This window comes from Passer domesticus, chromosome 15 (genome assembly GCF_036417665.1).
Source record: "Passer domesticus isolate bPasDom1 chromosome 15, bPasDom1.hap1, whole genome shotgun sequence".
Classification (NCBI taxonomy): domain Eukaryota; kingdom Metazoa; phylum Chordata; class Aves; order Passeriformes; family Passeridae; genus Passer; species Passer domesticus.
The window spans coordinates 7,256,633-7,400,811 of NC_087488.1; the positions used below are offsets into that span (position 1 = coordinate 7,256,633).

Here is a 144,179-nt window from a genome sequence, read left to right on the forward strand (position 1 = left end):
ATTAAGATTTCTTCTCAAAGTATGTAACAAGTTATTATTTATCTGTTTCACTGTATTTCAGACTAAAGTTGACACATAGAGAAATTTCTGTCATTTTTCTAAATTTGTTATTTGTACAATATACTAGAAATTATTTTCACTTTACTTGAAAACAGGTATCTTCCTACTAACAATTATAGTCTCAAGTATTCAGCTCTACATCATCACCTTACTACCCTCAATATTGTTTCATAAGATCCTTCACAAATGCGAGGAAAAGTAGAAATTCACAGACAAAAGGAACATATATTCTAAATCTTCACTTTATAATTCCAACAGAGCTTCTATATAAAATCCATGTTTAAAAGCATTATAGTTTACACTTGGATGGCTGAAGTAGGTTAATGCTGTCAGTTACTTTAAAAGACAGTAATTGCTGTCCTCGAAAAGCCACTATGATATTCATTCTACTTTTGATAATCAAAATGCGGAGCTGAAGAACGCTGTCCTAGCTGAACTGCCTTAAAAATCACCAAATACATCCTGAAAGGAAAACGCAGAGAAGTTGATGGAAATTCTGGCTAAGTAGAAATGTTTAAATAATTCCTCTTTCTACAGACCATACATTTTATTTACTGACTTATTTATGGCTGTGATGATTTAGGAGGTTTTTCTGGCTTGCACACGACCTGACCAGACGGTTCGTATGGACACCCCTCCGCACGCGCATTTGTGTAGTTATTTGTGCCTGGCCAAAGTCGCCGCAGAAGCCACGCGGAGGCAGCGGGACGGGAGCGGTGGCCGGACCCCGCGGGGAGCGGACACCTGTAGCTCCCGAGGGTGCCGGGCGAACCGCCCCTTCCCCGCGGGGCGCGGCGGGCCCGGCGCCCCGCCCGGCGCGCACCCTCCGCGGCCTGCGGCAGGTGGGCGCGGGGCCGCGCCGGGAGCTGCCCGGCCGCGCGCCCGGCGATGCGCGGCCCCGCGGCGCCGCCGCTCCCGGGGCGCCGTTCCGCCGCCGCGCTGCCTCGGCCGCGCCCGCACGCCCCGCTGTCCGCCGCCGCGGAGCCGCGCCATCCCCGCGCAGGGCGCGGCCCGGCCGCCCGCGGAAGGGGGCGCGGGGCGGCGGCCGCACCTGCGGCCTCGGCGGGGACGTCGCGGGGCCGCGCTGCTCCCCGCGGGCGGGCGGGCGGCGCGGAGCGGGGGCGCGGAGGGAGAGCGCAACTCACCACTTGTCAGTGCCCGCGGCGGTGCCCCGGCGAGCCGGGAGCGGGAATGGATCAGCGCCCGCAGCGAGCGGGGATCCCGCGCACAGGCAGCCGCTCGCCGGGCAGGTCCCCGTTCTTGAAAGGAGACAGCCCTCCGGTCCTCGCTCCAAGCCGGCTCCTTCCGTTGGCAAAATCCTGACTCATTACATAAAAAGATCACTCTGCCAGGCGCCCTGAAACATTTCTTCATCACGGTCACGCCACAAGCTAAACAAGAGGCCACATCAAGGGGAGGGGGAGAGGGGGGAAGCGGAGAGGGAAAAAAAAAATCCCAGAGGGTTTTTTTTTTCTTTCATTAAGATCCTTTTCCTTGAAAAAAAGGGGGAAAAAAGTGCAGGGAGGAAAAAAACCCAAAAAACCAAAAACCAAAGAGCAGCCGCTAGGAAAAAAAAAAAAAAATAGAAAAAAAAAAAAAACTAGAGAGGATTCACTCATTGTTGCCACAAAGACACCTCTCCCCTTCGCACTCCTTCTCCATGCTCATTCCTCCAACAGTGCTACAAAGACGTGCCGTCTGCGCCGGGAGTTGTGAGCCCGAGCCGTGAGCTCCTCAACTCCGCGGGGGCCGTGCCAGGAGACCCGGGGCGCACAGTCCTCTGCGAGGAGGTGTGGTGAGTCCAAGACCGTCCGAAAATTATTTTTTTTCCTAGAAACTACCACCAAATATAGTAACAGGGAAGGGGTATTCCTAGAAATTCGGGAGACGTCAGAAAGGGAAGATTTGTGAAATTCAGCTTCACTTCCTGCAGAGGGCTCCTAGCACAGGGATAAAAAAAAAAAGGCAATAAAGTGCTTTTCATGCTTCTCTGATCAGATAATGGTTAAAAAAAAGAACGGTAAAACACTTAACTCACATTTCTCCGGTACAATCTAATAGTTTTATATGGGAAGAATGCTAATCAGTAACCTCCTTTCCTCATTTTCTAATAATGTTTATTAGATATCTATCGCCTGTATTTATTTTCTCCACATCCTCATATCAGACCTATGCACACAGCAAATAAAAGGAATATGCATATGAGTGAAAAACGGGCCAAATGATAACCCTCCCACATATCACAGAACACTGAGTGTCTGTGTGTTATTTTAAACAGGCTTTTGCCGTTTGCATCTTTCATGCTACACCGATGTGAATAATTCATGTCCCCACTGTAGATGTGTGCAATATTGTTACTCGCATGAATCGGAATTTGTGGGCTGGCTTTTATTTAAGGGCTGTAACACCGAGTACTGCTGAGCACTGTCAGTCCCCGTGGATTTAATGGTATCTTAGGCTCTTAATTAATTCAGTTCAGCAATTCACAGGATCAGGCCCTGACCGACAAACGCAGACCTGCACGCTGTCAGGAGCCACATTATTCCTCATGTGTCTCCTAAATCTCTGTTTGCTTTGTGCTAGCAACAACACCCAATGTGTCTTGACTCATATCTTCTTTAAAAACACTATTTGATATGTTTCATAGGAAGCAGAATTGAATGTTTGCAAAGCAGAAACAAATGAAGATGTTATTAAAATCTTAATTATATAAAGATGTCAGTGCATTTGTAATAAAGCATTATTTATCCACGAATAGCAAAGGTTGCTATAAAAACCACAAAGCCAGCTTTTGGGGGAAGATAATAGATTTCAATGTGTGCAACTCTTGCAGGTTAATTGGATTTCCTTAATGAAATTCCCCTCAGCCACATGAAATCCTTGAGTTTGTTCTTTGAATTTCATTATGACTTGCAGTCTTCTCTGCCCCCAAATCAAATGCAATAAAAACAGTGGAGTTGGCTTCACTTCAGTGTTTTATGAACACTCACATTTAATCAAAACTTGGTTACAGACACCTTGTCTGTCTGCAGCTTTGAAGGAGAATTAGCTGAGTTCACCTGACACTCCTGAGTGTGCTTTTACTCCTAAGTGTGTTTTAACTGTTATTGCAGTGCTCAGTAAACAATTGTGTCAAAATACAGACACAGGTTTCACTGACATGCACCCACAGTGTTTCGTTAGTAATAATGCCTGGTTAGAAGTAGATTTACTTTAAGTAATCTTCTGGAATTCAAACCAGCTCTAGTTAATTGCAAAAAGGCCTTTTTAATCTGGCTGGCTTACTTATGGCACACTGCTCCACTCTGCCTGTCACTCTCATTTCCTGAGTGAAAAAGTGAATGGCAGCTTCAAGCTCAGGATCTTTTAATCATTAAAAGAAATGGATGTGCTGTCCTCTGTTGGTCATACTGGTTGTCACAACTAAAATTGAATTTAAAAGGCAGCAAGACGCTGTTATAGTGAAAAAAAAAAAAAGGAAAGAAAAAGAAATTAAATTTGCTTCACCTTCTGCATTCACCAATAACACTGCACAGTGCAAGGGATTTTTTTTTTTTTTTAATTATGTAATGATAGAAACTGGGTTATGGAGAGGACTTATTTCACATGACTGTAGTACAAATTCTGCCCTGGCATTGCCCGGCCCCCGGCTGCTGGTTCACCCTCTGTGCCCGGGGGCTGCAGTGCCCTTGGGGCTGCAGGCTGCCAAGCGCGTGGCCGCGGAGGAGGTTTGGGGGTTAAATTTCACATGCCCCGTCTGGCGTGGGGACAGGCCCGAGTGTGCCCGTCGGTGCTCAGGGTGCTGTGGTGCCCTGGCAGCCGGCCGGCCCCTCTGGGCACGGTGGCGAGGGCAGGAATGGCTGCGGCAGTTCCGCTCGGCTCCGCGGGGTCCCGGGGAGCCCTGCTGCGGGAAATGCCCTCTCTGAGCGCGGCTGCAACAGCGATGTGCAGCGTCTGGAGAGGACTGGGGGATTGTAGCAAGGGAGATTAAAGTGTAGAAAACCTGGCCTAAAAGGAGAGATTTTTAAATTTGGGCATTGTGTTGTCTAAAAAGAAGAAAGTTGAAGGCAAATAGAGCAACAGTGAAAAAAGGTTTAACATCAAGTAAATGAATCCATTGTGGCAGTAGACCCGTGTTATATGTTAATTATTTCTACCTCAACTGCTGCTGGAGTTACTATTTCTGGGCTGCACAAGTTTCTCCTAGGCTTTGAGTGCACAGATAGTTTTCTAATTACAAAATTAATTTCAAGTAGATAACCACAGGACGTGTCTTAAAATGTTACTTAGCAACATTGTTATCATGCTAAAAGTTCAGCAATGTTACTCAACAAAATCTAAATTCTGTCTGCAAACTGTGGAAAAACAGGCTTTGTGTTATCTGTCACCTAACACAGGCTCACAGGCCTCAAACCATTGTTAAGAGGGTCAGACACAGCCACAGCTCTTATGCATACCTGGCTTTGTCCTACAAATATATTATTTCTAAAAAACAAGCATGAATTTATGAAAGCTTTACTCATCAGTGGCAAGGTGGCTCACCTTCACCCTCCCTGAGACTGTAGTAAACAGAAAGCAGTATTTATCAGATATGTGCTTTGTCCTTGAGTTTGATTTTTTGCATGTAGTTTTTACAACCCTCCTATGAAAGTAGTTTCAGGGACATGGACGTACCTCACTGTCCTTTGTATCCCTAAGCAAAAATATATAAGAATATTTACAAAATCCAGTGTAAATAGTTAAGGACATTTATTTCTGTTCATACAGCAAATAGACAGTTTATAATCCTGACAACAATGGTGCAGAATAGGAGAGGAAGATTTGTCAGGCAGAGAACAAAAGTGATCATGTGGACACAGTGGTCAGTAAAATTTCAAATGGTAAGTAAATGTCAACCATGAATCAATAAAGATTTCCTTCAATTAGTAATTATTTTCCTATTTACACTGTTAGTATGTGTTTCAGTGCTGTCAACCCTTAACTGTGTGGGCAGGTTTGGTGCCTGGTCCTCGCAGTGTCACTGACTTGGACTTCCTGGCCACTTTCGGTGCTGCTGAATCAGCAAAGCACCCAGTGTTTGTTTCAGCTGGAGAAGGGAGCACTGCTGGGGCCCTCTGAGTGTAACCAGCACACCCTTTCCTTACCCATTTTCAGTGTCACAGGGAGTTGTTTTCTATTAGAAAATAGAAAATGTAAAGTACACACTAATCACATTGCAAATAATTCTTCCAAGTGGTTGGTGGTACAATGAAGAAACCTTATGGTTAACTACTCAGAAGAACGAAATTAATAAATACTTAAATGCATGGTGGCAGGGTGGGGGTAAACCAATGAAAGGGACCTGAAGGATTACACGATGGTCTTGATAGCTGCAGCCTCTGGAGAGGGCTCTCTTCAAACAAGAATTTGAAGGAGCTGGAGGATCTCTTCAAACAAGATGCTGCAGAGGCTCCACTTGTTCCTCTCAGGAATGACTGCATGATAAGGTAGGCACCAGCACTTGCCTCAATAGTGCTGTGTAGAAAAGGCGTTTGACATGATTTCCACTAGGCCTCAGCAGTCACCTTGGCCTTTCACATTTCAAACCGTGTTTTGTTTCTTCAGGCTGAGCTGAGCATCTCTTGAAAGCAGGATTAGGCTCCAAGAACAAACGAAGAAACACTGTTCTGTTCCTGCAGATGTCAGAAGGGCGGTCATGCAGCCGCTGAAGCACGGACAAGAATGACCGAGGTGGAGGCAGGGCTGGCCCGACATTCACCAAAACCCTCCGCTGGAGCGGGCGGAGCCGCTGCCCCGAGGCTGGGTACCTGCGCTGGGGGAGCCCGGGACCCGCCCGGGGGCGTGGCTCTGCTGGCTCCGGCTCTGCGGAGCCGCCATGCCCGGTGTCGGGCGGGTCGGGGCGGCCGCTCCGCCGAGGGTCCCGGCTGGTGCCGCCGGGCCGGGGCTCCGCCTTCCCGTAAAAAGGAGGGGGAGAGCTCCCGCCTGCGCGGACCCGCCAAGGCACGGACGGGGTTCGAACCCGTGATCTTCGGTTTACGAGACCGACGCCTTACCACTTGGCCACCGCGCCTGCGTTAAGGGCTCTTCCTGACGCCCTTCTATCGCTGGCGCCACTCCCGCCCGCCCGCCCACGGCCCGCCCTCGCGCGCGCCTGGGCTGCCCCCTGCCGGGGCGCGCGGCCCTGAGGCGCTGAGGGCGCGGCTGAGGGGGCGGAGCGGGAGCAGGGACAGACGAGCGGGACTGCCGCCGCTGCCGCTCTCTTCTGGCTCTCGCTCTCCCTTCGTCTCCCTCTGTGCTGCCAGGAGCGTCCCCTCCGGCTATGGAGGCGTTCTGTGGGCAGAGCCCTCTGCAGCGTCCGCCCCGGGGCTGTGAGGGTGCGGTACCCGGAGACGGCACTCGAGAGGCTGCTTCACAGCGGGCCAGCACGGCTTGGAGAGGGAGAAAAAAACGGGATTAAAATGTTCCTCCTCCAAGAAGAGAAGCAGGAATGCAAAACGTTTGGATAACTAAATGGTAAATACTAAATTAAACACACTTGCTGCCTGGTAGCTGTTCCCTCAAAAAGCTCAGTGTTGTGAATTGCAGAAAAGATACTAGATATTCTCTAGACGGGATCTCCTACATTTTTACAAGTGTGACGTGAAAACAAAGGTTTTAGTTTTCATTGAATGCGTCTGTTTAAATTCTCCATGAAACTGTTGCTTGATATCCAAGTTTTATATTCCTTTTGGTGTGGTTTTGGTTTCCTTGAGGAGGAAACATGTGAACATATCACAGAGGTGCCGTTGTAAAAGTTTAAATCAGAGTACTGATTTGGTAGTGCTGTAATGCAGGTGTATTACAAAGTTGATACAGAACCAAAATAACTTGGCTTGGAAGAGACCTTCAAAGGTCCTCTAGTAGAACCACCCTGCAGTGAGGAGGGAAATACTTGCATATCCTTTTGGGATGTTCTTTGAACTGTCATCTTGGAAAGTCATGCTTCATGCCTTGAATGTATGAAAATATTTTAGTTATTTAAAACTTATAATTTGTTAGTTTGTCTGTGATAACTCTATGCCTGCCTGTATTTGAACAGAGTGATTTGAATTAGCTTGCTCTGCAGTGAAAAGTGTTTAAGTTACCTTACTGGATGGTCAGCCCTTGTTAAGTGTGTTTGCTGCTGCCTTGGATAAGCTGTGCTGAAAGTGCCCTGGTTTTGTAGTCCCTAGGGGCAGAACTGATGGCCTGGCAATCTGAATGCTTGCTGGCATTTATCTGCCAGTCCTGTTCATCACATGCCCTCATCTGGACTATGGAAAGCTGGGAAATGAGAATAGCACTGTTGGATTCTGCTTTTGTCTTGTCAGTGTAAACACTGCAGCATTTCAAAGTGGGATGGTGAGTAGGAGTGGGAGCTGCCTCCCTCATCTCTCACACCTGTGATGTTTATGAACAGGGTGACCTCAGAGAGCCACTTCTCTCCCCTGGCTGAAGGAGTTACTCTTAGTATTGCCAAGCTGGCAGCAGAAAGGAGTTCAGTTTTAATTATTCATGTTTGACTGATGAGATGCCATTTCTGGCCTACTTGTTTATTACAAAATACGCTCTTTTATGTGCCACACTTGCCAGTTGTAACTTGTCATCACAGTTCCTGTGCAGCTCACATCTGTGTTTATTAATGGTTTTGGATCCTTGTGAGCTGAGAGGTAATTTTGTGGTGAGTGGAAGGGCTGTTTGAATTGTTGTTGGAATTCATGTGGGTTTTATCTCTTCAAACACAGTACATTGTAATAAATGTATTTGCTTGGCATTGGGAATAGTATTTAATGGTAAATCAGCTTCTCTTGATCAGGTTCTTCCTTAACTGTATGGGGAGACAGAAACTTCAATTTGAATTCATAATGATCTAACAGGATTAAGAGGAAATGCTTGATAAGGTTTAAAAAATTTGTCTACTCTGACCCTAACTTCCTTAGTGTGTCTGAATAAACTGTTTATGTCTAAACAAAGTGTTGTTTAACGGTGAGCTGATTTATCACAATAGTTTTTATAATAAAAAAGTTAACTTGCTTTTAAAAAACTGTAATTGCCTTTTGGTGTCTGGATACTTCTGTTTGGAAGTGTCTTTTATGCTGGCCCTTACCCTTGTTTGAGCTGGGTGTTGAAGCCCTTCCTCCATGCTGAATCCTTGTGCATGGAGGGCTGTTCTCTTCTGACACAAGCTTCTTTTAAACACAGCGTGCCTTGGCAAAAGGGAAGTCTTAGAGGACTCTATTGCTGAAAAGATACTGTCAGTGATTTTGTTGGATGGAGAAATAATCACCAGGTTTTTTTCTTTCTTCCTTTCCTTAGCCTCACACATATGAGATGGAGGTGTTTCTTTAGGAAAGACTTTGGTGTCTGTTTCCATGTGCAAAACAAGGCCTTTCAACATGTTCCTGACTCTTCTGAGATACATACAGGGGAACAATTTGATTTATGTAGATTTGGTGCAATTGAGTTTTATATAGACTTGCTATGGCATGCTGAGGAGCATTCCAGCTCCTCAGTTGCAGCTACTTGAGCTTTGACTTTGTCTTAGCTGTATGTAAGAATGTTTCTGTTTGCCATTTTAGCTTCTAATCCACAGCACTGGTCTTGGAAGGGGTTCAGGAATGATGGCAGAATGGCCCTGCAGTCCTGTTTCTGCACCGAAGACTGGAGACTCACAGGTGATTTTTTTACATGAAGGGAAGTATTTATCTTAGAGTTTCTCATTTCATTTATGGATAAACACTTGAAGAAACAAAACCCCAAGCCCTGCCTGTGGGCTCTCAGAAGCTCTAATTTGTTACTTTGATTTTGCGTTAGGAATGTCTTGGTAAAGTTGCTATAAACTTTGAGGAGTGGGGAAATCCATGTGTCTTCTTTGCCATCAAAGAAACATCTCCTACTTGAGACACTACAAATACTCTAGGAAATATGTCCCTCTGACAACATCTGTACAATAAATCCCAAGCCAGTAGGCGGGAGCAAATGGCATTGAATATAGTACAGAGTGAAGACAAATGTGCTGATGGCCATCTGTAGAGCATGTTTGAATAAACTGAGTTGTAACTGAAAGTCAAGGTTTAGTCTGTGGAAAAAGTTCACTCAGCATAATCTCAAGCTTTATCAAGCCTTGTTTTGTGTTTACATCAAATAGTAATATGAACACAGCTTGTGAAAGAAGGTTATGTGTTTATATTTTGTCACTGGGAAACAATCAAACCCCAGACTGTCAGCTGGCACCAAAACAGATGCTTTATCTCTGTTATACTCCAGCTGTAATTTCTTTAATGCACAAATATATGGTCAAAAAGTGCTGCACTTGTTTTGCAATATTTGTGTTTGGTGTATGATATCAAGTTTGTGGCACATACAGCCTACAAATTTTTACAATGGTTAAAGTTCACAGAGAAAAGGTATGATATGAAATTTAAAGTGTTTATTAGTAATTTTTAATTTTTTTCAGTTTTACTCACTTAATTACTACTTACTACTTTATGGAGTTTTTAATATTTGGCCAAATATCAAAACTTCTGATGTCATCAGTGTAGAACAGACATCAATGAGGAAAGGGTGGGTGATTAGTACAGGACTGCCTTCACAAGGGGAAGTGTAACACTAAATATTTGAACGAAACAGCTTCATCTTTAAAAGAAGCTTGTGCCAACAGCTCGTAGCTCATACTCCTGAAAAAATTCATTCAGGTGTTCCAGAAGCTGAGCAGAATGCAAATCAAAAATACAGAATCTCACAACCCAACACAACTTGAAAACCTTGGAAGAATTTGGGAAAAGTCATGTATTAGAGTGCATTACAAGAGGTTTGCAGTGAGAAGACAAGGGGAAGGGATCCAAACTGAAAGACAGTAGCCTTGGGTTGGGTATTAGGAGGAAGTTCTTTACTGTGCTGAGATCCTGCACTCAGAGAAGCTGTGGCTGCCCCAGCCCTGGCACTGTCCAAGGCCAGGTTTGATGGGGCTTGGAGCAATCTGGGATGGTGGAAGGTGTCCCAGCCCAGGGCAGGGAACAAGGTGAACTTTAAGGTCCATTGCAACCCAGGCCATTCTGTGAGTAAATGATGCTATATAAAAAGATTACTAAAAATAATGGGAATCCAAACCTAAACTTCAAGGGTACAGAAGTCTCTGTTCTTACAGATTTTGGCTCTGATTTTCAAGGCAAACCATAATTCCTTGGGGGTGCAGATTCATTCTTACTCCTTTCTGTGAGTAAGAACATAGGCCAAATGTATCAGACTCATAAAAGTCAAAATTATATTTTCATTTTAAGTAGTAACCATGGACAAGTGAACACAGTTTTCCTTTTTTATTTGAGACACTTAGCAAAAATGCTGAAATATCAAACATTTCCTCAGTAGCTACAATATTGCCACTATGTACAAAATATTTGATAAATGTAGTACACATATAAAAATACAGTATGCATTACATATATACAGTACAATGTGCAAAACATATGGCATTCAAACATATGGAATTGATTTTAGGGGTGCAAACAGCAAATACAAAGGCATCATGGTTCTAGAAAGGCAATACATAAACTGACGCCCTGATTGCCATAATTTGCATTTAGTAAAGTAGTGCTTAAATGAAGAGGGCCCCAGAGACAGGTGTTTATCTTCTTCTTTTCACAAAATGAGATGCTAAGACATAATTATGAATATGAAAATAAGAAGAGAAACACCTACTAGGGTTAGCGTTATTTCTACTGCAAGCAGTACTGTGAAGAAAATCCTATCTGGAAAAAAGCCTGTGCTATTAGTTACTACAAATTTCTCAAACAACAAAAACAAATCTGTACTGTTAAACATCAAAAACAGCTTTGAAAATATCTACATCCTTAATTTTAAAAAAGTATGGATAACACTTTTGGGGACTTAATTTCCTATGTTTTAAAATACAAAGTGCCTCCTTTGGCAATATAAATGGCAATGCTTTGGTTCCTATTTAAATTTTTATATTATTATAATTTATTTTAGCCTGTCTTTTGAATATCTGAGCTGTATAATTTTATAAAAATAGTGTGATTATATAGTTATTAACCATTCCCTGCTTTTTTTGAGAACTTGCTCTCATAGCTAGAATGGCTTTTTTGGCTAGATTTCTACAAATACATTTATGCACTTTTAACTTAAAAACACTTTATATTCAGTATTGGACACTACAGAATGATGTAGGTGTCTCTTTTTTGCACTTTATTCCTAGCAAACTGGTATAAAAGGAATATTTGAGATTATTTCCGGTTTTATGGATGCTCTTTATTGGCCATGTGTGTACTATATGTAACTCAATTTCACGGATCTCCCATGAAATTCCTTCTGGGGTGTGGTCTAGAAGTCACTGAAAGGTGATTTCATAGGCCACAATACCAAGAGTTTCAACAAAACATTTACTAGAGATAAGTGGAAGATTTTTTTTTCCAGTTTTAATAGAGTTTGCTTTAAGTTTATAATACACTTAAGATGCCATCCAAATAATAATTGTTTACATCTGTGAACTTTCCTGTGCTTTGATTACATAATGCCCTTCCAGTTCAATGTGTCCTGTAACTGCAGTTTCTCTGCCTTGAAATAGTTCAGCAGCTCGTGCTTGTGTTCTGATTGCAGTGCCTATGCTTTTGAGGCACCTGAATGTCTGAGATTATGTAGCAGAAAAGTTTAATGTTGACACTTCTGTTTGGATCACCATCTTCTCTGAACATGACTCTTGGTGGTGAATTTAGAAATACCTGGGAAATAAATGTCAGTATTAAGTTGTGATCATTTCTAAAAGCTGTGGCCTCAGCTTTTTGAAGTTCTGATTCTGCAGGTCTGCAAGCCCACATTGCTGGATTACATTTTAAATTTCTGTAGAGAACAACTGCCATAATTTAATTTTATTGTCAGAGAGAGTATGACAATGCTTTTTAAACTATTTTTAATGTTAAGCAAAATTTTGCCTGGGAACTTCCTTGCTGTGACTGATGCTGAAGGGCACGAAAAGTGCACAGTAAATTCTACTGAACACAGGATGTGACTCCTCTTGAGTAACAGGAGCCTAGTAAAACATTGTCTGAGCTCTCTCTGTCTAGATGTGTAAACAATCAACTTCTGATTTTCATACTGATTAAAAGGTATTCTTAATTACTTTGAAGGACCCACTAACACCACATTTGATAGGATGCATTCTGTTAGTATACTGCAGCCATTAAATGGCAAATTTAGTGCCAGTGCATTCCTTTGCAACTGTTCTCTTAATGAGAAAGATTCAGTTCTGTGCAGTCAAACTGCACAGTCATGATTAAATTTCTAAGATGTATTTGTGCTACAAAAATTTTCATGTAAAACATGCACACACAAAAGTCTAAGCAAAACCTATTTCTGCCATAAACAGGCATACACAACTATGGCAAACATACCACATTTCAGAACAAAGTCTAAAGCAAACCATTTCATATAAGGTTTAATACATAATTCTGAAATGTACAGAAAAGTAATCACACATTCCCTACACTAGAATATTTGTACTTCAGAAACTAAAATGATCCCTTAATTTTTATTTTTTTTTCAAATAGACGTTCAGAGCAGAAAGCTATACCGTACTGATAACAAGACATCTCAACTGTTTGGATTTATTTCTGCACAAAGATTCCTATGGATTAATTAACATTCTACACTGCCAATAAGGGTAAATTTGTAGCAAGATGACTTTGCCAGTTTCAAGCTCTATTTACATGCACATCAAAAATGACAGTACAGTTGCTCTAGGTTAATTTGTCCTCTAAAAATTAATTTACTTGCCTCTCATTTAATCAGGAGGCAGGGTCAAAAAGGGATAACTCTAACCACACATATATTGTATGATGTCTGGTGTATCACACATAATAAACTGACAGTACTGCAGAACACTAAATTTCACTCAGAGTTGTTCCTATCAGACCAAAAGTCCTTGATTCTTATTCTCGTAACAGCGGAGGGCACTTCGTATCTCAAAGTATCAGCTCCCAAGATAGGATGATGAACAGGAATGCAAAAAGTTGAATGTTAAGTGTTCACTGTTATTGAAAAGTCCTATACCATCAAAGCTTAAGGCAGACAGTCCACATGTAATATTGTACTCAAGTATTGTAGGCACAGCAAGAGGGAATAAGGAATTATGTCTTTCAACTGCGTGTAGTGAAAATCTCCAAAGATTGTTTTCTTGTACTTAGTTTCATATTACAGTAATTCTTGGCCAGTAAAACCAGTGAAGATACATAATGATTTAAAGTGCTGTAATTGATATGATGCAAACGTACGGTATCAGTTCAAACTCTGAATCAATGATGTCATCCATTATTTTATCTGAAGCCAATGGAATTCTGTCATATCAGCAAACCAGACTGCGTTATATCTGGAGATGCAAATTTTCAGTTAATTCCATAACATTTTCTGACAAAAGTACTTGTTTGATGTTAGCATGATTGTGTTGTGTTTTTCTTTTTGAAAAATGTGGTGAAGGTTGCTAGGTGGATTAACAGCTACTTACTGTTTTCAGTATTTCTTTGATAGATATCATTATTCTAAGAAGTAGGCAAAAGCTTTGGGGCATTTTTTCATTCAATCCTACAAAACTTTATTTTTGAAACTTGTTGGTGAGGAAAGAACCATGCAATGAAATCAGTTTTCAGACTAGAAAACATACAATATTTCCCCATTTCAGGAAACAGGGAGTGTTTCCTTTTATCTTAACTTAGGAATTCCCTAATAGGAAATTCCAATTTTGTGTTTGATTATTAGCCTCCATCATCTATGGCAACATTTAACAGCTATTACCTGAGAGACAATCACAGAATGTCAAAGTGTATTAGTTCTACTTGAATTTTTTGTTTTTCTAACTGCTTTCAAAATAGACTCTGAAAACAACAACTAAGGGCTTTAAAACAAACAAAAAGAAATCATGTGCTGTGCTGTGAGGTAAGACCTTAATTTTTGCTGTTCTTTGTTTCAGATATGCATATGCCCTCTGATCACAAACAGTACATTCTGATCCTGGTGGTCAGGATTCACACTGAGCAGCTTCTCTGTTGGTTTCCCTGATGTTATGTAGTGGCAGACAAAGCTGTTCAACAGACAAAGTGTTCATTATGAAATTATGGTTGTCCTGTCAGCACTGTCCCCTGCAGCTTGATCTCGTCCTACAAACATCTTTTATTGAGGGCATTGGGACTCTTCTTGCATAGATGCTTGCAGGACTGCAGTATACAACACTATTAATTGAACTTTTCTACTTCCTCAAACTTTTCTAGTATGCTGAGATACTGGATTCAATGGTCTAACAAATATCCTCAAACACAAAGCAAAATAGGATATTTACTTCCATTATAATAATCTCTTATTTGAAGACCACTGTGTTCCCCTCTGTTCACAAAAATAAGCTATATAAAGTTAAAAGAGTATACAAATAACTGTCTGATATACACATTAAAACCTAGCTATTAAATCCAGAGCATTGCTATAGAAAATTCAGTGTTCTCAAAATTACCTGGCATTAGCTACAGTGGATTTCTTGCAGTTACACTTAATATCCCTTTGGATGCAGTTAAATTCCTCCCTCATGATTAAAGAATGGGGGAAGTGTTTTAAAATCCACAAAAGCAAAATATAAAAACAATTTGAACAAATTAAGAGACTAGATATACGAAATTTCACTGAACCAGCCAGTGCTTCTACTTGCCTTTGCCCTCACAATTAGTTCTGAACCTGGCTCAGGCTTTCCACAGGAACAATGAAGTGCAGTGATACCTCCCCTCCCCAGACATTTGCTCACTGGGTCAATACAGAGAACTGACATCCCACTCTAAGTTTAGTCATGTTTTGCTCATTTAAGCATTACAAAGCCAGAGACATAACTTCTTTCTTAAATATTTGTGATACATTTACCTTGGGGTACTTTTAATCACAAAGTACAATCATCCTTTCTTGACTTGTGAAATACAGCTTTCAGAGGGCCCTGATCTGCATTACTGATAGGTGCATAAAGTGATTCACTGTTGTAAACTTGGAAATCAATAAGGAATTAGCTTCAAGCATTTGTTCTTCCAAACATTACTGTCTTAGTTTATGTTAACTGCAATCAGAATGGTATAATAATGGACCTCTGCTGTAAAGAGACTTGCAGGTCGTGTTCTCATTGGCTACAGCTTAATCCCAGTGCAACTGTAGATCTTGTGGATCTAGAAAGTCAGTGGAAAACACGCTCGGGGCAGCAGAACTGAGAGGGGTGAGTCCAGATGAGGAGCTGGGCATTGTAATGTCCAGCCATTCCATATTGTCCAAATTTGTATCGGGAAGGTCAAGAGACAGACAAGAATTGTTAGTAGTAAACTGTGGGTCAGATGTTTCCATGGGTGAATGAGAGTGATCTAAAATGCTGGAGTGATTAAGCAGATCATTCTGGAGATCTTCAATTAAAGAAAATGACTCTCTGTCCTCATTACTGCTTGTCAGTTGAGGAATTTCATTACCTGATGGTAAAGTTCCATCCAAGAGGGCTTCAAGTTGGTTTTCCAAACTTATAGACAAGCTGGTTGTTGGTTCTAAGGACACAGGAGGAGGGGCCATCTGGATCTGCGGAGGTGGGCGGGATATCACTGTGTTCACTGGCATTGTAGTGATGTTGGCTGTCACTGGTCTCATTTTAGATATGGGAGATGGTTCTTCTTTTATTGGAAGTGAAATCTCTGTAATAAAAAAACCCCACTGTTGAATTCAAACAGCTGATGACATAATATCCTCATACTTAGAAACTCCAGCCCACTTTGGGATGCATCCACAGTGAATTAAGTGCACTAACAGTCACTTTGCTGCTCCACTCATATTTTTTTCAAAAATATGATCATTAATTTAGCTTGAGTTGTTGAGTACTCAAGTTACTTATCTCAGTCTACCCACATTTTCTGCAGGTGACCTTGCAATTTGCTTTGAAAAAGAAAAAAATACTCTGATGTTTAGAACACAGCTAATCTTCCAGTTGCCTAGAACCAGTCCCTCTGCCCTGACATTCACTCCTGTCGAGATCATTCCATTAATTGAATCACTTGGCACCACAACATTTCTCACCATTGTAATGCCCTCTTAGGCTACTAAGCCTAATTATGGGAGAAAGCCTCCTTCTTTTATTGCTGAGCTACTCTGTTTATTACTTTAGTTGTATCAGTGCCTTTCTGATAGCTCCCTTATTTTAACTGACATAAAGTTGTTATTCATTAATGTCTCCGTGTAGTTCATGCACACTTTTCCCAGTAACGTATCTTTGCTGTTTATAGTTGAAAACACATGGTTATATTTAATGAAATTTTACTGTCAACATGCTTTAACTCTTACCTTATTCTATTCTTTATATAATTTCAATAAACATGTTAAGGACTTGCTCAACTTTTCCAATTTTGATAAAGTATGTCTGTGCCACCCTAAGGTGTTATTTTAATAATTTGAATGCTGTTCAGAGATTATTGTAAAGGTCTGCCTGAGCTAATTTGCAAGCATGAAGTTCTACAGAAGGTTGACCATATGTGTTTTGGGAAGTGTTTTCTTTAATAAGGAACTAAGCAAACTTCCAGAAATTTAGCTTCATTCAGGCTAGATAGATTCTAACTCCTGTTCCTAAAAGAATTCTCATTTGATTATAGCAGCGCGTTTTTATTACCAGGTTTAAAATCTTTACATCACACAGCTGTCAATGAGCTTACCTCCACTCTTGATGAGAATATCAAAAAGATCATCCATCTGCTGACTGTGTGCACTGGAAATCTGTAGTGCAGGAGAACAGGGTTATTCTCTTCCATGTGGTATTTTTTCCTACACTCATTGTTCCTAGTTTCTATCAACAGTATGTAAGTACTAACCTATAATAAAGACTGAAATCCTTAATATGAAATTGTCTATCTAGAAAACAGATACTTTGGAGAGATATTTGCAGTCTCTGTGGCTGGTTTCAGTACAAAGGAATGGGGAAAAAGCGTGACAAAGACTTCATGAAGGCAACCTAGAGAGTGGTGCAGGAAGCTACATAGTAGGAGAGTTACTAACCCCATTTTGTACCAGCATAATGATAACTGCAGCACTTTGGGGGTTGCAAACCCTGCTCCACTGTCTCTCAAAGATAGCCTGTGAATGTCCATCATGTAAGATGCATTTTATTAGGTGTCTCTGGGGTCTTTTCCCAATTTGTAGATTTATGTTCTTTTATTTTTTAAAGGGGGGAATAAGCTTTCAGGAAATGTTCATCTTTGTTTTAAACAGCCATCCCCTAAATAACTGAACCTTAAGCAAAAGGTAAGAAAACCTCCCACAAACCCACTCATTCAAAAAGTGGAGACTTTCATGAAGGTCTGAAGAAGTGTTTTAAACCATTGCTTATGCTCCAGGGATGGGAGGTGATTTGTCATCAGGAGATCTGGCGGGGAGGCCCTGGCTGACTGGTGGTGACAGAGTGACCTAAGACAACCTGTGTGCCCTCACATGCCAAGGACACAGAAAGGGCATTAGACACCCACAGCTGTGCCTGAGATCTGCCACCACAAAAACCCAACCAACACAAGGGGCTACAGGGTTTTATCTTCTGGGATAGTTCTGAAGCACACAAAATCAGGAAAAACCATTATTACTCATACTGACAAAGCACTACACAGGATTATTCAGCAAGATCACTCAATACAGACTCTTTTCAAGCAAGCACCTATGCTCATGTTTGCCTTTGTGTATAAACACATTCACACAAATTCTCCTCAAATTTACTCACTTTGGAAAATACAAACATATTTCCTCTCTTAAGTGTGAGGTTTGGGTATCACACATTCTCAAAACAAGTCATCTGAAGGCTAGTTACTGTTAGTAGCAGCAGCAGCATTATCCCAATTATCACCAACTGGGAACTTACTTACATATTTACATTTACATATTTACATTTACTTATTTACATATATGCCGCTTCAATAAAAGAATAATGAAACAGGAGTCCTGTAGTTAAACACATGTAGTTATGAAACTAGTGACAGGGTATGTTAGAAAATCTTGACACCAAACCAAAAAAAAATCAAACTCTAAAACAAGCAATGGTTTTGGCAATGGTAGAGAACAGCTTTGTTTATCAAGTACCTCGCGGTGCGATGGCTGGATGCTGCGGGTCTGTTTTATGGCCTCTTCGTAACGAGGAGGATCTTTTGTCTTGGACACTGTGTTGTTGAAGAGGGGTTGCTGAACAATGTAAGGCTGGGCTTGAGATGGAGACCCAGGCTGAGTGAAATAACAAAATAATGACTAAATAATGTGATTTAGTGAATTCAGGATCAAGCTGTACAGATTATGGTATTTTGTCACATTAATCCATGTATTAGCGTAATCAGAGGGATAAAATAATTTTCTTTCTCCCTCTCTAACACATATGCACATATCAGCATTATTAAAATCTACAGAACATTCTTCCTTGAGTGAACTGCAATATGTAAAGTCACATGTTATATAAGAAGAATAATATAAACCTGAACTTTATGGAAGAATGTTGGGATAGCCTTACCTTGTTGGGAGCAGCAGGTCCATTCTGCACAGAAGGGACCTGATTACCACCAGGGTGAATGTTAGAGTTTGATGTTTTATTAATAAAAGGTTGTGAAGGTGTTGAAACTGGTGCAGTCTGATAGGAAAATACTGCATTTGATGTGACAGGTGGAAAAACCTGAAAAGGATTAACAGATCAGTCTCAGATTGTGGGTTTTTTATTAAAAAAAAAAAAAGGTAACATTGGATATATTACATTAATGAAATATAAAACCTTTTTTTCTAAAATAGTTGCTTGCTTAAATTCCCTATTAATTGAATGTTATTTATACTGATTTTTCCTTTAAAATGAATAATTTCTAAATTCAAAACAGTTAGTTTCTGAAAGAAACTTTGTGCTCTGACACACTTTCATTCATCACTCATTAGTAAAAACATTTTCCTGCAATTTTCCAGGAAGCACAAGGAAAGTGTATGGAACAGTTCAATAGCATATCCATGATGTCCCCATCTAGTGGACAGTCTAGACAAATGAGCTTATTTCTGACCTGATACAAACTGTACATATATCCACATTTGCCCTCTCCTGCCAGTTTTAAGACAGAATGGTTTGTCTCTGCCATATAATTCTAATTTTTTTTTGGAAAGTAACTACAGGTATCTGTGAAGATTGCGGGAGAGGCAAAAGATAAAACTGATGAACACAGGTTATCAACTGTGAGTTTGGTATATGAAACTTTTTATTTCTTCAACTGGTAGTCCACATATTCACTGCAAACGATTCCCAGCAGTATCCTGTTTCTCATACTTTTGAGTTAAAGGGAGATGAAGAGAAGCTATGAATGCATGAGCATGTGAGGCTGTTTTCAATTCAGTATCACTCCCAAATACCTTTATAACAAACGTGACAAATCTTAGGTCATGGATGGAGAGAGGTAGATCTAATGCTGAATGCATGAGGCGTGTCCTGATCTGGTGTATCACATCAATATTTTGATTTTGATGTAAAAACTAGGGCAGTAGCAGGCTGCAAACTCTGCTGGGAACTGTGGTCTTCATAGCAACTGATCTGAATAGAGGGGAGGACTGGAGGGTACAGATCTTGGTTATGTCCTACAGACATTTTAAGGAATTTGGAGGCAGCAATGGCAGCAAGCTGCCAGTCTCTGGTACAAGTACATGCCTCAGGATGATTGGAAAATTTCTCTATAGGACCTGTTTCATTAACAAGGTAAGATTAGCCCCTCACCAAATGCCAGAGAACCTGCACTAAATCTTCTTTTTGGATGTATGTCAGTTTTGACTTCTGTAGGATAACCTCAATGTCCATGGAATTAAACAGACTGAACAAGCAGTCTGAAGAGTATGGATGCTCTTTTAGCTGTGACCCCTTTATTATCCAGCTCTCCAGAGAATGGCAAAGCACAATCATACATCTTCTAAGGTAAGTTCTTATCTGCAACAAGAGCCCAAGCAGAGGCAGATAAGGTTACATTGCTCAGGTACAATCCCCAATTCACAGCAGAACATGGGTTAATGATGCACTTTTGTAAACTGAAATAAGAACTTCAAAGGCTGAGATATGACAGTTACATAACACACTGTAAAAAATGACCCTCTTCATCTTGGAATTTGAGTTGTTTCTGAATTTTCTGTCCCTAGGGGCAGGTTGAAAAACCTTGCTGTCCACTGAAAAGGATGCAATAAAGGTCCAAAACTAATCTCCATGTTCCTAATAATAGAGGTCAGTGGAAGAGGCTCAGAGGAGGAGAAAACCTTTTCTTCTGTGATGACTGGTGCTGATGGGTTGGTATCAGCTCCCATATGAACATGACTGGAGTGGCAGTCACAACTGTACATCCACTGCTGAGGAACATGTGCTGGAATGGGACATTACAGAGCTGATTTGTTTTGGTAGACAGGAAGAGAAGGATCTCTGAATCATACCCTGCATTCCTTAGGAAGAGGTATGGTAGGGTTTTGACTCACTGGAATTACCATCCTCAGGATCTGAGGCCATAGCTTTCTTCATAAGGAGGGATGAAATCAACAAGGAAAGTCAGAAAACCAGAATTAACTGGTTAACTGGAATTAACTGGTTATAAAGGAATAAATCTTTGAAGTTGTAAGTAAAAGCTTTCTCTTAAGAGATTCTACGAGAATCTCCCATTCAGAGCCAGTGGCAAATCAGAGAAACTGACTGGAATACACCTGGTACACACCACTTGTGCCAAGCATGAGGAAGGATGTAGTAGTAAGAGTCATGCCTTAAGTGTACCACTGAGATAAAAAGTCTTTAGACAATGTATTTATTTGCAACTGAAAAATAAAGTCCTGCACGGACTAAAATTTTGGAAAAAGAAGGAGTAACAAGCCCATTGTATCACTTAGAAAAATATGGTACAGATGTTAGGTGACTTGATCATTTGTATATAACACAGATGACACACAAAAGATTCTAAAAGTACTGCCTAGAACTAGATTATACAAGTATTTATCTTAATGTTTATTGCTATCCACAAACCTTTCTGATTTGTTGGGTCTGATCAAGTGCGTGCTGCGTGATGGTATTTTGTTTTGATTGTGGAGCATGCATCTGAGGTGCTGTCTGCACCAGGCCAGAGGAAGAAATAGGAGCAGGTATTTGTGATGGGGTCTGTATTCCAGCTTGTGATTGAGCCTAAAGGACGAAGATAAAATATTTGAATTATTTGTATCTCACAGTAAGTTACATAATGTAAAAATCTATTGCACGCCTTATGCAGAATAGCAGTAACATGTATTTTGGGAGGGATGAGTGGGAACTGTTACTATGTTTGGTACTGGGGAGTTCCCAGCTAAAAGGTGATGTTTATTTTGCCAACAGAGTTTAAGACAAAGACAAACTGGAGAGAGCCCAGCAGAAATGCTAAAAAAAAAAGGGGACAGAGAGAGCAGATATCAGTAAGAAAGGACTGTAAGAACTGCCTTGAGTAATCAGAAGACAAAACTGATAATGCAAGAAAAAGGTTGCTTTTAAGACCATGGTAATTTTTAATGGCCAGTGAAAGGCAAGAAGTGTGTCTAACCTCATGAAAAACAATTTTAAGTGATAGTGGAAAACTTTCTGGAGTATAGGTGAAGTAAAATACCTGGACAAGCTGCTTAAGGTTGTTACAGAATTCTAGCAGGATTTTAGAACAATTCAGGTGGAGAGCTGGGTGTAGCTCCTAGAACAGTTCTTGCACTGCAGACTGGGTGCAAATCCTCACCCAGACTTGCCACCCCTCATAAAGGCTGCTGGATGTGCTGCTGCACAGGCTTGCAGCAAGCCTAGGCCCACAGCATGCACAACAGCCAGGGACACACTGCAGCTGGAAGAGCACTTGGCTGCCATGATGGGTGGCAGGGGATGTTCCAACAATGCCACTGGAAGTGCATTACTGCTTCATTCTACCTCAGGCCAACAGGTTACACTGATTCAGCTTGGTCAGATTACTCCTACACCTCTGTATATACAGCCTGTCTTGGTTTATGCTGTATTTATTCACTACCTATAATCAGCCTAGAAATAATATTTGCATAACCATGGTTTCTTTTTCTAAGTCCACAGGAGAGTTTTACAACCTGGCATTCACATTTTTAAATGTATTGAAGCACCACCACACAACGTAGTTCACATATGTTTTGCAAACAGGGCTATGTCAAAATAAAGTACTGAGACTGTAGCTCTCTATTACAATTTGCAGTTAACAAAATGATGGTATATGCTACTTTAAATCAAATTGTGCATGGAGGCAGTACATGGTAAGGCAATTGCTTTTCAGGAAAGAGTATCTAGGAACAGAAGTTGTAAAGAAACAAGTATCAGAAGCAGGTATTACAAGATCAGCTCAAGCTTTTCTACTGTTTCCCTTAAGTAGAAACAGGCTAAGCCTGATTTTTAAGTTAATCTTACAAGCAGTACATTTACCTATTTACACTAAGTTATGAAATACTGCCATGCAGGTTACGTGATAAAAAAATAGAAACACCCTTACCTGCAATTTGATATTTCCAACTGGTAACTGCACTGCAGTAGCAGCATTCGGAGCCTGGATGGACAGTGGGAGGAGCAGCTGGGCAGTTCCTTGGGTAGTTAATAAAGCTTGAGGCTGGGCAACAACTGCAGTTTGTGGCTGCCTCTGTGGACTAACATAAAACTGAGAAATGGCGTTCTGAGGTTCAGCTTTGGCCACAGGTATCTCCTGCTTGATAACAACTGCCTTTTTGGCAACTGGATTCTGGCCAGCGGTGTACACTGACTGTCCTAAGGAATGGCTGCCTGCGGGTACAGATTGACTGGTACTTGAGCAGTCAGCAGGGGCAGTTTCATCTTTGACAGCAGCACTGAACTGCTGCTGTTCCAAAGCAGCCGAGTTACCAAAAGTCTGAGACTGTTGCTGCTGTCCCCTTTTTTCAACCTCAAGTTGCATTTTCAATACTTCCACAAGTTTTTGCTCTTGTTCCAGTTTTCTTTTGAGCTCTTCAATCTGTTTTTCTTTTTCTTGAAGCTTGCGGTCCTTTTCTGCTACATCAAACTCCACGGCTGAGATGCTTCCGCTGCTGCGATTCTGATTGTCCTCGTTTGTGCTTGCTCTCAGTGGTGAAGTGCTGAGGAACTGGGATGGTGACATCATGGTCATTTCTGGGAAAGTGTCTGCCATACTCGTATCGTCTGTGCTTAGACTCGACTGTTCGGAGGGAGAGGGAGATATAGGCAGGGGAGAGCTGATGATTTCAGTATTTACTGCTTTGCTGCCAGCTTCAGTAGATGCTTTTTCTGGAGGGAAGCTGGATGTCGTATTAGCCACTGGTTTATTTACTGTTGTAACAGGAAATGCCACAGTCACTTCCCCAGTGCTACCTGTGGCCCCACTAGAAGTGGTCACTGTCACAGAGGTACTTGTAGCAACCCCATTGTTGTTAAGATCTTGATAGGTTTTCAGACGTTCAATAAGATCTGTTTTTGTTCCAGACACTGGTAATCCCCTCAGTTTCAACTCCATTTTAAGCTCTGCTACCTGAAATAAAATAAAATAAAACACTACAATAAAAAAAGAAAACACAAAAACTTAGATGCATTCTTACTACAGCTTAATAATGAAAATTATTTTCATTTGCCTATTTGCTAGTTATTAAACCTCTGGGTTCTGACAGCATGCATTATCAATGAACACATTTCCATGACCTCCTACTTACTTCAGTGTTTAAGTGGCCAAAATCGTAGCAGTGTTTAGTTGTACAGTGAATAGTAGCAAACTAATTATGTTTTTTCATAAATATTCAACATGGAAAAATGCACCTACAGCTCCATATCTGAGCTAAAAACATCTGAAGCAAACCAGCAGACAATGGCAGCAGTGCAGATAAAAGCAGTGAACAGCAGCACGCTGAGCCCCTGTGTTACACCATCAGGACAGACAGATCTGTTTCTGAGAAACTTTATCAGGTCAGCACCCATCGAACACAAAAGGCTCTCTTGCTAATTAGCAACCAAACAATCACCCTATGTGTCATCTGGTTTCCTTTTCAAAAACAGTATAAGCAGCCAAAATTACTTTCTGACAGAAAAATGTTCTCAGTTTTTTCCAATAAACTTACAGACAAAGTAAAGTGCAAATGTGTTGAGTGTAAATTGATTCTATGCTTCAAAATACCAGTTAAAGAAAAGCAGTCACAAAGAATGACTTCTGTTTATCATAAACATGCACCACAGCTAACTGCAGGGTTGGGGCTCCCTGCATATTAGAGCTACCTCTAACAGAACAAAAGGCCTCAGTAGTATTTCAGTACTCAGCCAGCCTAGAATTTCACTTGGGAGGTATTTTGGATTTGGAAATGATGAAAAGTCACAGCAATACATTTTACATCTCTAAAACCCACAGCAATTTTATGTTAAATAACTCCCTAGCCAATGACTCAGCTATTTCCCCCAGTCTGGTACCCTTTGCACTTGAGAGTGTGTTCTAATTTTTCTCTTTTTCAACAATTCATTTCTGAACTCTTACTCAGAACAACTGATTTAGCTGATTCAGTGGTAAAACCACCACCAGCAGGTCTGCAAGGAAAGCTTATGTTAGTGTTACCACATCAGCAGGAATACCAATAAATTGTGCAGAAATAGGTAATTGAACAGCTTTAATCACTGCAAAGCACAATTCCAGGTATTAACTTAAATATCTTTGTAAGTTTTTAGTCAAAAATTTAAAGACTGGAAAACTGATTTCAAATGCTGTTGTTTAAATTGCATTTTATAGACTTATTTAATATTAAAAGATTGGCTTTAACTTAGGACAATATATTACTGTCTTGAGAATCCAATCTTCTGAAATTTCTTCTATTTATCCCTTCAAATCTAAAAGAATCTTCCCTCCCACCACTCACAAACCTTGGTAAAGGCAGAGAGAAAGGAATTAATTGCCCACTAGATGTCCCTACGCTGCTGCTGAAGTTTGGCACATTCCTACAGCTGCTGAATCCTAAACCCCCACAAGCAGGTTCAGATTTGTCCCTCACATTCTTTATTCCTTGTCATGTATTTCAGAAAGAAGACGATCCTATGCAATGCCCTCATAGTGCAACCTGAACAGTCCACACAGTTAACTTCAGGAAACTTTGGAATGTAGTGTACATTTTCAGATGTGTTGAACTCTTGTAAGAAGATCTTTTCTGTTCTCTCTTTTACAGTCTTATTTCTGTTTGTATTTTTAGCAGTGACCTCTCAGAGTATGCTTTTATTAGGGCATCTTTTAATTTATACTACTTAACTAAACCTCATCACTGATACACTGAAATTGTCATGAGGAAATTACTGCTCCTGTGTTTAAATCTGCCTGAGCTGAAATTTCACATGAAGTGAACCTCACAGCTTACCCAAGGTGTCACAGTGAGGAACCAATACAATGTGTCTGAAATTCCTCCTTTACTAATTCTTTGGGAAGGAAATGTCAGCTCTGGAACATATGCATATGAGCAATCAAATATTTCCAGGAGAGTTTTGTATGAAAACTTTGACAATCTTATTCTACCCAATTAGGAGGAAAGGACAGTTTTCATTGGTACAAATCACCAGGCATAATCTCAACAGTAACAGTTCACAAGTTATGAATTACAGTAATGCACAAGAATGGACAAATCCCTCTTATCTTTTACCTTCAAGTCATCCAAGCTTGAAGGCAGAGGACCTGGTTTCCTGCTAGGAACATTACTGTTCTGTCTTGGTGAGCTGGCAGCTGATGTTGGTGTACTGTTGTTCAAAGTATTCAGTGGTGAATTCCCATTGTTGCTCTGTTTGTCATTCAGTGGCCTTCAAGTAATAGGAAAGAGGGACAAGAATGTCAATGCTAAATATATCATGTTTTCAATCAAGAGGCTGTGATTCTGAATCTTATGTCTGTGAAGCTAATGAACAAATTAACTTCTTTCACAAATCCATGCTTAACCTAACACATTACTGTTAAGTATTTTCAGTAAAACAAACCAGACAAGAAAACAGAGTAGTATGTTGCTATTGTTTGGTTTTGCATTTAAGCATACCAATTTATGCTTCATAGTTTTGATTATTGTCATTGTATCTCTGAAGAACACTACGGACTGCAAACTGTTTACACAAATTAGTCACCAGCCCGGGCAATTAGTTAACTTTTTGTCTGGCATCAGTAACCACCCCCCAATACTGAACTCTGTGGTTCAACCCTTCCATAGATGTGCAATGTTCACACACAGTACGGACTGACATAAAGCAGTTCACTTTGAAGATGATGCATTTTCATCAGCTGTACTCAAGAATCTCATATAAAGATTCTGAAGTAATTGTAAAAAATTAAAAATGCCACCATTTACACTAGGTACCATAAGTCAGCTCTTTTATTTCGTTCAGCTGATTTATGAAGAAATGTTTCTGAAATGTCAGTAAATGGAACATAAGAAGCGTGGGCAAGCAGGCAGAAACATCGCCAGTCCAAATGTTAGGATACATGGTAATTAAAAATACAACCACAGATGGTAGCTTTAACTTTTCTAGCCTCACTTGCTGAAGAAAAAGAAGTCAGTGAAAACTCATTAAAAAAATAGCTGAAAGTCAATTTGAATTTAGGGTTGTGTGACTGTGGCATGATACACTTTAAGGACTTCTAGGAAAGGACTGGTCTTAGATGGTGATAGTGAAACTGCAGATAGTCAACTTCTTGTTTTGTTATAGGATGCTGGCAACTCTTTAAAGATTTATTTTTTTGACTGCTTCTACCTATAAATCAGTGAGTGAACTTCTCACTGTTTTAAGTGCTAAAGATCAGTACTAATGAGGAACTCATATAAGCATTAGAGATGAGGATATAAACAACACACATATCAAATTTAAAATGACTGTTATGTCTTATTTGTAAACTGCAAGAATGTGGTTTGTGAATTTGATGTAAAGAAAAATAAACAAACCCACAGGAATAGTGCATGTCTTTGTTAAAGACATAGTCTGCAAGCTTCTCTCCTGCTCTGCCTATCTCACATTTGAGTGAAAATGGTGTCAAAACTTTCTTGATTTTGCACAAATGCTTTTGATTTTCAAATATGCATTTGATCAGAAAAAACACATCTGACAGCTAAGATGTTCTGTTTCCATGTCACATAAAAATAACTAGGACCACCTCAAGGCTTTTCAGACTTCAGGATAATTTTAACAAGAGAACAACCTCACCACCTTGTTAAATAAGGTGAGTAATACCCACAGTGATGCATAATACCATGTAAAGTTTTCTTGGGTTCCAGCTGCCTCTTTAATGTTTGCAAACCATGTTTACTTCTAAAGCCCTAAGCCTATAACTGATGTATATGTTTTTTTTTTTTTCTTAAAAGGACACAAACAATGCTTCACATACTTCAGCAGTGCAGGTAGAATTGTCTGGTAGTTGTAGTGTTGTTGCTGTTGGCTCAGGATCTGCAGCTGCAAAAACAGTTGCTGCTGTTGTAGCAGACGAGCATAGTTGGAGTCCATCTGTGGCTCATTTTTCTCACCTTTCTGATCAGGTGGAATATACTGATGATACTTCAATTTTTTCACCCTTGGCTTAGGTTCTTTACATTTCTTGCTCCGATGTTTATCATTTGGGTTCTTTGGGTGGCTTTGCTGTTTATGGATGGAAAAGATTGAAACAAAACCATAACAGATGTCACTTAAAGCAGTTATGCATGGCTCAGAGATGCAGCATACCAGAGCACTTTTACTGTAGAGAGCTGCTGAAAACAACTGCCCTTGAAAACATCCCCAAATGAACCATCCTTGGAAGGTTAACACACTCCACCTGGCTTATCTCCTACACAAGTAGGGGTCATCAAATTTTAGTTTGTGAATGTTTTTTTAAAGGTGGCACAGCTAAGGGATTCTACTAGTCATGACCTGTCATTGCAAAGAGGCATTCTTCTTAAGCAGGTAAGTACAAAGACACTTCAGCATTTTGTTGAAGTAAAGGCCAGTATTCTAAATTCCATCTGTAAACATCTGAGGTACTTAGAGGTCTAGATCAAAAGCATGGACAGACCCTTCTATAAATTACAGGCAGCAATATCTTCATTAGCAATGCTCAAGTGGTAAAACTCTCTTCCTTTACAAGCTCTTTGAAATTATTTTGAGGGAAAAATTGAAGGCAGTTACCTAATATACAGAAGGTATCAAAGCAGAAATGCTGTGTTGATCCAGCCTGTTCACTGCATAGATGGCCTCTTTTGGGGCACATCTGAATTAAGGTCCTGCATTAAGTAAGCTGGTACATATCCAGTGATTTCAAAAGATACAGCCAAACTTATATTAGAAAGTGACTGCCAAAGGTCATCCCTGTACATTTAACTGAGTTAATTTCATATAGGTAAGTAGAAGTCTACATACATATATTCATTAACACAGCTGAAGACAGTGAAGTTACTGAAATGAAACATTATGGACATCTAAAAGAAATCCCTCTCTAACTGTATTTGAAAGGGTTTTCAATGCTGCTGGCTAAGTCAGTGCAGAAAAGAGAATTGAGTATGTTCTTCTGATCTTCAGCAAGGACACAGTAACTTCTCCCTCACAATGCATTCTGCTCATACATGAAACCAACTAAGAAAATAGTTGTGGAAAAGGAGCGATGCTGTTCATCACTTTGGTTACAGGCAGACTATGAATGCAGTGACTCCTCTGTTCAGCTATCCTCCATACACAACTACATTAGTCGGCAGACAGAAAGTAGAAACTCTGTATTGCAAAAGCCTATTGTCCTTATTCTTAAAAACTTCATAGCTATGTAATGCACATTTCTGCCTGAAAACTTTTGTCAGCTGTACTGTGAGGACCTCTTGGAATAATGAGCTGGTCTCTGGGCTACTGGCTGACCTTAACACACAAAGGCTTTCAGTTACCAGCCCAGTATGCTCCCCTGAACAGCAGCAGAAGTTGTTCTTAGCTTCAGGCACTGTAAGCTGACTTGTGTAGTTTTCCATTAAACACAGCACTGTGTGTTTGGGACACAGATGAAGAATGTTGTCCTCAGGGGCCACAGTTCCAGGTACCCACCTTCACTAACGTTGGCCCAGGCTTTGCTGCAGATACAGTGGTTGTGGTCAGGGTGGTTGCAGCAGTGGAACGAGTCACGTGCTGTTCAATTGTAGAGGGAGTTTTGAGGAATTCAGGAACTGGAGAGGTTAAAGGTGGATACTAGTATTAAAAAAATATAAGGAAAAAGAGAAACATTAAAAACATCGACCGCCTGAGTAACTGGAAAAAATGTGAAAAAGTTAAGACAATTTACTATCATGTTAAATTCACAAAATACTTTTTTTGAGGAATGGTGAAAACCAAACTCCTGTACATGTGTACAAGTATTCTATAAGGGCACATTTTGGCACACTTCAAACACAGCAAATAAAATAAAATGGTTTCTTACTTGGACTTCTTTGTTAGGTAAGAAAACATTACTTTATTACTATAAAATTGAGGCCTTCAATATTTTTTCTCTGTGGAGTCAGATTTTTGTGAATACAAGGACAGTCTTACCACCCACAGTCAGAAAAGCATTGCTTTCATAAAGGTCAAACTTCAACACAGGCAAACAAACTTCTTGTTTCAGAATGATCACGCAGCAGGACAGCAGGTGTATTTTCACCCTTCCTATGGTATTTTCACAGAACCTCACCTCTGACCTTCCAGGAGGTGCATTTCTTCTGTATCTTATGCCAGCAGAAGTGTAAACCCAAACTTTGCTCAGCTTAATTTTTATTATGCTGAAATTGGTTTTTGATTTTAAGTCTTAAAGAAACCTTATTATTTCCTCCTGTGGTGAATATCCCTCTGATGGAATATAGGCTCTACATAAACCTATCTCAGTCCTTGTGTTCCTAGACACACAAAGAAATTTTTACTCTTTTCTCACAAACAGATTTTTCATTCTCTGATTATTTTTACCTGTTACAGTTAACTCTGCTAACAGTTTTCATTAAGTCTTTCTTGAATATAAGTAACTGAAAATGTACAGGACATTCCACGTAGGGTCTCTCTGCATCCTTACAGTGCATTAGCACTTCTACTGGAATCATCTCTTCTGACAGGTTTCCAATTTTACACAGAATATCCACAGCAGCTCCCTGACTCCACTGCTGAACACTGCATCCCAACTCCTCCTCCTCAATTTTCTCTTGAGTCAAGAGTCCCCAGGTTTCCACATTTCTTTGTCATGGGAAAGAGGGGCATTGTGTATTTTTCTTTCCAAGAACTACTCATTCTATTGGAATTGCATTTGTCTCCTGAAAGCCAAACCAACCAGTTCTTTTTGCATAATAACGATCCAACTGTGTGCTGACTACGCCTTCCTACTTTTGTTAGGTAACCTGTTCTTACGTCAAGGTAACAGTAACATGAAACCAGAATGTCCCAGATCAACTCCCACAGAGCACTGGTACCAGCTTCCTTTCAGCCCAGGACTTCCCTCTTTCTGTCTCATTTCTGGTAATCTCCATCCTCATTTTCCTAGTGGTTAACATCATCCAGTAATAAATCCAGCCAGATGACATCAGTTGCACTTCCATTGTTTAAGAAAGCAATTAGATCACCTAGTACAATTCTCCTTTTATAAAAGCCCTTTCTTTATATTCCTATCAATAAACATTCTTTTTCTTCCAAATGAATTCCAAGACTTGCATTATAATAAAGTCCGACGGGTACTTCTTTCTGTTTCATTTCTTCCTGTACCTTCCTTTCATATTTTTCTATGAGATTGTACCACAAAGGGCTTAACTTGATACTCATTTTGCAACTTATGTCCTGGTTCTTTGGTATTTCTAGGATAGCAGTTCCCAAGGTGCCAGTCTGCATGAACAAAGCTCTCAGATTTTTGCTTACAATTAATTTGTAATAGATTTCCATTTTATCTTTGCGTTTCATTTAGACATCCTGCTGTGTTCCCAATCATCAGCTGCCAAGAGGCAACTACAGCTGCCTTCCCATAACCCAGCAAAACTGAATAGTGGGTTTGATCCCTCTGTCTTGCAGCCACACAGAGGAACAGCTCTAATTGCTTTACTGAACAGCAGATTTACCATGCCCTGCTCGTCACTGTGCACATGCCTGTCCTGGGATCCTGTCAGTTTATGGTGGCAGGCTGAAGATACAAATGTCTCTATTTTTATGTCTAGGTTTCAAAGTGTTTGCTCTGGAAAGGATCTGAAATCTCACACAGTGTCTGTTATTTTCTGGACTTGCACAACAACAAAAAAAAGCACCACCAAAACCCCAAATTACCTCTTTCACATTGTGTGAAAATCATGGTGTTAAACACTTTCCTCTTGCCAGAGAGTAAATTGTTTTTCCTTACACTAGTCATTATCCTAACCTACACAAAAAGCTTTTTACAGACTTTCCAATTTTACCTGCAAGTGTTACATGAGGCAACGAACCATGCACATAATTTATTTTAAAATTCAAAAACTTAGATTTAAGGGGTCTTGACTTCTTCACTTGATTACTTCATAAACTAGTCATTATTTAATTTGAACAGATCCCTCTTCCAAATAATAAGATTTCTGTACCTTTTCTGCTAGATGCCAACAAGAATCTAGCAGGTGTACAAGCTACAGAGAATATATTAAGGAAACAGTCATTCTTGTGCTATCAAGCAAAATTCTTCAGCTGTTTTGAAGATAACTATATAATATCTTCTGAATTGTGAATACCCCAACTTGATCTGTTTAGAGTATGACTAAAATGCCTAATCCTTACCAGATGCAAGTAGACTGGGTTAAAGCAAGTTTCAGGTCATCAGTCAACAAGAGCTGAAGGTTCTCAAAATTATGTTACATCCTCTGATGTCTGGAAATGTGTGGAGGAGGAAGCCTTTAAAAGAACTCTGGCTGCACTCCGCTTCATTCAAAACTTTCTTTGTATTTTTTTGTTGTAATAAAATTTAAACTTTATCAGAGGAAATTAAAAGAATAAAGGAGCCATTCCCAGACACGTCTCCTGTAGAGACCTGCTGTGCTGTTATTCTTCAATTCAAAAGGAACAACAAGGTGAGCATCTGTTTTATTCTGCAGAAGAACAACTTCTCATTTTAGATGTGTGCACAGCAGTGGCTGTAATGTGACATGGAATCCATAAGCAAAGGCTTAAAGTTCTATCTGAAGCACTTTTTCAATCAAGTTCAAGTGCCTTACTTTTTGTTTCTGCAATCACAGATCTCTCTTATGCTTCTTACTTGAAAAGCTTTTGGCATGTATTGCTCTGAGTATTTTTATTTAACTCTTCATTAGGAAACTAATTCCTTACTCAGGAATCTAATTTAATGTGGTTTGTTTTCAATTTATTCAACACAAATTATGTCTTCTCTATGTGAAATCCAACTCGTATTTTAATCTGTATGTTAGAGTACAATGAAATAAAATGGATGTGCTGTACTTTGTGTCCAGCATTGTTCCTGCATATGAACTTTACAATACTTTTTCTATCTACTGTGGTAATAAGAAAACCAAGGAGAGTAATACCAGATCCTGAACCACTCAGCTGTCAAGTGTCCATGATCAAAAAGACAATATAGTCTTTGGAGCATTAACAAGAGCTATCTCTTTTTTACTTTATTTCACAGTTGACTTCTACATTACTTTCTGCAGTAAAGAGCAAATCCACAGCTCTCTAAATCCTCACACATTTAAATGCTCTGCTATAAAGGTAACATTTTAACTGCCGTGACAGTTACTTTCCTTTCTTTGCAAGTACCTTGAGAAAATACTAAAAACCTCAGAAAAATCAACATAACTGTTATTTTGATTTCTTAAATAGTAAATTCCTCAGGCAGTATTTTAAAACTATAGGAAAGAATATTTAAATTATGTGGGAAACCTTTTTTATGGACTTTCTGAAGATAATGGAACTGACGTCAACTGTTGTTTCAGCTAAGTTTAATTCTAAATGAGTTCAAGACCTTGCCCAGAAGGAAGACAGACATTAAGTAATCAATAACAGCTGGAGTAAACCATGGCTATGACCTTTTAAACAACTTCTGGGAAAGCTGCAGATCTTCTGTGGGTCATAATGAATTTCAGGGAATTTATGGCTTCACTGCAGCCTATGGGAATTTCATCACTGCCACCAGCTAAGCCAGATAACCCTTTGTGGCAGCAGATGTATTCATTCCATGTGAAGCCATGCCCACTTCTACAGTGCCAGACCAAAAACCATACTGTGAAGATCTTAACATTTAAAAACTGTACCTGTGTTGATGTAGCAGCATTTGGGGTTATAGGTGAGGGTGAGTCACTTGTTTTTGGCTCACCAGGGGAAGCTGCTGAACCCTGGGATTCCTGGCTGGCTGGTTGATCTGGTGATAAAGCATCACTGCTGTCTTCATCAAATGAAAAATCATCCAAAGCTTGAGGATAATTCTCTTGTCCAACTGCTAAAATGTTTACAGACAAAGAAACAATGTTTTTTTAAGTGTAAAAATTGAATTTAGACATTCATGCAGAATCAGCTAATTGCTGGACAATGATCAGTTTTCAGCAGTCTAAACATGGTACCTAAGTATTTATTGGTTTTTTTTATATGAAAGCCATATTAAATTATATTCAAGGAATCAATAAAACCAAGTGTGGAGCACAAGTGGTTTTGGTAAGAGTTTAAAAGGTACGTTCAACAGATGTGGTGTGCACACCTACGACAGGCTGAGCAATGGCTACAGATGTTTGATTACTTTGTAATGATTTTTATTTTAAAAAATGTATTTTCAAAGTTTCATGTAAAAATAGGATTACTTTATTTAAATTATAACAAAGTTTAGGTCTCAGAAGAGCTGAAAGACTAAGTAGTAATAAACTTAGCATATGTTATCTTCTAGTGAACTTTACCCTCAAGAGTTAAGTTATTTATTTTCCACAAAGCCACATAGATCACAAACAGAAGCTGTGGGACTTCTACTTGCCTATAATGGCTTCTTTAACACTGGAGTCTACAGGAAGAATATTTTTTTCTACCAGTTCCATAGGGCCAGGTCTCTGAGCAATCTTCTCATTCAGATCATCTGCCAACCGAGCTCTCTTCAGTTTCATCTGAGTGGCCTGTAGTGAAGGCTCTGCAAAGGTCTCTAAAAGGATATATTGATTCAAATAATGTTCCAATTGTTCCCTGATTTTATGACAAACAACACTGTCTTGTCTTTGCAATAAGCATTCCACTTATATCAAAAGCAGCCAAGTGTAACAGGTAACAGGATAACAGTCACATTTGTTAAAGGTCCTTTAGGGCCAGGGCAGAGTACAAGGCTATCAGGTCATTTTAGGGCATGAGTAGAAACTGAAGCAATAGAAACACTCCATGTACAGACCCTATGCTATAATTACCACTATAGGTCAAGAAAAATATGTAATAGCAAACAAATACACTGCTGAGAATACCTTCACTGCCACAGATTGTCTAATATACAGATTTAGAATACAGACTGCCACAGACAGTGCAGAAGTAGAGAAATAGAGCAGATAACCCTTTAGGAATAATTCCCATCAGTGTCATTCAGGGAGATAAGTGGCAGCACAGAGGTCCCTGCTGTGAGCACTCTGAGCAGGGCTGGCAGGTACCTTCCAGGATGTGCATTCTGACCAGCTCCGAGCGGTCCGGCCTGCTCCGGATCTTGTGCTTCAGGAAATTTTCAGTCTTAAAAGAAAGGAGGAAACACCATCAGCTGCTGTTCACTTAAAAACTCAAAGCAGTTTGACAAATCACCCACATCCAGTCAATGAATAGTTGCAGTTTCATTCAGATGGGGGTCAGAACACAGACAGTAGAGGGGTTCCTCTTGCTTTATTCTGTTTTCCTAGCAGTTAAGCAGGGCTGATGGATTTCCAACTTCTCCAAACAAGATGGGAAGTGGATCCCACACCACCACATAATCACTATAGTATAGATTTGCCACAGAAAAAACTGCACAAGCATAATTTCCCCAAGTATCCAATCCTTAACTGGAGGTTAACCCCCCATGTTTTAACCCCCCATAAGTTTAATCCCCACTGATCTGTGAAGGCTCAGAGAAGTTCCTCTCAGATTTGATATTTTATTTTAATGAATTCTCCCAAAATAAAAGCACACATTATTACTGTAATGGTAAGAATTTTCCATGTACTCAGAGAATTCAGTATCACAAAAATGACTCTCCATTTCCAGATGTTAATCACAAGTTTACACAAAGTGGTTTACCCTGGCTCGCTCCAGGCTCTTTATCTGCTCATGGAATGCAGCTGGACTTTTCAAAGCTGTGAAGGGAGAGTAAGAGTTAAAGAGACAGGAAGTCATTTTCAAAAGAAATATGCTAACCAGAATGTATGGGTGTTTAACACCACCTCAGAGCTGTGTTTGCAGGATTACAATTGATTTGTGCTCATTGTATACACCATATTTAGCAGAGATGAGCAATACTCCTATAGAGAATACCTGGAATATTTGATTTTAACAGATTATTACTATGTAATGGTTAACTTTTCACTATTTACAAAGGTGTTTGTTTACTTACCAAAACTGTCCCACAGTAGAAATTTTGTGAGTTAAGGTTTAGAATGCCAAAATACCAATTTAATTTGATTTATTCCACTGAATTTTCTGGCTGTCCATACCTCATACTTGCTGTTATTAGAGAGAACTGGACCTTCCCTTAAGAACTATGTGTTGATTTTAAAATGAAATAGAAAAATGCAGAGGCCTTAAATGTTCATCTTAGAATGATGTCTAGCTTCTAAATAACCAAAAAGAGTAAAAAAAACCAACCAGTGTTCACCTAGCAATAACATAAATTGTAGAGTGCTCCATCTCAGTGCTAATCCACTTAGAGATTCTCCATGTTTTCTGTGCACCCCTCATTTGTTTGGCAACCTTTGTCATTCTACTCTTTAAAAACTGCTGCTTTTATTATTAATGTCAACTCATTTAAGTAATTCAGTTTATTTAGTAAACTAGTAATAATTATTTAAATAGAGAAAATAAAAGCAGAATCAGACTACAAATCCTTGCATTTTCATCACAATGGCTATTTGAACTGAAACATGGTGTAAGCACAGTAAATTCACTACATGCTCACTTAGGTTATCAAAAGGATCCCACAAGTCTTTTCAAATGCTGATCATTTTTTTAAGGCTCTCACAGAAATGCTTATCTTCATCATTTTATATAGTCAATTCATAATTAACACTAGAGAAATACAAATTCCTAGACATAAGTCTTACGTGGCATGATGCCCTGGTCCACCAGCTGTTCTCGTGTCCGTCTCTGTTGCAGCCTCAGCTGAAGTACTGACAAAAGAAAACATTGATTGCTGTGTGAGCACGGATCCTCATGAAGTGCAAACCCCCATTCCAATGATACCAATACTGCAAGCTCAGAAATACTTTCTGCTGTGTAACCCCAAGAGCCATCCTAGAACAGCTGCTGTTAACAATTCCCAGGGATCACTTCCATCCCCATTTTCACTGCAGTTTGCTGCTTCTCAGTCTCATCTGATGCCAGGCCTGTATTTCCCATGTGCATCCACTTTTCCTGTCAGCCAGGCCTCATGAGGAGTGTTGAGCTTACATCAAGAAAACAGTGAGGTAGAAGAGTTTAAACCACAAACTGGAGCCCATAATGGGTACAGAGCCTTGCTGCGTGTCCTAAGCCAATCCTGCATGACTTCACTGTGCTGAAACAGAAATGAACTGTGCAGAGCATTTTAGAAGAAAAGCTCTGTGTGTGTCTTGCTGATTGTTTCTTCTTAAAGTTTATTTTTAATATAAAGACTGATTTATTAATTAGTCTTTATATTAAAAGGCTTTACAATATTTTTTTTTTATATAAAGACTGATTTTCAGCAAGGTTTAACTAAACCTTGCTGAAACACAAGAAACTGAACAGAAGAAGAATTTTATCTGCATTATTTAAAAACAACAAAAAAGCGTTACAATTAGGAATACACCTTATTCTCTCTCTGAACATCAGAAAGTGTTGGGTTTTTTTATTGAGATATGTGTTATCATAATTATTTAAAGGATAGAACAAATCCAGTATTCTCAAATGTAGAAAAACAGCTTATAAAACTTCAGAGGTAACTTCTTACATTTCATTACATTTAATAAAATGTTTCCCACACGTTCCTGTGTGTCAACCAATGTGACATATATTAAATACTACACCAGAAACCACAAAACCTGGGGGAAGAGGTAGACATAAAAGTTTTATATTTTCAAAGATTATGGCTTTTTGTTGCCGGGGGGAAAACAAGGGGGGAAAAAAAAGTTGTTTCTTTCTTCTACTCCTCCCTTCCCCTGGTTTCTATATCAATTTATCATAGTGCTTCATTATCTCTTTGACACATATAGCTACTACCCCAAAGTGAAATTTCATCTTCTGAACAAGGGATAATTAAGAGACAAAGTACATTAAAGATGTAATATTTACATGCTGAAATTCCAACTTGAGAGCTGATTATGGTGTATGATTATGGTATGCCGTTCCTATTGTATTTCACAAGGAAGCAAAACAAGCTAATGCATTGTCCAAAACATCAAAATGAATGTAACTTCTAAAAAATTAAGCTAAGGACAAAGTTCATTGTTTCCAGAATTTAAAAGGAACCAGCTTATTTCCTGTTCTGCAGTACAGGAAGGATATTCCTCTGGCTAAAGCATTAAGACCGGGAATAGCAAGTCCTGAAAACAAGGACATTATTTTCTTGTATCACACAAACACTGAGAGTTCAAATACAAACATTTCAGGGCTGTGGCACAGACTTTACAATTTTCTTTTACAATTTTTTTTCACTAAGCTTTCTCATAAAGCCCATTTTGTAGGTGGAGCTGGTTCAGCTGTAACTACCTAAGCATTGCTAGGGATGTGTTTTCAATATCAGTGGTCACAAGTGGAAAAGAACATTATTATTGAAAATATTATACTGAACATTATTTCTAAATAGAAATTGTGGGAAGCCCTGCTGTATAGTTCAGGAATGTACCTATGATTTGTGGCTTCAATTATGGTCAGGTATTTGGCTTAAGCTTTACAGAAAGACTGAACCGTATCCTAAACAATATACAGTGTAAAAAGAGAATGTGCAGTGGGACTAGAGCAAAAGGGAGATAAGAACAGTAAGAATGTACCTGCACATAAACATTACGTGGTCACATGTGAACCTTTAGCATTTTTTAAGAAAAACATGTAACAAACCTTTTTGTCTCTCATAACATTACTTGTCTGCCCATCATCTGTTCATCTACATTGGGAATTACAAAGCAATAAGGGAAGATTTTGAAGTTGTCCCATCTGTATCTGGACAAGTCATAGAAACAGTGAGAAAATTAGAGATATAGAAGATATAGAACATGTAGTTATTCACTTACTAAATAAATATCATGAACTGATATATTACATAATAAGGACAGGACAGCCTGTAGCATGACTAATAGGAAAGCACTGCAGGGGGAATACTAAAGAAGAGATGACTCATAGTTAGAAAGATGGTATAAGATAATAACTGAAGATTTTGACTTGACCAGAGCAAGGAGGTTAAACAGAAACCAAGCTGGATGAAAACCAGATGTTTGCTTTTGCAATCAACTCCAAAACTAACGTTGAAAAAGTGTTTTATATCTACACTTTTTAAAAAGAGAAATATTGAGCAGTCAAATGCATTATTAAATAATAGAAAATTTTCAAACAGAAAGTGATCTTAAAACCCCTAAACATATTATTTTTTGAAGTTGGAAAGTTAAAAAGGTTTTGCTATTCCAAAGCAAATCCATCAGAAAAAAAAAAAGCCAATATTGGTATCTCAGTAAAAGAGATATAAGGATCTAGAGGATCTAAAATACTTTCAGCCCCTACAGTGACACAAAGTAAAAGGCTATAAGGATGAAACAGAAACACCTGTCTGTGAGAGTCAGAGCACACCTGGGTACAGGTGAGGGTGTCAGAGCAGCTGGGCACACCACAGTCAGCAGTGACCCTTCCCTGTCCCTGCAGGTACACACAGACGTGTCTCTGTGCTGGAGGGGAACCTGGTGTGGGTGTGAAGGAAGGAACAGGAGTGAGGGCTGTGAAAAGCTCACAAGCAAATGGGGGCTCACAAGAAGTGGCTCAAAGAACAGCCAGCCTGACAGGAGGATGGGAGTCATGGAAACTGAATCACACGTTTTCAATAAGGAAAATATAATAAAATCTTCAGAGACAAGGATGAGCCATATGAGAACTCCACTTATGGCAAAAACTTGCTCATTTATTTCTGTGAGAAACTATCTAGAACAGAACTCAGGTTGGTTTAAATCTAATGGAATTAAAGCTAATACAGACTTATCATATGTATGGAAATCCATACAGCCAGAGATTTCCAGAACAGTGGTAAATCTAGTAAAGCTGGATGAGATAAGATGACACAGCCTAAAAAAAAAAAAAATATATATATATATATTTTTTTTTTTACTCTTGTTCTAGTGTGGGTCAGAGTTTGGCATTTTTTTCCTTTTTGTTTTTCCCCCTTCCCTTTATTTTAAAGAACCATTTACAGACAAACCATCATGGAATGTGGGGAAGGGAGAATTCAAAAGACAAGAGAAGGAGGTGCTACAAAACAAAGTTGCCCTTGGAATGGTATTTACTCAAACATTGTGTTTTACAGATGTCCTTATCAGAGTAAATCCATTCAGCTTGCTGCCAGATAGTTTACCTTTCACTTTTACACTTTTAAAATCAGGGAGTTATCTACATAGCATCTAAAATCATAAGTGATCTCCAAAGTGAAGGCACAACATTAACAAATATTAAAATGTGTTGATAAACTATTAATGTTGTTGATACTGTTCCTCCTATTTAAAGTACATGTGTAAGAGAAGGGTAATGTTAACACTATCGAGCAAATGTAGTTGCTGAAAGGCAGTTCCAATATTTTGCACTTCACATTATCTGGCAGCAATCCTCCTTCACACCAGTGCAACTCTAAAAATTGTCTGTGAACTGCTTCTGAATAAAAGCCATGCACAGAGAGGTCAGTCCAATTCTTGCTCTGACCGAGGGAGAAGGGAGGATATTCCTTTTTGGTTTCAACTAAGCATACAATTTTAACACTTGAACACCAGGTGGAGAGATTCCAAAATTTCCATGTGTTTTCTTAAGTCAATAAAATGATCATTAAAGCTTGAATAGCTTATTTAATACTAACTGACAAAACAAAACAGCATAATCCCTCCTCACAGTAAGAACATCTGGTTATCTGACTCTCGGAGTCAGCAGAAGTCTTGTGACTGCACTGGAGGTGGAGTGTTTAGCCAGCACAAAAGCTGAGTGCCAGAGGCTGGTGCTCCCTCTCTTCCAGCTCCTTTGAGTGTCAGCACACCAGGCCATCAACACTTCTGAGCCAGGCAATGGAGCACAAAGGGAAGCTCATCTGTTAACCAGTGCACTTGGTTATGTGGAGGTGTATTTCTGTAAAGCAGCAACTTTTATAAAGCCATTGCCTCACACCAGGAGACTGCTCAGGTTCAGGCACAGCGTGCCAAAGGGGCAGAGATTGAGGATAAGCAGAAGCAGCAGCTCCTCGGCCCCTGCTGAAGGCGTGAGGGCAGAAGTGCCACAAACAGGCACTTGAGGAGACACAGCACGTTCTGTGCACCCTGGAAAGGCAGCAAACAGAGCGCCCTGGGCATGTCTTACTTGCTGTGAGTGGCAGAGTGAAATAAAGTGTGTTATTAAATCACCCACAACAAACAGCTTTTATCAGAGCTAAGCAAGTGATTCCTGTTACGAATCTGTAATGTGTATCCTACAGAAGAGCAGTCTCAAAGTAGTACTACATAATCACAAGCACTGGAATGTAAAGAGGCCAAAAATAAATCAATAGTTGTCCTGCAGGAACAATGCTATCTATGCTGATTGACAAGCTTTCACCACTGCTTCTTGCCTTGAAAAAAAACCAGAACACATATTGTGCACAGTTCTAGCAGCTCCAGCACTAATAATTCCACATCTAACATAGTTCATTACATAGCCTATTAATTTAAGATCAAATTTTAATCTTTTTATAGAAGATACTATGAAACAGCAAATAGTTGTTGCCATTTCCCAATTACACAGCTGAAACAAACATTTCACCATGGGCACAGGGTCCAGCAGACACCACACAGTCCTTTCAAATGGCAGCAAGAGGAACAACACATCGAGATTTTTTTAATGTTCTGTATGTAATAATCTCATTATTCTCTTGAAGTTAAAATCCAACAGATAGTACCTATTTAAACACTTAAAACTGCAAGTGGAAATGAGAGAATGTAATGTCCAGCATTCCTCCATAACCCCTTGGAAATTTCCAAGAGCGGCAGAAACTCCAGCGCAGGCTGCTAGGCTGGCTGCCATGGAAACAGACAGTGCTGGAAACACGGCCGTTTCCTCTACACGAAAAGCTGCTACACCGAAAGGCTCCGCTCCTTTCTGCCAGCTGCCACCAGCTCTGCTGCAGCCGGTGCCCCTTGGAGCTGGGCACAGGGCAGAGGCAGCTGCACCCTTCACACCAGCGTGTCACCGGCGTGGGGCACTGCACCGAGCAGAGATCCACCGGGCTCAGGGGAGCTCCAGGAGAGATCCCAGCATCTCTGCCCTGAACTGCGGCCTCACAGGGCAGCAGCTGCACAACTGCAGCACCTGAGCACGAGTGCTCAGTGCATCCTGCACTGCTGCCTGCACCCCACAGCCCCTCTGCTCCCAGCCTGAAGTCTCTGTTTCTAAACACCACAACTGTATGCCAGGGTAATCTTCCAGAGATAGGTTTTGCTTTCTCCTGAGTTGAGATTGTTTCTCCCTCAACTCTATGATGAGGTATTGTACTCTATCTATTAGAAAAATGGTTGATTTTTCCCACTAATATTTGTTCTGCAAATGAAAAAAAATAGTAGAAAGAATATTTTGTGTAGTAAGTAAAAGAAAGAGCAGGTGATATGCAAGGTACATAATTCAGGAAGGTTATGGAATATGGTAGTTTGCACATGGTATTACACATTCCAGAAGTCCAAAGTCAGAAATTTGTTAATATAATGTTCACTTCATTTATATGGCATGTCAAAGAAGGAGAGGTGAGAAAACCATGAAAATAGCTACCTTGAATTTTTGGAAATTATTCTAAGTTGTATGGAATTTTAAGATAAAATACATTTTAAATTGTGGTACTCATTCCCCATCAGCCTGAAGATGGTAACAGAGCATGCTAAATCCTCTTAGTTTTAAAACAAAAATAATCTATCACCAATTCCTCTTGTAAAAAGTATTCATCATCTAATCATGGGTGAATGCCTTCAAAACTTCCATGTATGCCAGGATATAATTTTAAAAAGTAACTATTTTACTTAGTTTAGCTTGCTTTTGTTAAAAAAACCCCTTACTTGCTTGTTATATAATTTTTATGTTCTTTTTTCCATTATTGTATAAGTGATTTTTCTGCTATGACTATATCCAAAATAATTAAGAAAAGCTGAAGCAGCTCTTTTGCATATTCATTTTAAATAATTATTCAGTCATACTTCCATTTCAGCTTAGAAATGTACTGTGTAAGTGTAAAGTACATGTGAGGAGACTGCTGAGGGCCATTTCAGATCATCTCTCCAGAATTCTGGAGGGAAGCCCTGCAGGACCTCCAAATCTCTCAAATGATACCACTGTGATTTAAAGCTTTTGTCTGCGGCCAGAGCTGATGCTTAGATGAGTGTTCCAGCAGTAACAGCATCCACTGAAAGCAGAAAATGAAAACCTAGACGGCAAAGAGAGCTGCATGTAAACTCAACATTTCAAACAAATATATGAACTATGACAATATCATTAGCTGAGAGGCTTAAATGACTAGGATATAGGACAATCTGTATTGTATCCTATTGCTATGGAACATGTTGCTTAGAAACCAGCCAGAACATACACAAACCTTCAAACAAATTACTGGGATGTCTGCTGGGATTAATATATATATATATATATATATATGTGTGTGTGCACAGATATGTAAAAAGCAGAATCGATACTCTTCATGATTCTGTTTACATCTTTAAAATGAGAAAAATCATTACTACTCTCTTGGGTGAGAAGTCTCAACAAACTAAAGCTTATATTTCCATTTTCTGTACAATTGTGTAACCTAAGTATATTAACAATAACATTTTCTAAATCTGCAAGTATTACTCTACTTAGTGCAAACCTCTGATTTTAAAAAAAATAATCTGCATTTCCTCAAATACTACTATTAGCCAAAAAGTGTACTGTCAAGGGACTCATGAAACTTGAGTTTAAATTGTACATCTATTACAACTTCCTTTGTGATAATTTGGAGTGTATTACACAGAATGATGACAGATGATTTCCAGCCAAGCCCCCTCCACTGTCCATGCTATTCTGAGGCACTGCAAACAAAATGCACACCCAAGCAGATGCTCCAGCTCAGGAGACCACACATGAATCAAAGCAGGGGAAGGTGGATTGCCACTGAGCTGCCTGATTGCAAATGGGGATGTGAGCCATGGAACTGAGTCAGCTCTGCTGCAGACAGCTCCAGACTCTGCAGATGCTCAGTGGGTGAGTCCAGCTGATCCCAGGGATGGGAAGTTGCTGCATTAGGGAGGATCCACGCTGGAGGCTGAGGCTCCCACGTGTTGTGCTGGATGTGACAGGACAGAAGAATCCCCCAGCAGAGCAGCAAAGCAGACGGTGTTTCAGAGTGTGGTTTCATAACTCACTGTGATCTAACACAGGATTACCAAGGAAAAGGCAATGGTCTGTGCCTCCCTCCACGTCCAGCTGCTTCTGCTGCCTTCACACTGGCAGAGGTGCCTCCTGTCAGCTCTGTGCTCGGGCCTGGCAGCACCGTGGAGAAGTGCTCCTCAGCAATACCCACCCACCTCGGGCTGTGCGACTCCCAATGCCAACACGAGAAACAGGCTGGCAGCAAGCAGGCTGGGAATTCACCTGGCTCTTGGCAGCAGCACTCCTAATCCTTTTATAAAATCTTCAAGAAATCTTATAGATGCCATAGCAAGTTTTTTTAAAAGCTCTTGGTTAGCCACCATCATCTTCTAACTGCATCCAGATTACATACAAAATCAAATTAGTACATGGTAGTCTTGGTTTATTGAAGTAGTTAGGCATGTGTTTATTATAATGGTCTTACAATGTATTTATTATTAATTTAAGTGCTACACTGAAGAAGAAAATTCTGCAGAGTAAGTGCTGATTTACGACATACAATTATCCCATGACATTAAAGAGCCTGTTTATGGTAGAGTTTAGCACAGCCCTGCAGGATCAGTACACAGAATTTACAGTGCTTCCTTTATTAACAAAGGAGAAACACTTTTTTGGACAGTATTTTTCTCATTGTCTGTGTCTCAAGGAATATACCTGATGGACTACCACTGATAAGGGGTCGTAAAAACACCTCTAAACACCAGATAACACAACTTAGAGCTTTTTCTTTATAAAAACCAACCAACCCAAATAAACCAAGAGCAGAACCTTTATCATGCCAGGGCAGGAGAGGAGAAGAGGTCAAGAGAATCATCAATACTCAACATGCAGCAACAGCAGGAAGTCTGTTGAATAAACAATTCTCATGCAACCTGGATTTCATTGCAAGGGATGAGGGGAAGAAATCCTTCCTGACTACACCTGGTAATCTGTTACTCAGGCAGCATGAAGACAATTCCAGTGCACACCTGAGAAATCCACTCATTCCACCCTGTATCCTGTTTCCAGCACTTGCCAGTCTCCAGTTCCTCACAAACCAGTAAACTTAAAAAGCATAACAAATCCCGGAAAGAAATTGTGTTTCAAGGTGGAAATAAAATTTCCTTCCTGGCTAGTTTTTTTAATTAGAGTAGCCTGCAGGCAACTGGTAACTTTGAAACTGAGATTACGATATGAAAAACATGGTGCAAACAAAGTGGGATTCAGCCTCCTTTCAAACCCCACCTAAGCACCAGACTGATCTGTTTCACCAGTTTAATACCGTGTCTTCAAGAGTGTCAACAGCTCATCCATCTTTATCCTGAAACAATTCAGGCTATAAAACAAGACCTCCTCAGCTCTCTCCAATGCTGTTGGAAACCTTTCCATCTGTAGTCCAGATATATTCCCAGGTCCTAATGCAGGCACTGTTTGATGACACTGAATATTCCTTAGTAACTGTATGCACATTGAAGGCTTTTCACTTGAATTTTCCAAATGTTTTGGTTGCTTACTTGACAGTGCTACAAGATGCTGCAGGAGGTACAGTCAATGGTACAGGAATTTCTGAAAAAGCTGTTTAGTTAGCACTGTGTGGTTGACCTCAGAGACAGAAAATATCTTTGTTCCTTGCTCATACAAAAGGTAATTTTGATCAGACAGGTAAAAATAAGAACTTTTTCACAAAAAAGGCAATATGCAACAATAGTATCTGAGCTGTTTACAAGAAGGGTAATTAAGATGATTTCCTCCCATGCTCCAGGATGCTATAATGTGTATCAATAGCCTAAGGAAAGAAAAAAATTCAACTCTGCAGTCTAAACTGCTAATGTCCTTAATTTGCTAAAGACAGTGTTATTGTTTTTGTTTCCATCAAAAATCCCTTTTCTTATAAAGAAATACTAAGTAAAAAAAATTGCACCCTGCAGTTCTCTTAAGGTACTCATCACTGAAAAAAGCACTGCACTATCTCAGGATTTTTAGATTTATCAAACCTGTGCAATGTAGCTTATGAAACAAAGGCACCTTTTGAATTACTGGATCACCACACAATTACATTTTTAATTTTTGCAAGTTTTATCATTCACAGATTATATTTTTAAGTATATTGTGTCCTAAGGAAAAAAACATTTGAGAATTCACGTGGCAAAACCAGCCACATCATTTTAGGGAAGAAGAAAGGAGGAGAAAAGAGGAGAGCAAAAAAAAGAGAAACAGAATGGCACGAGCTAATTTAGAAGATACTGTTCTGTAAAATAAGTTGTCGTACAATTTATGTTTTTAAAAATTAAAATGTGTTACCTGTAGTACTATTTAAATAGGATTAAACTAATAGCTGCAACTGATTTTAAAAAAATATATAAAATATCTGAACTACTTATTTCATAACATTATAAACTGGAAACCTGGAGCTCTGTTTTAGTCCCTCTAGATGTAAATCAAGATGATTTGGAGTGTTTTCAATAATCCATTCTATATACCACAAGAAAGAAAATTACTGTTTTTCTAAGCTTTAGAAGGAGGAAAGGCTGGAAGAGGAGATCCTGTAGTCAATCAAACTCTCAAGAAGAGGTTCATTATTTTAATCATTACACTGCCAAACTTGGGAGAGATAAAAGAATAAGCAATATTCACTGGGGAAGTGAAAATGGAGAACAGGTACTAAAACACAGAAAAGGAAGCAAAGGTAGTGATTATGGAAAACATATCTTCTTGTATGCACTGAATAATTTAAGCTCTAAAACATTAATGAATTTAGACTGGCAGAGTATCCCATAATTGCAGGTTTTTTGCTACTCTGACAGACCATCATTACTGTAATGTACATTCTTTCATCCACTTTCCCCATAACTGACGTGCTTGAAGAGGCCTGAAGATAATCATTACTGTGGTTACTCATCAGCCCACCTACACTCCCCCCCGTGCTGCGTTTTGCCATGTTTTGCCATGTTTTTCTGGCCTTCATTTCTTGGTGGCTTACCCCAGATGGGTTTTGTTTCCTACAGCACTGCCCCCCCTCTGACCCCCCTGGCTCCTTGTCTCTCGCTGCTGTGCCCAGAGCCTCAGCAGCAGCAGCAGGGCTGGAACTGGTTCTGAGTTGTGAGACAAAACCAGCCGAGGCAGAGGCCACTGCTGGCCCTGTCCTGCAGTCACGGTCTCGCAGTCAGTGCCTTCCTGCAAAGGAAGCAGAACTGCTCTGCTCCCAGCCACGGCCACAGGCAGCAACACTGAACCTCTCCGTACCTTCCCAAGCCCCGTCACACCTTCAGTACCAGAACCCTGCACAGAGATCAGTGCTCTCTCCAGCTCCAACTTAAAGCTAAGTAACGGGGCTTTTAAACTGACCTGTCAGGTAATGAATTTAATACTGAAGATGACCTAGCTTTTTGCCATTTTAAACATTATTAAGGTCCAAATTTAAAAAAGAAATGAACAAAACCCCCAAACAAACCCAGCATTTAAATTCTGAGAAAGGCAGGATCTCATCTAGAACTCTTGCCACCACACCAAGGGAGAAATCTCTGAATCACCAGACAATCCAGAGATATCTGGAAGAAAAAAGCAGAGTGCTGCAAAAGGAAAGCAGGAATTCTGTCAACTGCAAATACAGTTTGTGTGCTATTGATCAAGCAGCTGGAGTTGAGGCCAGAGCTCTCCTCCTTCAGCCAGGCCAGCGGGAAGAATCCTGCCCACCGAGTAAGACAATTCCCAGTCTCAGCAGCATTATTGCCTCAGCCTAACAAAGATTACTTTAAGTGAATCTCGTATAGTTCTATTTGTCAGCTTTAAATGACTCCAAATATTCTCAGACTACTGCTATTTTAGAAACTAATGGATTTTATCAATTTAATGCCCAGCTGAAATCCAATAATTTAAAAAGAAATAATGTGGTATGAAAAGTGCACTTCTCAAAACCAGAATAAAATATAATTTAAAGTATGAGGGGAGAACAGAATTCCAAAGGAAAAAAAGACCTGAGAAAAGCACTGTTGAAAATGAGGTAGCAATATGTCTAATACTGAAGGTGTGTGGGGTTTTATTTTGACATGCCATATTTCATGATGTTTATTTCATTATATTTATTTCAATAAAGACATTTTGAAGCACTGTGTGCAATATTTACAGGACAACTTCAGAGTCCTTCATTAATTCAGCACTAAATGATACCCTGAAAAGACTACTTGATTGCTCATTTCTCTTCATACTACAATTCCTACCAAGCTATCATCATCGTTATTTTAATAGTCTCAGGTAAAATTTCAATTCAGCTTTTAGAGGGTTTTTTTTTCACAGGGAAAACAGTACCTCATTTAATGTACAAAAACTCTTCCTGACCTAGAGCATTACACGAGGCATGCTGTGAACCGCATGTGCCCAGGACTCCTGCATTCTCTGTCCCCCAACCAGCAAGTGACTGACCTTCCTTGAGACTTTTCTGGCTGTTCACCTCAAGGCATTCCTTCTCCTTCAGCGGCTTAAGATCCCCTGCAGGTAAGATCTCGGAAAAGCCCTGCTGCTGTTTCTTGGAGCTATCGATCATGGTGGGAATCCTTTAGAACGGCAACATCCAGCACCGAAAAAAGGCAGGCCGCAGTGGGCAGCGGTGCAGCGCGCTCCGCGCGGGGCCCCGCGCACCCTACGGCAGCAGCCGGGGCACTGCCGCGCCGCCCATGCCGCTGCCCCGACCGCTCCCCTCGGCTCGGCTCGGCTCGGCTCAGCACGGCCCGGCTCGGCTCGGCTCGGGTCAGCACGGCCCGGCTCGGCTCAGCCCACCCCAGCCCGGCTCGGTTGGCTGTGGCGCTCCCGGCCCGCAGCCCACTGCCAGCGCGGGCACCCAGCATGTGAAGCACAAGTCGCAGAGCCCGCCTCCCCTCCCCGACAGACACTCCCCCCGCGCCTGTAGTTACGCTCGCTTCCTCTGCACATTGGTGTTTCAGTGGCAGCTCGGTGGTCAATCATCTGACAAAGAATGAGTCAAGCGGTTAAAAATAAATCCAGCAGTTGCTGGAGAGCATTCGCTGATACCTAAGACAAACTGCTGCCGAGGTCTCGCTCCCTTCGCCCCCTTCCTTCTCCCTGCCCCCAACTCCTCGGAACACTGCTGCAGGCAGCAGAAATATTTCATCTCTGCCTGACCGGCACATTCATTCCTCATTAAGTTTCACCAGTAAACAAAGCTGCCCAGCGGCATTTGAAAAAGTTATAGTTATGTTAAGGAATCTTCCCACCCACCCAACCCCAGGTCTGGTTCCAGAGACATTCATCTAGCAGAGGTAACTGGGAAAACCAGTGATTGTTTCCATGCCTTTCCCTGCAGTATCAGAGCCTCTGTTCCTTGTTGTAAATATCTAAGCCCCGAGTACTTTATTATTTTCCTTCTTGCATTAGTTACACATCTCATTATTCCCAACAGTTTCAGGAGTATTTCCTCCCACAGCTTCTGATCTGCCATTCTCTGCAGCACATCCCATTTATCTTACATGAGTCATCAACTTCAGTGTCAACCTGGAAGATTTCAGGGAAATGGATCCCCTCTAATTACCTGGCATTGGCCGTAAGGGAACAGCAGACGAGTCTGCATTTAATTTCCTGTACTTAGAGAAAAGAAACTATACATAATGTTAAAGAGTCTCTACATGTCAACTAGGAAATCTGGCAGGTGTATTTTCCCTTCACTTTGGCCTAAAGATGCTATCATTGCACACATTTTGCACACCTCTACTTTGTATTTTAAATCCATCAACCTGAAATTCTAAAGGACACCTCCATTCAGATAGTGTTTCACTTCCATAGAATCAGATTTGAAAATATCTATATTTTCTATCTATATACAGAATTTTTAAAATCTTTTCCTCTTTGGATCTTCCAACAAGACAGTCCCTGAGCACTTCTGTTCACCGTGACAGAGCACTCGCAGGGCAGGTGCCAGCTCAGGGTGAGGCTGCCTGGCCCTGCCAGCAGGATTTGGAAGCCTCTCCTGTTTCCCTGCTGCTGGGAGAAGGGAGACCTAGATCTGCTCAGAGCTGCAGACTCCAAGGAGGTGTGAGCTCACCAGGCTTCAGCAACCTCTTGACATGTAAAGAGCTGACAATACAGGCAAAAAACTCTTTGCAGCATGAATGATTTGAGGCCACTCTCCCAGCCTAAAAATCAGTTGTCTGCACATCATTTGTACAAAAATTATCAGCTTAAATTATGTTCTGCTTTAATACAAGTTGCAGACTATTCCAATACATTTGCTTTTGCAGTGATTTTTACTGAACACAAGGAAAAAATACTGTGGAAAAGCTCCTTCATAAATCAAGTTAACTTCCTCACTGCCTGCAGCTGAACACTTACTGTGCATAAGAAACAAAACTACTGTTGAGAAAGTCCACACATTCAGAAAATAAAAGCTGAGACAAGCAGAATACAAACACATACTGCTTAAACTTAAACACACATTAACTCTGACACAGTCAATAAACAGAATATTACACACATACTGATATAACAGATTATAACTCCCCATTTTTCTTGTACCAAGAGAGAATTGTTTGGATGGATGAATTATATTCTAACAGTGTAACAATACATAACAGCACAAATTGTTTTATGAAAAGGGTACAGTGCACTTCACACACTCTGAACTGATTTCCCAATTATTCAGAAAACAGTATTTTGAAATTTAAAAAATTTCATGCTCTAATGAGGAAATGTGTAATTAAAGAAGCCAGAGTAAGGCATTTTTCTTCAAACACCATATTTCTGAAGGAAGTTCTATCCATTCCTATCCCTTTATAGTGCTTTATATAAATTGAGAATGCCCAGTGCTCAGGTGAAAGCTGACCACAGTAACAGCAGCTGGGGGGAGCAGCTCAAGCCTTCAGGAGCATTTCCCTGGTTCAGAGAGATGAGTTTAGCCAGGAGTGCAATCCACTCCTCCCCCTTTCCAAGGGTAGCCACCCCACAGCACATCAATGTGCTTATGCTTCAGCTACTTGAACTTATACCTCATATTCTGCTTCAATTTCACCTCTTAGTTCAATACAAGCTTAACACAGAGATGACAATTTTAGATCTTTAAGAAGTCTGATCAAAATCTCAACAGTAACATGTAAAATCTTTAGTAAGAAAAGCAGGAATTATAGAATTTATGAAAAATAAGAATGAGGAAATTCTTGTACAGATTAGGAGAGATGAAAGGTCAAAATGATGCTGTGTATTTTTCATGTAACCAAATACTGCCATTGCCAATAAATGCTATACAGTATGGAATAGTTGGGTAAGGGCAGACATAACAAATGAAGACAAAGAAAAGATTCATTTGAAGAAGGAAATAGTTCTGCTCCAGACTCAGTTATACTATGAATATGGAGATTATCTGGATATTCTGCTCAGGACTAAGTTTCTCTTAAATCCCTGCATGAAGAATAACATCTCCCACATCATAAAAGAATATTCCTATTCCAACAACCTTTTCTTTTCCCAGCAGTCTTGAATATACCTGAATCCAAGCTCAACTGATACCTTGGTTTAGCTGGTTATTCGAGTGTGCAACAATATAGCTTTTGTAATTTGTAACTCCTCTAAACAGTTTACATCCCTTCTTACCTGTGATTGCTTAAGCACCACAAGGACTCCTCAGATTTACTCATGCACTTTCAAATCTGATGGTAATTTTTAAAGCTGTTATGAAATAGTAGAAATTCTGTCATTATTAGAACCACTACCCCCACACTGATACATTGAACACACTGCCTATGTTTGGGCAGCATCTGCCTTGAAGATTGTTTTGACAGATAAAAACTGCTTTGTATTTCAGTTACTTTTGTTGTTGGCTTTAAAGGACCCTAATTCCACATTTCTCTGAAAGAAATTGTGACTTCACAGGTGGGAACTTAATACCTTCCCATTCAAATCACCCATTTTGGCCTACCCCAAAAATCCTCTAGAGTAAGTATTAGTGAAACAATAGCAACGTGTTTGTTCTTTGATGACTCTTCATTTCAGCAGTAATACAGTTAACAGAACAACCCCTGAATTACACAATATAGATTAGGGGCAGAAAAAGCTTGGGATCTTACAACTCCACTCAGAGTTTGAAATGATTTTGTGATCAGTGTTTGAAAGTGAGCTGGAATTTGGATTGTCATTTGAAATTGACAGCATTGTTAAAAACAGGCAGAAAACTTTTTCAAATTGCAAATTTTTCATCTTCTCTTTCTGCTGCTTACTATTTAAATAGAGACTGTTTTGTAATAGAGAGAGCCATTCATTTCCAAACTAAACATTGGACATAAAACCTCTGCAATTTGAGCATGTACCTGTTTCAAATGAGCTGTTTTTAACATTACAAATAGCAAAATGAAACTGAGAATCACAGAGAAACCTATAATGACCTAGAAACAAACTTGAGGCTGAGAGACTGGTTTCCATCAAACAACAAAACCAAAGTATCTCTCTCAGCTGAAAGAAAATCTTAAATCCTGAATGCTGTATTTTTCAGTTACAGGTTTGAACTCTGTTACAAACTGCATCAGTGTGTCCAAATCAGAAGATGAAGTAAAAGACACACAAGAAGCTCCTGGTTTCAGTGAAAATGAAATCTGTTAGAATTTGCATTATTTTCAGAGGGCAGAAGTACCTCTCATTTGAATTTCAATTACAGTTGAATATATTGCATAAGAGTGGGTGAAATGAATAAAAAGGCCTCAGAATGGAACATTTCTGTCCGTTTCACAAACCAGAATCTCATTTTAAGAGCAACGTATTGCACAAGTTTTTCACAAATGTTTGCTTTACATCTAAGGTCATCAGTGCTTGTTCCTTCCATTCTTCTGCAGCAGACTCCAAGTGTTCTGCCAACCTTCAGCCCACAGCAGAAGTGTTATTTAAAAAGTGGAAGTGTCTAGTAGATATTAACCAAAATTCCAAAGTACAGGAGTACATGCAGCCCCACGGTACCTCCCCAGTGCCTGCCTGCCCATCACAACAAACCCTTATCAGGGTGAGCATCAGGGATGTGCTGAGTGACATCACTGACTGGGAGCTGCTTCACAACCTTATTAAACACCAAGTAACTAAGCAACAACTGCTTTAACAGTACATTCCAACTCTTCACATCATATGGAACTCATTCCTTTGCAATCCCATCAAAAAGAAAAACAAAACCTAACCAAATGCCCTGGGGTGTTTAAACTCTTTCACTACCACAATAACATTTTCAAGTGGGAAAAAAGCCTAATTACTCAAATATCTATTTCACCTTGGCTTTACATACACCTTGATGAATATCTTGGTGCTTTATATTGTATTAGGATAATCTAGCTCTCGATCTCAATAATAATTTCTTCACATAGGAAAATAGTGCTCTAACTACACAAACTAAGGCTTCAGTTTACATAACCCCAATTATAATATATTCTATTCTATAAACATGAAGAACATTACATCAAATTATTAATTAAGGGGAATTGTTTTGGGGGAGTTCTGTATTGCATATATTCTCCACCATTGTGGCAAAAAAGACCCAAACAAGACAAATAATGGTCACCATCTACCTCAGTCACCCTTCCCAGAAAAATACCAAATGCTTACAGTGATGTCAAATTTATAAGTCTGCATGTTCTTCTACTCCCACTAAAACCCACACAAATTCCTTTTAAGGGAGGACATATGTTGGCAGTGTTCACTGCTTAAATGAAAACTATCTTCCATTTGGTCTTACCCATATAGACATCTAAATGAATACATGTTTTTAAATGTGTATATAGAGTACGTAAAAATGTGCATTTTTGTGTATGTTTAACTATACAAATCTACGTTTAACTGCATACATATATATCCTGTAGAGGACAATATTTAGTCATCCACTGTGGTACCTCTGATTTGCAAAAGTTGCATGTAATAAGTGCTGCATACCAATTACCAGTTCTGTTTGCTCCATGTTACCTTCTTGTAGTGACTCTGTCACAAACTGACACTTCAACGACAACATTTGCAGTTAGGACTTAGTTCTAACAAATTTAAACAATTATACAGTGGAATTTAAAATTAACATTCTTTTCTAGCTATGCATTTAGTTGTGCACAAGGAATTTCAAGAGAAAAGGTCAGAATAAGACAGTTTGATCAAGTGATCTCTTTAAAGGAAAACATGCTTTCTGTATCTCCTGTAATCACTCAAATGCCAGGCCCTCAAACAGGATTTCACATATACCAGATGCCTCCAATTGAGTCAGTCACAGGTCATGTCTCCTGTGTTAATCTCTTCACAATAAGCAGATAATTAAAAAAATAATATCTATAAATCAAACTAAAATGATGGAATGTTTGTTTAGAAGTTTACCAAATGGAATGACCCTGCTGGAATTCTTTCATGTAGCCTGTGAAAATGTCAGAATATATTCCATTTAAGAGGTCACAGTCCCTAGAGATCTCTGAGTTTTGGCTTGTATGTCTTTTCACATGCTTTAATATTTGAAAATTGTTCCTTGTAGACACTGACTGATGGCCTGGGAATGCTAGGATTGTGGGAACTGGCAGTACCAATGACAGAGACAGACTTACTGGGAAATCAGTACCTACTCAGTTTGCGCTCTCCTCTCGAACAGATAGGATGACATTCAAATCTTTACAGGGAGACCGAGGGACTTCTGGTTTTTCTACTGACATGTTAAAAAAACAAACAAAACCCCAAAAACAAACTCCCCCCAAAAACAGAGCACCACCAAAAAACCAAAGCATAAAGACAAATATATATTAATTACAATATGCTGCATGTTCTTAGAAAATATTATTTAATAGAATATTTGCATTGGATGTTCCATGGGCTATTAAAACCTTAAGGGAAAGACAAGCCCCAGAATCACTGAAGCTGGCAGCAGCCTCTTGAGATCCCCTGATCCCCAAGTCCTGCTGGAGCAGGGTCAGCTGGAACAGAATTGCCCAGAACAGTGCCCAGTCTGATTTTCAGTATTTCCATGGGTGGAGATTGCACAGCCTCTCTGGACCACCACACACACATTATTTATGACTACACTATAAATGCACACACACTTTCCTACTGTAAGCTTACAGAAATTGTGCACTTCTTTATCTAGATAGGCCTTTCAGGATACACTTCCTTTGAGGTCTGGTTTGTGGGGGATTTTTATGTTTGGCTTGTTGATGTTATTGTTGGTGGTGGTGCTGTTAATAAGAATATCTGCATGCTGTTTTCCAGATCTCATTGCTTTCAGTGATTATGAAACTGCTGAATTTAAAATGATTTTCAATTATATCCCATGCCAAGCTATTACTTTAATCAGAACTAAGTTTTCCATTTGTTGTTCTCTAGTCTTTCCACTAGCCATCTCTTCTACACTGTGTCTCTCCAACTTCTCTCAAGAAAATAAATTCTAAGCACAGTGATCTACCTATGTATCATTACAAAAGGAAAAAACACACCTAATCACTGATCTTAGAGCAGTGGAGAAAAACCTGTCATACACAGATGCAAGAACAATGTCCCAAATCTCACCTGATTCCCTAATATCCAATTTGCAGTTCAAATCTATTAATTGCACAGAGGATTGAGAATTTGTTCAGAGGCCATAAAACTATGCCAAGAATGCATGTTACCAGTGCTACATACTGAGGGAGTGGAAGATAAGAGATAACAGGCAAACTAATATACCACAACTCTTAGATGCCAGAAAAAATCCCTTGGATCATCAAATTTATTTAAATAATACCATTAGGTTAAGTGGGATGTGGATTTCATTCAGTTATTTTAAGAACTGTGTCTCCCAGCTGACTCGACTGGTCCCTTAGGAGGACTCAATATACACATTTGGAGTATTTGTTTTTGTTTGGGTTTGTGTTGGGTTTTGTGTGTGTGTGCATGTGTGTGTGCTCCATCTTCCCCTGAATTCTCCACAGTATCCCACAAGCTCTCCAACTCCACAGGAAGCTGCAAATCTCACCTGACCTTTGGTGCCTCAGGGTCCCTGCTCCTGAGTGTCCCTGTTCTCACACAGCCAGAGGCACTGCTTTCTCCTAATTGAGATTTTACCAGTCCTGCTTTTATTTTAAGATGTTCATTGTCCCAAGGCTTTTTTCCTACAAAATATCCAAGACTCTTGGTTGTTCTCCCAGAATTAGCTCAATTCTGGTGGAGAACAGTTGCTGCCAGCCATGGGAGGCACAGCACCACCTTCTCTTCCTCCTCCAGTTCATGATGCACAGCCCTAAGGAGAAGCAGAGGCAATCCCATTCTTGTGCTGGCTGTGAGTTTGGAGGAGCAGACACCTCACAGCCCCCACTGCCTGGAACAGAACTGCTTCTCACACCACACAGAGGGCAGGGAATGGGCACATTCCCCTTCTGACGGGATTTATGGCCCAATGCAGAGCTGAAGGGCAGTCAATGGCCCAGACAGGTGCCAGCCACTTACCCACTCATTTTACAAGAATATAACCAGGCTCCCACCTGTGGATGACAACTGCACAAGAGCAACTTACATGTCTCTTTTTCAGAAAGTAGCGGCCACTGTCACAAGAAGAGTTTGGCACAATGAGATAGTCAAGGAAGCCACTGCAGAGCCAAGAGAGGCTGCTGTAACACACAAGCTAGGAGCTTTCTGTTTTACATGTTCCTGGAAATAATGACTGCATGGCTCCTCAGACCCAGCCCTTCAGAGCTCCCTCTTCCAGCCAAAGTGGCATGCTCACGGTTCTGGAAAAGTATTAATTCAGCATGCAAAAAGCTCTGGTCATGCACTCCCTCCTTTTATTGATGGTATCTACATCGCAATCCCTTCCCATCACTTGGCTCTGAAACAGCAGGTTGGAAAGCTGCAGGCAGCATCATTCCCATCCACCCTCCTGCTGTCAGCAGCAGACAGCCTATCCTTCCCTCCCTTGCCACCTCCTGGCTCTCAGACAGAAGCTCATGAAACTGTGGTGCAGTGTGTGGGCAGCACATTGTTCTGACTGGTACTTGGGCCGTGCCACGCTGCTGCTACTCTTGTCTGCCTTCCTCCACCACAGCCCAACTCAACACCCAGGCATCAGTCTCCTCCCTCCTGCTTCCAAAGAGCCTCATCCATGTCACTTTTCCCTCAAGCTGTCCTTCCTAAGGACACAGCATCTTGCCTAAAAAGCACATACTGGACCCAACCTGGCATCCTTCAGGCAGGGATGCAAATGCAGAGCCTGTTTCCCAAACTCCATGTATGTGAGCAGGCCCACTGCCCATGACAGGGACTGTACAGCCATGGCTGTCAGGAGACTGCCAGAACCACAGACACATCTCTGTCATCACTCAGGAGGTGACAAGTGTGAAGAGCAGAACCAATGAAATAAGAACTTTTGCTGCTTTTTAGCAAGTGGAGCAAGAGTTGGCCTCCAGAGAACAGGCATGGAAAACCACTGCAATACACAGGGCACATGCTTACATGATCAATGCAATGTATGTACTGCCTAATTATCCAGAAAGATGCAGACTAATGAGAACCTGAAATTAGTTTCATTAGCAATACAGTATTGCCCACAGCCATGAACTTGAAAACAGCTCAAATGAAATAGGAGAGCCTTAAAATTATGACAGTCCAGGAGACATACAACATCCACCTCCCAAAATTATCCACTTGTCTTTGTTCAGGGAGTAAATATATGCATGTAATAAGTGACTAGAAAATCTTAAGCTCCTAATGCACTCCAACTGTTTTGTTATTGATCCTCTGCTGGAAGTTAAAACCTCTTTGACAGAGTTGGCACAGCATATAAATGTGCCTTTGTAAACTCAAGGGACAATAATTCCACTGGAGCTTAAGCTAACCATGAGAATTTGCAGCAAACCCACCGAGCTCTGCCCACCCCAACTCTTACTCCTGCTTTGCTCTGTGACTGGGATCCCTGGGGCAGAGGGCAGGGGAGAGGAGGAAAATGTGAAAAGGGAGAAGGTAGTAACAGCTCCAGTGACTGCTGGCTCACGCAGGCATGCTGTGATTACCTCCATGGTAAACAAAACCAAACCAGAGCAGAAGCCTCCTACCCTTGCAGTGACATTGGAAAAGCTGGAAACACAGTTTCTGTACTAACTTGTGCAAGTCAGCTTAACAACACTGCAGAACAACACTAGAACAGTTCAGCCTCCTAATGGACTACTGCCAAAAGAGTCATTCAAGTAAACAAAAGGTTTAAAGGATCACTACCAGAGCTCAGAGTAAGCATAATGCTTCCTGCATAAAAATATCCTACCAAAAAATACCCTTAAACATTTCAGAATTTTTTAAGTGCCACTGTATTTCTGTGACTGCCATATCTTATTGTTATAGATTTTATAAAGTAGTGACATGCTAAAATACTCTTGCAAATACCCAATTTTTGATAAAAAGTAAAAATATTAAATTACTACAACTACTTTAAATGCAAATCCATCAAGTTCAAAGTTCACTTTTACAAATTTGCTTCTTTCATCATTTCTACAAAAAATTGTTCCTAACCAAATTAACCAAACTTACTAAATCTGAACTTAGAGATGAGCAATAGTTTGGCTGCTCCTGGAGGTTTGACAGGACACAGATACCTACCTCATCCATTTTACAGGAAACTAAGAAAAAACATATTTTCCAGAAGTATTCTAATATTGAATTAAAATTTGTAGGCTAGAACGCAAAACATTAATTACGTATTATTTATACAGCAAAACCCCATTATTGAAAATTATCCCTTTTTGTCTGATAATAATACAACTCTCAAAAATATTTCACCAATACTTGTAGTATACACCAGCTGTAGTTTTAAAACGAAAACTTAGCTTTTAAACTAAAACTTAAAAATCTCCTCAACTCCATCCTAGGTTCCAGAGTGCCTGCTCTGCTCCAGGAGCTGCCCTGGCAGCTGAAGCTCCCGGGACTTCCCAACATCCCGCAGCACCTGGACGTGGCAAGGCGGCCAGGAGAATCCCTGGCGGTCGCGGCCCGGTGCCCCCCGCTCCCGGTCCCGGTGTCACTCACCATTCTTGCGCTCGGTGAGGGGCGGCAGGCAGGGCCCGGGCTGCAGCGACAGCCCCCGCAGCTCGTGCGCCACGGCCTCGCTGTGCGGGCTGGGCGCCAGCCGCGCCGGGGGCCCGGGCTCGTCCTCGCCGTCCGCCGGCCCCGCGGGCTCCATCCTGGGCTCGCCTCGGCGCTCTGCGGAAACAACGCGGCTCCGGTCACTCTCTGCTCCCGCAACACCGACAGACAGCACACACGGCCCTGCCCCCGCAGCTGGGCTCTGGGCACATCCTTCGCACGCACAATTCAGCTTTAGAGTTACGGACACTACCTACCGATTTCCCACAAATATTACGGGGTTGGCAAAAATATGGTCAGGGAATGGATTCAGAGGCAATTTAACAGAAAGCAGGGCAGTTTCCCCGCTCACACTGACAAACATCACCCAGTATAAGCCCTCACCATGGATGTCCAGGTGTGCCCCACCCTGTGTTCCCACCCGCATATCAGCACAACATCCCTTTTTACAATGGCTTCCATTCGAGAATGCTGGATTAATTTATTGTGCTAACATACAAATGGCTTTTAATATTTTGAAGCCCTGCACAACGCTCCTTCAGACCACAAGTCATTGTCAGTATTTGTACAGGACTTCACACCACCAAAGGACTATACCAGAACTAGTTAATCCTCAGTCTCTCCAGCAAGGAAGACTTTTGGACATGAATACTTTTAAATTAATTTAACTTCACACTAGCTACTTATTGAATAGCTGAAGAAAAGTCCCAATTTACTATGTCCTTCCTTTCTATCATTAGTGTAGTACTTAATCTACAGTAAAGACAGACAGAAGTATGAATTACTGGTACATGCTTTTTATACCTCACAGAACTATCAAGTCTTTAAATGTCAGTAAATCAATATGGACTACAATTAAGTCCTATTCCTGGATTCATGGAAACTTGAATGATATGAAATATTAACAACTCAAAGATCCACAAAAATGAGGAAATGTCTTATTATTGTGAGATTTTTTGTTAATTTTTAATCATTTTTCTTAAGAAACACAACTGCTTACCATACTCAGCCTTAAACTTCAAATATTCAAAATATAAACACCACCGGTGTTTATATTTTCAGGGTGTGTATTCAGAATTTTGAAAGTGCAATATATGTTTCAATGATCAATACCAAATACTTCAAGTGTTAACATGATATTTAAAAAACCAAGATGACAAAAATTATCATGACCATTGAAGAATGGCCTACACAAGGGTAGAGAATGATGTTCTGCAAGTGTGAATTGAAAAATAAGAAATATAAGCAAGTACTGCTTGACTTGATATGCACCTAAATAGAACAATTATCGTTGTTAAGTGCATATTTTTCATTGTTTTCCCTAGTTACCAACTGGAGTTTTAACATTAAATGAAGACATTAACTTACTGTTATGCAAGATTTTTCTTCTTTGTTCTTAGCTTCTAGAAGCATAATTTACTCAGCTCTCACTCGATTTCCTGACATTACACTCTCCTCAAACTCCCACTCACTCATACAAATTAAGTACATTATTAACCAGGCAGGTCTCTTCAGAGCAGAATTTAACTGAAAATTTAGCTGCTTTTCTGTTCATATTCACAGCATTTTATCCACAATTTACTAGCTATGAGTTGCCTTGGAGTCACTTTTCAAAGAGATTAAGTCACGTGAGCTGTATTCATGCTTTCAAACCAGATGAAATTAAAAGAAACACCTACTTTTTCTAAGGTTTAGCATTTGTTATGCAGCAGGTTAGCTTTGACTAATTTTTTTTCCCCGTGACAGATAAGTAAACATGCTTTGAATGGAACCAGCTTGACTTTCACCACATCTACAATGCACTGAGGAATTGCTAACATGTCCATCTCTTAATTTTTGTTTCAGGCATGTACAGAAATGTGGATTTATTGTCCAGATCCAACTGAGAACACAGCATGCAATTAAATGATGTTGATTGCGGCACAGCAGCACAACTCAAAACAAGTTTGACTTCCCACACAAAATGTGCTTGATCTGTGGTTTGAACATTAATAGATCAGATTGGAAGGGACCTTCTGGAGGTCATCTAGTCCATCCCCCTGCCTCATGGGATTACCAGCTCTCAGGAACTTGCCTTGTCAGCTTCTGAAAATCTCCAAAGCAGCTGATTTCATCACCTCTGGGTAGCCTCAGTATGAATGCTCTGCCCACCTGGTTCACACAGAATTTCTTCTCCTGCTGATCATGACTCTCGGGACCCTATTTTCACTGTGGTTTCACACAGTACGTGAATGTCATCATTAGGAAACCTCTAAATCCAAAGTTCTCCAGTGCAGAACTCTAACCTTGATTTTAAACTTTCCAATTCACAGTAAAGTCCCAGATACTGCATCTCCCTTTTCCTAAATCTTTTAGATAGGCTGCTAAAAACCCAGGTATGTTCTCAAATGATCCTTTAACTCTAGAACAACCCTACTGCTATGCTGCTACATAATCTTTGAACAAAAGACACTCTAGAATTCCCAGAAAGTTTAAATTCCTCGAATTCTTTACCCATATCTCAAACCACATTTTGCTCTCATTTCTTTTTGTTATTACTTATGAACTGCTGCTGTATCAGACTACAGAAATATTTCTGAGCTAAGAACAACAAATTCTCTTAACCTCCCCCAAAAAGGAAAACACACATCCCCACCCAACATTTCCAGGGTTTTTTTGTAGGGGGAAAAAAAAATCAATGACCTACATCATGAACATCTGGCATAGATACACCAGGATTCTTACAGCTCCTTACTGAATAAATGAACAGAACTTCTAAAAAGTATTATAAAGATGACAAATTGAAGACTTGCAGTAATAAAATATAAACAATTAATTTGATTCTTATATCTTGTTTTATTAGAATCTAATAAAGAATTCATTCAGCTGTTCAACTTTCTGAAGACAACTCCTGAACTTGGCATCCATGATATCAATAGTTTGCCTTTGGCATAAGGTTTTCCTTATAGCTTGAGAAAATTAATTTAGGAACTTAAAAATAACTTGAATAAATATATTGACAAACAAACAATAAATAAATTAGGATGAAAGACATCTGCAAACATCTCTGTAAACGTATTTTCACACTGCTGCATGTCTGATAATAAACCATTACCATTTTCTAGCACATTCATTTTAACTGCTCCAGATGAATACAACTGCTTTAGCACCAGGTGCAGCAGCATTTACTTCACATAAAACTCAATTAAACATATGCAGAATGTCTCCCATGTATTTTCAATCATCAAAAGCCATTTCATTCTGATGTTTCTAATATAACCAATTGTTTGTACATCAACAATGCAAACACAAAAATGAGCAGTAGAAAACATTTGTTCACCTTGTTCAAAATCAAACCCTGTACAATAAACACTTTATCCAGCAACCATGTGCAAAACTGAGAAACCTCTGATTTAGAATATAAAGCCCATTATACTCTCACATTTCATATTAAAGATAATTTGCCTCCCCTTCTCATTTGTTTGAAGCTTCCTCAATTCCAAAGAATTATTCCAGATTTGCTATCTGCATTTACAGAGGGTAATCATTATCTGTTTAACCCTGAATTGAAGCAGACCTATACACAAAGTATATTAATAACATAACTGAAACTCAACAGTTAAAATGTGTACAGCAAAACACAATTTAAAAAAATCCATTCTGCTAAAGTTTCAATGTTCTACTTAACATAACCCAAGAAAGCACCTTTTATAGCAGGCTGATCTGACAAAAATCAGTCGTCACTCAGGGGGTTTCTGCTTCCTTCCTTGCAAGTAAGACACCTGAAGTTAAAGTTGTGTGAGCCATCACTCTGCTAGGTATGAAAACAATTTCTGCTTATGAACTGTTGGAAAGCATAATACCAACTTATTTCCAGAAACTAAAAATCACATTATTCAATTGTTCCAATAGTCCTAAATGATTACAGGTAGCTGGTTTAGTTATTTTTTAACACAGAATTGAGCAAAATGTTTAAGAGTAGTAAAGTGAAAACTAGAAAAAAATTATTTTCCTACTTAGCCTTTAGAATACATTATCAAAATAGAATCTGCACCAGCACTGCTAGGAGCTTCAGTTCACATTTCCCTGACAAGTACATAGGAACAGTGTTCCAGCACTGCCAAACCAGAACTCCTGTACAATGTATGAGCCTTATGTAAGTGTTCTCACAGATTGTAGGTGGTTGCTATCTTCTTTACTGCTGAAGACAAACGCTCCTTTTATTTTTAAACATTTTATCTTCAAAAGACAAAATGCATTTCCTTGGAAAAATCTTATAATCTTATACTTCCCTGCTACTTGAGACACCAGAACTGGTATTTTATTTGGCACAAGCTCTGAAATTTGGATGACGCTTCAGTAGTAAACCAGCTTTTATTTTAGCAATCTGCTGCAAAATAACAGTTCAAGAATGACAAAGCTTTGGCCAAGTCAACTGGCTGATATTAACACTGCTCACTCACCCACACCTTCAAGAAACCTGGGTCACTGTACCCAGTACATTATTGAATTAACATATCATCAGATATTAGCAATATCAGCTCCAGGATTTAGAGAATCATGGTGTGAATATGAGCACTCAGTTTCTCCATTTATAAAACTCAGCAAAATTTAAAACTCTAGCAGTTTGTAATACACCAGAACCTTTAGTGAGGAGAATACCCGAAATGTAAAATTTTGGGTTTGCTTCGTTTTTCTTACCTTTTTCTTCAATGTATCAGAAAACACTAAAAAAGATCCTTTAAAAGTGTGAGATCCAGCAGGTTAACTATCAGCTGCCAAGGCAGGCCATTCCATTAAGCTTTTTGGTCTCCCTGTTAGTGCCTGGAAAGACTTGGTGATCTGTGCAGTGGGAACAGTGGTTTCTGACACTGAGACCAATAAGCACTTTGGGGGCTGTTATAGTTTTAAATATTCCTTCTATTTGAGCAGTGGGCACTAATGACCTGAGAGAATGTGAGCTGTCACAATTTGAGGCTGACCTGGCAATTCCCCTTCCCTTCTCATGAGGAAGGGCAAGGACTGTGCTTTCAGAATGCAGCAGACCCTACACAAGCCTACAGCAACCTTCCTTCCTAGGCTACAAATTAGTCCAGTCCAGTGGTCAGACCCTTGGAATGCTCAGTCTCTCCTTTCTCCCAAGGATCAACACACGTCAGAGCTGAACATAAACAAAGTAGTCGGGAACATTCAGCTCACTGAACAGTCCGGGAATTGGAAGCTACGGGAGTCACTTCCCGGAGACAAGCCCCGGGGATGGAACACCCGCTCCAAGGAGAGGAAGAGATGCTGGGTTTTAAAGGATGGCTGCTCTCGGCATGCTGCCTATCAGCAAGGGGTAAAGAGAAATACAGAAACAAATCATGGCTTGGCTGCAGTCTCCATCTCCATCAGCTCCTGGAGCAGCCCCAGAGAGGCTGGGCTCCAGAGGGTGACGCTGCTCAGCCCAGCCCAGCAGCAAGGGCTGGGGGCACGAGCCCCGATGGGACAGGCACAGCCTCACCTCTGCTGGGCTGACACCCTTCGTGCAGACACCACCTTACTGCAGCACGGGAACTTTGACATGAAAACTGACACTGAACTACCATACTGAAAGAGAAACTGCAATCTTACAGTTAAAACACAGTGTCGATAAACTTAATTAATTAAGTTTTGTGATCAAACACAGGGCAATAAGGATTTAAATCATACAGCTATTTTTATGAAGGTAATTATACAAAAGCAGAAAAAGATGAGAAATATCAGCAGCTGACTAACCATGAGTAATCACCTTGGATTATGCATTATGAAAAACTCACTATTACTATTCATTTCTTTAAAAAACAGTGTGCAGAAGTATCTGACAAAACTGGAGTCCTGTCACGCTTCTCACTGTTCCAGTACCTGGAATAATATTTCTTCCAGGAGCACAGAGTCCTCCTGGACTGGGCTGGTCAATACTGCAGAAAAATGTCCACTTTTATTAAATAACTGAGATTGAATTTTTGTCACTGTCTACTCTAGGTAAATTAATACCACTGAACAGACACCAAAAGACCTCCAGAAACTCATTTAACACTTCTGCATATTTTGATGATAATGGTACATTGAGATTCTCTTACTAATTCTTCAGAGGAAGTCTTTAAATCTTAAATCTTTGGACTGATCCAAAAATGAAAAATGAATAAGCTACAGTGGCATTGTCCATGAGGTAACGTATAGAGAATTACTTGTACCTGGACAGAGGCTGGGGATGAGTCAGGAGAATCCTGATGATACATTCCCTCCACTGCTACCTCCAGGCAGGAAAAAAAAATCACAGTAATTGGTAATGGGAGCTGAGCCCTGCTAAGTGCAAATCAATTACCCTGCAGTGTGGGGCTGTGAGGAATAAAGGCAGCCTCCCACAGCTCCATTAAAGTGTGGGGAAACTGAAGCCTACCCTGTCGCTGTGCGGGGCCATAGAGATGATTTATCTATTCTTTTCTCACATTACTGCCTTCTCAAACCAACCTGTTCAAACAAGAGTTCGTGAAATCCGGGCTACACATAAACCTTCACTGGAAAGAATCTACCTCACAGCAATGTTGTGAAACTTAGTGTTTAAATACCTTAAGGTTTCATACAAATGTTTTAAGTAGTTGTAAATATTACAACTATCTTCTGTATTCACATTTCAAGGGCTTTAAAATTATAATAATAGAACTTATTCAAAATGCTAAACATTTTACAAGTATTTTAAACATAGAAAGCAAAGGTTCAATATGCACAATAGTCATGACTGAAACAGAACCCATACCTTCAGACAGAAGTGATGTTTAAATTGTTTACTGATTATATAAAACTGTCAACTATGTCACCTTCTTTAAGAAACAGCTGAGAAACTCTGCAGTGTGCACCAAAATCAATAAATCAGTCTGAGGGACTAAACAAAAAGTAAAGTTTAAAATTAGCTGCCTCTTAAAGGTAACACACAGTCAACAACCTCCATTTTTAAGGAGAAGTCTGAACTGCTCTGCTATTCCACCCTGCAAAGAGATGCTCATCTCCAGAGAACTGTTTAAGACCCAGCACGGAAGCAAACATCCATTAACAAGCCTGATAACCCAGGACAACTTTCAATTTACCTTCTACTGACACAAGGCTTCATAAACAGAAGCCATGCTGTGTTAACCTGCAGTGTTTGCAGCAGAGTTCACAAAGATTTGTGCTGAAAGCTCTGAAATCATGAGAGGACAATGATTTATTTCATCTACAACTAAGTCCATGTTCCCTAAGAGCTGCTGCCCGAGCACTCAGCAGCAAGCAGAATTCTGGCCACAACACCTGAAGTGTAGAAAACATTGACCCATAACTTGTTGTAAGTGAAGGACTTCAGGCAGTCCTCAACAACTTTTTACTTTTAATCACCATATGAGCAGACATAATTTGATTTAATCTCATCTTTTCTGTGGACATTCTTAATAAACAATGCTCCTCTTAAGGCAACGTTAAGTGGTTCAGCTGGTTCCACTTGATTAAATAAATACAAAGCTGTCATAGGACATATCCTCACTAGTTCTATTAAAATAAAGAGCTTCATAAAAATACTTAAAACTAGATAGGCAAAACATGAAGTAGTATCTTGATTACATGTTGCTGTACATATGGAAATATGTTACGTGCAAATGGTCAGAAAATCTAAATGTGACATTCCTATTTTTCAGTCTGTGCAGATGATGTTGATTGTCAATATTCTAAATTTGCTTAAATACTCTAATTCAAAAAGCTGACATTAACACTGGCAACAAATGCATTTAGGCTGAGTTTACAAAGCAACACAAGGTTAGTTTTACACCCAAATTTAGCAAGACAAAGAAACCAACCAAACAGGAGCTATCTGCACTAGTGTGGTGTGCAAACTAATGAGGCTCCTGGTTTCTCACCCTCATAAATATCCACATATTTAAAGAATACTTTTTCCAATGAAACATAGTGACATATAACTTCCAAAGCAACTTAACTGAATTCCAATTAGCAAAAATCCCAAAGTTCTTAATTTCAGTTTTAATATGAAGTGATTTGCAGGAGTGTTTGAGTAATTGTGACATCAACTCAGATTAACCTGCTCAAAAGCAAGTTCAGTTCTTCTGGTCTATGACAGAACTTTGTGAAAGCAATTAGTAAGGTCCCATGTGCTCCATGAATTTCTGTGGCCAGCAAACATAACGTGTAGCCAGAAGAATGTAATTGAAGTTTCCAATATAGAAAAAATCAAAACCCAAGTGTTTGTTTTTGTATAATAAACGTATTTGATAGCTCAGACAATAATTAGTAACTTTAATCAATGATTTGGATCATAATCATTCCCAATTCCTCTATGTGTTCAGAGACCTTGGATAGCCAAAATAGCAGTCCATCTTAAAAATGAATGTTGGTAAAGCTCTTAAGGCACTTCAGGAAAGGTTAGATGACTCCATGATTTCATTTGTTTGCTTGGATACTGCGAGATGTTCCCATTTATGACTAAGCTGCAGGTGCTACTCTGTTTATTTTACTGCCTGCAAACCAAGCCCTTGAATTGAACAAAGCAAGGAAAGCACAAGGATTCAAATCAAAGGAAGGAACTGCAGGACTGCCTCCCATTGAACGTGCTGCTTTCTACATCCTATCAGAAGCAAGACTGAACATTGCACAATCATTTCTAGTAGATGAGATTTCTTGAAAAATCTATATTTTTCTTCTTTTTATATTTACACACTTTACAAAGATTAGCAAAGTTTTATTATTGTAATTATTTTATTATTGTAATATTTGGTGTTAAGTTTGTCTTTAAAAATACAATCAACTTCTATTGGACAGAATTTAACATACTATTTACATTCAGCAATAAACTAAGTGCTAATTAGACATTAATTCAAAATAATCTAAGTGTAATTAGGGATTACCAACAACTTCAATTCAGGGAATCTTGCAAAAATCAGAATGATTATGTTTGAGCTGAAATTCAGTGACAGGTACAGAAGGTCCTCAATTAAGCAGTCCCTACACACAACCTTAGGAGAGCTAAGAAAATCTCTCTCTCTCAAACCTTCTGCTGCATATTGACTTGGACCAACACAGCTGCTTTGAGGTATTAACAATGCAAACAGTAACTTGAATTAGCTCCCATGGAAACCAGTCAACTTGTTAGTCCCAACTTCTGAAAATGAAACTTTTAATATTTAATCTGCTAATGGACAACAGGAAAACTTAGAAGGTGACACATTAATGTTTAATTTAAAAAATATATAAATCAACTTGCAGTACATCTCAAGCAGCAGCTATTTACTGTGCATTCTTTATCTGATTAACACCAAGTGCTTAGAGTTCACCTACACTATTCTTTCCCATTTCTTACTTCTCATTCCACATTGTGTTACATGGCCTCATTTTTATACAGCAGTGACAACAGGCCACAACCTGAATGCAATTATATCACTTCTACTAGATTTACACCTTACAGCATCTTCCTAAGAACTAAAGCCGGGGGTTTTTTTAATAGAGACAACAAGGATGCAGACTGAAAGAATGCTGAATTCCATACAGTTCAGCAGGCTTCCAGGAAGAAAAATCCCACAACAAACCACAAAATCCCAGCCCTGAGACTCCTAAACACTGGCAATTAAGCACGAAGATATACCACACACATAGTATTATGACTAACAGCATAATAAATAATTTGATAAAGACAAAAATTACACTCTTCACTTAACAGAAGGCAAATTTTTACTTTTCAAATCAAACACATTTCTTCTAACAAGGAACAGGGTAAGACTACAGGAAGGAAAATAACTTATTGCTTCTTTATAAATACAGATCCAAGATCACAACTGATGAAGCCTAATCTCCAGATCAACACCCATATTCTAAAATAATCACAGAAAGTATGTTATTAGTATGGTGCCTGAAAACTCTGATGTTCCAAACAGTTAATGCTATAATCCACAGTCCATGCCCTCAGTACTTTAAGAACCAATTTCTCACGATCTCCAAAGCTAAAACGAACTTGAATTCCATTTTCCCTACTGAAATGAGCTAAAGACTAATAGGGCAGAAACTCTGGGTCAGGAGAGTTTATGTTGCCTAAGGCCAATTTCAAAGAAGTCTTATCTGTTAAACTATTGTGTTCCAATATTTCATACCATACAAAGCTGCTTGTTTAAAAATAAGTAAGAAATAGATGGTAACATAAAATTGTTTACAGTAGATTACAAATTTCTGCACTTAGCAGCTGTCACACATTTACTTTCTGTAGTTCTTGTAGTTTGAGCAGCACTCAAAATATTTTAAAAAGATACTACAAAGCTTTATTAGAAACTGTTGAAAAATACTGATAATGTGATGAAAAAAAAGATATTCATTAAATATAATCTGGTATCAGATATAAATACTGTAGCCAAGGAGTTTTTTCTATTGGTTTATTTTCGTTGTTTGTTTTCTAGTGTCAGACCATAGTTATTTTTTCCCCAGATCACTTCAATACCCACTTTCCTGATTTCTATTCCTGTATTCTCTATTTTTTCTATCCTCCATGTACCACTAAATCACCTCAAGTGAGCTTTCCCCATCAAAAATGCTCTGTATACCATCCTTCCTTGATAACCTTTTCTTGACCATGTTCCTCAGCCAGCACAAGGCTTGGCTTAGGCTTTCCAAAGTCTACTGCTGATGCCAAGAACCCAAAGGCAGATGGGAGATGCTGTGGAATTCTCTTCTGCACCACCTGCAGGCCCCAACTGCCCCAGGCATTTGAGGAACAGCTGGTGTAGAACTGTGTCCAAGGGTCTCCTGTGAGTGTGGTTTACTCTGCAGCAAAGGGGAGCAGTCCCAGTGTTTTACCGATCCCCCAGGTCCAGCTGGGGCTGGCTCCACATTCCCACCTGTGCCCCTGCCCACTGCATTCCCAGGACAGCAAAGATGAACTATGGGCCAGAGCAGGTTCTCACCACCTGCATTTCCCCCTTTCCAAGAGATTCCGCTTTTCTCTTTTACCAATTTTGCATGACAAGTTTTTAAAATTAGGCTTGTGATGCAGGACCTGGTAAAAGAGTCATCAAATGGTTTAACTGGCAGAACAGAGGAAGGGTGGAACATCTGGCAGAGGAGGGAGGATCTGATTCCAGAAGAAATCAAAAATTACACTCTATTATTCATAGAAGCAAAGAAAGTTGGTTAAAACTGTCTAAAGATATAGAGAGAATTATTTAGGGCTTGATTCACATTGGAAGACTTATAATTCCCATAACCATAGAGACAGTTTATATTTTGCAAAAACTGACAGTATTTGCTCAGTACTTTGTAATTGAGCGCTGCTGTATTAGACATTAACACAAAGAAGCATTACTGTAATTAACCCATACAAATTCAGAAATAATACAGACTGCAAAATAAAGCAGTAACTTCTCTTTAATTATTTACTAGAAAGACCATAAGGGAGCTCTACCCTCATAAACTGGGTATTAAAAACCTTCTGCAGTCCAGACACTGAAAATGAAATTAATATTGAAAACATTAAGTAGAAAATGGTGAGGTTTCCAGTTGTTCCTATAAACTCCTAACTCATACAGGTTACAAGTCTTTAACAAAAACCTTATAAATATACTAAGTACAGTTATAAAGAGTACAGCTGTACAAAGAGTACAAATAATATACTGAAAAACATTATCAAAAACATGAGCCAAACATTAAGGCTTTTCTTTTTTGGTACCTGACTTAGTTGTACTTTCCATGGACAAATATGTTTAAAATTTTATTTTTAAAGAGGAAATCGTAAAAGAAAATAGTGTACCAAGTGATTTATGATGAAAAAATACACTCGCAAATAGTTTAGAGAGATTTATTAGTCCATTCAAAAACTCCTTAAAAAACACACAAATGGTAGAATTCAGGCCAACCTTAATGAACAGGGAGATCCCCATGAGTTTCTGTATAACCATCTCAGTATATTCAGCAAGTTCCATTCTCAGAATACACCAATCCTGAGACCTCACCTGCCTGAGCTCCAAGGGAAGATTATAAAAGTACAAACACTCCTTTGCTTTCACACCTCCAGCCACCCATGTACAAGGGAACATGCCTTGTTGGCCAATGCACAATGTACAAGAAGACTGGTAATGCACTTTGCAGCATTCTAAAAACACAACGTGAGATTAAGGGTGACATCAGGTGCTCCCTTAGACAACAGCCAAGTACAACCCCCAATTCCCATCTTACACTGAACCCCTGCCAATGCAGGACAGCACCTGCACACAGAATTGGGCCTGCAGCAGTGCAGCTCTGTGTGCAGGGGCAGTGAGGACCAGAACTGTAAGGAGACAGCCACCACAGACACTGTCACACACACTGCTCTGCCCATGTCACAAAACTACTTTTGAAAGCTTTACTTACACGTGGTCCTAAATCATGAAAAGCCTTAAGCGTGTGTTTGACTTTGTGCAACCTATTCAGCGTCAGAAACACATGCTTAAAGCTTTGCTGGATTGCAGCTTTACCAAGCTATACATTTTCAATTTTAGCAATATAGGGAACAAAATTAAGCATTGCAGCAATGTAATTAAACACAACTTCAGTAGCTGGAATTCTGTGTCTCTTCTACCTTTTTTGTGTAGGAAATATTGAGAAATTTGTCTCTACATGAGATGTAAGAACCATTTTTGGGTATTAACTGGACTTAATACAATAACAATTTGAACTCATTTTAATGAGTTTCTCTGCTGAATTTTTATGAGCTACCTCTTTTACATTTAAAGAATGACTAAGAAACTAATTTTAATGTCTCTAGAATTTGTAAACAAGTTTTCAGCAACTGTTCCCTAGCCTTCCAGTATTAGACACAAAATGTGGAAACATGAACACAACTGCACAGGTATGTAACTAGGACTACCTATGTCATAAATTCACTTAGAAAACCAGTGGGTTTCCTTTTTGTCTTTATTTTTTGTCTTGTTAATTTGTGCTTCACTAGTTGGTGTAAAGATCAAAACTGAGCATAACTAGGACTTCTCTTTCACTTTGTTGCTCTTGGCACCATGCCCAGGTAAAAGCCCCTTTTCAAACATTTAATTAATGTTTAAGCCAAGTACCAAATATGAAATCTTAAAATACTCTCTACTGAGTCAACAATCAGAGAGATCTAGTTTATTGCCCAAGTGCAAAACTGTTACATTAACATCTGGATTTAATAACAGTAATCTGAACACTTCAATAAATTCTGTAATGTGCATTTGCTTTGGAGTTTCAGGATATGGAAGATTTTTGTGGTAGACATCAATCTCTGCCACAGAAGGAAAGTTTGAAAAAAGCTGTATTCTGTAACTAACACTGGGAAATTCTGGCTCTTGAACTTCAGGTGCTAAAAATGTTTAAAAACAATGCTAGGAATACAGCACAACATGGAATAAGAAGCAGCATTTCTTCATTTGAAGAAGTAAACATAAACATTTATGGCTGTCAAGTGCAAATAGTCTACATTTCAGTGGTTCATCTCTTTTATTTTTTGGACATGCAGCTAAAAAAGCAGCAGATTTATTCACAGTAAGAACCAAAGGCTGCAGATGTACTAAAGGAGGACGCAGTGTGAACTGGTTTACCAAGTCTAATCAAACCTGCTCCTCATAGAGCCTGCACACAACCCTAAACACACCTTGCCTCCAGGTCAGGGGAAGCTCCCCTACCTTTAAGTGTTTCTAGTTGGGATTTTTTGCCTAACACAGTTCTGGGGTTTGTTGGAATACATCAATGCTACAGATACATACCCCCTTCTGTGTATATCCAGTTCTGTACATCTCGTTCTTCCAGTCTCTGGAGCAGCCATGACAGTCGTGTGCAGTGTCTGCTTTTTCTGTAGAGCTGGAACCAATGCTCTGGTTCATCTAGGAGGCCTCAGTGGAAACTATCAAGAGGCTTTAAGTCTTGGTTATCCTGAAAATCAGGCAACCTGTCCCACCCTCTTTTTCCCACACTGAAGATGAGGAAGGAAGGGCAGGATCGGAATTTTCACCATTTAGGGAACCAGCTAAACTCCAGAAGCACACAGTTCCAGAACTGAGAATGTGTCAGTCAATATAACCCAACTTCCTTGTTTTACTAAACTGCTTGACTTCCCTTCCTAACACCTCCTGAAACAGCACTATCAGCAACCATTCAACACCCTTGGTGATTCCCTCTGAGAGAGAATTTTCCTCATCTGTAAGTGGATTGATTTAACCAAACCACACAGGGTCTGGAGTCCCTCTGGATGTGCTGGGCTGGTACAAGCCTGAGTCACTGCAGAAAAACTGTTAAAAGTAAACAAAATGTTCTACAGGCCAAAGTTTTAATATCAAAACTATTCACATTTGGAAAACAGCTAACATCGTGAAGGCTTGCAAGCATGACAGTCCTTTAAAAAGAGAAAATATTGTTTAATCAGCATATAAGTATTTAAGTCATAATCTTAAGAGGTGATTAAAACCCACTCATATCAAAGGCCAAAGCATAAAATTACAATAACTTGCTCTTAAGTTCATGTAATACAAGTACTACATATAACCAAATTTCTGTTTGTATAGGAACAGATCTCCTGGAAAAGCTTCCATTTTAACATGATTATAAAACCTTAAGCACAACTTAAAGGGATACACTGCTCACTAAAAAAATAGCACAGCAGCTTTATTTAAAAAAACTTGCTTAAAAAGTTTAATTTTTTTAAGATACAGCACTTACCTTGTATCTCTAGCACCTTTCTAGAGCGTCTGTTTCAGCACATTCCTGGTTGGTTGGAAAGCAAAAAGGAAAAACAAAAATCACAAAGATGTCTTAAGGATTCGTAATTTTAAAAGTTACATATTTTGTTCTACCTGAGAAATTAAAGCCTTAAGAATACTAGTTCAGCTTTCTCAATTTCTGCAGTTTCAGATGTAAAAGTCTGTTATTAGGTTAAAATCCTGAGAGTAAAGTGATTTCAATACACTTTATGTACATCTTTTAACACCTTTCATATTCCTGCTCAAATTCTAAGATGATATTTGTCTTTCCAATTACCTCTGGCAAGAACAGCAGTACCAGAGGTGCATCATCTGCTCCTTTTAACTCAACTGCAATACACAAACTCAGCCCTAGTTCCTTCAAGTCTTCACACTTGGAAGTGCCAATTATATAAGAGAAATACATTTTTGTTTTCTATAGATTCTAATACAATGGAATGTTTACCAAAAAAAGGAAACTGTTCACATCCACATTTTGTCTTTTTGCTACGTCACCAACTCAAATGGACTTGTTCCAACATCAACATTTCATTTTTTAGAATATTTTAGACTGTGTGTGTACATATATACATATACAGACACATATTATTAAATCAATAGAAACCTACTGCTCAGTGTTTTTAGAAAAGTTTAAAAATCAGTTATTTTAAAGTCTGGCATTTATCAAATGCAGTTTCATACAGTAACACTAATGGAGTTCTCCAGTTTTGGCTTTGAACCCACAGGTATCAGACTCAGAACGTCCCTGACACTGCCCAGCCACACAATTTTACTTTTGATCCCACAGACAAATCCTAACAGACTACTTTTAATTCTTTTAAAGGCTGAAGCCGATGTTATGGTTTCTGTACATGTCACTGACAGAGGTTAAAAGCTGTGCATGTAAAAAACCAAAAGGAAAATACACAAGAGGAAGAGGTTACAAGACGGAAATGCCAAAAAGGCCCACAAAAATAAATGGCCTATGATAAAATATATTCCCTCTTCCTTCCAATAATCATTTCATGAGTAATCTAAACGCTGTTTACAAAACCCCAAACCTCAACTAAGCATATTCCCCATCCAATATTACATTAATCCATTGTGTCATCAATTATCTAATTTCATTGCTAGGCTAACAAGTAAAAGTTCCAATTTTTAAGTATTTTATGCATAGAAACCACTGAATTTGTCTGAATATCCACGTATTAACCCTCTCTATTAAAGCTGTTTGATACTACCTTATAATTCAATAGAATCTGACAAGCAAAAGGTAAATATAAAGGCATTTGCCATGTTATTGTATGACTGCTTCTAAAAACTCATTTGCATCATTAAGTTCAGCTTTCCATACTTCTCTAAATACTGCCAAATCCTGAAAGATATTCTGTACTCCCAATAATGTACTAAGGCTGTTCAGCTTCCAGCTGTTTTTATTTGCTTAATAACTGGTGTCATTACCAGACAAGTTTTAAAAGCAAGTTACACCACAAAGTCACATCTCCCCTAAGCAATTACACAGGAACAAAAACTTTAGGAAGGAACAACATAAAATGTCACACATTAAAAGAATAATTTTATGAAATGCCAGCTGTGCCTTTGCTGAAAGCTTTAAAACCTCAATTAATTCAAAACCTGGGCATTTTTTTCTCATAGAGGAAAAGATGCAGTGTGAGGAAGTGTGAACACCTTCCCATAAACAAGAACTTCAGAACATGCTGTACTCACAGGACAGTGTAGTCTTGGCCTTTTTTCTTAAAAATGAGTGATGTTTAAGCTTTATGTATTTTAGACATATTGACATACCAGACTTTACGGAGGTGTTTTTGAAACACCTCCATTCATAAAAAGATACTTGTTTAGCTACGAAGTAAATATCAGGAAAATTAACTCACTTTAAATCCTGTAGTCTTTATTTCAGGCAATGCCTGCAGCAGGCAGAAGCCCTGGTATCCCCTGACTGCACTGAGACTGAATAACTGCAGTTTGCTGCACTGCACACTTGCACACCAATACAAAACCCACATAAATGGAACAAAGGCAAATATATTTGCTGGCAGAAAGGCTCGGCACGGCAGCACAGCTCTCCACCTGCTCCCCGCGTCCCAAAGAATGTCACTGCCAAGGATCAGCCAAGTGTCCTGCACCCGCGATGTGGATCTGTGCATACAGGTGCTCTGGATACACTTGTTAACAACGCTGATTCTGGAATCATGGAATCATCAGGCTCGGAAGAGATCTTTTATATCGTCCAGCCCAACCATCAAACCAGGACGGCCACTGGTTTAAAGCACATCACCCAGGGCCACATCGTCTTTCAAACGCCTGAGGGATGGTGACTCCACCACCTTCTCGGGCAACCTATTCCAATGCCTGACCACGCTAAAAAGGATTGACCAAGTGCCACCTAAATCCACGCGTGTCGCAGAAAAAGAGCTGAACCCGTTAACAGCCCCGGTCTAAGGGTTCTTCCCACAGCCCAGCGAGCCCCGCCGCAGCTGCACGGGTGGGTCCCGGCGGGCTCAGCTCTCCCCGGGCGAGGCGCTCCCATCCCAACGCCGCAGGGCTCGGGCCGGGCCCGCAGCGCCGCCCTGCTGCCCGCAGCCCCGCTCCTCCCCCGGGAGCGAGTGTTCCTTACTGCAGATAATAACACGGCACACATCCTCCAGCGGCCGCAGGCAGCGGCCGGCGCGGTGCGGGCACCGGCACCTCCACCTGCTCAGGGCCCAGAGCGGCCCGGCGGGGCCGCCCCGCCGAGTGCCCGGCTGCGGCCTGGCGGGGACCCTGCCCGCCCCCGGCACAGAGGGGGCGGTCGCCGCTCTCGGCACTCCCGCCCCCTCGCCCTCCTTCAGAGGGCTCTGCGGGCGGGGCGGCGCGCAGCCCACCCCGGGGCCGGGCGGCGATGGCTGCCGGCGGTGCCGCTCCCGCTCAGCGGCCCGGCCCGGCCCGGCCCGGCCCATTCCAGCGCGCGGCAGCGCGGCCGCCCCGCGGGGCGCGGACCCGGTGAGGCGGCGCCCGGCCGCGCGCCCCGCGCCCCCCGCCCGCGCTGCCCCGCTCACCCCGGCCCGCCGCGGCCATGTTCCTCTCGCGAGCTCTGCGCCCGGGACCGCCCTCCGCGGGCGCGCGCCCCGGCGGTTGGCCCGCGGGCGGGGGCGGGGGAGCCGCGCGCGCTGGCGCCGCGCACGTGCGGGGGGCGGGGCGGGGCGGCACATCCGGGCACTCGCGCCCTCAGAGAGCGAGGCTGAGGGGAGCGGTCCTGGGTGCCTCCGGGGTGGGGTTACTGAGCCTTTGAGGCTGGAAAAGAGCTCAGATCGCCGAGTCTAACCTAAGACCGAGCCACCACCGTGTCAACCAGACCATGGCACTAAAGGCCACGTTCAGCCTGTCCTTAAACACCTCCAGGGAGGTAGTGGTGACTCCACTGGGCAGCCCATTCCAATGTCTAATCACCCTTTCTGGAAAGAAATTACTCCTGTGTCCAACCTAAGCCTCCACTGGCGTAGTTTAAGACTGTGTACTCGCTGGTTGCCTAGGAGAAGAGTTCGACCCCTACAAGTTCCTTTCAGGTACTTGTAGAGCATTATGGTCCCCCCTTGAGCCTACTTTTCTCCAGGCTGAGCCCCCTCATCAGCTCCTCATAGGGGTTGTGCTCCAGACCCTTCCCAAACTTTGTTGCCTTTTTCTGGACACACACCAGCACCTCAAGGTCCTTCCTGAGCCGAGGGGTCCAGAACTGGATGCAACACTCGAGGCGTGCCCTCACCAGTGCCAAGTACAGGACAATCATTTCTGTGACCCTGCTGGCCACACTATTCCTGCTGCAAGTATTTTTGAAAGTTCTCTGGGATCGCTCCCCAGGCCCAGGCAAATTGCCCTGTCCCCCACAGCGGTGCCTTGGCCGCGGTGGCCCTGCCCTTCCTGGGGACACCGGGCACTGGCAGGAGGGCCAGACCGACCCGTCCCCAGGGCTTTGTCCCAGGGCGGGCAGGGCTGGGGGTGCCAGTCTCTCTTCTTGGGGTGCTGCAGTCACAGCAGAGTGAATTTGAAATTCAAAGCAAATGGATTGGGTATGGCTTCAAATGTTGGCTGTGCAAACATTCACAAACAAGATGGGACTCATACCTTGAGTATTTCACCTTCAGGCTTAGCTGTCAGTGTCTGAGGTGACTGAACTTGATTCAACATCAAACCAATCACGAGGGAAAAAAATTCTTCAAAGAAGTCTTGGAAACCTGATGATTTATACTTGAGAATGTGCAATAGAGAACACAGACATTTATTCTGTGATCAGAATATGATCATGCATGCACAGAGTAATTTATTGCATGAATTGTGCAACACGTTGCTCACAGTGAATATCTAACAAATTGACTTTTACTAATACCGAGCCAGTCCTGTTCTGTAAGTACATACTGCATCAGGCCCAGTATTATGCAACCCTGCTTTTGAGTTGTATTTTTTTTAGCTCACAGATTAAGTACTAAGCTGCCACTTAGTGCAATGGTCTAATACAGCTTTTTTTATTATTTGCAATTTGCTGATGTCCAGGAGCTTGCTAAGAGACTGCATTGAGCTTATGCTATGTGCTGACCAAGCAAAACGTGGTTCCCTGCTCTAAAAGAGTTTTTCAGTGCACTTGTTCAGCAGTGATGCTACAGGCACAAAAAAACCCCAAAACAGTTATAATTCCTTATGATTTTAAGACAACATTCCAATACATTTCACTACTAGTGGATACTTTGACATTGAAAGAATTACTTGTTCAAATTTTTTAGATGGAATGGAAGGTTATTTTTTTGTTAAGCTTTGTAAAACAGGGTAAATGTCTCTTATATTTCACTAGATTACAGTTAGCTAATCAGATTTTATCGAATTCCAGAAGCAAACTAAAAACAACAATGTACAAGAGCATTGTGCAAGAGATGGAAATCTCTTTAATATTGCAGTGCAGCCTAGATCATTCTAGTTGTCCCAATGGCTGCATTCATGGGCAGTGCCCATGTATTGATGAGAAGGGTATAGACATGGATCATATTGCAGAACACATAGAGTATTCCTTGCTAAAGAATACTATAGAACTTGAAAAGCCTGGAAAAAAGATGTCTGAGACGAAGTGTGTTAAAAGGTTTGACATTAAACACAGATCGTGGTCATTTCTTGAAGGTATTTGTGCTTTATGAAACCACATGGTGATAGGAGTCAATGCAAAAGACACATTTAAAGTGGCAACTAACTACTTATAAACAGTTTCTTCCATAAAATCACTCTATGGAAATTGTCCAGCTACACACAATTGATCTTAACTTTTGAGCACCACCTTTCCTGTCTCGGGCACGGACATGTACTACACTTCCTTCTTCTTACAGAATAGTTCAACAAGAGCCCTTGGCATATGCCTCCAAGAATAACAATGGATTCTATATTCCCTTTTTTATAGCAGGATGAGGATAAACACTGGTACAGTGGTTGAAGCTGGCAGAGCAACACAATGCTCTGAAGTGAAAGGATGGACTCACCTCTCCCTCTCTCGCTTTCAAACCAGTGTTCTGCTGTTAGAAACTGCTGAACATGAAAAGCAGATAAATTACACAATATCAGCATTTTAATATTCCAATTAATGCATAAATAAAAACATTTCTTGTGATTTGTATGAATATGTATTTAATCATGCAATTGTAAGCTGCATATTTTAGGGAAGGATTGTTTGTTTAATGAAACAATGCAAATATGTTTTAGGAATTATTCAGAAATAACCTATGCTTTCAATTCTAGTATAGGCTTTATATAAAGAATTTGAGTATTCTAGAGATGTAAACACTGTGCTTGGATTTCTTAATAAAGACTTAATTATTTAAAACATACAATAATATATTCTGTAGTAGTGTCAACTACATATTCAATGGGAGTATGAAATTTCTAGCTAAAATTAATTGAGTGAAGACCACCATTTTGCCACCTAACTTGCAGGATTACAGAATAGTAATGCAGTTGGCTTGCAGTTGAGCAAGCTGCTTTGAAAGTAGGGCAAGAACTACTACAGCTTCTCCTAGAGTCATATAATTTGTAATTATTATGTTTCAATACGTTCCTTAAAGGCCTGCGATCAAAAGATTAGCAAAGCATGTTTTACGAGGAAGAAATGACTACTTTCTCCACAGAGCTTTCTCCAAAGAGCTGTAAGTGAGGGGGAAGTGGATGAGTTGTTGATACAGCGTTATTTGCACTTGCGTAGCTTTTAACGCTCTAGTTACAAAATGGCAGGATAGTTAACAAGGGTTGGTTCTCTCACAGGGGAGCAACTCCTTGAGTTCCATAGAAATCAAAGGACAGGGATGTCTTTGTGAAGTATCCTCTTGTGGCTGCTCTTCCAGGGGACATGATGGACTAGATGGACTTCCAGTGTAAACCACAGAACCAGTTCTTATTTGACAAGGAAATTGAAAGAGGAAAAGGCAGCATTTATCAACATCATAGCTAAAAACAAAACCAAAAAACATGAAAACCTCTCACCAGCTTGCAGGTTAAATTAGTAGGTTAAATAAGCATTATAAATCATTATGATATTGACACAGCCATGTTACAGAAACATGAGGCTGGCCTTATCTCTGCTATAATGTTTTTGGTATTCCCCAGAGAAACTTGCAAACATCTGAACCCAGTGAATCTAAGAAGCGACTCAATATCTGAGAGCAGCGTTCCTGCAGTTTTGGTTTCCATTGCCAACTGTAGTCATGCTGACTTTACTGAATAGAGCTCACTGCAGGTCATCAGTGGCTTCTCATAAAAGAAAACAGTATTGCACTTCAGGTTACATCTGAGAAAATAATATAACTGATCACCATGGGCTGTTATTGCATTAGGTTTGAACACCGCCAAACCGTGGTTATTTGTACTAATTGTAAAATCAGTCTTGCACTGAAGCTTTAATAGTCTGTCACAAGAAATGGATATTTATTAATGACATTTAAGTTCCTTTTTTTTTTATATATTTTTGTTTGGTCTTTCCATTAGTTTCTTTCCTCTAATTCTCCAAATAACTTCTTTTTGGTTGTTATTTTCTCCTATGGGGTACATGTGTCCCCTCTATCAGTCCATTTTGCCTGCATCAGACCTTTCTGCCTGTTTTTCCTCTTGTGTAGATGCAGCCTCACCTCTGAATATGTGTATATTCCATCTCTGCAGCCTCCTCATGCCTCTTTTCTCCTCATTTGCCTGTTCCTTTAAGCAACAGGACACATACCAGAGACTGCTGTTCTTTCATAGCTCAGCCATAGTCCTGCAGTTTTGCAGAAATTGGAGGCTTACAGGGAGGAGATTGAGTTGGCAACAGGAGTCTGCCTACCTACCCCTAGGCTGCAGGTTTTGTTACCTGCTCCCTGTCCTTTTACTTAACAGCTGGTGGAGACAAAAAGAGATTAACAAAGAAAAAAAACACCCCAAAAAAACCCCACTCTCTATTTCTCTTTCCTACAGATATACCAAAAGAGTGAGGAATGCACTGTCAACTGGAGCTAGTGGAACAAATTTGGCTTGGGACATATCCTTGTGTAGATGTAAAGTACAGATCCCCAGCTACTCCTGGGCAGTAGGTGAATATAAATGCCTAGGTCATTAAAGCTATTCACTTTATATCTGAATTTATGTGAAACAAAAATCTTCTTCAATAGGCAATACTCATTGCCAAAACAGTGATGGCTTAATCAGTGGCAGAACAGTGCAGCTACTTCAAATTTGGGGGTTATAACTAGGAGTGTGACCAGGTAGAATTGTTGCTTTGGGGAGTGCTGAGGCATCTGGAAGGATATGAAAAGTCATAGACCAATGAGTGTGGATTTGGGCCAGTGGCTGTGTGAGAAGCTTTTGTTGGCTGTGCGGCTCTAAAGGCTGCTACAGTTAGCCAAGGAGACTTGGGAAACTTTTGGGCTATCCCTTTGGGAAATGTTTTTCTAGAGCTGAGCATACTCCACAGGATCATCTAGGTTATTCAGCTTTATGATTTGTTCATTTCATGAATATTGAAAATGGAGCTGATGGTCATTTTGCACTTTAAAATGATTGCTCATTTTGTGTAACTGAGCTAACAGTGTAGAGTGGTTAAACTGCAGACATGTGAGATCTAAGCGTGAGTAATTAATTCCCCACAGTTGCTGAAAGATCCTGAACTCTTTGTCACTTACTTCTCTTGGTCTTCAAGAATGAGGATTTCTGAAATTTCTGGTGTGAATAATTTGTGGAGAGGGTGTTTGCAGTGGGCATGTTTGGTATTAGTTTTGGAACACTGGCAGCCAGCCCTTTCCTTCTAATTAAATGAGAGAGAAAATTTCCAACAGACAGAGCTCCTTGATTTAATTTTACTTTTTGTCAGAATGCCCAGAGCATTGAATGGGTGTCTGGTCATTGGAACAACATCCTTAGCACAGATCAAATGAATAAATACAATTAATTTAATACCACCACAGGAAAAATTCTAAGATTTTATTTATACATATTGAGACTGATAATGAATATACAACCCCAAATATATGATACTCTTGCCTTTTCCATGATGCAAGTTCAGTTTCTCATGTAAAGCTGAGGGATGAGAGGCAGAAAGCAATTCCTTTGGTACATGTGAGATGGAAGTTTTCTAACTCCTCTTTGGGGACTGGTGAGTCCATGGGCTGCTAGTCCCAGGTAGTAACTGAAACCTTTTCCCAAAGATTGCAGCTATATTAGCTCTCATCTTTGTTTTAAAGTATTTTGAAATACAGTTAAAATGCAAGCTTGGCAAAAGAACAGTGTAAAATGGAAAAATGTGAGGAGACTGCTGTTCATTTTGTAAGGCAAAGCTTGCGACTTAAGAATGCTGCTTAGCAACAGATGGGGAAAATCTGAAGGTGATCACATCATCTTGCAGTCCCTGAAAATTAATAATGCATGTTCATTCTGCCTTTTAAGTCCTCTTCCCTTCTGCTTGTTCCTTGGGCTGAGGACCGAGATGGCTCAGCCGTGTAACCCAGTTTTGTCATGCCCCATCCTCATGCTGACGCAGCGGGGATTCAGCTGCAGAGCTCTGGCTCAGCTTCTCCCGTTCTCTGCGGCACTGTGCTGGTGCTGCACACAATGCCTGCTGATCCTCGGGAACGGGACCCAGAGGGGAGGGAAGGAAGCGAGCATGGGCACCCCAGGCTGAGGGGTTGCTGTGGATGGCTCTCACTAAGCACACACATCTGTCTCTGTTTGCACCATTCACCACCAACCCTTGGTGCATCTCCTCTGCAACTTCTCATGCATTGTTCTCCAACAGTTTGACTTCACATGTCTTTTTTCATATTTTCAAGGAGCATGGGGTGGCTTTTCTTTTCTAAGTTTGATTTCCTTAAGAAATTACCCACATTTCAAAATTTGTTTTATGGCATTGCTAATGAAATTGGCAGATTGTGGCATTTGGGAAGCTGTAAAGTACCCATTTGATTCATGTGCCACTGCCATCATTCAGCATGCACAGAGCAGAAGTATAAATACAATATTATAAATTGGCAAGTAGTGTTTGATTTATTTATCTACAGATGCCTTCCCTGTGAACCAAGGCTTATGTTGACCAAGTCATTAATCAACTTGGTAGGCTTAAAGTATAAACATCTCATGCCCAACTGAAAGATTCATTTGCATAAATAGTTAAGGGAGCAGTGATTTGCATTCATATTTAACAGGTATATGCCACCAGGGATGTTTTTACTTTTCCCTGGGGGGAGCTTCAACTTTTCAAATGCAGTTTTGACACAACGTAGCATGCGAATTACCTAGAACAGTTACATTTTTTTGTTGTTGTTTTGGTTTGGTTTGGTTTTTTATTAGCTGAATAGCTAGGCACTTTCAAGGAAGGGTACTGGTTTTCTCTACAGAGAGTGCTGAGAAAACTTCAGGGTAAATTATTCAAGATATTGACTAGGGATAAGACAGCAGACTAGAAGAAGTTTTGTTTTGTAACAACTGTCACTATATATAGATTATTCTTATTAATTAATAAAACCGCATTTAAAGACTTGATCAGATGCCTAGATCCTCTAGTTGGCATCTACACACAACCTGAGAAAAAACTATGACCATATAGCTGCTAATTTGAGCTTCCAAATTGAAGGTTTCAGTGTTCAGTTAAGATGCAATTAGTTGAAAATGAGGCATTATGTACCAAAATCCCTGTGTCAGCTTTGAAACTTAAGCTTATGATGAAGTAAGACATTCCCAAATTGAAGTTATGGCTGCATTCTCTCTTCCTCTCTATGCCAAACATGTGTTCGTAATCCTTTCTACTTACTCATTATTTCTTAACACAAAATAGCAAATTAGGTCCGTATGAGACTTTTGGATAAATAAAACCAGATCATAACTGATTTGGCCCTCAGCCTATTTTGATATCTGCCAGTTTAAGCAGCGTGACCCTAAAAATAAGGGTCAAGCTAATTACAGTTGCTCAGAAATCCAGATTTTCCAGGTCTGAACTGGCTCCTGCCTGCCAGCTTGAATTTCTTGGTATACTTGAGTATTTAAAACCCACTCTTAGAAAAAGGATTTGAACTGAAAAACTCTAGCAGCAAACAGTAACTCCTTGGTTCTTGACTCCATGCTACCACTTAATCCCCAGCTTTCCTGTCTTACAGGGTAGTTAGACACAACCCAGAAGGTAAGATTCAGCTGGCTTCTAGACAGGTTTTTTGGTGAGCTCATGCCATGGAATAGGTGTCATATTTGCTCCCAAAGCTATACTGGAGGTGGCAGAGTGTTTTTGCATGTGACAGAATGAATTGGTGCATCAGTGCTAGGAATCAAGAGAAACTTCAGTATAAGCTGCTCAGAGTATCACTACACTCCTACGGAAATAAGGATTTCATCTGAAACTGGTAATAAACAACATCATATGAGAGCTAAGAAAGCATATGGAAACAAGATTTTAGGGTTTTAAGGTTTAACTGACCTATGAGTCAGTGGTGAGTTTCAATTTCACACTTCATCATGGACTTGCTTTATCAGCTTGGGCATAAGCCTTTGCCTTTAGTTTTTCTGGCTCCTTATTTGTGAGATAAAATGAATACAACACCAAGTGCATGACAGAATTAAGTTCTTTATTTCATAACCTAGCAAAGAGACACAGTACTCTTCTCACAGTGCCTGGTTGGTATTTGACTAAAGCTTGTATTCTTTCAATCACAGTAAGTCAAGTTAAATGTGATCCACTTATGTCCATAGTCATTAAAAAGGACAATTGCTGTATAAATATTATTAATCATCAAGTCCATAAGCAAGCCTATTCTGTTACTGGACAGTCATTTCACTGCACTCTGAACTTTCTATGTTACTTTGTACCTCATCTCTCTGCCTGTGCACTCACTGAGACAGAGACCCATGGATGCTGCTGATGCATTAACAAAGCAAAATATAAGAGATTTAAAAAAAAAATATTATCAAACCTTTATAACCCATTGCAGCTAAAAAGTTAATTAAAAATTTGAAAAAGAAATTTCTGTATCTGTTTAAGTCTTTTTAAGTTATTTTCTGAGATAAAATTTGTAGTTAAGCTCCTTGGTTTTAACTGTTGCTGAGAAAGATAAAGAAGGTCCATAAAATACATTGGAAAAACTCTGGTGGTAATATTCTGTAATTGACTTTTGTTTTGGTTTGCTGTTATCTCTAATCTGGTTAGAATCTTTGATCCAGTTTTAGAATTTGAACTTTTAACTATTTTTGTACTCAGTAAACAAACAGTGCAAAACCTCACTCATGTGCAGAATGCTTCATGCTTGAAATATTGTAATGTTCCTACAATTGCATTTAGATCAAGCTGTTCACCTTCAGATAATGAAACCTTTAAAAACATCAAAATCCAGAAAACCCAAACAAAGGAGAGGAGAGAGTTCCGACTAGCAGAAAAAAAATCCGAGCTGGCTGTTCTGGGAATGATTTTCAGAATTAGCTCATTATTTATTCTTGGTGCACTCCACCAATTAAACAAACAGTTTTAAATATAGAAGCGGGGATGGCCTTAGCTGGCTTTTTCAGGGTCATTGCAGAGCCACGGCCAGTGCAGAGGTGCAGGCTGTGCCCCCCTGCAGGTACTCCTGTGTGCACGTGCAGGGGTGACGTGTGACAGCACAGGCTGAGCTGGTAACGGCCAAGGGAAGTCACACATTCCTGGTGGACACCAGCTGAAATTCCTCTGTTTGGGTAATAACTCAAGAGTTATTCAAGACACTAGAAATATGTCAGAGATCCCTAAGGAGCTGGTGGGGCTGACCAAAAAATCCCAAATCTCATTTCAATAGCAATAGTACTTTGTGGAAAAGAACTCAGATAACTTAGTATGTGATTCCGACCTTCTGTCAAGTAAAGTGAAAAAGAAGAACTCGGTTATGACTTCTGTCAGCTAGTGATGTGCAGTATAATGCAAATATTTAAGAAAAAAACAACTTACTTTAATAGTTATAAGAACTGTACTACACCAGATTTATTGCTGAGTTCAAGGCTTGGCTGAGACATCTTTTCGGAAAGACTGCCTGTATAGACAGAACTTCATGCACCAAGATTTGCACAGGACATGTCTTGAAGATTTTAGGTATTTTTTCATATTTAGTATGGGCAGAACTTTTCTTGAAGGATCTCTAGATTTTGCTGTTGTGCTATGATCTGAACATTTACATCCTGGCCAGCTTTTGTTAAGAGTGTCTGCCCCCCTTGCTGTCACACTGCAAGTGTTGGAAGGACATTGTGTAAGCTGTAACGATAGTGGATTCATAGATTTCCAAATGCTTCTGTAACAAATAAACACGAGCATTACAGAGAGTTCAGAAGTTAGAATCGTGATAATTTAACACCAGTATATGTTGATTTTAAAGACTGTAGTTCTTCCCAACACTCAACATTCAGAAATTTAAGATGATGCAGAAATAAAGCATATTTTGACAATAGGAGGAGTTAGAGAGGGGGATAAAGAAAAATTAGACAAAAGTAGAAGACATGCAGTTAATATTTTTGCTGTTGCAGATCTCCCACATCCCAAATCCTTAAGCATGGAATGAGAGTTTTTGCAGGACCTGAGAACCTGCCAGTTGTAGTACTGCAATATGTAAAAATGGTCGTGGGATATAAATGCCACAAGAAAATTTCCAAATTCTGCTATCTATGCATAAGACACCAAGACTTTTGTGACACATAAAAAATACTTCAACATTTTGCCAGGGTGGGAAAAATTTATAAAATCAACTGATTATGGTTTTATTGTGTCTGTTATTGGGACTGCTTTTAATCTGTTTCAAAAGAAATGTAAGACAAAGCCGAGAATTTAATGTTGCAAGAACTGCCAACCTGCTGCTCTCTTTCCTCTGAGTGTCAGCTTTCCAAGTGTGACACGCCTCAAGTCTGGGACCAAAATGAAAGCAAAGTACAACACTTTTTTTAGGTAATCCCCTTGATAGTAAGTACTGGACAAGGCTCAGTGCAACCAGTCTTGCAAAGAATTCTGTGTTATTTGTGCTCAACAGACATCACAAATTGCCGCAATATTTAAACAGCATTCTTGAAGGGAAACAAAAGGACAGGAATACAGACAGTCATGGTTAGGATAAGAGATGTGAAAAAGAAATAAATCAGAAAATTCCAGAGGAAAAATAGAAGAAAGATAAAAGTTGAATAGAGAATCTGAGAATAAAGTAAATTCACAAAAGTTTACATTTTCACAAGAAGAAAGTGATGAAGAAGCTGTAAAATGTTACTTAATTCAGTGCTAAATGGTGCTGTGAGTACAGGACACACAGATCTCCACTGCAGCTGCACAGCTGGGACATTGCTGGGACATTCCATCCACCCAGAGCTGTTCAGAGGAGGGATAATGCACATGGATAATGCACTGTGTATCCTCATGGAACTGCAGGGCTCAGATTAGAACTGTGCTGCCTATTTTTAGGGGGCTGAAATGCAGACTTGTCAAGTTTAGGCTTCATGTGCCAATTTCACTGGGAAAACTCCTGGGCTTTGAATCACTTGGGAGATGGTTTTTATGTGCTTGAAATTTGAAGGTTAGCATGTTTCTGTGGACAACAGCTAATAGCCACTAAGAAGACAGAAACCAGAGCTATTGCACTGAATTTACGGGTGGGAATTTGTTTCTCTTCTTGCTAATTCAATTATGTAAAATTCCAAGTTTTCTGAGTTTGGATAGATGAAATTTGAATTCATTGAACTATTTATCCAAGTGAAGTTAAATATATGAATGGTATTTTAAAATAAACCCCTTATATATTTATTATACAAATATGATAGATTTAGTAGTGATTATGAAAATTCTACCCTCAAAATTATAAACATACTCTCTGGCTCCTGGCTAAAATAATTTAATCAGTAGTCCCAGCTTAATAGTTTCTGAAACTCTGGGCCTAGCTCATGGTAAACCTTAGCATCTCATAAAGAGGAAGACTTACATGTGGTTTTACTTTGACTATGGATTGTGATCTGAACTTACATGAGAAAGGTTACATTTAAAAAGGCAAGTCAGTTCCAAAAAGTTTTGACACATAGCTGCTGTGTTTTCCGAAACAAGAAAGAATAAAAATAAGAGTGGTCTAAGTGCCATTCTGAGAGCTGAGGAAGAAGCTGAGAATGCAGGACCAAGATTGCACTGCTGACTAATAATGCCAGCTTGGAAACTGTGTTAGCTGTTTAATAATGCCAGGCTCCTGCTCTTTGAGAGAGGACCAACGTGAAATAAAAAAGTAACAATGAGGAACTGAGGACCTCAGAAATGAAAACTATAATTTACAGAGGGAAGCTCTCACAGACAGAACTAGGGTAAAAGATACAATGGTATCTATTTAGCCCTGATTAAATGTTCCTAGGAAGACTGCTTTAGAGCAGTTGTGGATTAAGATAACTTTGTCATGCTTTAAGAAAAATGACACTAAAATTAGTATATACACAGGCCCATTTTGACATATTGCAGCAACATCTTCTGTTTAGACAACAAATCACCATAGCAGTGTAGCAGCCCTGGTTACCCTCACTAACTTCAGTAAGAATTCATCTCTCAGCTAAGTCTTGGCCAGCCAAGCTACTGAACAGTTCTTCCCTGTTTCCAAGACTGTGGCAAAGGTTATTTCTTCCCTTTAATTTGTTGAGGAGAAGCTTTCAAAATACAGATCAAGACTCAAATTAAAAAATGGTCAGCTTCTTTGTATTGAAAAGTCTGGGAGATGAGTTCCTAACATTTTGTACTCAAAATAAAAAAAAAAACGGCACTGAAACATAACATTTGAGTATTTCCTTGTAAAACTTTATCAAGACATTCAAATTAAGAAGGTGAAGATACTATTGGTAAGTGTATTTTCAATGCAAGAAGGTACCTAAGGGTTAATTCTTAGTTTGATTCTGCAAATATCCAAAATTCTTGCTACTAGATGAAGAATGAACATATGAAAAGAGTTATAATGACAAAGTATTACAAAATGCTGGAGCAATGGTTTCTGAACTTGCTGGTTTCTGACCCTATTTGCATTTCTTAAAATCACATATTTTACAAAACAGATCAACTGAATATTAATTTAATTTTGGTTATCTTGGAGTAAGGGCTAAGGAGAACTTTATCCTAAAATGGTCCTTAGGAAAGGATTGTAACCCCAGCTCATGGAGCCTAAAATATTGGAAACAGGACAAGTGTCTTTAGTGATACTCAGTTACATTTCTTTATGCTGTTTGGCATATAAGTAATGTATCAATTTAATAATTATTTTTGGCGGATGTTTGCTTTTGGATTCTATTCTACAGTCAGAATGGGAAACCTGACTAAGGAAATCTTTAGCAACAAATATCTTAATTATGAAAAATTAAGTTATTTGTGGTTGCACTATCACTCTGCAAATGAGGAATCACAATCACAACAATCCTCCCACCTAAATTTTTCCACTTTCCAAAAGAGTCACTGTTTTTAACAGCATAGCTACATATTTTATAAACTGTGTGGATTTCTGGTCAACTAGCTTACATTTAAATTTTGAAAGCAATCAATCTAGCTGCTCCCAGAAAAGCCCTACTTTATGTGTTCATGCAGAACAAGTAAAGTTTGCTTTGGTTAGGGACTGCACAGTGACAACAGAGGCCAGCAAAGCCTCCTTTTGCAGCTGTAGCTCGAGACTGCAAAAGTGTCCCCATGAGCAGGAACAGTAACCAGGTAACTGAACACAGGGGCTGCAGCTTCATCTATCCTGTGCTAAATAGATTTGCTAATATAAGCTGCATTTGCTCCTAAGAGGTTGTGTGGTTATTCCAGAAGGACTGTCAGTGATCAAAGCCCAGGAGAAGTTGTAGAAAGGAGCAACTTGGCAACTCTATAGCATGTGAACCCCTCAGAGGGGGCTTTCACCTACGGAGGGACCTGGGAACATGAAGTCTTGGTTTGGGGACAAGCAAGAAGCTGAGACACTCCGAAACTGAAGGCAGATGATGTTTGTGTTTGCTTTTTTAATAAAAAAGCACGATTTTAAATCATCAGTAATGACAAGATGTACAAATTCCATGACTGTTGATCAAAGAGAGGGTTTTCATCATTCACCCAACCCTGTGCTGTGACTGCATTCAGGCAGAGCCTTTGGCTCTATTATTTCAGGGATAAGTGGTTTCAGCACACAGGACCTCTCCCACCTTGGAGCACAGTCTGTACCTCCTGCCCCAGGAGGACACAGCTCGAACTGGCCATGGAACCAAATATAGTGAAATGCCAAAGCACAGGGGCAATAATGACATGCAACAATATATGCATAGAGAAAAAAGGCAAATCTGTTCTAGAGAAAAAGGACAAGTCCTGCATAGAGAGAGAAAAAGGAAAAATATTTACAGAAATTCCACCCATATAAGCAAAAGGCAATTTCATTAAAATATTTAGCAAATAATTATTTAATTGCATGATGCAACTTTGATCTAGCACACAACACAAAGCTACAACTTTATCACCTGTTACTATACCCTTCATTTTCACCCCATACACATCAATGCAAAAACCCCAAACCTCACTGGCAGAGCTACGGCAGCATCTGTGAAAAACCCCAAACCCACAGTTCATGGAGCACCCTAATGCCCACTGCACAATGTTTGTTCTCAAAAACTGCTCAGCTGCCCTTTTCTGAATCAGGCTCTACAGGCCATGCACTTAGGACACATTGATCTTACTCTGATTTCCAGTTCTCCTAGCACCACTTGACAGGCATTCTCAGCCTTCTGCACATCTCACAACATTAGTTTGAATAAGCAAAAAAAATGGAAATACTTCTCATATTAAATAAATTAGAATCTAGGGTAATAGAAACCCTAAGATGTGGATTGTAAACCACACCCAAAAAAAAATGTTTTCATATCAATACAACCAAATGAAAAACAAGATAATGAACAAATTTTAATCCTATTATGGGTGTATTTAATATTAAAATTTGCACCTGCAGAAAAATGTTCCCTTGGAAATTTGTCATAGCTCAACCATAGATTAAAGTTAACAATTCATAAGTCACATTTAAAATGCACAATAAACATTTTACCTGAAAGTGCACAGTACAGTTTTTACCAAACACAAAAAATATTTTCTCATTTCATGAAGGAGATAATATTGGTCTGTTGTTCCCATTAGAATCATATAAATACATGTGCAAGTCATAGATAAAGGTTTTGTAAATAGCAAATGTAAATACATTAGCATGGAATAACACTGGACCAACCCTTTTGACAATGGCAGTTGTTCCACAGTTGTATCAAAGTTCATTGTAGAATATATAATTTAACAATGCATATATTCACAAACGTTTCCCTCTTTTGTTACTCAAAACACTAAAAGTATTATCTTCTATGTGACAATGGCTTTACTGAGTTTATTGACAGACAGTTGATTTGGGACATAAAAATATAAGAGCAATAGGACACAAAAGAAGCCAGTATTGGAAGAACTTTAAACACTTTTGGAAAGCCTTGCTTAGAAAATGACTACATTATACAAGAGGCAATACTCTTTGGTATAAAGGAACAGTGCCAATGGTATACCCAGATTTTTCACTTTCCAGTGAAAGAGCTATCAAAACTGAGTAAAAACTAAAGCCTCTTAAAAGTGTAAGTAAGGCACACTTAAAATTAAGTTGCACCTGTGGCACCACAGAATCTCTACCCAGTTAGACCAAAGGAAAGCACTTTGCAAAATCTAGAAAGACAGAGCTGTACTGGCTTTGGAATGGTAAAAAGTGTAACTGGTAGTAAGGTAAGCAAGCAAAATGTAGAGCATAGCATACAAATGGATTTTACTGTGACAAAGACTTATGGTCATGTTCTAAAATTCAGGATTCAGTCCCAGTATAGTCTAAACAAACTCCTGAGTAAAGACCACAACGTGTTTCAAATAGCTTCATCACTGTCAATCAAAAAGTGGCAGTTGCCAGAGAGTGAGACATTAAAAATGGCAAAAGCAGTGTTGTATCGTGCAGCAGGTCACCCAGACTAATCAAAACACAGCACTTTTTTAGCTTGAACAAGACATCATAACTTTCTCAAGAAAACACCTTTATCAGTTAGTCTTAGCACTTAATTCTTATGGTCTTGGTGAAAAACTTCATTTAGTTAACTCAGTGGTATTATAGAATTAGGTAAAGTGCTTTAAAAAGAATAAAAATAATTCACATTTCTCTATTAAAAGTAATTTTTCCTCTTGAAACTTGCCTTCAGTAATAATTAACTCACATATTAAAACTGATGGAATAGCATTAGCAAGAAACAGCTGGTTATCTTAGAGGGGCATTTATTAAAATATTTCATGTATTTGCCAAAGTACTGTGCCAGAAAAGATTATCTGTGCTGTGTGTTGAACAATCTCATGAGTCATCTTTTGCTTTTTCCTTTGGCTAGTGCCTCTGCATAGGTCAGGTGAATAAAGTCGAAGAGTTGTGTGGCATTGGCAGCATTACCCAAAATCTTGGATAGCTCGTCCTTGGACAGTGTCACCAGCTCTGCAATGCTTTTAACGTGGGTCATTAAGGCACGGCAGTTCTTTGCATTAACCCCTGGCATTTTCAGCAGGAAGTCCTGAGGCCCAGGGTTGTACTTGTCTGACTCGGGGAGCGTTTCGGAATCCGCGGTGATGGCCATCGCTGTTTCTGCATCGGGCTGGGGACGGTTTTCTTTCAACTCTTCAAAGAGTTCAGCAGTAGCGTGGGGAGAGGGACACCACAGGATCCGTAACTTTGGGAAGTGCAGGGTGAGAAGGGTTAGTTTAGAAGTAACATCATTGCTGGAAATTTCTGGCTGTAAAGAGCCTCGTGGGATCAAGGAGAAGGATTTGTTAGGATCAAACTCAATGAGGAGAACTGGCCGCTTGTAGTAGCGGCACATGGCCACGCACTGGGAGTACAGCCGGCCGTTGTTCAGGGAACCGATCAGATCGCTGATGCTCTTCCGCTCCACACAGATGTCAGGGGTTAGAATATAGTCCCCAACTTCCAAGGTCACAGGCTCAATGTCGATCCCTCGGCGATGGATCAGTGACGGAAGCTCACTACGGAATTCCCGCATATCCACGATTATGGTTTGCTGAACACCCTTCTGTTCCTGTCCACCTGAAGAGCAAAATAAACACAGTTATTCCCATACTTGGCACCTCCTGCTCTGGTTCTCCTGTGTGCTGCCAAGGCTTCTGCAATGGATGGACTTTTCATCTTAACTTATACCTCAAATTCAGCAGTACAAGAAATCCAGACTTCATTTGATTTGTAATGTTAGAGAAAAAAAATTACTCGCCTAAATATATACTGTAGTTTATGGAGAATGCTCTGCAGCTTGATAGAACTACCACGCTACTTGCTGAAAGCTTTGTAGAGATGACAATGAAATTAATTTAAATAATTTTTATCTACAGCTTAATGTATCAGGGAAATCTTTAAAAGGCTGCCAGCAAAACAAGATAATGAAGCTGATCCCTTTTATTTCCACCTGTTTCCCACAGAAATACTGCACTTTATTGTGGGAATTATGTGTTGTGCTCTACAGATCTGCAGGACACATAAAGAGACTGCAGCACCAAGGGCACAAAAGATGTAATAGCAAAGATTAGAGAGCATATGGCAAAGGAGAGCAGGATTTCAGAAACAACAGTAAAGAAAACAGGCAGAGGAATAGCATACCTGTCAGACGAAAAGAACAAAAATATGGTTAGAATTGCAACAAAAGAAAAAGGACACTTTATTACAAAGGAAGTGATCAAACCCAAAATGTGCAGTTGTTTACCCAGGCAGCATGTTTTGTCAAGATGAAAAGAAATCCCCAACATTTACTAGCTCAAGGACAACACTGCCTTTGACCATCTGCAGACTTCAGCTTGTATGTTTTAATTTCTCTTCCTACAAGCAGTACAAGACACCTTGACAACCAACAATCTGACTAGGAAGAATCCAAATGGTATCAGTCTTAATGGTCAAATACTTCATTAACCTGTATTTTCAAAGGAAACCACAGTTCATTGTCACTGGGAAATAACGTTTCTTTAGCATGAAGACTGCAGAGCCAATGTACAACGTGTCTGCCCCAGATGTTTGAGGGTGATTTAAAGTGCAATAGTTATGGGACTTTTGGAAAGCTCTGGGCTGCAAGCCTGACCTAGGAGCAGCTCACCTGCTTTGCGTGTGTCAACAGAGGCAGAGGCAGGTCTGGCGTCTCTGAGGAGGACTAAGTTTGTTTCATCTCTTCCTTCTCTCTCTTCAGGAACAACCATGCTGGCCTTCTCTCTAAGGAACCACAAACAAACACACACTAAAAACTGCAAATACAGGAGTAAAGAAGCTTGAAATACTTCAATACCCTTCATGCAGATGTAAAATTATATATAGTTTAATATTAAATGCAACCCCGATCAGAAATGCAATTTACTGAATTTTTCTAGGTTTTTCCTTTTACAAAGGAACTAATGACTAGTAATAGCACTGTAACCTGCTGAGAAGCTCTGTCAGTAAAAATACTGTCATATACAGTCTAAGGAGATGTTTTGTTTCCTCAACTGACTTAGGTTAGAAAAGCTTTAGAAATTATCTTACAAGAAATGTTACCTGCAAAAACACAATGACACAAATGAACTTCATAGATAATTAGGAAAAAATTCAAGTGATGCCAATTAGCCTTTATGTTAATATTAAATCCTGCTAAAATTATTAAACAAAATACCAGGTGCTTTGAAAAGGAAAGTTTTGACTTTTTGGTGATTTTCAATAGGAAAGTCTTTACATCTGACAAAGAATTGAATTTATTTAAAGCCTTCACAAAGTTAAGAACTTCACTCTATTTAAAATGTAAGCAAATTGGGGAATTACATGAAACCCTAATTATAAAGGCAGGTAAACCAACTGTGTTACCGAATGAGTTTTTCGAAGGCCTCCTTCTCTTTCCTCAGAGCTGTGAGGTAGCGCTGCTCTTCTGTGGAGCCCCCATATATGAGGAAATAAACTCTGTAGGTATAAAAGAGAAAAAAAAGAGGTCACAAAACATTGTATTAAGTTAAAAAAATTCACAACCATAAATTTAAGGTCAGTAGCAGTAAATGCCTGACAAGTTAGTTAATAGCATATTAAATTTTAAGTTTTCTATATTTTTAATCAGTACGTGACATTTATTCATAAAACTGAGTTTTGCACTTTCCAGATATATTAAATACATATATCCAGTGTGGGGATCTTTCTGTCAGCCAATGCTATAACTGCAAATATTAATTTTCTTTATTGTGTTTCCTTTACTTGTTTCTCTGTTACAGTTTCTGAATTACTGGTCTTCAGCATGATGAACATCAGGAAATATGAAAATTAATTAAACCCAAAATAAATACTTTTCTTTAAAAATCGTATCTTCAGAGATGGTTTAAAATGAGACTACACCACCTGAAAATGATCTACTGTCACTAAAATCATTGAAGCAAAGATCTTGGAATTGTTTCTTTTTTTTTTTTACAGATATGCTTCTGCTGTTAAGGGACTAAATACCTGCTGGAAAGTAAAAATTATCTTCTGGTTACACCAGACATTCTGCTTTTGTTTAAACTTAAGGGCTCAACAGGAACTGGAAGGTAGCTAATGAAAATGAACAGCAGCATGTTCTGCATTGACTGTTGACAGTGCACTTCCAATTTTATCTTTTCAGACTAGAATTACCCTGGCCAAGTCAACTTGCCTTAAAGGCTTCCCAGGCCTGCTTGCCTTGTAGATTTCCAGCTGCCGAACAAAAGTGAGCTCTGCATCATACAACACAACATATCTGGGTTCTACCTCGTGCAGCACCCGAGTGAGCGCGTAGGGATCCCCACACCCCTGCAGCGGGTGGATAATTGTCAGCGGGTCCTTGAAAATCCCATAGTAACAATCTGAGGGCAAGTTCAAATCAAAATCTTCAGGAATCATCTCTTCAGTGTTGCCTTCTTGGCTATCACTTAATTCTTTGTTGTCTTCAACCTCAACCTCCTCTCTCTTTTCCTCCTCAGTTTTCCCTATCATTTGGATTAGAGTCCGGTCTTGCTGCTTCTTCTGTTTATTTTGTTTTGAAGAAGCTGTCAGTTTGGCTTTTTTTGCTTGAGGCCCTGTGTCTGGTTTGGCATTTCCTTTGGACTTGATGGCTTTTCTGTCCATAATCCACACTTCTCCAGCTTTCTCGTCCTTTCCGAAGGTTTTGTTGTATAGTCTTGTTAAAAAAGCTTCTGCTCCAGCAATAATATACTCCCTGAGCTGTGCACAGGCTCGGTCATCACTGGCACAAATGAGCACTTGCCCTGCAGTCAAGAAACAATAGCATGTTTACAGCCTGTAATGCTGTGCTTCTTATCCAGCTACAAGCACCTCCCGAGCCAGTGGCTTGCACTGATCCAAGCCCTGTGCCTGCCAAATGCCTTGAGACTGGGCTGTCACAGCTTCGGGAGAATCTAAATTGCATGGCTTTTTATACCAAATAAAATTAGAGTAGGTTAATGGAAGTTCAACATTCCTTTTTCTTACAATATCTAAATTCATAAAGTTTTCCTTCTGACCATTGGAAATGAGGCAGATACAGTGTGTGTTGAGACATACTCAAAAAACTACTCATTTTTAAGATGTGGAATAAGAGAGAACTTAATTTAGACCATTCTAATTTGTCAGCTGCGTTAGAGAATCTACAGAACACATGTTTCACACAGTATTATTGACATTTGTGAATAATAATTCTCTGCAAGCTGACTCAGATAAACTCCTACAACACTAGGAGAGAGAGCCAGTTCTTACCCAGAGTCAGAACACTGTGGGTGGGAGAAAAGAGCACTTTTTTACCCTTACTATTTCCTAAAATAAAACTTGCTAAATTTTAAGGGAATGAAAAGCTCTAAAATAGGAAAGGCAGCAAAGCAGTTAGACTCTCTTCCCTGCCTCCTAATCTCTACCTCATTTACATGCAACCCATGCAAAGCAAATTTTTAGGTGCATGAGAAGGATGTGCACGTTATAAAGGGTGTAAGACAGAACCCCTATTTTTGTTTTGAACCCAAACTTCAGAAATGAGTGAATGGGTACCTTGATCATTATAAATCTCCACATCTGTTTTATTTGGCTTCGAACTAAGGTATTGGTACACTACTGAAATGTAACCTAAAATATTTTTTCAGAATAATTCATGTTCTTTCCTAAAAAGTATTGCATTGTAGGAACAGCATTTCTCTTTTAGAGCAAGACCTAATAAAAGTTTAATTTTACATAGTTTATGTACATAATGTACATAAATTCCTCATCTTGAGGCCACAAATTACTAAATTTAAACCAGCTCTTTGATAAAACTACAGAAAACAGTTAGTTCCTTCTCTCCAGGGTCAAGTAGAAGTACAAACCAGTAGAATTCCTGGAAAACTTGCATAATTTAGTATTGTCTTACCTGGACCACCAAGGTTGTCACTGTTCTTATTCTCATTTTCAATTTCTTTCAGTACTTCTCTCAAAGCTTCCCATTTTGGGTTACTTTCTAGAACCAATTCCCTTTTCAGCTCTGAAACAAAGTAAGATTGAACATAGCAGCTCTTGCAGGCAAAATATCCTTCAGACTTTAAATCAGTGGTTAAATGTCAATAGTGTGATGGTTGTTGGCACATATGATATTCAACAACCTACATATGCAACTTGTTATGCTAATAAGGTGGAGAACACTCTTAAATTTAAAAATGGAGATAAATGCTTTTGTGAAGCAAAACACTGAAGTATTCACTCATTCTTCAATTCTGAAACTCCTGAATATATTTTTTAATAAAAGCAACCACAGCCTCCTACTCTTTCACGTAAGATAATAAAGATGAAGCTAAACATCAACGGAATGCAAGAACAATTTCACAAAAGCTCTTCTAGTGATCAGCTGAGCAAGCTTAGGAGAATCCTCTACTTCATGACTCTTTTATGTTGTTTATCATATGCTTTTGGAACTAAGATTATATCTCAATTTATCCCAGCTAACAGACTGAGATCCTGAGCTGTGGAAGTTCATGCAGGGAACCAGACTACAAGAAATAATATGCAAAGCACTTGGAATCGTGTGACACTCTTAAACTTAAAATTAGGAATGATCAGTACCATTTTCCTTCTTTACATCACGTTTTTCAGAGCCTGAGCCTTTGCCTTTCTGATTCAGTTTCTCATCTGCAATGCGATAAACTCGAGCTCGAGCATTCACAAACATTGAAGTACTGGAGTCAAGGAACAGCCAGCCTGGAGAGGAAATGAGAAGGAAGCAGTAGTAGTTTGACATCTGCAATGTGTATGTGTTCCAACCCTCTGCAATAAAAGCCCCAGATCTTCAGCTGGTATACCTGCCCTACCTGCTTGCTGTGTAATCACCAGCTTAATAAAAGACAGAAATGTGATGCAAATCTCACACTGTTAAGTAACAGCAGTTAAGTGGGAAGATGAAAGAAGTATCTGTCAATAAAAACCTACGTCCTTATGGCTGGTTGTGTAAAACCTAATTAGATACCTTCATATGTTTGGGAACGATAATTAAAAACATCAACATCGCACCGTTTCATGCATTAACTTGTGTGGTTATTCCGTGTTTACCTGAATTCTCACCAAAAGCTTTTTCACTCGCTTTCAGTGACTCCAGGAGATTAAGGAAAGTAACACAATCGTACTGGGTTAGATACAGTAGCAAAGTGCGTAGGATCTTCAAATCCTGGACCAAAGACTTTGTCTTGGCTCCAAGCTGATGCCAGAGAGGATCTAGATAGTGACGTATTGTCTGGAAATTAAAATTGGAAAGTTCGGAGTGTCAAACATACAGTATTGCATTATAGCTTCCAACCAAGCTGAGAATGCACTTTAACTTTGCAGGGGATGCTCTGGTTTCCCAAAGTTATTACAGATACCAAAGTAAATATGTACTGGTGAGATATTTGTTTTGATATAAGTTAGCATATTTTAGCAAAGTTAACATAATATAGATGTCTTTATGAAACATTTCAGCAATTAGCAGAAATATATAATTTAATGTTTTAAGCAAATTTTTTCCTCTCCATCTAATAACAAAATACTGGTAAAATTATATAAAAAAAAATCCTTATTTTACTGGTACTGGCCTGTTGTATTTATATCTAGTGTCCTTTACTTAGGTACAGAAAAAAAACATTACAAAGTTTCCAAAATCAAGATAGGTACCATGAAGGTGTGCAACTTTTAGAGCCCAAGAAAGAACCTTCAAATATTTCAAGTACAGAAGGCCTTCCATTTAGATTATATCACAGTTAACCAATAACTGTGTTGCACTATGACAGCTGATTTCACCCTAACAAAAGCATATGTGTACCACACATTGCAGATCTGTCAAAAATAACAGTGAACACAAAGTTATTGACATACACAATGATTAAAGACACAGCAGATGCATGCATGTGCATATTGTCTATTACATACAGTGCATCTCCTACTAGAGAAAATAAAAAACACAAGCAAGACATGCACAAGGAAAAGGGGAGAATGTGTATGGCAATTACTGATACTTACCTACAAAGTATTCTGAGATGAAGTTGCAGCTGTCTTTTTAATAACAGCAGCAACAATTACTATTATAACCATGAATTGGGGTGTTTTTACTCTTGAGAGTTTGGAAATGAAGGAAGAACAATAATAGCAATACATCAAAAACTCTACTGGCAACTGTCACATCAACATTACATCCCCTTGTACCAGTAATAAACATGTCATGGGAGAACACTCAGCTGCTGCTGGTTATCTATTTTTCAAATAACATTTCTGTTTGCATGGCAGGCACTTTGGAGATCTATATCCTGTTACTTAGACACTGCAGAACAATCAAAATTATTACCTTGTCAAAAGGTTTAGCAATAGCATTCTCTAAAGATAGATCTTCTACTTCAAGAGCTGGGTTGTAACGTTTGAGTTCCTTCAGACATGCATTCAGAATGTCCAGGATTGCAGTTTGGATAGCAAGCATAGCAGGGGTCATTGCCACGTGTATTTCCACCACTTCAGGTTTATGCTTCTCTAAAAACGAGTGCACTGCTATATGAAATCTAAGAGAAAAACAGCTTCTTAAGATTTACATGGATAGTTGTATTTGGCTTAGAATTACTCAAAAGTTTGTATAAACTACAATTCTTTAAAATGTAAACAACTAAGTTAATTCCTAAATCAGTTTGTACTGATGTGAAGAGTGCAATCTTATGAAGAGCCTTGGAAAACCATCTGTTCCACAATTATGACTGTAGTCATTCTAGTCATGTGAGCCTACAGTGCTGGTGAATGATCCATGGAAAATTACTGCACTGGATTCTGCATCGTCATCACATATAACAAATATTAAAATAAGCCCCAAAAATCATATAAAGGAGAAACTGGAAAGGGTTCAGAAATTCTCTGAAATCACATGGCTGCACCAGCAGATTTTATGATGTTCCAGCTTGCAATGACAACCTGCAGGTCCTTGTTGGAACCCTGTCTTTGGAGCCACTCCAGCTGCACAGATCCAGAGATGCCACTGACTGTTCCTGACAGGAGGAGGCTCAGAGACCCCGATGGCTGCTGACCTCTGCAACTGCGCAGACATTTCCCTTACTGCAGCCCAGGTCTTTTCATGGAAGTCAAGGAAGGAAATCTAGAGAGCTTGAGAGCTTCTACTCAACCTTTCCTACCCCAGGTACGTGCACGTCTACTTCCCTGGGATACTGAAAGACTATTAAGGGATTTACAATGCAGAGGAGCCATTCACTAGGAAGGAGTGAAGCACATTCCAGCCTGGACTAACAGAACAAATGGGCAGAGCTCCTGCCCAGGGCAAGAGCACTGACATCAGAGTGCTCAGTTCAGTTGTGGAACTGCTCCTGGAAGACTCTCTGCATGCCACATTTTAGCAATTTGTTTTTTAACAGTCATCAAGAAATATTCTTCATACACAGCATATGTGTGTACGAAGATTAAAATAATCTGACATGTAGAAAGAGATGCATGGAGTTTCATAACAGCTGGAAACAAACATGTCCATGAGCAGCAGAACTGAGAGACTGTTTTCCTTTCATTTCATGGCTTAAGTACTCTTGTTTAGTAAGAGAAGGTTTTCTTAAACTGTTAAGAATGTCCGTTTTTGCTGTGATTTCTGTTGACTAACAGGAGAGCTCTGCCATAAGGTCAATTCCCTTAATACCATCAAGTAGAGTCCATTTTCAAAATACTCTCAGAAATTCAGCATCTCTAAGACCGCTTCTGTCAAAAACTGAAAAAAATTTGTTTGGGAATAGAGGAGGGAACACAGATTAGCAGTGTGACTACATACACCTAATTTTCTTAGGAACCTGCTGTAAAATCCTTCATCTTTCCTCTAAGTTTAACTCTCCAGCGAAGTAAAGAAGTGCCTCACCTTGGCCACAGATAAAGCTTCCCAACAAAAAGATTTTTCATCACTCTTTCCACATGACAAAAGCCAGTGTTAAATGCAACTGCATTATCTGTAAAAGCTTTAATGAAGCCTTGCTTGTTCTTCTGGCGATAAAGTCGCAAGATGAACGCTTCCTGACAGGACTCAATGATTCTGTGTGCTTTGTACACCAAAATGCCTGGCAAAAGAAAAAAGATAATCAAGTTTAAAAAAAATACAGAAAGGTCCACGTTTGTACAGATTTTTCCTCACAACTGTCTTATTCTTCTACTGTTGTTTTAAATACAGAAATTTAAGTCTTCTAAAATGAAGGTTGAACCAAGTGACTCTTCAGTTTCAGTACCATGGAATTGCCAAATAACAGAACAGGGTTAATAATGCATCTTTAACAGGAAAAAAAAAAAAAAAGCTTGTGCATGAGTGGCAGGACTTAGTAGCTAGGAAAATTCTCTACTCCTGAGGCATAACTTGAACTTGAGCCTTTAAAAGCAGGAAAAGCAGATGCACGACACAACACACTGTTACAACAAAGCAAGTTTGATGTCTTCAAGGCTGTGATAGTTGAATTCTTCTGTTCAGAGAAATTCTGGAATTACAGACTTGTCAAGTAACTTTCATTGGTGACAGTTCAAGTGCTTGCATAATCAAAGAACTTCTGAAAACATTTGTTTTGCTTTTCTCTCCTATCTGACAGTCATGTTCACACTCAAGGACAACAAGTATTATAAAATATATGAGATATATATCAGTTTTCTTCATGGCTATGGGTGCAATAGGAATAAAAGACTTATCAAGCACATTTAAATAAAGAGAAATGAAACAACAGTTTAATTTAATTACAGGTTTGAGGTGAACATTTCTGGAGTTCACAGTTCGCTCAGCCAAAACCTGCTAAAGCAAGGCTTGTTTTTTCCTCATGCTAATCATGTTAAAAGGCAGATTGTATTATTTTCCCCCTCCCACTACTGAATTCAGGCCTATGTGGTACCTGCTTACAGCTTCCAGGGGAATCATAAATGCCTTTCTAAAACGGAAGGAAAGGACATCAAACATCACAGGTTTCACCTTGTGCCTACATAAGCTAATAAACTTACAAAGCACTTAATTTCTGTAACAAGTCTCCTCAACTCAGCATCCAGCCATTGATTTTAACATGCCTTTGGCTGCTAAATGAAGAAGTGTCCAGAAAATATATTTCCATGTAACTGCTTGCCATTCATGATTAAGTCCTGAAATAATCCACTCCAAGGTATTTTTCTATCTAGATATTGTTAGACCTGTCGTATGAAGAAAATTTTTCAGTACATAATAATGATCATCTCTGAACACCTTCCAAATTTTTCAGTATATGAACCCAGATGGACATGACAGGAAAGACAGAATTTCTAACAGGTCAGTAAGACTGTGTTTATTGTAATACCTCCCTGCTTTTAGTCAACATGTATCTGCCTATGAAGGGAGTTCACACCTGCTCTGAACGCCTGGGTAGAAACAACTTGCCACTTTTTATTACACCAACTTAGTTTCACTGTGCTGTCAAGTATATAATTTCTACTCAGCTAAAACCACCAGGAATAATTCTGCTTTACTGCAGTGATAATTTCTTGTCTTAATTTAGCTGGATTTTTGAGTTCATCAGATGTTAATTCACACTGATTTTGCAAATGACATTTTTAACACCTAGAAAGGCTTTTGCTGTTACCTCCTCATGAAACACTACTGCAAGATTTTGTTGTACAATCTCACACACAGACAAGGCACACAGACCCAGGTGTTGGGAGGCTGGGAATGAAGCCACCAGTCGATTGCAGCTGCTCTCACACCGACCTCTGGTGGCAATGCAAAACCTGTCACAGCTCTGTGGCACTATAGGACAGCACCAGTTTTAAAGCTTTACTGCATTCCTTCTTTTCATGGTTTTTTTTTCCTCTTTGGTAGGGTAGAAAGGTAAAGAGGAAGAAGTCAAGGGAAAAAGAGAAATCAGCACAGGTTGCCCAGAAAACCTATACACTTCTTTTGAATTAGAAATCTGGTGTTCTTCAACTCCAGCATAAACGTGTTCAAAATGTTTTACAGTGGAACTTGCTGTAGCTTGACTAAAAGGAAGGAGGTACAGCTTCTGAAGCAGAAACTCACATTCCTGTAAGCATACAATATTCAGCTATGTTTAATCATTAAGATGTTAACACTTAGAAAACAGCAAACTATTCTTCAATCCCTGGCTCTTAGAGCTCTCTTTTTCCAGCTCTCCAGGCTGTAACAGGGTTTCCAGCTTAGACAGGAACACAAAAACAAGAGTGGCTGGGGGAGAAGGCAAACAGAACATAAGGAGAGAAGGGTAACTCTCACATCTTCCATGTATAGCTTCTACATAACTACAAAAAAAGGTTGCAAGCTATTCTCCAAATCTTTACAATTGCAGTAACAACATTACTTCATAATACTGCTATTTGCATAGCATCCAAGTGTGTCAATACAAAGATTAGTAAGGTATTTTTTTATGAGAAGTCATCAGGAGTAATTTGTTAATGCAAAAATATAGGTAGTGTGCATGGGTTATAAAGCATGACATCTAAAATCTGTTTTAATGGCAGGCCAGTGTCCAATAAACCCCAGGACACTATTTCACCAAGTGCAATCAATTATTCTTCTTTGAAAGCATTTTTAAACTGTATGATTAAATAAGGCAAATGAGTTAAGAGGGAAAAAAAAAGGAACAAAAGAACTACATATTTGCTCCTTTCACCTCAGTCTTGGTGGGGGGAAAAAAAAAAGGAATAATTCTTCAATCTCTACCCATTAGTAGAATTCTTCATATAGAATCTTTTTTGAAGCTTTGTGTATTGTCAAACAGAACACTCTTAGCTTTATTTCATTAAGCTCTTACCGGTAATGAGATTGGCAGGAATTCTGTCAGTAAGGAAATCTACCACAAGGATCCGACTTGTTGCAAAGACAACTCCTCCTTGTGTATAAAATTCATATCGAGTGTTGTTTGCAATTTCATTGGTAACGCGTCGAGGGAGATGAACAACTCCATCTGACCTCAGCTGATCAATAAAATACTCCTAAACCAAACACAATAAAAACACAAGACACTGTTGTTGTATCCAGAAAAAGGGATCCATAAAGCACCTTTATTTCACTCTGGTAATTTATTTACTCTGGTAATTTTGAGGAGCTGTTGAAAACAAATTAAGACACAATAGTATAACATAATAGAAGAAGTCAGAATTATTATGATTTTTTATGATTTTTTTTCTTTTTTGACATACTTCAGTTTCAAACTCATCTAGGTGATAAAAAAAATCGACATAGTCAGTAGTAACTAGATAATACCTACATAAAAATGAGCAACTGATACTTCAAGGAGCTTACATTTACTTATACTTCGATATCCCATTTTCAGAGAAAATGCAATTTTAATACTGCCTTAAGAACAGAGAATTGGGAAGAGATCATCTTTTAGTGCCATCACCTATAGTCATGAGATGACTACAGCAGGTAGATCATATACACCAAGCTTAATCTTATAAACCACAGCTGAGATCTTTATTCACCTATGGTTGCTATAAAAGGTCCCCCAAGACATCCCCTTCCTGATGGTGGGAAATTTGCCTGGTTCCAGAGAAAAAAAAGCAGGTTTTTTTTGGTACAATTAGCCACAAACACATCAAGTCCAACAAGCATGTTTCATCCCTTTCTCCTCATTGGTTACTTTTAAGTTATTTACTTGTTTTAGGTAATTTGTTTTACTAGAACTTCATTGTGCTGCAGGAGTAGAAATCCAGCTGCCCTGATCCCAAATGTGTGTGGTTTGACAGCTTCCCCAGGGCCTGCGGGGGGACAGCAGTGCCCTTGTGACCGAGAAGACCAAGGAGATGCTGGGGTGCGTCAGGAAGAGCAGTGCCAGCAGGGCAGGGAGGTGACCCTGCCCCTCTGCTCAGCCCTGCTGGGGCACATCTGCAGTGCTGGGTCCAGCTCTGGGCACCTCAGGACAAAAGGGACACGGAGCTCGGGGAGCAGAGGGTGACAAAGAGAACGAGGGGACTGGAGCATCTCTCCTGTGAGGAAAGGCTGAAGGAGCTGGGGCTGTTCAGCCCCCAGAGGAGATGGCTGAGAGCAGACCTCGCCAGTGTGTGCCAGTGTGAGCAGGGAGGGCTCAGGGCAGGGACCGGGCTCTGCTCCCTGGGCCCAGCAGTGGCACAGGAGGATGGGCAGGAACTGATGCCCAGCAAGTTCCACCTGAGGAAGAACTTCTTCCCTGTGAGTGACCGAGCCCTGGGACAGATTGTCCAGAGAGGCTGGGGAGTCTCCCTCGCTGCAGATATTCCAGAATTGTGTCTGGACACAGTGCTGTGCTGTGTGCTCTGGAAGGACCCTGCCTGAGCGGGGAATGGGAGATGGGCACTGTGCTCCCTGCCAACCCGACCCGTCCGTGGTTCTGTGCCGGGGCCGGTGCACAGCCCCCGCGCTGCCCTCACCCGAGCCCGCACACCCTCCCGCCAGCCCGGGGAGCCGCTCCGCCGGCCGGGGCAGCGGCAGCGCCGCCGGGACGCGCCCGCCGCAGCCGGGAGGGGAAGGGGCGGGCGCCGGCAGCTGCCCTCACCTCCTCGGCGGGGCTGGTGTTGAGCACGAGCACGAGGCTGGCGGGCTCGCAGTAGAGGCGCAGGAAGCGCAGCAGCAGGCGGTCGATGCCGAGCCCGCGGGCGCACACGACGAGCCCGTCGCGGTGGAAAAGCTCCAGGAAGATCTGGCTCTCGTACTCCAGCAGCGCCGCCATCGCGGCACCGCTCCCGCGCACGCGCGCGCGCGCGCCCCCCGACAGCGCCCCCTGCCGGGCCCGCGCGCGGTCCTCCAGGCCGGGCGGTTTCCCGCCCCGCGCGCGGACGGGAGGGTCCCTCAGGGAAATGTCCGTCCCCTCATGGGTACCCACTGCGGGCTCCTACTGCGGCCACATGAGCCTCCGCCTCTCCCCGCGCGGGGAGCGTGTGCCGAGTGCTAATGCCAGGTGGCCCGTCTTGTCCAATCATTTTGTGTTTGGGTTAGACAGGGGGAAAAGGTTTTTCATCCACAGGCTCCCCAGGGCAGTGGTCACGGCCCCAAGACTGGCAGTGCTTCAGGAGCATTTGGACACCGCTCTCAGGGCAGGATTGTTGGAGTGTCCTGTGCAGGGCCAGAAGTTGGATGGTTCTTGTGGGGCCTGCCTACTCAAATATTCTGTCATTCCGTTGTTTTTTGCCGGGTAGTTGCACTTTTTAAGCACCAAACCCAGACTCTCCTGGGCACTCCTCTCACCAGCATCGGCCCCTCGCCGTTTCCGTGGTGCCGGCCCGGTCAGTGCGCAAAATGTAGTCTGTGTCCAGAGGGGTGAAGGCGCTCCTCAGAGCTGCTTTCGGAAACAGCTGGAAATGCAGAGCACTCCTCACTTTCCCTGCAATTCAGCCGAGCATCATGGAAGCACAGAAGGGTTTGGGATGGAAAGGACCCTCACATCTGCCAGTTCCACGCCCTGCCGTGGCAGGGACTCCTCCCTGTGGCCCCGGCTGCTCAGAGCGCCCGGGCGGCCCCGGCTCAGCTGGGCCAAGACCCCGCTCTGGAAAGGGCAGGAGAAGGCTGCCGGCTTTGTGTGCGGGGCTGCGGGGCAGCGCTGCCCGCTCCTTCCATCCTGGGGGTCTGCGCAAAGTGTTCCCATCGCTTCTCTTTACTGTGGGCACCGATTCCTGTTATCTCTGTCAATAATGCCTACTTTGGGTAAAATGCCGTTATCAGGGCGTTGAGTCAACGGTCAAACATATTCAAATAAACGCTTTCAGTTCTTTGTTTCACACTGTCACCTGTGTCAACTGCAGCTGCAGTGGGGGTTCCTTTGGGTTTCCGTGTTTTTCTAATGAGGGAAAATAAAGCGTACACTGCCAACATGTTCCTTTACTGCACATCAGCACAGTTAATGAAGAGGCACTTTGCAAAGCATTATTTGTAAATTTTCCACACAGTCAGAATTATGCTAAAAAACAGTTTAAATTAATGTAGGAAAAATGCGGATTATTAACAATGTATGTCTTTGTATTTTTAAACACAGCACAGGTCCTCAGGGCAAAGTAGAAAACAAGTCTTTAAAAACAGGCAAAAATTAATAAAATATGGGAACTAGTCTTGATTTTTCTCATGCACATTTCATGTTTATCAAATTTTATGCTGATACCGAAACAATTTTTTCTTTGCAAGTTCACATTGCTGACTGTTGTAGCAAATCCTGTGCTTTGAGTCTCACTTTTATCTGGCTGCCAATAAGCTCTCTGATGTTTCATTTAAAACTTATATAAGATCATAAAAATGTCAGAAAATATTTTTTTTTTTTTAACAAGGTTTCATTTTTGTGGACTGCAGGTCATTTAACTGAACAAAACAAAGCCTTACAGAGTAACACAACGATTACCATTAACATTTATTGCTGTTTTTGTGTGCTGTATGGAAAACTGAAGCCCAATAAGGTTACTTCTTTGAGGAATTTCAGAATCCTACAGAATTGTCCATATAATTCAGGATTCAGCCATTTCCTTGCCCTACTGTTTCCTACAGGAAGTAGACAGAATGTTTCCTAATTGTCCAGATAAAATATTTCTGGCATCCCTGTATTACAATTTTATTTTTACTGTATATATATATATATATATATATATATTACTATATATATATATATTTTAATATATTTTTACTTGGGCTAAATGTTGTATCAATGCAAAGCTGTTGTGGGATGTCCTTCTTGTGGGTACATATGTATTAGCCAGCAGAGGGCTGTCATTTCTTACCTTAAGAGACCAGATTTTAGGCCTAAGTCTTGCAATTTATTTTTGTGCAATTTTTCTTTGCAAAACACTAGATTAATATTGAAAATAAAATTCATAAAAACACAAGAAATATCCTGAATAGGAGCAAGATAAATAAAATTTGTCTAAGAATTAGCTATTTAATTGTAAAATTTGGAATAATAGGCTGGGAGGATGTTGTTCAGGGGAGTGCATGAACACATTTCTATATCCAACAGTCAAGGTTTGTTTTTAATTTTGAACATGTTTTTTATGTAACTTTCAGAGTTTCATTCCATATAAAATAGTAAGCACACACAAATGATAAGTTACTTTCAAACTGATAGATGATATGAGATGATCAGTGCAGCCCATTATCAACCTCCCAAGGAAGACATTTACTTGTGTATTTTAAAAATGCATTAACAGATCTATTTATTTTATCATATCAACACTGAATGAAAGTCAGGTTAATTGCCTGGTAGTGCAATAGAACAAATCCCTGGAGAGGGGATTAGTATTTGGCTCACTCCTTTTTATTTGGATCAGCAATGTTAATGTTAGTCTTTATGATACACTTCTGACAACTAATTTGTTTTTAAATTTTAATGTTTACAAGTTATTTCTCATTACTGTGAAAGAGGGAAAATGCTAAAATCATGACTAAGTCATTAGTCTGCTCATTTGGGTAATGACAGCAGTGTTGTCTGAAGACAGTAACAGGTCTTTTGGGCCATATCCATAAACTTTTATTACTGGTCATGTAAAGAGTTCAAGAGGACTCCCTATGAGAAGAAAAACAATATTTAAATAACTTACATAAAACTTTTGTATTTAAATAAAATTCTGTATTTTCAGCTGTAAAAACATGGTGAGATTGCCAACTCTCTGGATTTTTTATTGTGTCTTTGATTTGCTTTGTTATTTGGATTTAGAAATATTCGTATTTGTCTTTTGTTTAAGTACACATTGGAAATTGAAAAAAATGTGTTTTATAATCTGGAAATTTATTAGAACCTGTATTTCAGCCACATTTATTTGTATTCTTAGAATAGGTAGTTTGAGAGGGGCACTTTCTGTGATCTCTAATTGGCTGAAATAGATTTTTCTCCAGCAGTCTACATACAGAACATTCTTTCTAAGTTAAAAAATATTACCCTTATAAAAGAAAACCTAATTATTCTTTTTCAATGAGGCTACTGTAAAAATTAAATATGACATGTTTTTGCTGGTAAAGAATGAACTGCAGTAAAAGAGCTGATTTGGGCTGGGGTCTGATGGATAGGAGCATTAGTAAGGGAAAGGTGAGTTCTCATCCTGCACTGGCTCTGCCAGACCAGGGGACCCTGGAATTGCCAACTTCCCCTTTTGTTTCCCCTTAGGTGTAATTGCCATACAAGTCACAGCAAGTGTCTTCAGTATCATTTGTCTTCAGTAAACTCTGAATTAGCTGTTAATGATTTCCACAGGGTGTTTTTTTCTCCACAATTACAAAGCTAAGTTTAAAACTTCAAAGATACATACATATAGTTTGTACTTCAGTATCCTGAACAACTTAATTTTCACTTTTTCCCCTTCTCTTTCTGCATCTTATATAAATAATATATGTGGTGACTGTGTAGACTATCCTACGTAATAATTTCTAGATGAAAAAGTCATGAAGTGCAAAAAGGTTTCTTTATTGTATCAATATATAGAAATGACAGATAGATGAAATGTTTTAATACATTACATGTGTTCAAGTCTCTCACATTTCTGAGGGCCGTGGACATATTCATTCAATGATATTTAGCTGCTCGTTTAATAGAAGTAATTTTGCAAATAACCTGCTTTGTTATTAACAAAAGCAGAAGCAGTTGATGGCGTAATGGGGAACATTTGCACCATTGTGACCAGTGTAGAGTTGTTGTGTGATAGTGTCAATACAAATCTGCTTTTTCCAATTTTAGTTGAAGATTTTTTGTTTTCTGATCCTAAATGAAAAAAAATGATGACAATATAACGTATGAGTGTTCCTAGAAGTGTCAGTTTTCCTGCCAGTTTTTAATACTTCAGTTTGGTAACTCTGGTGATATCCCAGTGGTAGATTTTAGAGAAGCCAAATTGATGTCCTTGCTATATTGGTGCTACATTGCTTTATGTTTTATAAACAAAAGGGGTTTTTATTTAACTAATTTTTAGAACCAAACATTATTTTAGCTATCATCATTATTTATGAACAAGTGTTTAATGTTTCTGTGTAGCTGATTGTGTAACTTGCTGTATATTTTGGTCCCTCTTTTTTCTGAAAGCCCAGGGTATGATTTGGTGGTTGGATAAATCCACCTTTCTGACTGACAATACCTATCATGAAAAGGCTGTGACCACATGACAGGATAGTCTCTAAGGTTCATGTCCTGCCTGTTTACATTTATGTAAAAGAATGTTGGTGGTTTAGTTATAAAACAAATGGCATTAGGTGAGAATAGTTATTGTTTGCCTTCTGATTATCAGAATAATGTTAGCACAAATTTATATCCTGTGCTTCTCCTGACAAAATGGGGTTGTTTGCTCCCATCTAACTGATTGTAGCATAGAAAATGGGTGTTTCCTAGATTTTTTTTTTGTGGAAAGTTGGTTGCTTTCTATGGCTTAGAAGACCCTAATTAAAAAAAAAAAAAAAAAAAGGCAGGAAAGGCAAGATTCAGATTCAGATGATCATAAACCCAAACTCCAATTACACAAATACCATTTATAGGCAGCTGTGTGGAATTTTCAAACAAAGGAAGTTTTTAAAAAGCAGAAGTTGTTGCTTATAAACAACTACAATGATGATTTATTACTGTAAGCCTTTGGTGAATGAAACTGTGGAATTTTACTTTTTGAGGTTATAATGGGATGGGATGTCCCTGAAGAAAGGAAAAGGAGTGCTTAGTGTTTGTAGTCCAGTGCTCTTCTGCAGTAATATTTGAGCTGGTACTCTTTCTGGGAATTTTGTACCTAGAGAGAATCAAGGCTGGCACATCAGCAGTGGTGATTTTTGGACAGAATTTGGAATAGTAGATATATGCATATTGCATTGTCTAATTTCATTCAGAACACAAATCTGAGAATTGGTATGATGAAACTCAGCAAGAGGTGTTGGGGTTGATTAGGAAGAGTAGGGAGATAACTTCTGGTGTATCAGCAGGTAAGCTGCTGCAAGGAAAGGAGATGAAATATTGGAAATATTCTAAATTATCCATTAAGAGATTAGTGTAGTACAAATATAGTCAAATAAAATGAGAATATTCCATATACTGAAATGAAAGCAATGCACACACACACACACATATATATATATATATCTCCAAAAATAATTAGATTTTTTTAATCTGAGATTAGTAGCTTCTTATTTTACCCACCTTAATTTAGGTGGGTAAACCATTAAAGCTAATTGCTATCATTGATGTCTCTGAATCCACGACCCCATTACCCACCTTGACCCTATTATCAGTATCTTTGGAGATTGAAAAAAATTGGCATTGCTTGAATGGAGTTACATGTTTTAAGGTTTCCTAAATTTTCTAACCATAAAATTAGGATTACTTCTAGGTTAAAGAAACTGTGTCTTTGTATTTTGTAACAACTGTAACGATGCTTCCAGCCCTAAGTGCTGCTTCAGCTGCAATTTGGGAAGCCTGGGCAGAAATCAATTCCAAGTGCTCCTCCACAGAGATGTGCTGCAAAAGGAGCCTGGAAGATGGGAGGGCACGAAAGCTTTTCCTATGCAGTGGTTTATTTTTCTCTTGAATCTTGAACTTTGAATTCTTAGACAGTATTACACTTTGTTTTGCTGTCAGTTTGTCATGATTTGCCTCTGATGATCTGAAGCAAAAGACTATTACTAGGTATGGTTTCCATAGCAATTACAACTATCTGAATATGCTCGGAACTGCTTTCTCATTGTTTCCATTTTTCCAAGGATTTTTATTTACCAGATGAATGGTGCAAGGTAACTTTATAAGAGAGCTGCAAAGGGGATTTGTTGAGTGCTTTTAGGAAAGGAACCAGCCATCTTAGCCATGGTATTTGTCAAAACCATAGTGAATAATTTGGCAATTAAAAAACTACCTCTATTATCTGCCCACATTTGTAGTCTAATGGAATATGTAAGTGCCACTTCACAGGGCATTGGTTTCATGCAGCTGGGTCAGAGTTTGAGCTGTAAGTGGTTGAGATGTGTGCACATGCTTAATTTTCCTGGCTCTTCAGAGTGGACTCAAATGGACCAAGTAATGTCATAACTTGTAAATTCCTTTTTGTTTCTGCACTACCAAAAGAGGATCAGATGCTCTTTGTGGTCCCTGAAGTCTGCTGTGATATAAAAAGAAAGTACTGACAAGTAGATTTGGTCCAGTTCTGTGCTGGCTTTTGCCCTTTTGATCATGATCCCTTGACAGGATTTCCACTCATGGTGAAATTCTCCATTATGTCTACTATCCATGTATCATTTTCTCAGTTATACTCTAGTGACACAGCAGCAATTAATTGTTTCACACAGTGACTTTTACAAATCACAGAAGCTCACTTCTTTTGAATATTAAATCAATTCAGCCCTGGGAATTGCCCAGTAGCTCACTGTGAAGTTATGGGAACAAAACCAGAAAAGTGTGTCTCATACATGGACATGAAACTACTAGAGAAACTACTAAACTACTAGAGCTCTTCATCAGAAGTAAATATCTGTCTAGACTCTTCTTACACTTTGCCAAATTTGATTCAGAGTATGGGTTTTTCTATTACTTGCTATTTTGTGGCAGATCTTTTACTGCAATCTCTTAATCCCCCTAGTCCTAATATTTTGTCTCTCCTCCCTTGACCACCCTCTATTGACATGTGATTTGTGGTTTCTCCTAACCAAGGTAGGGCTCTAACTTTCTTCTGGGGAGTTACACCTTGTATCTGATTATTTGCAGTTTGTTTTGTGTCAAGTTCTTTTGTATTCATACAGCCAAAAACCAGTGAGCTCCGCAGATTTGTTATGAGATAAAGTGTCTGGCTCTCTAGAAGGGCACAGATGGAGCGGTGCTACTTTCACATTGCATGTGCTACTAAAATTTAAAAGGAACAGCATGAAAAACAACTTATCTGTAAGCGAAGATTCTCATTGAAATGTCTGTCTTTGGAATCCAAAAATGGTGACTGAATACATAAGGTGTTGTTAAGGAATTAACTCAGGCTGTTCAGCTCTTTTTCAAACTTTACCGTGATGGATAAACTAAATCTTCTTTGGATTTTTTTTAGGAATATTTTTCTTATGAGAAATAGATCTGTGTAGAATTTCTGCTGAAGTTTGTCAGCACTTTTCAGAGTAACCACTTACTTTGTAAAGGCACTTTAGACAAGAATTTAGAATTGAATTCTAAACTCAGTCACGAGATGTGGAAATGCTAGTGCTGTGGATCCTAAGGAATTGAAGTTAATTGCAGTAATTTACTGCTGAGCTGTGTGGTGCACAAAATCAAAATATATAGACTGACAAGAAAATCTACAGTCAAGCATATTCGTTTTAACAAATGAATGGTACAATTTTAGTACCATCAGTAACTCATTATGGGTATTATTCCTTCTGCTATGTCTCCTTTGACACACTCTTGGTGTACCACATCTGCCTTCTGTTCTTCCTTTGTGCTGTTACCAACCACTGTCTCCCCTCTGGAGGCTCTTCACAGACATCAGTCCTCTCCACTCTGTACAAAACCTATTTTACTTCTGAAAACAATGCCTGGCAGGGCTCCTCTCAGGGAATGCTGCCCATGGGGTGAGAGACAGAAGCCAGTCTTTCTCCAGGGCCTGTGGGGCTGATGAAGGTAAGAGGTGGTGGGACTGGCACCCCTTTACAGATGGATACAATTCAAAAATATCTTCAGAGAAATTTGAACTATTTTTCTTTCTTTCTGTACCCCCTTTTTAAAGCTTTTTTTGGTTGCAGTATGTTACAATCTGTCCCTCCTGTGCTGTCAGACCTTGTGCTTAACTCTGGGTCTTGCCTTCCTGGAGAGTCTCCAGTAGTATCACTTATGGACAAAGAGCTGAAGATGGAAAAATTCTCTCTCCTGAGTCCCTCTACATCCTTTTTTTTTCAATCAGTGTTGCTGCTCAAACCCCATTCTGTCTTTGCAGACCTATCCTAATTATTTCATTTTGATTTTTCTTGTTCCTCTAATGAACAGAAAACTCCTCAGAAGAGGCACAAGAGAGGCGCCGTAGAGGTGGTCCCCTGTTATCTATTTATTAATCCATGCACACTCTTTCTAAGTAAATTAAGTTAAATTAATCAACTCAGTCTTTAGTATACGGAACTTTAATTTTGTACCTTTTTAAAAATTTCAATGAAACTCTTACTACTTTTGGATAAAATGGTGCAGACATCATCACTGTCACAGGAAAGCAGTGAGGAAAGAGAACAGTTATATATATATATGAAAAATTGATGTTGCTAAAATTCAGAGGGAAGGTTGATACTTTGAATGTGGCAATATGTATTGGGCAGCTCTTCTGATTTTGAAATATTTTGAAGAGTTCTAGAAAATATATCTTGATCTAACTTTTTAGCCTTTGAAGCTTTACCACATGACCCCATTTGCAAATATTCATAATCCTGTAAAAGAGGTACATAATGAAGTTCTTAAAAACCCTTGAACATTGATTAAAGTACTTTAGAATCCAAAGAATCACACTCCTATTCATGCATAATGAAACAACAGCCTTTACATTAAAACTGGTTACCTGCGAAGTCTTACAGGCTTTTTTACTTTTTATTTCCCTCTACTGTATGGCTGGTGTTAGATTTCTCCTGTAGTCAAATCTCCCATTTAGATTACCAGGGAAATTGGGATTACACTTTCAATACCTTATTCAAAATGCCCACGGATTAGAAAAGGAATAGAAAAATGAGTGGGAAACAAGCAGTTCAGGTGTTTGTACTGTTCTTTGTCCTTTTTAAAATTAGAATGACCTGCCTCAAAGATAGGATTTAATCATATATTTTTTCAATATAAAATAGGAAATACTAAATTATTTCTAATGTAATATTTTGATAACATTTGAATTTTAATGGTATGCATCAAGGTAATCAAAATACATAGGTTAAGGCTGATTAAGTGTGTGTAATTATGTGGTTTCTAAGCAACACAGGCAACACAGTGTATCACTATAAAGTATTAATCGTAGCAGTTGTAATAGTCAGCAACTCTTTTGTTGTTTGGTTTGTCTTGTAATAAAGCTTTAATACTTTCTCAATATTTATCCTGATTAACACGATTTTTATTCCTCTGCTTTTGGGGAACGAAATAATTGTAGCTTTATTGGACAAATTACTTGGTCTTTTTGGTAGTTGTCTCTTGGCACCTTCTCAGAAAGCTTAAGAAGAACTTCCGGCTGTGAACTGCACAGTGTAGTCTTTTTATGATGGAGGAATATGGCTTCAATATCTACATGGCTAATCTTGGTAGTAACTGAAGGTTGCAAAGTCTTACAGAGGTCTTTAGATACAGATGCAAAGTAGTTTGATAGTATAAGTCAAATAACTCCTGAATAGGTGTCCATATCACAGAAATCCTTGTCATGATTGGCACTAATTGCCAGCCTTCTTGGCAGATTCTGAGCCATGGCCCAAAGAGTGATCGGACAAAGATGAACTCTCACATCCACCCACGTTCAGAGGCAGATGTTTTTTGTCAGGATTGACAGCTGTTAGTGGGGTGGCATATGAACCATGGAAGGTCTTTTCCTTTGGCCTTTTTTCTTCATACTTTCTGTGGATTTTGGTTTTTAGTGTTTCATAGTAATATGAATACTTCTGAGAGAAACAAAGATCACTTCAAGACTTAATAAAATAAAATCAAGTTGATACTGTTCAGGAATTTCATACAATAAAAAAGGTTAGCAGAAGAGATAAGGTATTTTTCTTGTCAGTCATATCTGGAAAGTTGCTATTTTGACTTCTTCCAGGAGGAAGAAATGCCATAACGTTTCTCAGTATGGAAGATGAATTCAGAGGAGAGAAGTGTGGTGAATCATCTCAATAGGACAATAAGGAATATCCTTTGTAGGGAAACTATCATGATGCTATTCTATTTTTTCCCCCTTGGGCCCCAGAATGCTAGTTAAAAATACATATTTTGGATGATTTTTAGGAGATTTTTCTCTACTTAGTTTTTTCTTTTGCCTATATGTATAAATATACTCCAAAACCAGTATTTTAATAAGCAGCTGGTTTTGGTTATCATGCTGACATTCATCATGCAGATTTGGATAGAAGTTTCTATAAGCAATTCCTTACTTTTCTCTTAGGACTTCTGGCTCTCACACTGAAAATTAATTTAAAACTAATTAAAAAGATGAAAATACTTAGGCTCATTTATACTTTTAATTAAATTAAAAGACTTGAGGGAAGGTTTGTGGTCATTTTTGACCACTCACGCATTTCAGTTGAAAATTAATGGGAAATAAGTTTCCAGAGTCATCTGTGAGTAGTCCCACGAGTCACATTACTGCTGCTTTTTCTGAAAACTTCAGTGAATGCAGGTTGGGATAATCTGATAGAGAAGTTTTACATTTGACTGTGGCTTATGAAAAATACCTTCTTCAAACACCAAGGATTGTTGGAAACATCCAAATATGTTGTGAAGTTTTACAAAGAGTTCCATACTAAAGCCCAAGGAACTTTTATCTTGGTGGATTTCAGCTTTAGCCCTGTGTTGGTACATGTGGTTTAATATGCCATCCCAAAGTACAATGTACAGCCAAAAATATAAGCATTCATTTTTTCTTGGTAGTGTGGCACAGAGGATTACATTGAGTACATGTTTTGGGTGATGGATTTTGATGTCCAAACCACTGCACAGCTCTCAGAAGGACAAAGATTCTGTAACAAGGAAATGAGGACCAATCCCACAGTTGTCTCCAGAATTCATGAAGACATTTTTTGTAGTGTTGTGAAAAGTTACTTGGCTCATCTGACCTTAAAATAGTTCTGACTTGGTTTATTTAATGGCATTAGAGTATGGAAACATTACAGATACAAGTTCTGTGTTACATGAAAGAGACAAACTCAGCTGCTCTGCATTTTTTTATGTAATCTAAACTGTTTTGAAAATGCTTCCTGCTAAGAAATACCACTAGGCTAAAAGTCAAATATATGTAGTACTTATGTATGGTGTGTTCACTGAGGACACTTGGGTAAGGTGTTACAACTCTTACAGGACAAAGAAGAGGATAGAAAGAAAATTAAATAGCTGATTCTGCACCACTTGGTACAAATGTGAACCAGATTGGGAGAATGCTATGGGTAAATAAAATAAAACAGGAGAATATAAATAACACCACTGGGTAGATTGTTCCTGCTCTTGGTGAAGTTGTTTAAAGCACATATGAAAGGAAATATCTGTGGTAAGTAAAAGTTCTGTGTTAAAACATCTAAGGCTGAATCATTACTAAAGACAGAAGATGAACTGAGCTGACATTTCACAAGGAATCTGATCTTCCACAAGATGGAGCTGTGTGATTTCTGCTTTTGGAAGCATTCAGTCTATTAGTAAACGATTCTTTCATTCTGTACAAGGACAGGAGAATCACAGTGATCTATCATTGCTTTCTTTCTTAGATGCTAAGGAACTGCTGCAATTTAATTCTCGATGGTCGTGTGGGTGCTAAAAATATTTAATTTAACATGAAGGCCTCTGAATCTAGAAGAAAAGCTGTATTAAAAAGAAAAGAAGAAAAAGAAAACCATTACCTTTCTCTGTGAAGATCACAGCAATTTGCCTACTGTGTGAGGGCCTGTCAGCTTTTCTTTATTTACTCACTTTGATTATGACTGCAATGCAGATTTCTTTGGAATGGTTTCTTATCATTTATGCTCTGCAACATCTGAATGAGGGAGGGATATGACTGCCTAAATGATAATTCAAACAAGTATTTTGAGTAACAGTGATGGACCTCCAGTTCTGGAGTGTTTATTAGGTCTGAGCAGATGTAAGTGAAGTACTTCATCAGCAGAATGCAATACTGTCTTTGGAAGCAATGACTGGAAAAGATCAAGGATTCACAGTAGTAGAAAAATAACAGAACACAAGGTCCTGGTGTGATGCCTTTGCATCCAAAGGTAATGCAATCATTTTCCTGAATAAGCAGGGGAACTAAACAGGGATAAGGACTGAGGAGAGCTTTTTTTCCTTGTTACGTGACATTGGTGAGACTAGCTGAGGAGACAGGAAAGAAACACAGCAAAACCTTCAGAGCCAGGGGCTTCCATCAGCAGAACTGGGCAGAGGAGAGGAACCAGCATCACTGGGAATCTCTCAGTTAGATGCGAGCCAAGGAACATCAATCAGAGGCCTGGAAAGGTACAAGAGTTCTTTCACAGTGTATCAAGCTTTCAAAAAGATTCGGGTTACTCAGGTGTTATCACAGGATGTGTCACCAACAACCCCCCTGCCAAATGGGTACTTCCTAGCAGGGCTCCTGTGGATCCAGCCAAAACAGGCTGGGACTGCCTCTGGCCTCCTGGAGCAAGTGCTGGCACCCCAAGGTACTCCCGTAACTTGCCCTGGAGAATGCAAACAGCAGCTTGTGTGCAGCCTTGTTAACTCACTGTGAGTGCCACAGTGACAGTTTCCAACCTGTTCCTGTGTTCTGCTGTTTCAGAGTATAGTGGGTCATGATTATAAACACTTTGGAACTTTAAAAAATTTGTATGATTACAGCGTATACGCTGAAGCTTGGTTTCAAATGAAGTTATGTCCAATCAAATTACAGCTCCTTTCTTCATTCACTTTTTGTTGCTAAAACCTACAAAATAACTGCCAACCACTCCCCTTTTCCCCAGCCTGTGGCTGGCAGAGAAACGAGAGACCTGTAATTGCTTCCAAATTCCATGCAAAAGGATTGTTGGCTGATACATACACAATCATCAACTGGTGGGTATATCAAGCATAATAGATAATTGCTGAGCTTACACAGCAATATTTTCCTCACTGGGAAGACTCATGTCAGTCTTTATCTCCTACTCAGCTGTCAGTTCTCATGGAAACTTGTTGGAACTTCAAATCTTTTAGACCGAGTCCTCTTGTCAAATTTGATCAAAATTAGCCAATTCATTCAAAAGTTATGAGGGAAAGGATGAGAACCAACAGGCTGGCAGTGCATCTGTGTAATTTATTTCCTTGCAAAACTAGCATGGAAAGCAAAATTTTGTAATTTTCAAAATAAGCGGTTGGAATTGAGTAACCTGCATTTAACTGAACTTACAGAAATTCACATGACTAAGTCAATGTGCACAACTTAGTGTTTGAGTCACAGTGTGGAGAGTCCTCATCATTTTGGGTTTGTGTGCATATATATAAACTGTGGATATATATAAACTGATATATAAACCACATTTGCTCCTGGAGTACCTGAGGATAAAACCTCAATCATCTAGCAGTTTTTCAGTTTATTTTCCTAACACCAGCCAATTTTGAAAAAAAACCCAAACCCAAATCCACCCCTTGTTCCAGCAGGATTGATTTTCTAGCTTTTTTTTGGAACTGTGGTGAACATTTTACCAAAAGAGAAAAGCTGAAGGAAATAGCTGATAGCAGACAACAACTGTGTTTTCACATAAGATCTAATGTGCTCTCTGTTCAGTGAACAGACCTATCTAATTTTGAAAATAGGATAAAGGAAAATATTGCTTGTCTGAGCATTACATGAACATGGGGGATCATATAGTTACTGAGTTTGCAGTCTGTGGATAAAAACTCTTTTACAGAGTTAGGTATTATACAACTTAGTAGAATTGTCTCTTTAATTATACATTTCTGAATGCAGGTAAAGTGAGTGATTTATTTTTCAAAGAATATAAAATAGTTTAAATAGTAATAAAACATGTGTACCAAATGAATGCATTTTAATTTTATATTAAATAAAATCAGCCATAGAGGTAATTTGGTTTACATACTTCATTTTTTTTTACATGTTTGTCTTAAGCCTTTTGAGATGTCGCAGTCTTTTGTTTGTAAAAACAACCTTACATTTGAAGAAGTCATAAGAAGCAATCCTGTGATCCTGTCACAGAAAACCTGATTTTGGCTGGGTACAGTAGTCCATCTAGATATAGATTTTAACTTCAACAGTATCTGTTAGAAAAGATGATTATGTATGCTCTGTCATTAAATTATATGTATGAAAGGATGGAAACTCTCTAATTCGATTTTTCCCTCTTTCTGAGCGTAGAAAAAGTAGGAACCTGCTTGTTTCAGACTTACTTGAAAGACTTTCAGAAATGAATAATTCACATCAATAATGTGAGTTGAATTGCATCCCTTGAGGGAAAGCATGAAAAGAAAGAGGCAGGCATTACTAGTCAAGCTTTACTTTTGTGCTACCAATAAACAAGGCTTTAAATGAAACACAAAAGCAGCAAAGTGTGTGAAATTCATAATTTGAAAAGGAGGCATGTAATAACATGGAGAGCTTCTGAAGCAACTTAAGAACCTAAAGAAGGTGCTTTATTTGCAGGTAAGTATAGTGCAACCTACACACTTCAATCAAGCCAACAGTAGGCTTTAGTAAGAGATAATAAATTGTGAAAGGTGGTTTTATGAGGAGGATGGAAAGATGCTTGTACTTCCTGCTTGTATTTATACATACAGTAAACACACCAAAATAGACCTGCTGTGCTGCCTTGCACTATGGCACCCAAACAAATTGTTATCCATGGGCTTACTTCAAGCTGAAACTTGCATTTTCCGTAGGGGGATGTCAAAGTTCATGGGTAGGAAACATCAGCTATGATCACCCACCTAAACAAAATATTAATGTATTTTATCAGGTGCTTTGCAGGTATCTCAGCAGTTATCAGGCTGTATAATTAATAAATAAAAATGATGTATTGGAATGTAATAGTTTAAGTAGAATGAAGAGGTTTGCTCATTCAATTGTAAATGAAAGTTCATTTTGGGTTCTATACCTTTCAGATCTGATGATATGTTCTTATGTGGAGCTGTATTTCAGCCTCCCTGGCCCATCTCCACTTGTTCACATGCAGATTGTTCCTGAAATTCTGTAGAAATGAACAGAGGCAAAGAGCTCCTAGTCTGCATGTAACTAATCTGTATTAACTCCCTATCCAAGACAAGATTAAAGGCATTCCTAATTAAGTTAAGGCAAGTCTGATGTGTTGTGGAGCAAAATTTTTTTTCTGCAGTCAGGCTCCACCTGCAATAAAACCACTACTGAGCAGTGCCTGCTGTGCTCTCTGTAGACTTCCCAGGGATGGCTGTTGTCACCGAGGAACACACCCTTTGTGTGAAGAGACACATCTCTTTTACTCCAAAAGTAGCATTACAGTAAATGTTGTGGCACAAAAAAAAGGTCAGTGATTCAGTGATTTTATAAGTCTTCCAGGATTTTCACAGAGGTTTTGCCTGAAGCCTGTTTTTTTTTTTTTTTTTTTTTTTTTTTTTTTTTTGTTGAGAAGCAGTGTACTTGATTTGCAACTTCTTACCCAGAGGATATTGAGGTTGGATAACTATTCTTAACATTAGCTGTAATGAAAATGTCTGGGCTGGGGTAAACACTAAAGGAAGAGGGAAGCATGACACATTTTTAATTGTTACATATATTCTAGAGCCTGTAATTTTTCTGTTGTCCTTCAGTAGGAGGAATATTTTCTTAGGACTAATTATTTCTTATATTCCCACAGAAATTGTAGAACTTACAGCCTAATGGATGAAATAACTTCTTAGGATCTCTCTTCCTTATTTTTCCTTTTACATTTACCACTCCAAATGCTCCAAATGCTGTATTCCTTTTCTGCTGGCTGACTCTGTCCTGCAACCTGTTCCTCTGGTTCTTGAATTCACTCTTCTTTCACACTTTATAGGAACTCTTTAGAATCCACGTACTCTACAAAATCTGTCCTGTTCCAAAAAGCTCAGTTGTAAAATATACAGTAGTGTACAGTGGATACTTGATCAGCTTTGTAGTTGAGCCCCTGGTGTACCCCAAAAGGGTCTGGAAATACAAAAAAGCCATAATGAAATGTGTCAGCTTGGAATGGAGTGTCCCAGCTGAGGAGCAGGGCTCTGTCTCTGGGAATCAGTCTGGGGTTGTGTTAATATTGCAGGCTCATGAATGTTTTAGTTTGAGTAAATGCAAAAATCCTTCAAACTCAGTCCTTTCTAGGTCTGGTTGGCAGAAGAATCTGCTGCAGGGTTAGCTGGCTTTCTGTATGATTCATAGATGTGCTTTCTCATCTCTGTATAAGAGAATGTTGCTATGTTCTCCTTTCTTTGAAATGAAATGCCTGTTTTTTAGAGCTGAGATATTTTGAAAAGTATAATTAAATGTCACCAAAGAATATATGAGTTTTTTTGAGGGGTGATCCCTGCTCAGCTGCACCTGTTTGCCTATTCACTCAAGACAAATTAATTGGAGCTTTATCTTCTCTTCTTCCTTTCTGTATTTTATCCTTCTCTTTGTAGAAAGGCAAAACTGAGCCCCAGAGATCCAGCTGAAAAATCTCTTTGCATATAGACAAATGATGGCCATGAGGTATAGAACACGAGGGGGAATATGAGGAAAAAGGAGAATAAGAAATACTTTATTCAGACATGTTTACCAAACAAGATATAGAGGTCTAGAAAACTGAAGGGAAAAAAAAAAAAAGACATGCTCAGTCTGTCTCCTGCAGACCTCCTGCAGACATTTCAGTTGTATATTTTGATAAAATATTTTGTGACTTTTCAAGGGTGCCCTCAGTTTTTGAACTATGGCACTGGCACAGGGAATGCTTGACAAGATATTTCTGACAAAACCTGATGATTTCAATCCAGAAACAGAAATAGCACATCCACAAAATTCTGGTACTTCTAGGTATATTTTGATAAGGACCAGTGATCAATATTTTAGGCAATAAGTACTTTAAAATAGTCCTGACAGACTCTTTGTAGGGTTAATTACAGTTAAAGAGGAGAGAATGACATAGACTTCAGTATTGCACTCATCTCGTAAGAAGTGAAAATGAAATTAATAGTAATATGGATCTCTGTGTGAAAGGATTTTCTTGCTCTGAGTGTCCCATATGTTCTTTTCTTTTCCTGACATCAGTGTGGTGAGTTTATGTGGACAGTTGTTTTGGAGATGGTGTGGCTCACATGTGTGAAGGAAGTAAAGGTCTCTGTAAAAATAGTGGAAACCAAGGGAACGATTTAAAGACTGGCTAAAAAAGAGGTGCTTTTGCAGCTGAATGTATTTTTGTATGTTTTCAGCTGCTGTAAGGAAAAAGGTGCCATCCATATTTATGCTTCATTAAATAAGCATAAGGAGACCTGAAAAATAAAAGGTAAAACTGAAACTTTCTTCCTTGACAGCATGAGGGAACCTGTCAGTGAAATATACACTATTTAAATTGTGCCACCCGAAAATGGAGATCAGGAACAAAGCAGGTGAATAGAGCCTGTTTCACAGATTCCAGAAGACAGAAATCTCAATTATTCTAAGTCAATAAACATGAAATTGTTTCCTACATGGTTCTCAATTCTGACATGAAGAATTAAAACCACCAGCTACTAGACTGGCTTGATATTCCCAGTATTTCAGAAAATGGAATAATTGATTGTTCCTTTCTGAAGTTAGGAACTTTTTTTTTTTTGATGCTACCTTTAGAAGCTCTGTTTTTGTCTACTTTATAAATATTATTATAAAAAAATTTTGCAGCTGCCAATAAGCATGGACAATAATTCTTATTACATCATATAACAATATTTCATTTTTTTATTCAATTACTCACATTTTGCTGTGATTTTAAATTCTTGAAAATTCATAAAGGACATGCACAAAGTTTATGATTTTTTAGGATAAAAATATTATTTCTATCATCTATTTGTGCTAGAAAGAACATTTTCCTCATCCATGTGGAGAAATTGTAATGATGGTCACTATTAATGTTTTTCCCTGGTAAAAAATTAGGGGGTGAAAAAGGAGAAAACCAGAAACATTCATGAATCCTAAAGCTAAATCTCTTTTGTGATATGTTCTAACTTCAGCAACCTTTCTCTCACGGTGCAGGGGTACTGCTGCAAGAGACCACAGGTGAACAGGAGATCTGAAAAGTGGCCTCTGCAGAGGGGGTGTGTGTGCTGAGGGAACAGCAGCAGATTCTCAGTAGGTAGGGAATGGGAAAGAACAGCATTCAGATTGATTTGGCTATATGTGTCTTTTAATTATTGATAGTTCAGTCATCAAAGAATAATGTGGAAAACACTTTAACCAGCAACTGATAATGCAAATCCTCGAGCTCACTCAGACATTGCTTCTGTATTCAATGCCTGTTACCACTAGAGCAGGTCCCCTAAATTTGCTTCAGCTTCTTTGTCCTCAAATGTTCATCTGGCAGAGTTGGTTTTGGTTTAGCTCTTTTGTTTCAGCTGAGTTAATGGTAAGTTTTCTACTTGCATATCCAGGTACCTCTTGGTTTTGAAAGCCCATCTCCTAAACACCTTGCCTGGTTTTAGATTCCCCTCTTTACAGGAGTATGATCTGTTGTTTCTAAACTTACCCATTCCTTACTGTAATTATAACTTGGGTCTCTGCAGATGACCAGAACAGAAGCTGATGGAACAGGTAAACAAACAGGATTTTAAACCCTTCTGTATTAGAATACAGTTTTGTGTGAAACAGTATTGTAGAATCTGCATTCAAAATGTTTAGAACAAAACAGAGATTTGCTGAGATGCACACCAATGTTTGTACTTCAGGATTAACCTCAATATGGTTTTGTTTGAAAATTCCCTTTGTCACCAGTATTCTTTTATGGCAATGTTAGTATGGAAATAATTTGGAAATTAATAAAATGCTTATATTTGTAACAGGTTTGAGAAAAGTACTGCACAAACCACAGAAGGAACCCCCCAGCAACAACCTCCACCCAACCAAATCTTGTGTTGCTACAATGTCCTAATGTTTGGCTTATTAAATAGGAGGGAAAGCTTGGAGAATAATATACCAGGAAAAGTGTTCTCTATGATTCAATAAATTTGCTACTGTCAAATACTCAATTTTATAATTTTTAAAATGTAGGAACCATTTTCTGTTGTTTTAGACTGGAACTTTACTGAAGGAAACAAATACAAAGCATTCTTCCACTCATTTATATAAAATGGCTCAAACCATTTTGTCTCCTAAATGCCTCGAAGTTATTTACCTGTAGAGTTGCATCATTATCTATTTAGGGAATATTATCATGGACCTGTGTGGAATATGGCTCTATAAGTAAATGACAGAAAGCATTCCTCAAAATCATGGTACAGGGTGTTTACCTTTCCCTTTTTCATCTGTTTGGGCCTGTTCTTTCTATTACATTTGGTAAGAGATGTCCCTCATGTAGACTGTCACCACCTTCATGTTATTCTGCTATGGGCAAAAAATGAAACAAGATTGAACATCACCAATTGTTTTCTTTGCTGGTTATATTTGTTCTCAGTGTGTGCATTCTAAGGCATGTGTGTGTGGGTGCTTATGTATTAGTAATTCAATTTCTTGTGTAATTTACCTGAGAAATTTTACTTGCTGCAAACTGATCCACTATCCAGATGCTTTATAGCTTCAGCTAGAATTTATATTCTGTATTTGTGCTTGATTATTTTAGGATAAGATTTTTTTATAACCTTCCTATTAATTTTTATTTAGGGTGCTTTCAGTGTATTTTGAATGTTGGAATGGGGATACATTAATTGCAGCAGTGTGATGATGTACATAAATGAAGGGAAGGCTTCAAATAAGGCAACTGTTGGAAGTACAGTTCTCACACAGACACTGATCAGACTGCTCCAGAGGAACTTACCTTCTGATCATCACTTCTGATCACTTTTCTGATCATCCTGCTTCTTCTTTCTTAGTGTTCCTTCAAAGCACCAAGTCTTTTTCTCCTACTGTGTTCTGTCAAACCTCTTTGTCAGTTCTGTTCCCTCTTCCTGTTTAGTGTCTCTGCTCTGCTTCTCCCTCAGCAGGGAACTTGGAAGAACTTGAAATTTTCCAGTTTTAGCCAAACAACTGCCCCAAAAAGATCCTGTTAAACCAATCTGAGCTAATAATGGAAGCACCTGCTTCATCTGATGTCAAGTTCTGGCTCCTTACAGAAATGTTTTAAAGGTACAATTCCTCAGATAACCTGTCCCAACTTGGCTCTGGCAGCTATTGTTAGCTTTACTGGTTTGCAACCCATTTGCCACATAATGGGATGCTTTGGCACCTTCACAGTCTAAACCAGGAGCTATAAAATATATGTAACAAGAATATAGGTTGAAGTAGAAAGTAGCTGTGAGACAGGTTGGACTGGTGTTTTACACCCTGGAATTTCCTTGGTGTGTGTAGTACAGTGTGTAAGACATCAATTTCCCAGACATTGGTGTGAACTTAGTTTCAAAGTTTCTTTCAGATGAATTTTTTGTGGTATTAATATTATTCTCAATAAAAGATACCATCTCTTTCTAGAAATGAGGAAATCCTCCAGGGAGCCACTTACTCTCTGTGCAGTTTCCTCTACAGAAATGATGATCACATGAGAAACAAAAGTTCTAGTTGATATAATGTCTGAATTGTAGATAGCCATAACGCTGCTTATACAATATTGCATATTTAGATCTAAATTGTTCAGATTAAATTATTCTTTGAGTCATGATATTTTTTATTTTAACTGAAAAAATAAACACAATTTCACCAAAAAAAAAAAGAAAAAACAATGAGTAGTTTTTGCTAATATGTACTACCAATGTCATGTGTGATTGAATGCTATACAGTATGTATTCTTATTTCTTATGTATTAGGAAATTAGGATTCAGTAGTAAGCTGGCCAAGAAATGGGGAGGTTATATCATCTCCTTAAATTTATGTCTCCCTGATAACATAATCTAAAAGAACCAAATCCTTACAATGTCTGCTGCATTAAAGAGCAATACTTCATGCCATAGTAAAGAAGGGTTATTTAAAAAAATAAGAAGTGGATTTTATGTTACCTTGTCCTTTTCTAATTAGCAGGACCAGTTCCAGGAATATAGATTGAAGCATTTTAAACAGAAGTGAAGATACTTTGGCATTCCTGTGAATGTGACCTCTTTCTGCTCTTCCTTTGCCAATGCCCCATATCTTGCTGTATACTGAGCTATTCCAGGAAACTACAGCAGTGAAAAACATGCACGTGGTGCACCATATTGTGAGAAACAAATTCACTTGCCAGCTTGTAGTAGGAGTGATGCATATTCAAGAAGACAGACTGTAATCAGCTCCTGCACTTTACAACTTTCTTCAACTTTGCCTTTTGTTGTAGTACCCTTTTGTGACTAGTTCCACCTCAGTTCTATCCCTTGGTGTGATTGAAGTACGTTTACCTTTCTAGTGCTGTACTGGGGGTGCCCCAGGGTATCCAGCTCTTGCCCTGGACAACTTCAAGCCTTTTCCCTGTCACCATGCAAGCTGATAATGCTTATCTTGCAGAATGAACAGGGTTGCTTTTCCTCATGTGATGAAACATATGTGCATATTTGTTATGTAACCTATAGTCACTCAAAATACAGTCCACAATGGGTCACAGCACCCACTCTCTGGAAAACAAGGACTTGGATCTGAGGAACCTCAGAAATGATCATTAATCATTAAAAGAAATTATTAAATGTTCTGTGAGTTGTTCTGATTGGTTCTTCCCAGGCAGGTGAAGGGCAAATTTTACACACAGTATAAAGAGATCCTTATGGTATCTGCCAACCCAGTGCACACTGCCATCTATACCGTTATTTGCAGGGTTCTTGCTCAAATTAAAAAGAGCAAGAACTTTTTTTTATTGCAAGGTTCACTATTCCTCGTATGTTTTTTGGATATGTGATAACCTGTAAACTCGGTAGTTTATTTGGACAGTATTTCCCCTCTTGATAAATCTCTGGGTTAGTTTGTTTCAACATGTGATTCAAAGGAGAAAAAAAATGCTGACAAAACCTGTACCTGAACCTGTAGTGAACCATCTTGTGTTCTCACCATTTCATCTTCCTGATCTCAGACATCTCTTGAGATGGTTCTTTCAGTTGTTGCTTTGACATCTAATTAGAAAAGAATAGACAAAGCTCATATAAGTCTGATTTTTTTCTATAAAGCATATTTTATCTCTTCAGGGTAAGGCATCTTCTCTATGTAAGACTATAATTTTCATATTTTCACACAGTAAAACTGGCATAGGAAAAAGATTTGGAAAACTTGGAACTTTGTGAATTAAGGAGCCTGTAAGTGTGTAAAATGGAAGATTATTCTGTGTTGCATATTGTGTATGTGCACACAATTATCTCACCAAGTCTTGCAGCACAGTAAGTTAAAAATATTGCCCCCCTCAGATTGTTTTTGATGGCCAGGCAGCATCAGCATTTGCCTTTGCATCAGCAAATTAATTAATTAATCAATTAACATCAAACCAGAAAATATGGACTCTGTCCAGTTTGAGGACAAACTGTTGTCATTGCAGAAATATGATGACTGTAATTGTAGCAGGCAAAACAGATAATGAGCATGAAAGAAGAGATTCAGGATTTATCTGAGGTCTGGCCTAGCCTGAGAAATAGAATCCAAGCATTCTTCTTCCCAATGCAGCATCTATTTTGATGGATTCTTGCATGAATTCAAAATTTTGCTCACATTGTCTGCTGAAAAACTGCACAGCACAAGTAGTTCTATGAAATACCTTTCTGCAGAAGTTTCTCATGGCTTTAAAATCTGGCCAAACTTTTGATTAGCATTCTAGGAACTGAATGGTTATATTTGGGAAACTTGTACATCTTTGTATATTTTTCTGCACGTCTGGAAAATATTGAGATACATTTGAGTCCACTTTAGGTTATTATATACAATTATTGCATTGTATACTAGTTTCAGCATTATTTTTAAAAATTGGCAGAATATATGTATGAAATACTGGATTTGTGAATCTTCATGTTTGCTCAGTTACCAATTTTAGGACACATTTCTATCTGATCTCCAAAACACATAAGCTCTATAAATGTAGACTGAAATTAGCAGGAGCTGCAGACAGTGCCTCAAAAGATCATGGTTTTTATCAAACATGGTTTTCATGTTTGATAGATGGATGACAGTAAGATTAGGAAAATAAGTAGATGGTCTGACAAGTCCGGGTCTTGACTGACATGGGATCTTCCTTGCAGTCCAAGTTTTAGGGCTCAATATTAAAATATTTAATATAACTTTGAACCCTTGCACAGAAACCTGGGGGATTTTCCATTTTCGTGTAGCTCAAAAATAACCACTTTTCCCAGATTTGCAACAGTAAGGTGAGGATTTGATTTGAGAGACAACAGGCTACAGAAAGAAACTACAATAAAATGCCAACTTAGAAAACCAGAAAAAAGTCCAAAAAAGCCCAGTTTCCTGTTAAATGCCCTTGAAAGCCAAGCCCCCTGCTAGTTATTCTTGGTAGCTTTGACTGGATTCCCCCAGTGCAGTTAATCGCTCCATCTGTTCAGCAGCTCGCAGTCCTCCCTTTGCTCCTTGCTCCCTCTGATCTGGTTGGCTCCACTTCACAGCAGCCTCTCTGCCTCTTCAGTGAGTCCAGAATAAGATAAATGACAAAAGAAGTCTTTGCTAAAGAAAATGTGACTCCTGGTTTGGTGTCTTCTTCTTACCTTTCTCTAAATAAAATCCAAAGTAAGTCTGTTTTGTTTATAATTTCTTTAATAAATTTGAAGGATCTGTATTTAGTCAGAATAACTTCTTCCTGGTAAAACCTCCTGCTGGAAAAAATGTATGCAATCTACTTCCCCATCCTTGAATAGTTGTGTGCTCTACAGTTCAGCTGTTATTTAAAGAAAGGTTCCAAAAAGGCTCCATGGTGTGGATGGGGCCCGCTGTGCCCTGCTCCTCTATCCCACCCTAGTCAATGTGGAATCCTTTCAGAGCTCCAGCTCTGCATGGGATGTTCCCAGCCCCTGGAGCTCCTCTCTGCTCTCAGCAGGGCTGGGAGGAGGCAGTGGTGTCACAGGGAGTGCTTTGGGCTGGGTGTGCAGCTCTGCTGCTGTGGGTGATTCTCGGTGCCTTGGGGCAGGTAACCCTGCTCTGATCTCTGATGCATCTTCTGAAGGCTCAGGTTTTTGTCTCAGGTCCCCAAACATATACTGCAAAGAGGTTTAGTGTCTGCACAACAGGCCAGGATGGGATAGTAAATAGTGACAACAAGACTATGTAGATTTTTTTTAAAGCTTCAAACATTTTAATGGTTTTATTTAATGTTGATCTACTTTTCAGGTCAAATTTCCAAATATTTACAGATCTAAATTACTGAGAATTTTGATTTCTGTTTATATCTTTACCACAGTTCTTATTCTAAAATCTTTCTGTCCTTTCAGTTGATTAAAATTGTCTATTTCTACCTATCAAAGAGGAATTGTTCATAATTTATTACTTAAATAGGTGATATAAATATATGAGAAAAAGTATAAATCACAATATATCTTTGAGTATAGAAAGATAACAAAAAAAAAAATTAATCTGTACTTTTTTGACAAGTGTATTTTATAAGGGTCCAGAATTTAGAACAGTAACTCGAAGACTCCAAAACAACAACATAAAATTCATTGTACATGAAGAAATAAAATAAATAAGAGGAGAGGGGTAGTGAACTGAGGAAGGTCTTATTCACTTTCCACAAAGGGGAGAGGCCTGTGCTCTCTACCTGTATTTGCATTTGCAGCCACTCAATAACTGTGTGGTAACCACTTCATGGAGGGTACTAGAAATTGCTACTTATTTAATTGCTCTCTATCAAACCAAGAAAACCCCAAACCATGTGGCACCTGATGTCTCCATTCATCTCCTTCTTCCTCTGAGAGGCTTCACCTCTCCCTCAGCAGCAAGCACTTCCTCTGTTTGCTTGCATAGTGTCTGCTGTCAAACGTGTGAGTGCCCCAGTCAGGATCAGTTTTTTCTGATTCTACACATTATATGCTATTATGCTATTATATTTTTAATCACACATTATGCTATTATATTTTTAATCAGAATCAGGATAAATTGCAAATTGATTATTTGCAATGAGTCACATCACAGCCTGTGTTAAACCAGCAGTTCCATCTTCATAGGAAAGGGCTAACAGAAATTATTCAAAACACATGATACTGAATCTTTTGCTCTCTCCTCACCCTCCAATCTAGCAGAAGAGGTGACAGGGTTTTTTTTTCTATTGGTTTCCTTGGTTTATTCATGAGTTTTTCTTTCTCTTTACCTGTGATGTAATTTTCAGGATTGATCCCACTTTTCAGCTGTACAGCTGGTGACTGCAGGACTTAATTGTAACATTTTTAATGATCAGCTCTGTCATTTCTTCTACAATACATAGAAAAAAAGCAAGAGGAAAACACAAAAAGACTTTTTGTTATTATGTTTTCAGTCACTCAGCAGCAGTGAAGCAGAACATTGCAGAAGTGAAATATTAAATCAGAGAGCATCTTAAGAAACTGCCTTTTATTTCTGTATTTTGAGATAGTGTCAAAAGTCTTCTTTCAATATGACTTTTTAATCTTCTGCCACTTGGTCTCAAGAGTTCTTTTTCTGTGGATGTTCAAAAGTGAAAGGTACATCCCATGGCCTGCAATGTGAGATCACAATGCCGGACTCTTTCCAGTTCCTTTCATTCCTACTCTCTAAATACTTTCTTTGTAAAATACTTTTAGACATTTTGATCATCTGAAGATTTTTAAGTGTTTTATGAATTTTTCTTTAAATTACCAGCAGGTTCTGTCTCCTCTCATGACAGGTAAAAATAGTCCATTGTCTGCTGAATTGCAGCTGAAACAGGATGGGAGATGCTCCAGTCCTGGGCATTCACAGCACAGGTGATGGGGTTTGTGGCTGCACAGCTGCTCCTGTGGGGCAGTGCTGAGTATCCCCCAGGCCCTGAGAGGTGACAGGGTAACAGCACTTTCAGACTGCTCTAACACACTGGTCCCTGATTAGATCCATGCTTGGGAGGACCTAGACTTTGTTTTGTGGATGGAGGATATTATAAATTGCATTATATATCTGCCAAACTGTTTCAAATAGCAAGGTCATTTAGTTCACTCATTCTTCAAGTAAGCAGAGGAAAGTTGTATTTTTTTCTTGTCTCTTATTGATAGATGCAGAATTGTTTTAAAGCTGGATTTTTAGTCTGGAAAAATAAACATCACTCCTGGAGACTGTAGCCTGTTGTTGAATAACAATATAAAAACTAAGTATTTACTTAAGGTACTGAAGACTTAGTGAATATTAGGGGCCATTTAGTTATGTCTAGTTGGTCACTAAGAAATACTGTTTATTTCTGGACAGCTTTGCTAGAAGGTTGTAATGATGTTTATTAAGTTTTCATTTCTAAAAATAACTAAGAAACTCAGTATTGGAGAAAGTATCATTAAAATTATATTCTCATTTTGCTTCAATTCTCCTTGTGCTTCTTCCTTATCCTGCTTCTTTGTTTTCAAAAACCCTTGAAACACAAGTACAAATTCTCTTATTTCTAAATCTAAGTTTCCAATCATTCGGAATGTCTTTTTCTTGTCCCACTGTTGCTGGCCAGCTGAGTCTCTCTGAACTCTGTCCCTCTTTCTTTTCCTTTTTTTTTTTTCGTTTCCAGTCATTCCCCTTCATGTCTCTCAGTTCAAGTTAACTGGAGGAAAAAACCTTTTCAGCTTTGCAATCTGGTTACAAGAAATTTCTTTGAAAGCTTCTTTAAGGTCATCCTTTCTTACTTTCATTGTTTGCCTGACAATTTTTTGGTTATTGATGACATTTGCTGCTGTTTCCATTTTGTACTGGTGACCCAAGTCCTGAATTCATGTAAGTTGTTTTTCCTTTGGTTTCATGTCTTCTAAATGTTGTCATTTGATTGACTCTGTTCCTGTGTGTATGATGCTTCCAAATCAAAGTGAGTTACAAAACCTATTGAAACACAAATATAACAGTACAGGTTGAGTGCTGTTTCATCTTTTGGGGCAGTGTTTCTCCTTTGCTGTGTTTGTTCCCTGATGGTTTTAATGTCTTTGCAGCTGATTATGAATAATGTCACCGAGCAATTATTGTCTCTAATTGAGCAGCAGCTAAATATGTTTATTTTCACCAGTCAGTCTTACCAGGACCACTTTTGTAGGTGTGTTTCTCTGGGTTTGAATTTCAACTGAATTAAAGAGGTGACAGAATTATTTTAATAACACTTATGCTATATTTTAAAATATTGATTTATTGAACTTACGCTTTCTCTCAGCTTTGGACTGGTAACTGCATAAAGGTGTTGTGGATGACTTCATTAAAAATATTTTCCTTTATATGGAAACATTATTGTTTGATTGCTGTAATGATGCTTTCTGCTTTCATGAGGACAATGTCTAATATCCTGGTGAGCCTTTAATAAATGCTTAAATGTGATCAGGCTTAATTGCTGCATAATAATTCAGTAGAGAATATATTCATCACCTTACTTCTCCATCATCCATGAGAGTTTGTCCATCATCCTAAATTATATATTATGGCATACATTTGCTGACAAACAGAATACTTTGGATGTGTTTTAGATAGCTTAGTGCACTTGGGTTGCTGAAATAGGAATTTCTGATATTTTAATACATCTTAAAGAATACGGCAAAACCTGATTACTGCTTTGGGCAACTAATGTCAGTTGGAGTAGCTGATTTTTACTTTTTAACATTCTTTTTACAACAACACTCTTGTTAAATAATCTATTAACCACCTGATACCTGTTAAGTTCACGTGTATCAACTAAACTCCCTTGTATAGGGGATCTTGGTGAATAAAATGATAAAGATTTATTAGTTTTAAATGAGAGGTACCAATTCTGAATCTGGTTCTGCTGGTATAGTTTCTGATTCTGACATGTCTGGTGAAGCTGCAGACAAAAAATTTTAGGGCTTGAATGAGATAATTTGGTTCATTCTCAGTATACAAATTTTTTTAAAAAGATAGTGTGAGGCCTTCTTTTCTGGTTCTCTCAAAAATACTGCATTGTAAGTAGTGAAAGTGAGATACTGAGTTACCAACACTCAGGTTTTGGCAACTTTAAAACATTTCCTTAAAGCAGATAATTATTTCAACTAATTTTTCTCAAATATTTTTTCCCTTTTTAGTTGTTCATTATTTGACTCTGAGTAGATGACACTATTCTACATTGGATTTTTTTTGAAGATGCTTGCAAATTTATCTTTTTTTTTTAATCACCCTGAAATAACTGAAGAAATTTCTGTCAGCTCAGTAAGAATTAGAGTGTTTCAATTGTTTTGTCACCTGGTTCACTATGGTTTCACTATGTGAAACTGGGGAGAACTTTTTCTCTTCTTGCCTTTTCCCCTGTACCTTGGCACACATGATGTGTTTTACAGAAGATACAGGTCCTGCTGCCTGCTCATAAGTCCCTGTTTTAGTTGCTGTTTGTTTGTGCCACTGATGCAAAAGAAATTATTTGCAATTCATAGTCTGCCAGGGAATGTATATGCTGTTATCTCTGCTTCTTGAGAGAGTGAAAGCTAACTAACACAGCATGAAAATAAGTTGAATTGGATTCACCTTCCTCTTTCAGATAAATTTAATTCAGAGCATTCACAGTAGAGTGTAAAACACTCCAGGTTTTGTAAACAAAACACTGCTCTGCCAGAAATATGGCTAAATTTAAATTAGCTTTCTTATTGTAAAATTATTTATGGCAGCTTATTTTCCACTAGGGATTTTGTTATTATATATTCTTTTTCCTATGGTTTTTCCTGTTAGCTTTGCCAAAAACTGGAAGCATAAATGGGAGAGATTCTGTCCTGCCTTTCATGACAGCAATGAAACATAAGCCAAGAGTTAAGTCCAGTCCTGTTCTAAGAGCCAAGGTGAAGCTTGTACAGAAAAAAAGTTTATTTTAGAACTTGAGGGAGATTCGAGAAGAGATATATAGAGACTATATGGAGAATTTCCTGCTCTGGAATCTTTGTATTGGATTATGAGTGAATTGAGAATATGCTTTATTTTGTAGACACTTAGCAGTGAAAACTAAACTACAAAGAACAGAGACGGACTCTCAGTTAATGAAAAAGGCCCTTTCATTAAACATTCCCATTAGTTATTGATGATGGTTTGTTACTGCTTCTATCTCTGCCACGATCTAAAGAATTACATGCTGCATTTTGTAAGGAAAATATTTCAATACTAAAGTCCCGGGTAGGTGTTTGAAAGAGCTGCCTATTTTCTTCCCAAAGACACAGAATGCTTCTGATGTGCTCTCTGGTGCTGCCCCAGCCCTTTCTGCTGGAAGGCAGTTTCTGTAGGGCTCTGCTGTGAATGTGTGTGATGCCAGGGCTCAGCTGAGGCAGTGCCTGCTGCCCTGCTCCTGCCTGTCCTTGGCTGATCTGCTGCTGCAGCGCCCTCGCTGAGTCTGGGCAGGGCAGCAGTTACATTTCTTCCTGTGAATTACAGAATTCCTGTTAATGGTTTCAGTAGCTACTGACATTTTCTAGAGCTGTTACTTAGTACCTGGTGTTTTCTTCTATATTTCCATTTCAGACATTTTAAAAATAAGCAGTATCTAACATTAAAAGTACATTCCTCTTGGATTCAGTCAATTTTGTTTTTTTCAGAAGTCCTGTGGTTTTTTTTTTGTTGAGGGAAATAGTAGGTTCTCATCAGCCCTCATTCATCTATACTCAAAAATCTTCAAAATCATGGTCACAACTGTTATTACTCAGCTACAGAAGAGATTTACTTGATAAAAAAAAAGTTATTGTAAAATTCTTTAAGAATATCAAATAGAAGATCCTGGATTAAAATTTTCTTATATTATAAATAATAAATCCATGTTTATTTTCCTGGTATTTGTTTTCCTGCATGTAATGGTGTTTCCAAGGTGATGAAAATAAGAAGAAATACTGATACTGTGTAAGTTGTGAACTAATATAAGAAAATCTTCAAAGACGAAGTAATTTTAACTAAAGCATTATAATGGCACACATTTTTGTGATTTGACGTGCTTGTTGGACTTTAAGTTATACTCTTGGTTTGTTTTGCTATATTGTAAAGGTGAGATCAATTGATACTTTCACCTATTATATAGGCCTTCAGAAAAAGTGGATTTGGGGAAGATTTTAGAAACATTTAAGACTGTTTTCCTATGTGGAAACACTTGTCTGCTTCAGCATAGCTGGTGTGTATTTCTAGATAGCATGATCTTTTCTAATTTATTTTTCTGGCTTCAGAAAGTTAAATCTATAATTCTTGTCTCTTGCAGGATGTTTTTTTACAGCATTTTTAGACTGCACTGAAGTCTTTGTTCGAGAGATGCTGGTTAGTATAAATCTGTATTACAATCAGTCTGGAGGAGCAGTTTGCTGCTGCCTGCCCTTAGAAGGAGCACTGTGACAATAACCCAGCTACACTGGGACAATAACGCGGCTGTTTACAGGGCTGCGAGCAAGGTCCCTCCCTGCAACTGTGTGCAGGGAGCAGTCCCTGACAGATGCCCTAGAAATAATGAAGCAGAGAGTGTGCGTTGCTATGGAAGCTGTTCTACTGCTTGATGTGCACTGTATCATCCAATTTAGAAGAGCTTTGGAGCCAATCAAATAGCCTTTTTTTTCCCCCTAAAATTTGCCTTTAGGGGCAAATCTTGGGAATTGGAGCACAGCCTAAGAAAGCTGAGAATTCCACAAGCCAAAAAGAAGCCAACTGATGCTTGGTATAGCTCCTTAGCTACTTTGCAGCCACTCTGCCCCTTTCCAAGGCAGTGTTTGTGTGTTCCTTGTGTGTGCTCCTAGTGGGAAATTGCAGTTTTGTAGCAGCTGAGTTTCCAGTTCTGGTGTAAAGTTTAGGAGAAGTCTTGTGCTACTGCAAAACTTCTGATATATTTGTACATTCAGTATGATGAAATTCCATTCCCAAAGCTCCTGGAATATGACTTGTCAGCCTTTCCCACTCCTTAGCCCATTGCCCCTGACCCAAGGCTAATGAAACATGGGAAAGAAGGATTTTTCCTTTTCTAAAAGATGGGCTTTTGCATATTCTACCCTGATTTTTCATGCAGCAAAACTGCCAGTTGCCAGTGTACTGGGGGTGGAGAATAAAAAGAATTGATTGCTGCCTTGGAGCTAAGGGAGAAAAAACCAACATCATCGGGTTGTTAAACATTTATGTTCATTTTTTTTTAAAGGGATGTATTATCTTAACTACTATGTTCTCCTTTTCTTCATTTTTTCCCCTTGTACTGGTTCAGATAAATTCCCATTTGAGGGTTTAAATTTTTTCATGATGCTGAGTACCTGCTGTTTTTCCTGAGCAGGGAATATTTGGAACTTCCCAGCAGAGGCTAGCAGTTTCTACTGAAACTTTAAAATAGCTAAAGCTGGTCTGTTTTAGGTATTTGGAAGGATATTTACAGTATCTAAATAATTACTTGTGCCATATAGGAGATATTGTTGTGATGTATGTGGAGCAGACCTTATAATTAGTTCCCTAGGGAACTGAATGAAAATGTGACTCCATTCTGTACTTTCAAATAAAAAGTGGCCTTGCTAATTAATCAAGTTTAAGAATACCATGTACAGTCACATAAAACTCACCATTAATGCTGGGACAAAGGTTGACAACTTCTGCTAAGAATACAAACGAATGAGAGAACAGCAATGATTAATCATTCCTGTATTTGAAAGTGATTTCTATTTAAACCCATCCTCCTTATTATATATAACTGCAAGCTTGATAATGGCTTAAAACTCCTTACTACATGCTGTTAAGTGGTTTGGCAGATCACAAATGTTACTTTAAATGAGCACTTAATAATACTGGGTGACTTTTTAAAGCAGTTAGCAAAGCACGAATACTTCCAGTGTAAAGTAACTTTGTGTGAGACTGTGGCATATAAGAAATGAAAGATGTATTTTCTTCAGAGCAGAAATCCAAAGGCAGAGTACAGCAAGGTGTTCCCTCTCTATTATTACTCCTGGCAAATGCAGCTGTAAGGTGAAAACACCTGTATCTCTCTTCTTGAAATACCATCCCAACATTCTCTTGCTCACACTTCAACTGGATGGATAAATAATGTGAGTTGCAATAACTGCAATTTCATTTCTCCACTGAGCCACAGCAGATTTAGTACCCTGTAGCAGTGATAGCCTTACACACTGGATGCAAAGGTTGTAACTCAGTAATAAGCATCCACTCAAGCTCAAGAACTGTGTTTTGTTTTCTAACTGAAGCACCGGTGGCAGAACAGACATGCTGCAAGTGCTAACCATATTCCTCACACCTTTAACATGCCAGACTAATGTTTCAGGATGCCAAATTGATGTCCGATATCTGCAAAAGGTTTTTCTACACCTCTAGAAAACCAATATAAACTGAAAGACAGAAATTATCCTAATGATATACGTTTACAACTATTAGCAGCAAGAGAAAGCTGGGAACACTACTATGTAGGGAGGTCTCTGTGTGTTTCTACTTAATGCATACATTTCCTCCATTATGAACATGTCTTCCAAACGTCTCAGATCAGAAAGAACTGTCAAAAAATCCAATGGCATTTAAACTGTGCAGCTTAAATCAGTTTCTCATGGTCTTCAGAGCCTCATTACATATGGCTTCATAACTCCCTGCATCTTACCAGTCATTTTGATGTTCTCAGTGCTATAAAAGCATTTCAAAATTTGTAATCCTCTGGAAGCTCAAGGTAGTTAAGAATGAGGTAAGTAGGTGTAGTAACAGCCAAAGACTTGGTGCTGCGAGCTGAAGTTGTATTCCACAAGAAAGCTGCTTTCAATTAGTAGTGTCAGGCCTTCACTGCAACAACCCCTTCCCCTCTGAGGCTCTGCTGCCACACTCAGAGGTGGCATTGCTGAGGGGCAGCTGTGAAACCTCAGCTCAGGTGCTGTGGGAGGACCAGTGTGAAATTGTGCTGGACACCTCTGTGCTTCTGCTTGGCAGCTGCTTGCCTGGGCTTTGTTGCTGTTCTGGGCTGTTTACCTTGCTGATCCCAACTCCTGGGCTTGACCCCAGCCCTGCTGCACTGCCCTGGCCTTGGGTGGTGGCACAGGTGTGTGCCTGGCCCCGGCTGCTGCTCCTGGCCAGCTCACCCCTCCTTGCTCAGGTACTGTGGGGTGGTGCCCCTCGTCAGCCAGGGCACTGCCCCTGCCTCCCTCGTCCCTGCTTCTGCTGTTCCCTCATGCTAAAGACAGTGAGTGTGGGAACTCCAGGAAATTTTGTCATGGGAATGAATAATTTATTTCTTAGTATTTTTGGGATGTTGAAAATGTGTTAGAGATGTGCTCTTTTCTATTTCCTAGGAATGACTTGTATAATGTGTGTTCCCTCTCCCAAAGCTTTTGAGCATGTTTGTGTATAAACCTGCAGTGACCACTGCAGGGCCCACTTCTTTCCACCATCCCAGTCTCTGTTAGACTAAAATGGTTTGCTTTTGAAGATGCAGAGAAACTTATCCCTTTATGGCATAATTTTGAATACAAAATGAGAGCTTTTCAGAGATGCTTGGAGTGATAGAAGATATAAAGGAATTACTGTAGAGTTCCATTGGGAGTGTTGTGCAGTGGGATGCTGTATATGCAAATCTTTACAATATATGTATATGGGTGGCTCAGGTCTCCCACTGTTTTGTTGTATTTATAACATTTCAAATATCAGCTTTAATTGGTTTTTCTTCCTCTGTCAATAGAAGCTCACAAGGCACATAAATTCTTACCATATTTCTAAATAGTACCAGTACAATGAGTTCTTGATGTTGGTGGCTCTAAATAGTAATTTTGTCCATAGATCACTAAGGACTCATATTCCAACATCCAGCAGAATTCTGGTGGCCCAGTGCTGCAACAATTTGAAGATTCTTCTGTATTCATTATGAACAATATTATTCTGATTATAGTATTATTTGTTGCAAGGGAATATGCTGCAGAAGCAATGCTTGTTTAATATGGGATTGAATTACTCTGGTTACAAAATATTAAAAGAAAATCTCAAATTAGAATAATTTCTCATTTTATTCCCTGCAGTAAAATGTGTGTTTATTTTTCCTATGCAGACTTAATTTGATAGTGTATGTCAGTCAAATGAAGAAAATGATTCTGACAGCAAAGTGACGTGCCAGTGCTTGACACAAATAGGAATTTCTAATTTTTTTTTTCAGTTTAAACTATGAAGAGTGTGTGTGCATGTGGACACACACTTTTTAATAAATGCACAAGGATACAGTATGAAGAGCTGTTTTTGAGAAGCTGAGCCAAGCTTGGTTAATTAGACTCACTGGCTTAAGTTTAATTTGGTGCAGGGAGCAGATGCTGTACAGCAAAAGGGCATGGAACAGAAAGGAGATTCACCAGGTAGGTAAACAAGGCTGAGGAGAGAATGTGAGACACTGCATTTGAACAAAGACTTGAACACACATGTCCTGACTGGGAAGGGTGAATGCCCTCTGAGGTGGAAGGGGTTTACAGCTTCTGACATGTTGTCCTGAAGCAAAACTAATGCATGTTTATTTTGATAGCTCTGTGTCTGCCTCATCTGAGTCTTTTTCCACTTCATAAAGAACATTAATATCCTATGTGGTGTGGCATGGGTCCAGTTATTTTCTCTGGAGAACAGGCACTGTCTGACTCTGTAAAATCATTTTCATATGAAGCAGTGCTCAGGTAGTGATCGCTGTTTCCTTGTCCCTCTTTAGTGTCTTTTTCCTGAAGTGTCTGCTTACAGCAAGGGAAGGGGGAGAGGAGAAAAAAGTTAGAGAGAAAAAGGCCAAGCCTTTATCTAGTTGAACAACAATAAAGCTTTTAGAAAGGAATTTCACAGAAGGAGAAGGGGCTGTACAAAACCTTTGCTGAACCATTTGAAGGGCTGTGATCTTCTCTCTGTGTTTCGACAGATGGGTCACAAGGCTGAAGTGGGTGCTCTTGGCATTAAACTGCTCTTTAAAAGGAGTGTCTCTATCAAAACTGAACTCCTGTATTTCAGATCTTTTGTTTGCTTGTCTCTGCTGAATTACTGACTCAAGTAGCTGATTTTTAAAATTAATTTATTTTATTTTTGCTTTTATTGGCACACAGAAGCAATAAAGCTGCAGAAGTGCTGTCCAGAGTTTTTTGAGTACTGGTACCAGATTTGTCCTCCTGAGCTGCAATGCAGAAGGGTAAACTGGTGTTTTATTGCACCTCTGAACTGCATGGAAAGCACTAAACCTGTCCATGAGGAGCAATATTGAGAAAACTGTCCTTTTATGTGTGTTCCTTAAAGATAATGAATTTGAAGCTGTGCCTTTTTGAGGCTCAGACCTTTGCTGGTGGTGATGGGGGTTATGAGAGAAAAGCCAGAATGGCTGTTTAATCTGAGTTGGCAGGGCTGGCAATAGGTTAAAAAAAAAAAAAGACAAAATACAGCTAATTTTGAGGTCTCAGTGTACAGCATGATTGAATCGAAGATGTTTTGAATTTAATTTCAGATGTTAATCTGAGGCTTGGATGGGATATGCTTCAGTATTGCTGTCAAATACCTGAAGAAAAGCCAAATTATTTAAAAGATGAGCTGCTCTCCTGACTACGTCTGAAAGTCCAGTGCACAATAAATCCTATGAAATACAAAGAATACAAGTTTCAGATAACTTGGTATTTTAAAGGATGGTGTCTGTCATTGTGTGTTATGAATAAAAAGTTATCTATTTTTTTTAAGGTTGCAGAGTTAAAACAAGTTGGACCAGTTGCTGTTAAGTTAGCTTCATTGTTAAGAGTTCTTCTTCAATTACCTGTTAATGGTTGGTGATTAACCATTGTCCCCCTGATGCTTGGCAGGGATCCTGCAGGTACCAGGAGAACGGGAGTGGCATCAGAGCTGGTATGCAGATGAGAAATGCATTGCACCAAATTTTGCAGTTTTCCAGGAAAACCCCTAAAATCAACGAGCCAACATAGAACTAGGGGACCTAGGTGATGTCTAAGGATGGGAGCGTAGTCCAGTGCCTGCTTGGATCCTTTTTGCTTCTCACCCTAACCTCAAAAGATGTTGACTAGAGAGACGACCCGAGGTGTTGGACCAAAATGGTGGAATCTGCTAATCTCCTGTGAGGGCAGAATCCCCAGCTCTGCCTGCAGACCAGGACAAAGCTGCATCACCCTCCTCCTCCGTGCCACGCCTGGGAGCACCGGTGGCGAGGGCGCGACCGTCGATTTCTCCCCACCTCAGCTGATTCTTCTTAATAAAGGCATTAAAAAGGAGAAAGATCTCCTGCCCATTTGTTTCATTGTGTAATCTTAGTCAGAGGTTCTTCACCTTTATGTGAAATTCAGTTTGCCTTAGCTCCTACCAGACAAAGAGGTGTGATGAGTAGCAGGGTTTTCCCAGAATGGGTGTTTTAGTGCTTGTTCTGTATTTGGAGTTCCCAGCTGTGTGCTGAGTTTTGCCAGTGTGGCTGTGGTTGGGAGCCAGGCCCTGCTTTGGGCCATCCCAGATTCCCTGGGCTACTACAGTCAGGTGAGGGCCTCATGGTACCTCTGAGTCTAATTCACCTTCCCTTGACTTCATACTTTTTTGTTCTCATTGTCATATAACTTCTTTTAACAAATTCTGTTTAGGGTGGCTTTCTTTCTGGTCATGATTGCAGCCATTAAAAAATAAATGTATATCACAAGAGGGTTTAAAAAAAAATAAATATGCGTTGGGTTATTCACAGACTATTTTTGTCTTTTGTGTGGCCAGCAGGTATAATTAGGGCCTGTTTGTGGCACTGTATTAGACAGTCAGGGAAAAACCATTACATGTGTTGTATAAAATTTTAAATCTCCATAAAAAGAAAAGGGGGCTTGCATGGGATTTTTGTTTTTTCTACATTAAAATGAAGCTACATCAATTAAGTATTTTTTCCTACATTTTTAAAGCATGGAGAATATGCATGGTACTGGTTAAGATTAGCAGTGAAAAGTTATGTATCCCAAATTAGCAATTTTCTTCCTTCCATTAAAATAAGATTAATCTCTTTTTCAAAGTCTCTCAAGATAAATGCAGTCTCTCATGCCGGGTTTCAGCCTCTGAAAAACTTTTTATTTAGTAATAAATCTATTGGATAAGAGGCTTACAAGGAAAGTGCTGACACAACCTCAACCATCCTGGCACAATTAGTTTAGCTGTAGGTTTGTTGTAATCCCAAAACAATAACAGAAAATTGTCATGTCAAACAAATCCCATCTGCCCTTTGTATCATGCAGTTCCTGGCTTAGAGTGATTTAATCAAGACTTCTAATATCAAAATTGCATCCAAGTTCTCTTAAAGGAGATACCACATTTATGTATTTACTAATTGCAGTGATAAGCAGAACTCCTGTGTTTGTTTGTTTTGGTTTTTTTCCTTTTTTTTTTAACTTCTTTTGGGGTTGAGAAAACAGTTCTCTATTTAAGATAAGTGTTAACCAGACCAAGTCCTTTTATAACCTTGCCACAATAAGATGATGTAAAACGTGGGCAACAATAACTATTTTGTCTCTGACTTACACTAAGAACAGATAGAAAAATTGCATTTAATTTTGGTGCAGTTGTTCAAGATATTCATCACCACCATGACCAAAGGCCAAAAGAAGTGCTAAAATCTTTTTGCTGGATAGAAGGAAGGGAGAGATGACTGAAAATCTACTGAATCACTTCATAAGTCTCTGATATTACCATTTAATATATCTTGATACACTGGGACTCATATTTCCAAAAGACTTGTAGAAGGAATATTTTTGTGATGGAGCAAGAAACTGAAATTTGAACTGAACAGAAAGGGATATTTTTTTAACTCTGGTTTTGTAAACGCAGCATAAAAACCTGATAAAAAATGGC

At 39.3% G+C, this 144,179-nt stretch overlaps 2 protein-coding genes and 1 non-coding gene across 6 annotated transcripts; all 3 read right to left on the minus strand.

The window, feature by feature from the left end:
- Positions 1-6,058: 6,058 nt before the first annotated feature.
- TRNAT-CGU (transfer RNA threonine (anticodon CGU)) lies at positions 6,059-6,130 on the minus strand. The gene has a single exon. It is a non-coding gene; the product is annotated as a tRNA-Thr (tRNA).
- Positions 6,131-10,379: 4,249 nt separating this feature from the next.
- MRTFB (myocardin related transcription factor B) lies at positions 10,380-76,747 on the minus strand. 4 transcript variants are annotated; one of them, XM_064390623.1, is made up of 17 exons: positions 76,638-76,747; positions 73,559-73,603; positions 58,820-58,993; positions 36,346-36,411; positions 35,327-35,382; positions 34,711-34,786; positions 34,059-34,220; positions 33,352-33,536; positions 29,168-29,308; positions 27,498-27,745; positions 25,777-25,930; positions 22,623-23,645; positions 21,128-21,283; positions 18,623-18,781; positions 18,205-18,342; positions 16,797-16,857; positions 10,380-15,788 (listed from the first exon to the last, which is right to left on the minus strand). In XM_064390623.1, exons 3-17 carry the CDS (start codon positions 58,971-58,973, stop codon positions 15,250-15,252), a joined length of 3,318 nt encoding a protein of 1,105 aa, XP_064246693.1. In that variant the 5' UTR covers positions 58,974-58,993; positions 73,559-73,603; positions 76,638-76,747; the 3' UTR covers positions 10,380-15,249. The 4 variants fall into 4 exon arrangements, with proteins under 4 accessions (XP_064246693.1, XP_064246694.1, XP_064246696.1 ...); XM_064390624.1 differs by lacking the exon at positions 76,638-76,747 and adding an exon at positions 76,217-76,347; XM_064390626.1 differs by lacking the exon at positions 21,128-21,283.
- Positions 76,748-92,351: 15,604 nt separating this feature from the next.
- On the minus strand, positions 92,352-106,311 carry ERCC4 (ERCC excision repair 4, endonuclease catalytic subunit). Its single transcript, XM_064390020.1, has 11 exons — positions 106,103-106,311; positions 104,381-104,561; positions 101,476-101,671; positions 99,928-100,135; positions 98,664-98,844; positions 98,181-98,315; positions 97,495-97,605; positions 95,776-96,367; positions 94,968-95,060; positions 94,234-94,346; positions 92,352-93,182 (listed from the first exon to the last, which is right to left on the minus strand). The coding sequence occupies exons 1-11, from the start codon at positions 106,274-106,276 to the stop codon at positions 92,449-92,451; spliced, it is 2,718 nt and encodes a 905-aa protein (XP_064246090.1). The 5' UTR covers positions 106,277-106,311; the 3' UTR covers positions 92,352-92,448.
- Between the last annotated feature and the right edge of the window lie 37,868 nt (positions 106,312-144,179).

Excerpts from the sequence above, each read along its gene's own strand:
- MRTFB (XM_064390623.1), bottom strand. The coding sequence starts at position 58,973 with ATGGAGCCCGCGGGGCCGGCGGACGGCGAGGACGAGCCCGGGCCCCCG. Across the intron at positions 34,221-34,710 it reads CAGAATGCACATCCTGGAAG|AGACCTTTGCAGAGCCTTCA; the intron begins GTACCTGCCAGC and ends ATATCCTTTTAG. Across the intron at positions 16,858-18,204 it reads TCCAGCCATCGCACCGCGAG|ATTTCCAGTGCACACAGTCA; the intron begins GTACTTGATAAA and ends CCTGCACTACAG.
- ERCC4 (XM_064390020.1), bottom strand. The coding sequence starts at position 106,276 with ATGGCGGCGCTGCTGGAGTACGAGAGCCAGATCTTCCTGGAGCTTTTC. Across the intron at positions 101,672-104,380 it reads TCCTGCCAATCTCATTACCG|GCATTTTGGTGTACAAAGCA; the intron begins GTAAGAGCTTAA and ends TTCTTTTGCCAG. Across the intron at positions 97,606-98,180 it reads TGATGTAAAGAAGGAAAATG|AGCTGAAAAGGGAATTGGTT; the intron begins GTACTGATCATT and ends ACTTTGTTTCAG.